The 144,179-nt window shown below is 33.3% G+C and overlaps 1 pseudogene; it reads left to right on the top strand.

Annotated features, from left to right (window-relative positions):
* Positions 1 to 141,758: 141,758 nt before the first annotated feature.
* The window catches only part of LOC145685544 (cuticle protein 19 pseudogene), a 12,136-nt pseudogene continuing 9,715 nt past the window's right edge, over positions 141,759 to 144,179 (top strand).

Raw genomic sequence — 144,179 nt, 5'->3', positions numbered from 1 at the left:
CGTTTGTAGAGCGCACAACTCTGGTGCTTGCACTCAGTATTTCTTTCAATATTTCTGTCAAGTTGGACTTGTGGTAGGGAAATAAAGTGCGTATGAATTTTGTGTTTTTTACACGTTCCGCCAACATTAATCTTTTACAAATATTGCTTTTTGGTTCGCTTTGTTGAAATGCGTGATCGTGATAAGTTGAACAAAAACGTGTAGTAATTTGTGTTGTTAAAGAATATAATTGGATTCTTAATCATATAGGGATATTAAAAAGGGATGAATTGTTGGAATTATTTATAGCTGTTGTTCTTTTCTACCATTCCCAGGTTGCTTTAACATTCGTCGTCCTTGTTGCTGCTTGGAGCGCCATTGGTATTACTGGTGGATACGGAGCTATTGGAGGCTACGGAAATTATGGTGCAATTGGAGCTTATGGAGGACTTGGAAGCGGTTTGAACTACTACGTAAGTAAAATTGAGTATCCAACCAAATTCCATAATGTATACGGTAAAACACACGACAAGATATTTTGTAATTGATTTTTTACATTCAACATCCCTAGCTTAAAATTAAGTATGAAAATATTGATGGCACAATCATCAGGAACGCTTTTGAATTAATCGTGAGTAACACTAAATATAGTATGAGTATTTTTCCTCACGTATATGTGCAGTATAGTAAAATTAATGTTTTGGAATATTTCGAGAGCAAAGATTAAATTATTTGCTTCGCGAAACATTCTGTCAAAAATAATGTGTGAATAATAGCGTAAATTGAATTTAAACAATTTTCATACGAATAACCTTTTACTGCCTAGAATGTGTGGAAGAATTTCGATTTTCCTAATATAGTTCGTTCGTAAATAAAATAAACTTTATAGAAAGAGGTTTCTAAAGTGTATCATAAAATAATAAAAATGAAATCGTTTCAGTCATACCCAAGATATAGGTTTGGATACGCCGTATCCGATGCATTGACTGGAGACCAGAAGCAGCAAGCGGAAGTACGTGATGGAGACTTAGTCCGAGGACATTACAGTTTAGTTGAGAATGATGGCAGTCTAAGACGAGTCAACTATCAAGCCGATGGAATCAATGGTTTCAATGCTATTGTCCGAAGAGTAGGACCCAACGTTCATGTATACAGCCAGCTTGGTGGTTTAGGTACTTATGGCGGATATGCAGGGTATGGTGGTTACCTTGGTTGAATATGGTTACTTTGTTGTACAATCATAAAGATATGAGAAATAAAATTATACTGACTGAAATTATGACAAAATCTTTAATTAATCATATGATTGCTTGAATATGAAACCCACTCGACTTAAAGAAAGAGAATTCTTTTTCCTACTTAAAGATAGTAATTAAAATTCCAAATATATATCTATGTGCAACACATATAAACAAAAGTTCCTACAACAGAAGGATTTGTTTACGCTATGTAAATTACCAGTTAATGCTTGACAATATAAACATGAAACTGGGAAACAATTCTGCTATATTTCTGATAACGTCCATTGAGATTATCATTCTAAGCACAGTAAGATGTGATGGGTATGAAAGGCGACGTACTGACAAAAGAAAGCTTGAAGTTAATATGGTGGTTGTATTAAATAGTTTTGGATGGTTCATTTTCCAATTATTCTATTTTAGTTAAATTTAGCAATTTTTATTGCATTATTTCTTATCTTTTAAGAAAGTCGGTGCTTGATACAGAACATGAATTCGAGATAAAAATAAGTAAACTTAAGTTACTGAAGTTGCAATTACTGCAATTTCGGATTACAATATGAGATTACCCTGTTCACACATTGTTGTCCAACTATCGTTATACATCTATAATGAATAACTTGAAGATTTTTGAAATTCAAATTTATACGAGAAAACAAAGTGGCACAAGATGTTGTCACATTGAAAACAATTTTGGTTGTTTGACAATTAACAAACAATTTTAATAAAATTAATTAGAAAAAGAAACAATTTTTAAATTTTTTTTGCTTATTTTGTATTCGATATCTTAAAAAATGAATTACAATTCTAGTCAATACTAGTAGTAAAAAGAAACTCCAGAACAGTTTACATTTAACAAATATATTAATTCATTATGTTTAACACTAATGCAGGTTCAATCACATTTATCCAATGTAACGTATTTGGTAAACTTAAAGCAGTAGGAAGGCTAGGGACTTTCTGCAAATATGAAATCAGAAAAGAGAGAAGATAACTTTTTTTAAGGTGAATTGATGAACTATTTCATAGAAAAATATGATTGTAATACCTATGAATAATTCTCATACCGATCATGTAGTTTACTAATCAACTATTTGTCCTCTCGAAAGGCGTTACACAAATATCCTGTTTGGCAAATATCTATAAGAAAAGTAACAATATAATTTATTGTGCAAATACAGAATCACTTCACCATTACACAGACAGGAACATAACACCGTACCGAAACCTGTTATTTCTAACCAGAAGAACAAATAGAAGTAACCTACGATAATCAAATTTGCTTCTAATGTTTGGATTGACTATGTTGATATATTCAAATAAGGATGAGTAAATATTGAAAAACAATGCTTTCAAAATCCAGAGCACGGAATCGCGCATCCTAAATTACGTACTATCAATCATCTACTACGCGAAAATCTTATCTCACTTGATAATATTTCGAGATTACTTATTTATCCATATTTCTGGGCATTACTGCAAACTACTGACTTGAACAGGCGACGTATTAAAGACTATAGTCAACGCGAGCACATTATTGGCGGAAGCTGAAAAAATAAAGGAATGGGGAAGGAAACATTTATCTGTAACCTGTGTGTGATTTTCCATCTCCCATTTGTCTGGTGTAAATGAAAACATTCTAGGAAAATCCTCATTCACTATGGTTGGACTGGAAAAATTGTGGAGCAGGTGTTCTCAACAAGAATCGATCCCAGTATAGCTAGAACGAAAGGCGAGAGCAGTAGTCACTACCCTTCTCAGCGTGAACGTAATATATTTTTAAATCCTGCCTAAATTTTACTTTGTATAATTCTACAATTCCGATTAAAATTTATCATTGCTTAAGAAACTGTAATTTTACCTAATTTAAAGATATAGATAACGTAAGAACTTTTCGATTGTATTGATTCCAAATTAACTTTCTGTGGTAAAATAATGACCGTAAAATAAGATGATATGATTATACTAAGAATATAATAGAGGAATAGGCTTGATATTTTCATCTGTTAGCCACGTCATCCATCTCTATTGAATAAGGGATTGACATAGTTTATTGGCTGTTCGAGATTAGTACCTTCTTTATTTGGATCAATGTTACATGCAAAGCTCAATCTGATGAAGAAACAAGTATTGTCTTAACATTAACACCAAAAAGTAAGGAAACTGTTTAACTCTAGTGACATTCTAAGACATTTGTTATATATGTGTAAGATGTTTGTCCATCTTACAGATAATACAATCAGGACCAACTGCTCGTTTATGTTATCTATCTGGTGCAGCGGAACGTTTCATCGCACATTACCTTATTTTCATTTTCAGATCTTGGACAATTGTATAAAATAAAACGGCTGCTCTAAGACTCTCAGCAGCCTAGTTAAATGATCAAATACACTACGTTTCAGTTGGTGTAAAGACCCAAAGAGAAAAATCAGGTCATTCGAAAGAACTGGTATTACTTTATTATCATCAGCATTTTCTCATGAAGCAGGTTTTAAAATTTAGATATTATGTTATCAATTTCCATGAAACTGGTAAAACATTTCACGTGAAATTTATATGATGAGTGTATTGTAATAGTTGTCCAGAATCTAGATAAATTGAAGGTATGCCAGTCACTAAATCATGAAACATTATGGACATTAAAATTTAGAACAGATCTGGAACTGCATTCGTAGTTATCCCAATGATGACAGGATACGATTATGCTACTTCATAAATTGTTCAGTGTCATTTCGTATATAAATAAAGGTTGTATATTCTCAATACATAGATGCTTATCCAGATTAATTTCAAAATACTAATATTTTGCCATCAATAAAGGTAATATTAACATCGACAGACTAACACAAAGAGGGATAATCCTATTTGTCAATTTCCATTCAAAATGACATTGAAGTTAATAATTACTGTCAATAAATTTTACCAATAATATAATTTTACTTTTGAACTGTTCCGTTGGTAGGCGGTTAGTTACTACCTCTGGTGCGGAAGATCCGGGTTTGATTTCCGCGGGACCCCATTTGGTTTACATTCCACGTAAATCAGTAGGTCCATGTCTCATATAGCCTAGGTGTTGAAATGAATGGTAAACTTACAATCAAATCAACTCATAATTTTACTTTGAAGAAGGATTATTTCCTTTCATATAATACCACGTTTGAAAAGCAGAAGGGAAACTTTTAATTGTCAAGAATACAGGTTAGACTATTTTGATTGTAAAACCTCTATAAACTACAGATATATTGTACTGCACTTCGAATGTCTAACGAAATTTAAATTTATTCAGTTATTCACGTAATGATAGTTTTACAACTCTTCTAGAAGCAGTAGTCTCTTAATTCGTCATCGTGTATATTTATTTTGTTAAGGAACTCAAAAATTTAATAAACTGAAATAACTTCTATTTTTAAAACTTTTGAAAACAAAGTGATTTCTATTTTTTATAGCGTTAGCTTCATTTATTGTATCCTACGAAGCCAATTAAATCTTCAGGATATTATAATTTAAAATTCTCAATTGATTACATAATGACCAGCAGAAAATAGAAACTACATATTTGTCTCAAGCTTTCCTTGGACTTCCTCTCTTACGTGTATAGATCCACCTATATATATATAGGGACGTGGTGTTGATATTCATCACATTTGGATTGTTAATCAGAAACAAATCATCATGAAGACATTTGGAGTAAGTTGATTTTGATATTTAGAAAAAAGAGTGCAATAATTATAAACAATAATGTTTAGTTTTTAAATTAAACTCTTCGTGTTAATTGAATAATAGTATTCGAATGACGATAAGTAGCCATATCATTGATTCGTACTGGTTTTCTTTGTGTCCACTTCGAAGACGAAACTACAATAAATAATGTTCCACATAAGCAGCAGAATGTTACGGAAGAAATTGACATGTGTATTGATTCTGCAAGAAGTCGCTATGAAGTGTAGCATTTTATTTAAGATTCAATTTCTAGCGAGTAAATAAATTGACAAATGGAAGAACCGATTCTGCGAATTGAGTAATCTGAAAAAAACCTGTAATCTTCGGAATAGGTTTTGCTCGTTTGTAGAGAGCACAACTCTGGTGCTTGCAGTCAGTATTTCTTTCAATATTTCTGTCAAGTTGGACTTGTGGTAGGGAAATATAGTGCGTATGAATTTTGTGCTTCTTACACGTTCCGCCAACATTAATCTTTTACAAATATTGCTTTTTGGTTCGCTTTGTTGAAATGCGTGATCGTGATAAGTTGAACAAAAACATGTAGTAATTTGTGTTGTTAAAGAATATAATTGGATTCTTAATCATATAGGGATATTAAAAAGGGATGAATTGTTGGAATTATTTATAGCTGTTGTTCTTTTCTACCATTCCCAGGTTGCTTTAACATTCGTCGTCCTTGTTGCTGCTTGCAGCGCCATTGGTATTACTGGTGGATACGGAGCTATTGGAGGCTACGGAAATTATGGTGCAATTGGAGCTTATGGAGGACTTGGAAGCGGTTTGAACTACTACGTAAGTAAAATTGAGTATCCAACCAAATTCCATAATGTATACGGTAAAACACACGACAAGATATTTTGTAATTGATTTTCTACATTCAACATCCCTAGCTTAAAATTAAGTATGAAAATATTGATGGCACAATCATCAGCAACGCTTTTGAATTAATCGTGAGTAACACTAAATATAGTATGAGTATTTTTCCTCACGTATATGTGCAGTATAGTAAAATTAATGTTTTGGAATATTTCGAGAGCAAAGATTAAATTATTTGCTTCGCGAAACATTCTGTCAAAAATAATGTGTGAATAATAGCGTAAATTGAATTTAAACAATTTTCATACGAATAACCTTTTACTGCCTAGAATGTGTGGAAGAATTTCGATTTTCCTAATATAGTTCGTTCGTAAATAAAATAAACTTTAAAGAAAGAAGTTTCTAAAGTGTATCATAAAATAATAAAAATGAAATCGTTTCAGTCATACCCAAGATATAGTTTTGGATACGCCGTGTCCGATGCATTGACTGGAGACCAGAAGCAGCAAGCGGAAGTACGTGATGGAGACTTAGTCCGAGGACATTACAGTTTAGTTGAGAATGATGGCAGTCTAAGACGAGTCAACTATCAAGCCGATGGAATCAATGGTTTCAATGCTATTGTCCGAAGAGTAGGACCCAACGTTCATGTATACAGCCAGCTTGGTGGTTTAGGTACTTATGGCGGATATGCAGGGTATGGTGGTTACCTTGATTGAATATGTTGTACAATCATAAAGATATGAGAAATAAAATTATACAGCTTGAAATTATGACAAAATCTTTAATTAATCTTATGTTCGCTTGAATACGAAACCCACTTGACTTAAAGAAAGAGAATTCTTTTTCCTACTTAAAGATAGTAATTAAAATTCCATATATATATTATATCTAAGTGCAACACATATAATCAAAAGTTCCTACAAATAAGGGCTTGTTTACGCTATGTAAATTACCAGTTAATGCTTGACAATATAAACATGAAACTGGGAAACAATTCTGCTATATTTCTGATAACGTCCATTGAGATTATCATTCTAAGCACAGTAAGATGTGATGGGTATGAAAGGCGACGTACTGACAAAAGAAAGCTTGAAGTTAATATGGTGGTTGTATTAAATAGTTTTGGATGGTTCATTTTCCAATTATTCTATTTTAGTTAAATTTAGCAATTTTTATTGCATTATTTCTTATCTTTTAAGAAAGTCGGTGCTTGATACAGAACATGAATTCGAGATAAAAATAAGTAAACTTAAGTTACTGAAGTTGCAATTACTGCAATTTCGGATTACAATATGAGATTACCCTGTTCACACATTGTTGTCCAACTATCGTTATACATCTATAATGAATAACTTGAAGATTTTTGAAATTCAAATTTATACGAGAAAACAAAGTGGCACAAGATGTTGTCACATTGAAAACAATTTTGGTTGTTTGACAATTAACAAACAATTTTAATAAAATTAATTAGAAAAAGAAACAATTTTTAAATTTTTTTTTGCTTATTTTGTATTCGATATCTTAAAAAATGAATTACAATTCTAGTCAATACTAGTAGTAAAAAGAAACTCCAGAACAGTTTACATTTAACAAATATATTAATTCATTATGTTTAACACTAATGCAGGTTCAATCACATTTATCCAATGTAACGTATTTGGTAAACTTAAAGCAGTAGGAAGGCTAGGGACTTTCTGCAAATATGAAATCAGAAAAGAGAGAAGATAACTTTTTTTTAAGGTGAATTGATGAACTATTTCATAGAAAAATATGATTGTAATACCTATGAATAATTCTCATACCGATCATGTAGTTTACTAATCAACTATTTGTCCTCTCGAAAGGCGTTACACAAATATCCTGTTTGGCAAATATCTATAAGAAAAGTAACAATATAATTTATTGTGCAAATACAGAATCACTTCACCATTACACAGACAGGAACATAACACCGTACCGAAACCTGTTATTTCTAACCAGAAGAACAAATAGAAGTAACCTACGATAATCAAATTTGCTTCTAATGTTTGGATTGACTATGTTGATATATTCAAATAAGGATGAGTAAATATTGAAAAACAATGCTTTCAAAATCCAGAGCACGGAATCGCGCATCCTAAATTACGTACTATCAATCATCTACTACGCGAAAATCTTATCTCACTTGATAATATTTCGAGATTACTTATTTATCCATATTTCTGGGCATTACTGCAAACTACTGACTTGAACAGGCGACGTATTAAAGACTATAGTCAACGCGAGCACATTATTGGCGGAAGCTGAAAAAATAAAGGAATGGGGTAGGAAACATTTATCTGTAACCTGTGTGTGATTTTCCATCTCCCATTTGTCTGGTGTAAATGAAAACATTCTAGGAAAATCCTCATTCACTATGGTTGGACTGGAAAAATTGTGGAGCAGGTGTTCTCAACAAGAATCGATCCCAGTATAGCTAGAACGAAAGGCGAGAGCAGTAGTCACTACCCTTCTCAGCGTGAACGTAATATATTTTTAAATCCTGCCTAAATTTTACTTTGTATAATTCTACAATTCCGATTAAAATTTATCATTGCTTAAGAAACTGTAATTTTACCTAATTTAAAGATATAGATAACGTAAGAACTTTTCGATTGTATTGATTCCAAATTAACTTTCTGTGGTAAAATAATGACCGTAAAATAAGATGATATGATTATACTAAGAATATAATAGAGGAATAGGCTTGATATTTTCATCTGTTAGCCACGTCATCCATCTCTATTGAATAAGGGATTGACATAGTTTATTGGCTGTTCGAGATTAGTACCTTCTTTATTTGGATCAATGTTACATGCAAAGCTCAATCTGATGAAGAAACAAGTATTGTCTTAACATTAACACCAAAAAGTAAGGAAACTGTTTAACTCTAGTGACATTCTAAGACATTTGTTATATATGTGTAAGATGTTTGTCCATCTTACAGATAATACAATCAGGACCAACTGCTCGTTTATGTTATCTATCTGGTGCAGCGGAACGTTTCATCGCACATTACCTTATTTTCATTTTCAGATCTTGGACAATTGTATAAAATAAAACGGCTGCTCTAAGACTCTCAGCAGCCTAGTTAAATGATCAAATACACTACGTTTCAGTTGGTGTAAAGACCCAAAGAGAAAAATCAGGTCATTCGAAAGAACTGGTATTACTTTATTATCATCAGCATTTTCTCATGAAGCAGGTTTTAAAATTTAGATATTATGTTATCAATTTCCATGAAACTGGTAAAACATTTCACGTGAAATTTATATGATGAGTGTATTGTAATAGTTGTCCAGAATCTAGATAAATTGAAGGTATGCCAGTCACTAAATCATGAAACATTATGGACATTAAAATTTAGAACAGATCTGGAACTGCATTCGTAGTTATCCCAATGATGACAGGATACGATTATGCTACTTCATAAATTGTTCAGTGTCATTTCGTATATAAATAAAGGTTGTATATTCTCAATACATAGATGCTTATCCAGATTAATTTCAAAATACTAATATTTTGCCATCAATAAAGGTAATATTAACATCGACAGACTAACACAAAGAGGGATAATCCTATTTGTCAATTTCCATTCAAAATGACATTGAAGTTAATAATTACTGTCAATAAATTTTACCAATAATATAATTTTACTTTTGAACTGTTCCGTTGGTAGGCGGTTAGTTACTACCTCTGGTGCGGAAGATCCGGGTTTGATTTCCGCGGGACCCCATTTGGTTTACATTCCACGTAAATCAGTAGGTCCATGTCTCATATAGCCTAGGTGTTGAAATGAATGGTAAACTTACAATCAAATCAACTCATAATTTTACTTTGAAGAAGGATTATTTCCTTTCATATAATACCACGTTTGAAAAGCAGAAGGGAAACTTTTAATTGTCAAGAATACAGGTTAGACTATTTTGATTGTAAAACCTCTATAAACTACAGATATATTGTACTGCACTTCGAATGTCTAACGAAATTTAAATTTATTCAGTTATTCACGTAATGATAGTTTTACAACTCTTCTAGAAGCAGTAGTCTCTTAATTCGTCATCGTGTATATTTATTTTGTTAAGGAACTCAAAAATTTAATAAACTGAAATAACTTCTATTTTTAAAACTTTTGAAAACAAAGTGATTTCTATTTTTTATAGCGTTAGCTTCATTTATTGTATCCTACGAAGCCAATTAAATCTTCAGGATATTATAATTTAAAATTCTCAATTGATTACATAATGACCAGCAGAAAATAGAAACTACATATTTGTCTCAAGCTTTCCTTGGACTTCCTCTCTTACGTGTATAGATCCACCTATATATATATAGGGACGTGGTGTTGATATTCATCACATTTGGATTGTTAATCAGAAACAAATCATCATGAAGACATTTGGAGTAAGTTGATTTTGATATTTAGAAAAAAGAGTGCAATAATTATAAACAATAATGTTTAGTTTTTAAATTAAACTCTTCGTGTTAATTGAATAATAGTATTCGAATGACGATAAGTAGCCATATCATTGATTCGTACTGGTTTTCTTTGTGTCCACTTCGAAGACGAAACTACAATAAATAATGTTCCACATAAGCAGCAGAATGTTACGGAAGAAATTGACATGTGTATTGATTCTGCAAGAAGTCGCTATGAAGTGTAGCATTTTATTTAAGATTCAATTTCTAGCGAGTAAATAAATTGACAAATGGAAGAACCGATTCTGCGAATTGAGTAATCTGAAAAAAATCTGTAATCTTCGGAATAGGTTTTGCTCGTTTGTAGAGAGCACAACTCTGGTGCTTGCAGTCAGTATTTCTTTCAATATTTCTGTCAAGTTGGACTTGTGGTAGGGAAATATAGTGCGTATGAATTTTGTGCTTCTTACACGTTCCGCCAACATTAATCTTTTACAAATATTGCTTTTTGGTTCGCTTTGTTGAAATGCGTGATCGTGATAAGTTGAACAAAAACATGTAGTAATTTGTGTTGTTAAAGAATATAATTGGATTCTTAATCATATAGGGATATTAAAAAGGGATGAATTGTTGGAATTATTTATAGCTGTTGTTCTTTTCTACCATTCCCAGGTTGCTTTAACATTCGTCGTCCTTGTTGCTGCTTGCAGCGCCATTGGTATTACTGGTGGATACGGAGCTATTGGAGGCTACGGAAATTATGGTGCAATTGGAGCTTATGGAGGACTTGGAAGCGGTTTGAACTACTACGTAAGTAAAATTGAGTATCCAACCAAATTCCATAATGTATACGGTAAAACACACGACAAGATATTTTGTAATTGATTTTCTACATTCAACATCCCTAGCTTAAAATTAAGTATGAAAATATTGATGGCACAATCATCAGCAACGCTTTTGAATTAATCGTGAGTAACACTAAATATAGTATGAGTATTTTTCCTCACGTATATGTGCAGTATAGTAAAATTAATGTTTTGGAATATTTCGAGAGCAAAGATTAAATTATTTGCTTCGCGAAACATTCTGTCAAAAATAATGTGTGAATAATAGCGTAAATTGAATTTAAACAATTTTCATACGAATAACCTTTTACTGCCTAGAATGTGTGGAAGAATTTCGATTTTCCTAATATAGTTCGTTCGTAAATAAAATAAACTTTAAAGAAAGAAGTTTCTAAAGTGTATCATAAAATAATAAAAATGAAATCGTTTCAGTCATACCCAAGATATAGTTTTGGATACGCCGTGTCCGATGCATTGACTGGAGACCAGAAGCAGCAAGCGGAAGTACGTGATGGAGACTTAGTCCGAGGACATTACAGTTTAGTTGAGAATGATGGCAGTCTAAGACGAGTCAACTATCAAGCCGATGGAATCAATGGTTTCAATGCTATTGTCCGAAGAGTAGGACCCAACGTTCATGTATACAGCCAGCTTGGTGGTTTAGGTACTTATGGCGGATATGCAGGGTATGGTGGTTACCTTGATTGAATATGTTGTACAATCATAAAGATATGAGAAATAAAATTATACAGCTTGAAATTATGACAAAATCTTTAATTAATCTTATGTTCGCTTGAATACGAAACCCACTTGACTTAAAGAAAGAGAATTCTTTTTCCTACTTAAAGATAGTAATTAAAATTCCATATATATATTATATCTAAGTGCAACACATATAATCAAAAGTTCCTACAAATAAGGGCTTGTTTACGCTATGTAAATTACCAGTTAATGCTTGACAATATAAACATGAAACTGGGAAACAATTCTGCTATATTTCTGATAACGTCCATTGAGATTATCATTCTAAGCACAGTAAGATGTGATGGGTATGAAAGGCGACGTACTGACAAAAGAAAGCTTGAAGTTAATATGGTGGTTGTATTAAATAGTTTTGGATGGTTCATTTTCCAATTATTCTATTTTAGTTAAATTTAGCAATTTTTATTGCATTATTTCTTATCTTTTAAGAAAGTCGGTGCTTGATACAGAACATGAATTCGAGATAAAAATAAGTAAACTTAAGTTACTGAAATTGCAATTACTGCAATTTCGGATTACAATATGAGATTACCCTGTTCACACATTGTTGTCCAACTATCGTTATACATCTATAATGAATAACTTGAAGATTTTTGAAATTCAAATTTATACGAGAAAACAAAGTGGCACAAGATGTTGTCACATTGAAAACAATTTTGGTTTATTGACAATTAACAAACAATTTTAATAAAATTAATAAGAAAAAGAAACATTTTTTAAATTTTATTTTGCTTACTTTGTATTCGATATCTTAAAAAATGAATTACAATTCTAGTCAATACTAGTAGTAAAAAGAAACTCCAGAACAGTTTACATTTAACAAATATATTAATTCATTATGTTTAACACTAATGCAGGTTCAATCACATTTATCCAATGTAACGTATTTGGTAAACTTAAAGCAGTAGGAAGCCTAGGGACTTTGTGCAAATATAAAATCAGAAAAGAGAGCAGATAACTTTTTTTAAGGTGAATTGATGAACTATTTCATAGAAAAATATGATTGTAATACCTATGAATAATTCTCATACCGATCATGTAGTTTACTAATCAACTATTTGTCCTCTCGAAAGGCGTTACACAAATATCCTGTTTGGCAAATATCTATAAGAAAAGTAACAATATAATTTATTGTGCAAATACAGAATCACTTCACCATTACACAGACAGGAATATAACACCGTACCGAAACCTGTTATTTCTAACCAGAAGAACAAAAAGAAGTAACCTACGATAATCAAATTTGCTTCTAATGTTTGGATTGACTATGTTGATATATTCAAATAAGGATGAGTAAATATTGAAAAACAATGCTTTCAAAATCCAGAGCACGGAATCGCGCATCCTAAATTACGTACTATCAATCATCTACTACGCGAAAATCTTATCTCACTTGATAATATTTCGAGAATACTTATTTATCCATATTTCTGGGCATTACTGCAAACTACTGACTTGAACAGGCGACGTAATAAAGACTATAGTCAACGCGAGCACATTATTGGCGGAAGCGGAAAAAATAAAGGAATGGGGTAGGAAACATTTATCTGTAACCTGTGTGTGATTTTCCATCTCCCATTTGTCTGGTGTAAATGAAAACATTCTAGGAAAATCCTCATTCACTATGGTTGGACTGGAAAAATTGTGGAGCAGGTGTTCTCAACAAGAATCGATCCCAGTATAGCTAGAACGAAAGGCGAGAGCAGTAGTCACTACCCTTCTCAGCGTGAACGTAATATATTTTTAAATCCTGCCTAAAGTTTACTTTGTATAATTCTACAATTCCGATTAAAATTTATCATTGCTTAAGAAACTGTAATTTTACCTAATTTAAAGATATAGATAACGTAAGAACTTTTCGATTGTATTGATTCCAAATTAACTTTCTGTGGTAAAATAATGACCGTAAAGTAAGATGATATGATTATACTAAGAATATAATAGAGGAATAGGCTTGATATTTTCATCTGTTAGCCACGTCATCCATCTCTATTGAATAAGGGATTGACATAGTTTATTGGCTGTTCGTGATTAGTACCTTCTTTATTTGGATCAATGTTACATGCAAAGCTCAATCTGATGAAGAAACTAGTATTGTCTTAACATTAACACCAAAAAGTAAGGAAACTGTTTAACTCTAGTGACATTCTAAGACATTTGTTATATATGTGTAAGATGTTTGTCCATCTTACAGATAATACAATCAGGACCAACTGCTCGTTTATGTTATCTATCTGGTGCAGCGGAACGTTTCATCGCACATTACCTTATTTTCATTTTCAGATCTTGGACAATTGTATAAAATAAAACGGCTGCTCTAAGCCTCTCAGCTGCCTAGTTAAATGATCAATTACACTACGTTTCAGTTGGTGTAAAGACCCAAAGAGAAAAATCAGGTCATTCGAAAGAACTGGTATTACTTTATTATCATCAGCATTTTCTCATGAAGCAGGTTTTAAAATTTAGATATTATGTTATCAATTTCCATGAAACTGGTAAAGCATTTCACGTGAAATTTATATGATGTGTGTATTGTAATAGTTCTCCAGAATCTAGATAAATTGAAGGTATGCCAGTTACTAAATCATGAAACATTATGGACATTAAAATTTAGAACAGAACTGGAACTGCATTCGTAGTTATCCCAATGATGACAGGATACGATTATGCTACTTCATAAATTGTTCAGTGTCATTTCGTATATAAATAAAGGTTGTATATTCTCAATACATAGATGCTTATTAAGATTAATTTCAAAATACTAATATTTTGCCATCAATAAAGGTAATATTAACATCGACAGACTAACACAATGAGAGATAATGTTATTTGTCAATTTCCTTTCAAAATGACATTGATGTTAATAATTACTGTCAATAAATTTTACCAATAATATAATTTTACTTTTGAACTGTTCCGTGGGTAGGCGGTTAGTTACTACCTCTGGTGCGGAAGATCCGGGTTTGATTTCCGCGGGACCCCATGTGGTTTACATTCCACGTAAATCAGTAGGTCCATGTCTCATATAGCCTAGGTGTTGAAATGAATGGTAAACTTACAATCAAATCAACTCATAATTTTACTTTGAAGAAGGATTATTTCCTTTCATATAATACGACGTTTGAAAAGCAGAAGGGAAACTTTTAATTGTCAAGAATACAGGTTAGACTATTTTGATTGTAAAACCTCTATAAACTACAGATATATTGTACTGCACTTCGAATGTCTAACGAAATTTAAATTTATTCAGTTATTCACGTAATGATAGTTTTACAACTCTTCTAGAAGCAGTAGCCTCTTAATTCGTCATCGTGTATATTTATTTTGTTAAGGAACTCAAAAATTTAATCAACTGAAATAACTTCTATTTTTAAAACTTTTGAAAACAAAGTGATTTCTATTTTTTATAGCGTTAGCTTCATTTATTGTATCCTACGAAGCCAATTAAATCTTCAGGATATTATAATTTAAAATTCTCAATTGATTACATAATGACCAGCAGAAAATAGAAACTACATATTTGTCTCAAGCTTTCCTTGGACTTCCTCTCTTACGTGTATAGATCCACCTATATATATAGGGACGTGGTGTTGATATTCATCATATTTGGATTGTTAATCAGAAACAAATCATCATGAAGACATTTGGAGTAAGTTGATTTTGATATTTAGAAAAAAGAGTGCAATAATTATAAACAATAATGTTTAGTTTTTAAATTAAACTCTTCGTGTTAATTGAATAATAGTATTCGAATGACGATAAGTAGCCATATCATTGATTCGTACTGGTTTTCTTTGTGTCCACGTCGAAGACGAAACTACAATAAATAATGCTCCACATAAGCAGCAGAATGTTACGGAAGAAATTGACATGTGTATTGATTCTGCAAGAAGTCGCTATGAAGTGTAGCATTTTATTTAAGATTCAATTTCTAGCGAGTAAATAAATTGACAAATGGAAGAACCGATTCTGCGAATTGAGTAATCTGAAAAAAATCTGTAATCTTCGGAAGAGATTTTGCTCGTTTGTAGAGCGCACAACTCTGGTGCTTGCACTCAGTATTTCTTTCAATTTTTCTGTCAAGTTGGACTTGTGGTAGGGAAATAAAGTGCGTATGAATTTTGTGTTTTTTACACGTTCCGCCAACATTAATCTTTTACAAATATTGCTTTTTGTTTCGCTTTGTTGAAATGCGTGATCGTGATAAGTTGAACAAAAACGTGTAGTAATTTGTGTGGTTAAAGAATATAATTGGATTCTTAATCATATAGGGATATTAAAAAGGGATGAATTGTTGGAATTATTTATAGCTGTTGTTCTTTTCTACCATTCCCAGGTTGCTTTAACATTCGTCGTCCTTGTTGCTGCTTGCAGCGCCATTGGTATTACTGGTGGATACGGAGCTATTGGAGGCTACGGAAATTATGGTGCAATTGGAGCTTATGGAGGACTTGGAAGCAGTTTGAACTACTACGTAAGTAAAATTGAGTATCCAACCAAATTCCATAATGTATACGGTAAAACACACGACAAGATATTTTGTAATTGATTTTTTACATTCAACATCCCTAGCTTAAAATTAAGTATGAAAATATTGATGGCACAATCATCAGGAACGCTTTTGAATTAATCGTGAGTAACACTAAATATAGTATGAGTATTTTTCCTCACGTATATGTGCAGTATAGTAAAATTAATGTTTTGGAATATTTCGAGAGCAAAGATTAAATTATTTGCTTCGCGAAACATTCTGTCAAAAATAATGTGTGAATAATAGCGTAAATTGAATTTAAACAATTTTCATACGAATAACCTTTTACTGCCTAGAATGTGTGGAAGAATTTCGATTTTCCTAATATAGTTCATTCGTAAATAAAATAAACTTTATAGAAAGAAGTTTCTAAAGTGTATCATAAAATAATAAAAATTAAATCGTTTCAGTCATACCCAAGATATAGGTTTGGATACGCCGTGTCCGATGCATTGACTGGAGACCAGAAGCAGCAAGCGGAAGTACGTGATGGAGACTTAGTCCGAGGACATTACAGTTTAGTTGAGAATGATGGCAGTCTAAGACGAGTCAACTATCAAGCCGATGGAATCAATGGTTTCAATGCTATTGTCCGAAGAGTAGGACCCAACGTTCATGTATACAGCCAGCTTGGTGGTTTAGGTACTTATGGCGGATATGCAGGGTATGGTGGTTACCTTGGTTGAATATGTTGTACAATCATAAAGATATGAGAAATAAAATTATACAGCTTGAAATTATGACAAAATCGTTAATTAATCATATGTTCGCTTGAATACGAAACCCACTTGACTTAAAGAAAGAGAATTCTTTTTCCTACTTAAAGATAGTAATTAAAATTCCAAATATATAATATATCTAAGTGCAAAACATATAATCAAAAGTTCCTACAAATAAGGGCTTGTTTACGCTATGTAAATTACCAGTTAATGCTTGACAATATAAACATGAAACTGGGAAACAATTCTGCTATATTTCTGATAACGTCCATTGAGATTATCATTCTAAGCACAGTAAGATGTGATGGGTATGAAAGGCGACGTACTGACAAAAGAAAGCTTGAAGTTAATATGGTGGTTGTATTAAATAGTTTTGGATGGTTCATTTTCCAATTATTCTATTTTAGTTAAATTTAGCAATTTTTATTGCATTATTTCTTATCTTTTAAGAAAGTCGGTGCTTGATACAGAACATGAATTCGAGATAAAAATAAGTAAACTTAAGTTACTGAAATTGCAATTACTGCAATTTCGGATTACAATATGAGATTACCCTGTTCACACATTGTTGTCCAACTATCGTTATACATCTATAATGAATAACTTGAAGATTTTTGAAATTCAAATTTATACGAGAAAACAAAGTGGCACAAGATGTTGTCACATTGAAAACAATTTTGGTTTATTGACAATTAACAAACAATTTTAATAAAATTAATTAGAAAAAGAAACATTTTTTAAATTTTATTTTGCTTACTTTGTATTCGATATCTTAAAAAATGAATTACAATTCTAGTCAATACTAGCAGTAGAAAGAAACTCCAGAACAGTTTACATTTAACAAATATATTAATTCATTATGTTTAACACTAATGCAGGTTCAATCACATTTATCCAATGTAACGTATTTGGTAAACATAAAGCAGTAGGAAGGCTAGGGACTTTCTGCAAATATAAAATCAGAAAAGAGAGCAGATAACTTTTTTTTAGATGAATTGATGAACTATTTCATAGAAAAATATGATTGTAATACCTATGAATAATTCTCATACCGATCATGTAGTTTACTAATCAACTATTTGTCCTCTCGAAAGGCGTTACACAAATATCCTGTTTGGCAAATATCTATAAGTAAGTAACAATATAATTTATTGTGCAAATACAGAATCACTTCACCATTACAGACAGGAACATAACACCGTACCGAAACCTGTTATTTCTAACCAGAAGAACAAATAGAAGTAACCTACGATAATCAAATTTGCTTCTAGTGTTTGAATTGACTATGTTGATATATTCAAATAAGGATGAGTAAATATTGAAAAACAATGCTTTCAAAATCCAGAGCACGGAATCGCGCATCCTAAATTACGTACTATCAATCATCTACTACGCAAAAATCTTATCTCACTTGATAATATTTCGAGATTACTTATTTATCCATATTTCTGGGCATTACTGCAAACTACTGACTTGAACAGGCGACGTATTAAAGACTATAGTCAACGCGAGCACATTATTGGCGGAAGCGGAAAAAATAAAGGAATGGGGTAGGAAATATGTATCTGTAACCTGTGTGTGATTTTCCATCTCCCATTTGTCTGGTGTAAATGAAAACATTCTAGGAAAATCCTCATTCACTATGGTTGGACTGGAAAAATTGTGGAGCAGGTGTTCTCAACAAGAATCGATCCCAGTATAGCTAGAACGAAAGGCGAGAGCAGTAGTCACTACCCTTCTCAGCGTGAACGTAATATATTTTTAAATCCTGCCTAAATTTTACTTTGTATAATTCTACAATTCCGTTTAAAATTTATCATTGCTTAAGAAACTGTAATTTTACCTAATTTAAAGATATGTGGTAAAATAATGACCGTAAAATAAGATGATATGATTATACTAAGAATATAATAGAGGAATAGGCTTGATATTTTCATCTGTTAGCCACGTCATCCATCTCTATTGAATAAGGGATTGACATAGTTTATTGGCTGTTCGTGATTAGTACCTTCTTTATTTGGATCAATGTTACATGCAAAGCTCAATCTGATGAAGAAACTAGTATTGTCTTAACATTAACACCAAAAATAAGGAAACTGTTTAACTCTAGTGACATTCTAAGACATTTGTTATATATGTGTAAGATGTTTGTCCATCTTACAGATAATACAATCAGGACCAACTGCTCGTTTATGTTATCTATCTGGTGCACCGGAACGTTTCATCGCACATTACCTTATTTTCATTTTCAGATCTTGGACAATTGTATAAAATAAAACGGCTGCTCTAAGCCTCTCAGCAGCAGCCTAGTTAAATGATCAATTACACTACGTTTCAGTTGGTGTAAAGACCCAAAGAGAAAAATCAGGTCATTCGAAAGAACTGGTATTACTTTATTATCATCAGCATTTTCTCATGAAGCAGGTTTTAAAATTTAGATATTATGTTATCAATTTCCATGAAACTGGTAAAGCATTTCACGTGAAATTTATATGATGAGTGTATTGTAATAGTTGTCCAGAATCTAGATAAATTGAAGGTATGCCAGTTACTAAATCATGAAACATTATGGACATTAAAATTTAGAACAGAACTGGAACTGCATTCGTAATTATCCCAATGATGACAGGATACGATTATGCTACTTCATGAATTGTTCAGTGTCATTTCGTATATAAATAAAGGTTGTATATTCTCAATACATAGATGCTTATCCAGATTAATTTCAAAATACTAATATTTTGCCATCAATAAAGGTAATATTAACATCGACAGACTAACACAAAGAGAGATAATCTTATTTGTCAATTTCCATTCAAAATGACATTGATGTTAATAATTACTGTCAATAAATTTTACCAATAATATAATTTTACTTTTGAACTGTTCCGTGGGTAGGCGGTTAGTTACTACCTCTGGTGCGGAAGATCCGGGTTTGATTTCCGCGGGACCCCATGTGGTTTACATTCCACGTAAATCAGTAGGTCCATGTCTCATATAGCCTAGGTGTTGAAATGAATGGTAAACTTACAATCAAATCAACTCATAATTTTACTTTGAAGAAGGATTATTTCCTTTCATATAATACCACGTTTGAAAAGCAGAAGGGAAACTTTTAACTGTCAAGAATACAGGTTAGACTATTTTGATTGTAAAACCTCTATAAACTACAGATATATTGTACTGCACTTCGAATGTCTAACGAAATTTAAATTTATTCAGTTATTCACGTAATGATAGTTTTACAACTCTTCTAGAAGCAGTAGCCTCTTAATTCGTCATCGTGTATATTTATTTTGTTAAGGAACTCAAAAATTTAATCAACTGAAATAACTTCTATTTTTAAAACTTTTGAAAACAAAGTGATTTCTATTTTTTATAGGGTTAGCTTCATTTATTGTATCCTACGAAGCCAATTAAATCTTCAGGATATTATAATTTAAAATTCTCAATTGATTACATAATGACCAGCAGAAAATAGAAACTACATATTTGTCTCAAGCTTTCCTTGGACTTCCTCTCTTACGTGTATAGATCCACCTATATATATAGGGACGTGGTGTTGATATTCATCATATTTGGATTGTTAATCAGAAACAAATCATCATGAAGACATTTGGAGTAAGTTGATTTTGATATTTAGAAAAAAGAGTGCAATAATTATAAACAATAATGTTTAGTTTTTAAATTAAACTCTTCGTGTTAATTGAATAATAGTATTCGAATGACGATAAGTAGCCATATCATTGATTCGTACTGGTTTTCTTTGTGTCCACTTCGAAGACGAAACTACAATAAATAATGCTCCACATAAGCAGCAGAATGTTACGGAAGAAATTGACATGTGTATTGATTCTGCAAGAAGTCGCTATGAAGTGTAGCATTTTGTTTAAGATTCAATTTCTAGCGAGTAAATAAATTGACAAATGGAAGAACCGATTCTGCGAATTGAGTAATCTGAAAAAAATCTGTAATCTTCGGAATAGGTTTTGCTCGTTTGTAGAGAGCACAACTCTGGTGCTTGCAGTCAGTATTTCTTTCAATATTTCTGTCAAGTTGGACTTGTGGTAGGGAAATATAGTGCGTATGAATTTTGTGTTTTTTACACGTTCCGCCAACATTAATCTTTTACAAATATTGCTTTTTGGTTCGCTTTGTTGAAATGCGTGATCGTGATAAGTTGAACAAAAACATGTAGTAATTTGTGTTGTTAAAGAATATAATTGGATTCTTAATCATATAGGGATATTAAAATGGGATGAATTGTTGGAATTATTTATAGCTGTTGTTCTTTTCTACCATTCCCAGGTTGCTTTAACATTCGTCGTCCTTGTTGCTGCTTGCAGCGCCATTGGCATTACTGGTGGATACGGAGCTATTGGAGGCTACGGAAATTATGGTGCAATTGGAGCTTATGGAGGACTTGGAAGCGGTTTGAACTACTACGTAAGTAAAATTGAGTATCCAACCAAATTCCATAATGTATACGGTAAAACACACGACAAGATATTTTGTAATTGATTTTTTACATTCAACATCCCTAGCTTAAAATTAAGTATGAAAATATTGATGGCACAATCATCAGCAACGCTTTTGAATTAATCGTGAGTAACACTAAATATAGTATGAGTATTTTTCCTCACGTATATGTGCAGTATAGTAAAATTAATGTTTTGGAATATTTCGAGAGCAAAGATTAAATTATTTGCTTCGCGAAACATTCTGTCAAAAATAATGTGTGAATAATAGCGTAAATTGAATTTAAACAATTTTCATACGAATAACCTTTTACTGCCTAGAATGTGTGGAAGAATTTCGATTTTCCTAATATAGTTCGTTCGTAAATAAAATAAACTTTATAGAAAGAAGTTTCTAAAGTGTATCATAAAATAATAAAAATGAAATCGTTTCAGTCATACCCAAGATATAGGTTTGGATACGCCGTGTCCGATGCATTGACTGGAGACCAGAAGCAGCAAGCGGAAGTACGTGATGGAGACTTAGTCCGAGGACATTACAGTTTAGTTGAGAATGATGGCAGTCTAAGACGAGTCAACTATCAAGCCGATGGAATCAATGGTTTCAATGCTATTGTCCGAAGAGTAGGACCCAACGGTCATGTATACAGCCAGCTTGGTGGTTTAGGTACTTATGGCGGATATGCAGGGTATGGTGGTTACCTTGATTGAATATGTTGTACAATCATAAAGATATGAGAAATAAAATTATACAGCTTGAAATTATGACAAAATCTTTAATTAATCATATGTTCGCTTGAATACGAAACCCACTTGACTTAAAGAAAGAGAATTCTTTTTCCTACTTAAAGATAGTAATTAAAATTCCATATATATAATATATCTAAGTACAACACATATAATCAAAAGTTCCTACAAATAAGGGCTTGTTTACGCTATGTAAATTACCAGTTAATGCTTGACAATATAAACATGAAACTGGGAAACAATTCTGCTATATTTCTGATAACGTCCATTGAGATTATCATTCTAAGCACAGTAAGATGTGATGGGTATGAAAGGCGACGTACTGACAAAAGCAAGCTTGAAGTTAATATGGTGGTTGTATTAAATAGTTTCGGATGGTTCATTTTCCAATTATTCTATTTTAGTTAAATTTAGCAATTTTTATTGCATTATTTCTTATCTTTTAAGAAAGTCGGTGCTTGATACAGAACATGAATTCGAGATAAAAATAAGTAAACTTAAGTTACTGAAATTGCAATTACTGCAATTTCGGATTACAATATGAGATTACCCTGTTCACACATTGTTGTCCAACTATCGTTATACATCTATAATGAATAACTTGAAAGATTTTGAAATTCAAATTTATACGAGAAAACAAAGTGGCACAAGATGTTGTCACATTGAAAACAATTTTGGTTGTTTGACAATTAACAAACAATTTTAATAAAATTAATTAGAAAAAGAAAAATTTTTTAAATTTTATTTTGCTTACTTTGTATTCGATATCTTAAAAAATGAATTACAATTCTAGTCAATACTAGCAGTAAAAAGAAACTCCAGAACAGTTTACATTTAACAAATATATTAATTCATTATGTTTAACACTAATGCAGGTTCAATCACATTTATCCAATGTAACGTATTTGGTAAACTTAAAGCAGTAGGAAGCCTAGGGACTTTGTGCAAATATAAAATCAGAAAAGAGAGCAGATAACTTTTTTTTAAGGTGAATTGATGAACTATTTCATAGAAAAATATGATTGTAATACCTATGAATAATTCTCATACCGATCATGTAGTTTACTAATCAACTATTTGTCCTCTCGAAAGGCGTTACACAAATATCCTGTTTGGCAAATATCTATAAGAAAAGTAACAATATAATTTATTGTGCAAATACAGAATCACTTCACCATTACACAGACAGGAATATAACACCGTACCGAAACCTATTATTTCTAACCAGAAGAACAAATAGAAGTAACCTACGATAATCAAATTTGCTTCTAATGTTTGGATTGACTATGTTGATATATTCAAATAAGGATGAGTAAATATTGAAAAACAATGCTTTCAAAATCCAGAGCACGGAATCGCGCATCCTAAATTACGTACTATCAATCATCTACTACGCGAAAATCTTATCTCACTTGATAATATTTCGAGAATACTTATTTATCCATATTTCTGGGCATTACTGCAAACTACTGACTTGAACAGGCGATGTAATAAAGACTATAGTCAACGCGAGCACATTATTGGCGAAGCGGAAAAAATAAAGGAATGGGGTAGGAAATATGTATCTGTAACCTGTGTGTGATTTTCCATCTCCCATTTGTCTGGTGTAAATGAAAACATTCTAGGAAAATCCTCATTCACTATGGTTGGACTGGAAAAATTGTGGAGCAGGTGTTCTCAACAAGAATCGATCCCAGTATAGCTAGAACGAAAGGCGAGAGCAGTAGTCACTACCCTTCTCAGCGTGAACGTAATATATTTTTAAATCCTGCCTAAATTTTACTTTGTATAATTCTACAATTATGTTTGAAATTTATCATTGCTTAAGAAACTGTAATTTTACCTAATTTAAAGATATAGATAACGTAAGAACTTTTCGATTGTATTGATGCCAAATTTTTACCACTTTCTGTGGTAAAATAATGACCGTAAAATAAGATGATATGATTATACTAAGAATATAATAGAGGAATAGGCTTGATATTTTCATCTGTTAGCCACGTCATCCATCTCTATTGAATAAGGGATTGACATAGTTTATTGGCTGTTCGTGATTAGTACCTTCTTTATTTGGATCAATGTTACATGCAAAGCTCAATCTGATGAAGAAACTAGTATTGTCTTAACATTAACACCAAAAAGTAAGGAAACTGTTTAACTCTAGTGACATTCTAAGACATTTGTTATATATGTGTAAGATGTTTGTCCATCTTACAGATAATACAATCAGGACCAACTGCTCGTTTATGTTATCTATCTGGTGCACCGGAACGTTTCATCGCACATTACCTTATTTTCATTTTCAGATCTTGGACAATTGTATAAAATAAAACGGCTGCTCTAAGCCTCTCAGCTGCCTAGTTAAATGATCAATTACACTACGTTTCAGTTGCTGTAAAGACCCAAAGAGAAAAATCAGGTCATTCGAAAGAACTGGTATTACTTTATTATCATCAGCATTTTCTCATGAAGCAGGTTTTAAAATTTAGATATTATGTTATCAATTTCCATGAAACTGGTAAAGCATTTCACGTGAAATTTATATGATGAGTGTATTGTAATAGTTGTCCAGAATCTAGATAAATTGAAGGTATGCCAGTTACTAAATCATGAAACATTATGGACATTAAAATTTAGAACAGAACTGGAACTGCATTCGTAATTATCCCAATGATGACAGGATACGATTATGCTACTTCATGAATTGTTCAGTGTCATTTCGTATATAAATAAAGGTTGTATATTCTCAATACATAGATGCTTATCCAGATTAATTTCAAAATACTAATATTTTGCCATCAATAAAGGTAATATTAACATCGACAGACTAACACAAAGAGAGATAATCTTATTTGTCAATTTCCATTCAAAATGACATTGATGTTAATAATTACTGTCAATAAATTTTACCAATAATATAATTTTACTTTTGAACTGTTCCGTGGGTAGGCGGTTAGTTACTACCTCTGGTGCGGAAGATCCGGGTTTGATTTCCGCGGGACCCCATGTGGTTTACATTCCACGTAAATCAGTAGGTCCATGTCTCATATAGCCTAGGTGTTGAAATGAATGGTAAACTTACAATCAAATCAACTCATAATTTTACTTTGAAGAAGGATTATTTCCTTTCATATAATACCACGTTTGAAAAGCAGAAGGGAAACTTTTAACTGTCAAGAATACAGGTTAGACTATTTTGATTGTAAAACCTCTATAAACTACAGATATATTGTACTGCACTTCGAATGTCTAACGAAATTTAAATTTATTCAGTTATTCACGTAATGATAGTTTTACAACTCTTCTAGAAGCAGTAGCCTCTTAATTCGTCATCGTGTATATTTATTTTGTTAAGGAACTCAAAAATTTAATCAACTGAAATAACTTCTATTTTTAAAACTTTTGAAAACAAAGTGATTTCTATTTTTTATAGGGTTAGCTTCATTTATTGTATCCTACGAAGCCAATTAAATCTTCAGGATATTATAATTTAAAATTCTCAATTGATTACATAATGACCAGCAGAAAATAGAAACTACATATTTGTCTCAAGCTTTCCTTGGACTTCCTCTCTTACGTGTATAGATCCATCTATATATATAGGGACGTGGTGTTGATATTCATCATATTTGGATTGTTAATCAGAAACAAATCATCATGAAGACATTTGGAGTAAGTTGATTTTGATATTTAGAAAAAAGAGTGCAATAATTATAAACAATAATGTTTAGTTTTTAAATTAAACTCTTCGTGTTAATTGAATAATAGTATTCGAATGACGATAAGTAGCCATATCATTGATTCGTACTGGTTTTCTTTGTGTCCACTTCGAAGACGAAACTACAATAAATAATGCTCCACATAAGCAGCAGAATGTTACGGAAGAAATTGACATGTGTATTGATTCTGCAAGAAGTCGCTATGAAGTGTAGCATTTTGTTTAAGATTCAATTTCTAGCGAGTAAATAAATTGACAAATGGAAGAACCGATTCTGCGAATTGAGTAATCTGAAAAAAATCTGTAATCTTCGGAATAGGTTTTGCTCGTTTGTAGAGAGCACAACTCTGGTGCTTGCAGTCAGTATTTCTTTCAATATTTCTGTCAAGTTGGACTTGTGGTAGGGAAATATAGTGCGTATGAATTTTGTGTTTTTTACACGTTCCACCAACATTAATCTTTTACAAATATTGCTTTTTGGTTCGCTTTGTTGAAATGCGTGATCGTGATAAGTTGAACAAAAACATGTAGTAATTTGTGTTGTTAAAGAATATAATTGGATTCTTAATCATATAGGGATATTAAAATGGGATGAATTGTTGGAATTATTTATAGCTGTTGTTCTTTTCTACCATTCCCAGGTTGCTTTAACATTCGTCGTTCTTGTTGCTGCTTGCAGCGCCATTGGTATTACTGGTGGATACGGAGCTATTGGAGGCTACGGAAATTATGGTGCAATTGGAGCTTATGGAGGACTTGGAAGCGGTTTGAACTACTACGTAAGTAAAATTGAGTATCCAACCAAATTCCATAATGTATACGGTAAAACACACGACAAGATATTTTGTAATTGATTTTTTACATTCAACATCCCTAGCTTAAAATTAAGTATGAAAATATTGATGGCACAATCATCAGCAACGCTTTTGAATTAATCGTGAGTAACACTAAATATAGTATGAGTATTTTTCCTCACGTATATGTGCAGTATAGTAAAATTAATGTTTTGGAATATTTCGAGAGCAAAGATTAAATTATTTGCTTCGCGAAACATTCTGTCAAAAATAATGTGTGAATAATAGCGTAAATTGAATTTAAACAATTTTCATACGAATAACCTTTTACTGCCTAGAATGTGTGGAAGAATTTCGATTTTCCTAATATAGTTCGTTCGTAAATAAAATAAACTTTATAGAAAGAAGTTTCTAAAGTGTATCATAAAATAATAAAAATGAAATCGTTTCAGTCATACCCAAGATATAGGTTTGGATACGCCGTGTCCGATGCATTGACTGGAGACCAGAAGCAGCAAGCGGAAGTACGTGATGGAGACTTAGTCCGAGGACATTACAGTTTAGTTGAGAATGATGGCAGTCTAAGACGAGTCAACTATCAAGCCGATGGAATCAATGGTTTCAATGCTATTGTCCGAAGAGTAGGACCCAACGTTCATGTATACAGCCAGCTTGGTGGTTTAGGTACTTATGGCGGATATGCAGGGTATGGTGGTTACCTTGGTTGAATATGTTGTACAATCATAAAGATATGAGAAATAAAATTATACAGCTTGAAATTATGACAAAATCTTTAATTAATCATATGTTCGCTTGAATACGAAACCCACTTGACTTAAAGAAAGAGAATTCTTTTTCCTACTTAAAGATAGTAATTAAAATTCCATATATATAATATATCTAAGTACAACACATATAATCAAAAGTTCCTACAAATAAGGGCTTGTTTACGCTATGTAAATTACCAGTTAATGCTTGACAATATAAACATGAAACTGGGAAACAATTCTGCTATATTTCTGATAACGTCCATTGAGATTATCATTCTAAGCACAGTAAGATGTGATGGGTATGAAAGGCGACGTACTGACAAAAGCAAGCTTGAAGTTAATATGGTGGTTGTATTAAATAGTTTCGGATGGTTCATTTTCCAATTATTCTATTTTAGTTAAATTTAGCAATTTTTATTGCATTATTTCTTATCTTTTAAGAAAGTCGGTGCTTGATACAGAACATGAATTCGAGATAAAAATAAGTAAACTTAAGTTACTGAAATTGCAATTACTGCAATTTCGGATTACAATATGAGATTACCCTGTTCACACATTGTTGTCCAACTATCGTTATACATCTATAATGAATAACTTGAAGATTTTTGAAATTCAAATTTATACGAGAAAACAAAGTGGCACAAGATGTTGTAACATTGAAAACAATTTTGGTTGTTTGACAATTAACAAACAATTTTAATAAAATTAATTAGAAAAAGAAAAATTTTTTAAATTTTATTTTGCTTACTTTGTATTCGATATCTTAAAAAATGAATTACAATTCTAGTCAATACTAGCAGTAAAAAGAAACTCCAGAACAGTTTACATTTAACAAATATATTAATTCATTATGTTTAACACTAATGCAGGTTCAATCACATTTATCCAATGTAACGTATTTGGTAAACTTAAAGCAGTAGGAAGCCTAGGGACTTTGTGCAAATATAAAATCAGAAAAGAGAGCAGATAACTTTTTTTTAAGGTGAATTGATGAACTATTTCATAGAAAAATATGATTGTAATACCTATGAATAATTCTCATACCGATCATGTAGTTTACTAATCAACTATTTGTCCTCTCGAAAGGCGTTACACAAATATCCTGTTTGGCAAATATCTATAAGAAAAGTAACAATATAATTTATTGTGCAAATACAGAATCACTTCACCATTACACAGACAGGAATATAACACCGTACCGAAACCTATTATTTCTAACCAGAAGAACAAATAGAAGTAACCTACGATAATCAAATTTGCTTCTAATGTTTGGATTGACTATGTTGATATATTCAAATAAGGATGAGTAAATATTGAAAAACAATGCTTTCAAAATCCAGAGCACGGAATCGCGCATCCTAAATTACGTACTATCAATCATCTACTACGCGAAAATCTTATCTCACTTGATAATATTTCGAGAATACTTATTTATCCATATTTCTGGGCATTACTGCAAACTACTGACTTGAACAGGCGATGTAATAAAGACTATAGTCAACGCGAGCACATTATTGGCGGAAGCGGAAAAAATAAAGGAATGGGGTAGGAAATATGTATCTGTAACCTGTGTGTGATTTTCCATCTCCCATTTGTCTGGTGTAAATGAAAACATTCTAGGAAAATCCTCATTCACTATGGTTGGACTGGAAAAATTGTGGAGCAGGTGTTCTCAACAAGAATCGATCCCAGTATAGCTAGAACGAAAGGCGAGAGCAGTAGTCACTACCCTTCTCAGCGTGAACGTAATATATTTTTAAATCCTGCCTAAATTTTACTTTGTATAATTCTACAATTATGTTTGAAATTTATCATTGCTTAAGAAACTGTAATTTTACCTAATTTAAAGATATAGATAACGTAAGAACTTTTCGATTGTATTGATTCCAAATTTTTACCACTTTCTGTGGTAAAATAATGACCGTAAAATAAGATGATATGATTATACTAAGAATATAATAGAGGAATAGGCTTGATATTTTCATCTGTTAGCCACGTCATCCATCTCTATTGAATAAGGGATTGACATAGTTTATTGGCTGTTCGTGATTAGTACCTTCTTTATTTGGATCAATGTTACATGCAAAGCTCAATCTGATGAAGAAACTAGTATTGTCTTAACATTAACACCAAAAAGTAAGGAAACTGTTTAACTCTAGTGACATTCTAAGACATTTGTTATATATGTGTAAGATGTTTGTCCATCTTACAGATAATACAATCAGGACCAACTGCTCGTTTATGTTATCTATCTGGTGCACCGGAACGTTTCATCGCACATTACCTTATTTTCATTTTCAGATCTTGGACAATTGTATAAAATAAAACGGCTGCTCTAAGCCTCTCAGCTGCCTAGTTAAATGATCAATTACACTACGTTTCAGTTGGTGTAAAGACCCAAAGAGAAAAATCAGGTCATTCGAAAGAACTGGTATTACTTTATTATCATCAGCATTTTCTCATGAAGCAGGTTTTAAAATTTAGATATTATGTTATCAATTTCCATGAAACTGGTAAAGCATTTCACGTGAAATTTATATGATGAGTGTATTGTAATAGTTGTCCAGAATCTAGATAAATTGAAGGTATGCCAGTTACTAAATCATGAAACATTATGGACATTAAAATTTAGAACAGAACTGGAACTGCATTCGTAATTATCCCAATGATGACAGGATACGATTATGCTACTTCATGAATTGTTCAGTGTCATTTCGTATATAAATAAAGGTTGTATATTCTCAATACATAGATGCTTATCCAGATTAATTTCAAAATACTAATATTTTGCCATCAATAAAGGTAATATTAACATCGACAGACTAACACAAAGAGAGATAATCTTATTTGTCAATTTCCATTCAAAATGACATTGATGTTAATAATTACTGTCAATAAATTTTACCAATAATATAATTTTACTTTTGAACTGTTCCGTGGGTAGGCGGTTAGTTACTACCTCTGGTGCGGAAGATCCGGGTTTGATTTCCGCGGGACCCCATGTGGTTTACATTCCACGTAAATCAGTAGGTCCATGTCTCATATAGCCTAGGTGTTGAAATGAATGGTAAACTTACAATCAAATCAACTCATAATTTTACTTTGAAGAAGGATTATTTCCTTTCATATAATACCACGTTTGAAAAGCAGAAGGGAAACTTTTAACTGTCAAGAATACAGGTTAGACTATTTTGATTGTAAAACCTCTATAAACTACAGATATATTGTACTGCACTTCGAATGTCTAACGAAATTTAAATTTATTCAGTTATTCACGTAATGATAGTTTTACAACTCTTCTAGAAGCAGTAGCCTCTTAATTCGTCATCGTGTATATTTATTTTGTTAAGGAACTCAAAAATTTAATCAACTGAAATAACTTCTATTTTTAAAACTTTTGAAAACAAAGTGATTTCTATTTTTTATAGCGTTAGCTTCATTTATTGTATCCTACGAAGCCAATTAAATCTTCAGGATATTATAATTTAAAATTCTCAATTGATTACATAATGACCAGCAGAAAATAGAAACTACATATTTGTCTCAAGCTTTCCTTGGACTTCCTCTCTTACGTGTATAGATCCACCTATATATATAGGGACGTGGTGTTGATATTCATCATATTTGGATTGTTAATCAGAAACAAATCATCATGAAGACATTTGGAGTAAGTTGATTTTGATATTTAGAAAAAAGAGTGCAATAATTATAAACAATAATGTTTAGTTTTTAAATTAAACTCTTCGTGTTAATTGAATAATAGTATTCGAATGACGATAAGTAGCCATATCATTGATTCGTACTGGTTTTCTTTGTGTCCACGTCGAAGACGAAACTACAATAAATAATGCTCCACATAAGCAGCAGAATGTTACGGAAGAAATTGACATGTGTATTGATTCTGCAAGAAGTCGCTATGAAGTGTAGCATTTTATTTAAGATTCAATTTCTAGCGAGTAAATAAATTGACAAATGGAAGAACCGATTCTGCGAATTGAGTAATCTGAAAAAAAATCTGTAATCTTCGGAAGAGATTTTGCTCGTTTGTAGAGCGCACAACTCTGGTGCTTGCACTCAGTATTTCTTTCAATTTTTCTGTGAAGTTGGACTTGTGGTAGGGAAATAAAGTGCGTATGAATTTTGTGTTTTTTACACGTTCCGCCAACATTAATCTTTTACAAATATTGCTTTTTGGTTCGCTTTGTTGAAATGCGTGATCGTGATAAGTTGAACAAAAACGTGTAGTAATTTGTGTGGTTAAAGAATATAATTGGATTCTTAATCATATAGGGATATTAAAAAGGGATGAATTGTTGGAATTATTTATAGCTGTTGTTCTTTTCTATCATTCCCAGGTTGCTTTAACATTCGTCGTCCTTGTTGCTGCTTGCAGCGCCATTGGTATTACTGGTGGATACGGAGCTATTGGAGGCTACGGAAATTATGGTGCAATTGGAGCTTATGGAGGACTAGGAAGCGGTTTGAACTACTACGTAAGTAAAATTGAGTATCCAACCAAATTCCATAATGTATACGGTAAAACACACGACAAGATATTTTGTAATTGATTTTTTACATTCAACATCCCTAGCTTAAAATTAAGTATGAAAATATTGATGGCACAATCATCAGGAACGCTTTTGAATTAATCGTGAGTAACACTAAATATAGTATGAGTATTTTTCCTCACGTATATGTGCAGTATAGTAAAATTAATGTTTTGGAATATTTCGAGAGCAAAGATTAAATTATTTGCTTCGCGAAACATTCTGTCAAAAATAATGTGTGAATAATAGCGTAAATTGAATTTAAACAATTTTCATACGAATAACCTTTTACTGCCTAGAATGTGTGGAAGAATTTCGATTTTCCTAATATAGTTCATTCGTAAATAAAATAAACTTTATAGAAAGAAGTTTCTAAAGTGTATCATAAAATAATAAAAATTAAATCGTTTCAGTCATACCCAAGATATAGGTTTGGATACGCCGTGTCCGATGCATTGACTGGAGACCAGAAGCAGCAAGCGGAAGTACGTGATGGAGACTTAGTCCGAGGACATTACAGTTTAGTTGAGAATGATGGCAGTCTAAGACGAGTCAACTATCAAGCCGATGGAATCAATGGTTTCAATGCTATTGTCCGAAGAGTAGGACCCAACGTTCATGTATACAGCCAGCTTGGTGGTTTAGGTACTTATGGCGGATATGCAGGGTATGGTGGTTACCTTGGTTGAATATGTTGTACAATCATAAAGATATGAGAAATAAAATTATACAGCTTGAAATTATGACAAAATCTTTAATTAATCATATGTTCGCTTGAATACGAAACCCACTTGACTTAAAGAAAGAGAATTCTTTTTCCTACTTAAAGATAGTAATTAAAATTCCATATATATAATATATCTAAGTGCAACACATATAATCAAAAGTTCCTACAAATAAGGGCTTGTTTACGCTATGTAAATTACCAGTTAATGCTTGACAATATAAACATGAAACTGGGAAACAATTCTGCTATATTTCTGATAACGTCCATTGAGATTATCATTCTAAGCACAGTAAGATGTGATGGGTATGAAAGGCTACGTACTGACAAAAGAAAGCTTGAAGTTAATATGGTGGTTGTATTAAATAGTTTTGGATGGTTCATTTTCCAATTATTCTATTTTAGTTAAATTTAGCAATTTTTATTGCATTATTTCTTATCTTTTAAGAAAGTCGGTGCTTGATACAGAACATGAATTCGAGATAAAAATAAGTAAACTTAAGTTACTGAAATTGCAATTACTGCAATTTCGGATTACAATATGAGATTACCCTGTTCACACATTGTTGTCCAACTATCGTTATACATCTATAATGAATAACTTGAAGATTTTTGAAATTCAAATTTATACGAGAAAACAAAGTGGCACAAGATGTTGTCACATTGAAAACAATTTTGGTTTATTGACAATTAACAAACAATTTTAATAAAATTAATTAGAAAAAGAAACATTTTTTAAATTTTATTTTGCTTACTTTGTATTCGATATCTTAAAAAATGAATTACAATTCTAGTCAATGCTAGCAGTAAAAAGAAACTCCAGAACAGTTTACATTTAACAAATATATTAATTCATTATGTTTAACACTAATGCAGGTTCAATCACATTTATCCAATGTAACGTATTTGGTAAACATAAAGCAGTAGGAAGGCTAGGGACTTTCTGCAAATATAAAATCAGAAAAGAGAGCAGATAACTTTTTTTTAGATGAATTGATGAACTATTTCATAGAAAAATATGATTGTAATACCTATGAATAATTCTCATACCGATCATGTAGTTTACTAATCAACTATTTGTCCTCTCGAAAGGCGTTACACAAATATCCTGTTTGGCAAATATCTATAAGTAAGTAACAATATAATTTATTGTGCAAATACAGAATCACTTCACCATTACAGACAGGAACATAACACCGTACCGAAACCTGTTATTTCTAACCAGAAGAACAAATAGAAGTAACCTACGATAATCAAATTTGCTTCTAGTGTTTGAATTGACTATGTTGATATATTCAAATAAGGATGAGTAAATATTGAAAAACAATGCTTTCAAAATCCAGAGCACGGAATCGCGCATCCTAAATTACGTACTATCAATCATCTACTACGCAAAAATCTTATCTCACTTGATAATATTTCGAGATTACTTATTTATCCATATTTCTGGGCATTACTGCAAACTACTGACTTGAACAGGCGACGTATTAAAGACTATAGTCAACGCGAGCACATTATTGGCGGAAGCGGAAAAAATAAAGGAATGGGGTAGGAAATATGTATCTGTAACCTGTGTGTGATTTTCCATCTCCCATTTGTCTGGTGTAAATGAAAACATTCTAGGAAAATCCTCATTCACTATGGTTGGACTGGAAAAATTGTGGAGCAGGTGTTCTCAACAAGAATCGATCCCAGTATAGCTAGAACGAAAGGCGAGAGCAGTAGTCACTACCCTTCTCAGCGAGAACGTAATATATTTTTAAATCCTGACTAAATTTTACTTTGTATAATTCTACAATTCCGTTTAAAATTTATCATTGCTTAAGAAACTGTAATTTTACCTAATTTAAAGATATAGATAACGTAAGAACTTTTCGATTGTATTGATTCCAAATTTTTACCACTTTCTGTGGTAAAATAATGACCGTAAAATAAGATGATATGATTATACTAAGAATATAATAGAGGAATAGGCTTGATATTTTCATCTGTTAGCCACGTCATCCATCTCTATTGAATAAGGGATTGACATAGTTTATTGGCTGTTCGTGATTAGTACCTTCTTTATTTGGATCAATGTTACATGCAAAGCTCAATCTGATGAAGAAACTAGTATTGTCTTAACATTAACACCAAAAAGTAAGGAAACTGTTTAACTCTAGTGACATTCTAAGACATTTGTTATATATGTGTAAGATGTTTGTCCATCTTACAGATAATACAATCAGGACCAACTGCTCGTTTATGTTATCTATCTGGTGCAGCGGAACGTTTCATCGCACATTACCTTATTTTCATTTTCAGATCTTGGACAATTGTATAAAATAAAACGGCTGCTCTAAGCCTCTCAGCTGCCTAGTTAAATGATCAATTACACTACGTTTCAGTTGGTGTAAAGACCCAAAGAGAAAAATCAGGTCATTCGAAAGAACTGGTATTACTTTATTATCATCAGCATTTTCTCATGAAGCAGGTTTTAAAATTTAGATATTATGTTATCAATTTCCATGAAACTGGTAAAGCATTTCACGTGAAATTTATATGATGAGTGTATTGTAATAGTTGTCCAGAATCTAGATAAATTGAAGGTATGCCAGTTACTAAATCATGAAACATTATGGACATTAAAATTTAGAACAGAACTGGAACTGCATTCGTAGTTATCCCAATGATGACAGGATACGATTATGCTACTTCATAAATTGTTCAGTGTCATTTCGTATATAAATAAAGGTTGTATATTCTCAATACATAGATGCTTATTAAGATTAATTTCAAAATACTAATATTTTGCCATCAATAAAGGTAATATTAACATCGACAGCCTAACACAAAGAGAGATAATCTTATTTGTCAATTTCCATTCAAAATGACATTGAAGTTAATAATTACTGTCAATAAATTTTACCAATAATATAATTTTACTTTTGAACTGTTCCGTGGGTAGGCGGTTAGTTACTACCTCTGGTGCGGAAGATCCGGGTTTGATTTCCGCGGGACCCCATGTGGTTTACATTCCACGTAAATCAGTAGGTCCATGTCTCATATAGCCTAGGTGTTGAAATGAATGGTAAACTTAAAATCAAATCAACTCATAATTTTACTTTGAAGAAGGATTATTTCCTTTCATATAATACCACGTTTGAAAAGCAGAAGGGAAACTTTTAACTGTCAAGAATACAGGTTAGACTATTTTGATTGTAAAACCTCTATAAACTACAGATATATTGTACTGCACTTCGAATGTCTAACGAAATTTAAATTTATTCAGTTATTCACGTAATGATAGTTTTACAACTCTTCTAGAAGCAGTAGCCTCTTAAGTCGTCATCGTGTATATTTATTTTGTTAAGGAACTCAAAAATTTAATCAACTGAAATAACTTCTATTTTTAAAACTTTTGAAAACAAAGTGATTTCTATTTTTTATAGCGTTAGCTTCATTTATTGTATCCTACGAAGCCAATTAAATCTTCAGGATATTATAATTTAAAATTCTCAATTGATTACATAATGACCAGCAGAAAATAGAAACTACATATTTGTCTCAAGCTTTCCTTGGACTTCCTCTCTTACGTGTATAGATCCACCTATATATATAGGGACGTGGTGTTGATATTCATCATATTTGGATTGTTAATCAGAAACAAATCATCATGAAGACATTTGGAGTAAGTTGATTTTGATATTTAGAAAAAAGAGTGCAATAATTATAAACAATAATGTTTAGTTTTTAAATTAAACTCTTCGTGTTAATTGAATAATAGTATTCGAATGACGATAAGTAGCCATATCATTGATTCGTACTGGTTTTCTTTGTGTCCACGTCGAAGACGAAACTACAATAAATAATGCTCCACATAAGCAGCAGAATGTTACGGAAGAAATTGACATGTGCATTGATTCTGCAAGAAGTCGCTATGAAGTGTAGCATTTTATTTAAGATTCAATTTCTAGCGAGTAAATAAATTGACAAATGGAAGAACCGATTCTGCGAATTGAGTAATCTGAAAAAAATCTGTAATCTTCGGAAGAGATTTTGCTCGTTTGTAGAGCGCACAACTCTGGTGCTTGCACTCAGTATTTCTTTCAATTTTTCTGTCAAGTTGGACTTGTGGTAGGGAAATAAAGTGCGTATGAATTTTGTGTTTTTTACACGTTCCGCCAACATTAATCTTTTACAAATATTGCTTTTTGGTTCGCTTTGTTGAAATGCGTGATCGTGATAAGTTGAACAAAAACGTGTAGTAATTTGTGTTGTTAAAGAATATAATTGGATTCTTAATCATATAGGGATATTAAAAAGGGATGAATTGTTGGAATTATTTATAGCTGTTGTTCTTTTCTACCATTCCCAGGTTGCTTTAACATTCGTCGTCCTTGTTGCTGCTTGCAGCGCCATTGGTATTACTGGTGGATACGGAGCTATTGGAGGCTACGGAAATTATGGTGCAATTGGAGCTTATGGAGGACTTGGAAGCGGTTTGAACTACTACGTAATTAAAATTGAGTATCCAACCAAATTCCATAATGTATACGGTAAAACACACGACAAGATATTTTGTAATTGATTTTTTACATTCAACATCCCTAGCTTAAAATTAAGTATGAAAATATTGATGACACAATCATCAGGAACGCTTTTGAATTAATTGTGAGTAACACTAAATATAGTATGAGTATTTTTCCTCACGTATATATGCAGTATAGTAAAATTAATGTTTTGGAATATTTCGGGAGCAAAGATTAAATTATTTGCTTCGCGAAACATTCTGTCAAAAATAATGTGTGAATAATAGCGTAAATTGAATTTAAACAATTTTCATACGAATAACCTTTTACTGCCTAGAATGTGTGGAAGAATTTCGATTTTCCTAATATAGTTCATTCGTAAATAAAATAAACTTTATAGAAAGAAGTTTCTAAAGTGTATCATAAAATAATAAAAATTAAGTCGTTTCAGTCATACCCAAGATATAGGTTTGGATACGCCGTGTCCGATGCATTGACTGGAGACCAGAAGCAGCAAGCGGAAGTACGTGATGGAGACTTAGTCCGAGGACATTACAGTTTAGTTGAGAATGATGGCAGTCTAAGACGAGTCAACTATCAAGCCGATGGAATCAATGGTTTCAATGCTATTGTCCGAAGAGTAGGACCCAACGTTCATGTATACAGCCAGCTTGGTGGTTTAGGTACTTATGGCGGATATGCAGGGTATGGTGGTTACCTTGGTTGAATATGTTGTACAATCATAAAGATATGAGAAATAAAATTATACAGCTTGAAATTATGACAAAATCTCTAATTAATCATATGTTCGCTTGAATACGAAACCCACTTGACTTAAAGAAAGAGAATTCTTTTTCCTACTTAAAGATAGTAATTAAAATTCCAAATATATAATATATCTAAGTGCAACACATATAATCAAAAGTTCCTACAAATAAGGGCTTGTTTACGCTATGTAAATTACCAGTTAATGCTTGACAATATAAACATGAAACTGGGAAACAATTCTGCTATATTTCTGATAACGTCCATTGAGATTATCATTCTAAGCACAGTAAGATGTGATGGGTATGAAAGGCTACGTACTGACAAAAGAAAGCTTGAAGTTAATATGGTGGTTGTATTAAATAGTTTTGGATGGTTCATTTTCCAATTATTCTATTTTAGTTAAATTTAGCAATTTTTATTGCATTATTTCTTATCTTTTAAGAAAGTCGGTGCTTGATACAGAACATGAATTCGAGATAAAAATAAGTAAACTTAAGCAATTACTGCAATTTCGGATTACAATATGAGATTACCCTGTTCACACATTGTTGTCCAACTATCGTTATACATCTATAATGAATAACTTGAAGATTTTTGAAATTCAAATTTATACGAGAAAACAAAGTGGCACAAGATGTTGTCACATTGAAAACAATTTTGGTTTATTGACAATTAACAAACAATTTTAATAAAATTAATTAGAAAAAGAAACATTTTTTAAATTTTATTTTGCTTACTTTGTATTCGATATCTTAAAAAATGAATTACAATTCTAGTCAATACTAGCAGTAAAAAGAAACTCCAGAACAGTTTACATTTAACAAATATATTAATTCATTATGTTTAACACTAATGCAGGTTCAATCACATTTATCCAATGTAACGTATTTGGTAAACATAAAGCAGTAGGAAGGCTAGGGACTTTCTGCAAATATAAAATCAGAAAAGAGAGCAGATAACTTTTTTTAAGGTGAATTGATGAACTATTTCATAGAAAAATATGATTGTAATACCTATGAATAATTCTCATACCGATCATGTAGTTTACTAATCAACTATTTGTCCTCTCGAAAGGCGTTACACAAATATCCTGTTTGGCAAATATCTATAAGAAAAGTAACAATATAATTTATTGTGCAAATACAGAATCACTTCACCATTACACAGACAGGAACATAACACCGTACCGAAACCTGTTATTTCTAACCAGAAGAACAAATAGAAGTAACCTACGATAATCAAATTTGCTTCTAATGTTTGGATTGACTATGTTGATATATTCAAATAAGGATGAGTAAATATTGAAAAACAATGCTTTCAAAATCCAGAGCACGGAATCGCTCATCCTAAATTACGTACTATCAATCATCTACTACGCGAAAATCTTATCTCACTTGATAATATTTCGAGATTACTTATTTATCCATATTTCTGGGCATTACTGCAAACTACTGACTTGAACAGGCGACGTATTAAAGACTATAGTCAACGCGAGCACATTATCGGCGGAAGCGGAAAAAATAAAGGAATGGGGTAGGAAATATGTATCTGTAACCTGTGTGTGATTTTCCATCTCCCATTTGTCTGGTGTAAATGAAAACATTCTAGGAAAATCCTCATTCACTATGGTTGGACTGGAAAAATTGTGGAGCAGGTGTTCTCAACAAGAATCGATCCCAGTATAGCTAGAACGAAAGGCGAGAGCAGTAGTCACTACCCTTCTCAGCGTGAACGTAATATATTTTTAAATCCTGCCTAAATTTTACTTTGTATAATTCTACAATTCCGTTTAAAATTTAGCATTGCTTAATAAGGGACCAAATTATTATTTTTTGGATTTCTTTCACTTTAAGAATTCAATTTAGTTTATTACTGCCTAAGTATCACGAAAATATAACATTTTGATTTTTCCTGTGCACCGGATGTGACTTACGCCCTGTCCTATAAATAGGACGCTGGTCCTTTCTGATATACTAGAAAGGCAATATTCCTAACTAATTGCATTGTATTGCTTGAGTAAAGCAATTCAAATTTTTACCGCTAAGTGCCTCATGGCATTGAGTGATCACGGCTGGTCTATCGAAGCACGAAGTCTTCCTGATATATATATATATATATATGCGTGTGTGTTTTGTATTGATGTTTATTTACCAAAATTATACAAAATAAGATATATATGACACATAACTAAACATAAGGTACAAATACCAGTATTTAGAATACTAAACAATTACGTTTGAAGTTCAGATAATTGCTATTTTGTAATTTCGATCTACCTGTGCTAGTTTGTTTCACGTGTTTGTCTTTGATTCAAAGTTTATTTTTCTTTGCCTTCTTGGTATTTCACGAAACGCTTTGAAACACAATGTGACATTACACTTTTCAAAGTATGATAATGATATTCAAGTGCATCTATTGGCATCTTTACGTCTTCCTTTCATTTCCATAATGAATTAACCACTTCCAGCGAGGCTTACATCATTGAATACATTTGAAAATGTGACCGCCAAGTTTGATATATATGATAGATATACAGATATGTTGCGTGTAAATGTCAGAAGATCCATATTGAACTGAGTTGGTTTCGTAAACATGATTATGAGTTTACGATCATCATGTTAATAATTCGTGAAAATATCATCCAATACCACTTCTTGCATCTTATATCAATTCTAAGTTTTTGAAACAGTCGACACCTCCCATATGGTTATTGTAGGATAACATGAGGCTGCTCAATTCTAATATGTTCATCGTGTAGTCGGCTCCACCTCATCGTTCACGGATTTGTAATCGGCTCCGGATGTATGTTGTCAGAATTTGTGCCAATTACAACACGTCAATTGTCATTCCATTTGGCAATGAGAACTTACCATCCCAGTCGAATCTATATTCATATGAACTCCCTGCATATGTATTTACTCAACTCTTGAATCAGTCAATGGATACTAAGACACACCATTGCTTTGCAGAGTACCGGTTGCTCTGAATCCCAATTCACGAAGATGTATTAGCAGATCTCTACTTGCGAAAAAAATTCCAAAATATAGCAGATGACTATTCAGACCATTTACAATATCTAGCATATTGAAAACCACTCTGGAATCTTAAGAAAAATCGTCTTCTCTATCATGATATATATTGTCGCTAGCACTCTCCTTTATTTTCATATCCTTTCCATAGCAGAGATCAAATTTTTATAACAAGTTTTATAATCGTACAACAGAAAATGATGATTATTCTTTATATGTACATCATAACGAACTGTTTCCTTCACTATAGCTATATTGCACTGAGTCACTGTTGAAAATACAAAAGAATATCTCTGCAGGTGATTTGTTTACAACATTTCTCTTTCAGTTCGCTGAAGTTTCTGTCAGTTTGTACACCAACTAGGGCAAGCTTTGTGTATGATGCGTTTTTTTTTCTTTCTTTCAAATTTGAACATTATTATTCAGCACTTTTCTTTTTCTACCACTTACTTCTCTACTGTAGTTACAGTAAAGCTTAGATGCAAATTGCATTCAATTGAGAAAAGTAAAAAAAAAAAAAATGTAGTATTTAAGTATTGAATAATGAATGATAAGCGTAAGAACGAGAAAAATCAAGGACGTCAGTCTATCTATACATTCGCTTTTATTACTTAGTAGTATATTGCTTTGGACCAGCGTCCTATTTATATGACACTAATGTTTCAACATCTATAGCACCGAAAGTAATAACAAAACTAAAATAACTTTTTTATAGTCTGATTGCCACGTACCTATTGCTGCCTAATACATATAAATTGAATGCATTGTTTGTATTAAAAACAAAAAATAACGTTGCCCGAAACATACCCAAATAAAGTAACTTACACGGATAAATTTAAGCGTCCGTCTTTTACAGAGGAAAAGGAAAAAAAATGTATCAAAAAATTACAGTGCATTATGACAGGTCTCCAATTGCTCCCTGTAATTAGCAGAACACAAAAACCTTATTCGTCTTTGTTATAAAAAATAAAATATCAAGTGTCCTAAAAATAGGACACTGGTCCCAAATGGGTTAAGAAACTGTAATTTTACCTAATTTAAAGATATAGATAACGTAAGAACTTTTCGATTGTATTGATTCCAAATTAACTTTCTGTGGCAAAATAATGACCGTAAAATAAGATGATATGATTATACTAAGAATATAATAGAGGAATAGGCTTGATATTTTGATCTGCTAGCCACGTCATGCATCTCTATTGAATAAGGGATTGACATAGTTTATTGGCTGTTCGTGATTAGTACCTTCTTTATTTGGATCAATGTTACATGCAAAGCTCAATCTGATGAAGAAACTAGTATTGTCTTAACATTAACACCAAAAAGTAAGGAAACTGTTTAACTCTAGTGACATTCTAAGACATTTGTTATATATGTGTAAGATGTTTGTCCATCTTACAGATAATACAATCAGGACCAACTGCTCGTTTATGTTATCTATCTGGTGCACCGGAACGTTTCATCACACATTACCTTATTTTCATTTTCAGATCTTGGACAATTGTATAAAATAAAACGGCTGCTCTAAGCCTCTCAGCAGCCTAGTTAAATGATCAATTACACTACGTTTCAGTTGGTGTAAAGACCCAAAGAGAAAAATCAGGTCATTCGAAAGAACTGGTATTACTTTATTATCATCACCATTTTCTCATGAAGCAGGTTTTAAAATTTAGACATTATGTTATCAATTTCCACGAAACTGGTAAACCATTTCACGTGAAATTTATATGATGAGTGTATTGTAATAGTTGTCCAGAATCTAGATAAATTGAAGGTATGCCAGTTACTAAATCATGAAACATTATGGACATTAAAATCTAGAACAAAACTGGAACTGCATTCGTAGTTATCCCAATGATGACAGGATACGATTATGCTACTTCATAAATTGTTCAGTGTCATTTCGTATATAAATAAAGGTTGTATATTCTCAATACATAGATGCTTATCCAGATTAATTTCAAAATACTAATATTTTGCCATCAATAAAGGTAATATTAACATCGACAGACTAACACAAAGAGAGATAATCTTATTTGTCAATTTCCATTCAAAATGACTTTGAAGTTAATAATTACTGTCAATAAATTTTACCAATAATATAATTTTACTTTTGAACTGTTCCGTGGGTAGGCGGTTAGTTACTACCTCTGGTGCGGAAGATCCGGGTTTGATTTCCGCGGGACCCCATGTGGTTTACATTCCACGTAAATCAGTAGGTCCATGTCTCATATAGCCTAGGTGTTGAAATGAATGGTAAACTTAAAATCAAATCAACTCATAATTTTACTTTGAAGTAGGATTATTTCCTTTCATATACTACCACGTTTGAAAAGCAGAAGGGAAACTTTTAACTGTCAAGAATACAGGTAAGACTATTTTGATTGTAAAACCTCTATAAACTACAGATATATTGTACTGCACTTCGAATGTCTAACGAAATTTAAATTTATTCAGTTATTCACGTAATGATAGTTTTACAACTCTTCTAGAAGGTGTAGCCTCTTAATTCGTCATCGTGTATATTTATTTTGTTAAGGAACTCAAAAATTTAATCAACTGAAATAACTTCTATTTTTAATACTTTTGAAAACAAAGTGATTTCTATTTTTTATAGCGTTAGCTTCATTTATTGTATCCTACGAAGCCAATTAGATCTTCAGGATATTATAATTTAAAATTCTCAATTGATTACATAATGACCAGCAGAAAATAGAAACTACATATTTGTCTCAAGCTTTCCTTGGACTTCCTCTCTTACGTGTATAGATCCACCTATATATATAGGGACGTGGTGTTGATATTCATCATATTTGGATTGTTAATCAGAAACAAATCATCATGAAGACATTTGGAGTAAGTTGATTTTGATATTTAGAAAAAAGAGTGCAATAATTATAAACAATAATGTTTAGTTTTTAAATTAAACTCTTCGTGTTAATTGAATAATAGTATTTGAATGACGATAAGTAGCCATATCATTGATTCGTACTGGTTTTCTTTGTGTCCACGTCGAAGACGAAACTACAATAAATAATGCTCCACATAAGCAGCAGAATGTTACGGAAGAAATTGACATGTGTATTGATTCTGCAAGAAGTCGCTATGAAGTGTAGCATTTTATTTAAGATTCAATTTCTAGCGAGTAAATAAATTGACAAATGGAAGAACCGATTCTGCGAATTGAGTAATCTGAAAAAAATCTGTAATCTTCGGAAGAGATTTTGCTCGTTTGTAGAGCGCACAACTCTGGTGCTTGCACTCAGTATTTCTTTCAATATTTCTGTCAAGTTGGACTTGTGGTAGGGAAATAAAGTGCGTATGAATTTTGTGTTTTTTACACGTTCCGCCAACATTAATCTTTTACAAATATTGCTTTTTGGTTCGCTTTGTTGAAATGCGTGATCGTGATAAGTTGAACAAAAACGTGTAGTAATTTGTGTTGTTAAAGAATATAATTGGATTCTTAATCATATAGGGATATTAAAAAGGGATGAATTGTTGGAATTATATATAGCTGTTGTTCTTTTCTACCATTCCCAGGTTGCTTTAACATTCGTCGTCCTTGTTGCTGCTTGCAGCGCCATTGGTATTACTGGTGGATACGGAGCTATTGGAGGCTACGGAAATTATGGTGCAATTGGAGCTTATGGAGGACTTGGAAGCGGTTTGAACTACTACGTAAGTAAAATTGAGTATCCAACCAAATTCCATAATGTATACGGTAAAACACACGACAAGATATTTTGTAATTGATTTTTTACATTCAACATCCCTAGCTTAAAATTAAGTATGAAAATATTGATGACACAATCATCAGGAACGCTTTTGAATTAATCGTGAGTAACACTAAATATAGTATGAGTATTTTTCCTCACGTATATGTGCAGTATAGTAAAATTAATGTTTTGGAATATTTCGAGAGCAAAGATTAAATTATTTGCTTCGCGAAACATTCTGTCAAAAATAATGTGTGAATAATAGCGTAAATTGAATTTAAACAATTTTCATACGAATAACCTTTTACTGCCTAGAATGTGTGGAAGAATTTCGATTTTCCTAATATAGTTCATTCGTAAATAAAATAAACTTTATAGAAAGAAGTTTCTAAAGTGTATCATAAAATAATAAAAATTAAATCGTTTCAGTCATACCCAAGATATAGGTTTGGATACGCCGTGTCCGATGCATTGACTGGAGACCAGAAGCAGCAAGCGGAAGTACGTGATGGAGACTTAGTCCGAGGACATTACAGTTTAGTTGAGAATGATGGCAGTCTAAGACGAGTCAACTATCAAGCCGATGGAATCAATGGTTTCAATGCTATTGTCCGAAGAGTAGGACCCAACGTTCATGTATACAGCCAGCTTGGTGGTTTAGGTACTTATGGCGGATATGCAGGGTATGGTGGTTACCTTGGTTGAATATGTTGTACAATCATAAAGATATGAGAAATAAAATTATACAGCTTGAAATTATGACAAAATCTTTAATTAATCATATGTTCGCTTGAATACGAAACCCACTTGACTTAAAGAAAGAGAATTCTATTTCCTACTTAAAGATAGTAATTAAAATTCCAAAAATACATCTAAGTGCAACACATATAAACAAAAGTTCCTACAAATAAGGGCTTCTTTACGCTATGTAAATTACCAGTTAATGCTTGACAATATAAACATGAAACTGGGAAACAATTCTGCTATATTTCTGATAACGTCCATTGAGATTATCATTCTAAGCACAGTAAGATGTGATGGGTATGAAAGGCTACGTACTGACAAAAGAAAGCTTGAAGTTAATATGGTGGTTGTATTAAATAGTTTTGGATGGTTCATTTTCCAATTATTCTATTTTAGTTAAATTTAGCAATTTTTATTGCATTATTTCTTATCTTTTAAGAAAGTCGGTGCTTGATACAGAACATGAATTCGAGATAAAAATAAGTAAACTTAAGCAATTACTGCAATTTCGGATTACAATATGAGATTACCCTGTTCACACATTGTTGTCCAACTATCGTTATACATCTATAATGAATAACTTGAAGATTTTTGAAATTCAAATTTATACGAGAAAACAAAGTGGCACAAGATGTTGTCACATTGAAAACAATTTTGGTTTATTGACAATTAACAAACAATTTTAATAAAATTAATTAGAAAAAGAAACATTTTTTAAATTTTATTTTGCTTACTTTGTATTCGATATCTTAAAAAATGAATTACAATTCTAGCCAATACTAGCAGTAAAAAGAAACTCCAAAACAGTTTACATTTAACAAATATATTAATTCATTATGTTTAACACTAATGCAGGTTCAATCACATTTATCCAATGTAACGTATTTGGTAAACTTAAAGCAGTAGTAAGGCTAGGGACTTTCTGCAAATATAAAATCAGAAAACAGAGCAGATAACTTTTTTTTAAGGTGAAATGATGAACTATTTCATAGAAAAATATGATTGTAATACCTATGAATAATTCTCATACCGATCATGTAGTTTACTAATCAACTATTTGTCCTCTCGAAAGGCGTTACACAAATATCCTGTTTGGCAAATATCTATAAGAAAAGTAACAATATAATTTATTGTGCAAATACAGAATCACTTCACCATTACACAGACAGGAACATAACACCGTACCGAAACCTGTTATTTCTAACCAGAAGAACAAATAGAAGTAACCTACGATAATCAAATTTGCTTCTAATGTTTGGATTGACTATGTTGATATATTCAAATAAGGATGAGTAAATATTGAAAAACAATGCTTTCAAAATCCAGAGCACGGAATCGCTCATCCTAAATTACGTACTATCAATCATCTACTACGCGAAAATCTTATCTCACTTGATAATATTTCGAGATTACTTATTTATCCATATTTCTGGGCATTACTGCAAACTACTGACTTGAACAGGCGACGTATTAAAGACTATAGTCAACGCGAGCACATTGTTGGCGGAAGCTGAAAAAATAAAGGAATGGGGTAGGAAACATTTATCTGTAACCTGTGTGTGATTTTCCATCTCCCATTTGTCTGGTGTAAATGAAAACATTCTAGGAAAATCCTCATTCACTATGGTTGGACTGGAAAAATTGTGGAGCAGGTGTTCTCAACAAGAATCGATCCCAGTATAGCTAGAACGAAAGGCGAGAGCAGTAGTCACTACCCTTCTCAGCGTGAACGTAATATATTTTTAAATCCTGCCTAAATTTTACTTTGTATAATTCTACAATTCCGTTTAAAATTTATCATTGCTTAAGAAACTGTAATTTTACCTAATTTAAAGATATAGATAACGTAAGAACTTTTCGATTGTATTGATTCCAAATTAACTTTCTGTGGCAAAATAATGACCGTAAAATAAGATGATATGATTATACTAAGAATATAATAGAGGAATAGGCTTGATATTTTGATCTGCTAGCCACGTCATGCATCTCTATTGAATAAGGGATTGACATAGTTTATTGGCTGTTCGTGATTAGTACCTTCTTTATTTGGATCAATGTTACATGCAAAGCTCAATCTGATGAAGAAACTAGTATTGTCTTAACATTAACACCAAAAAGTAAGGAAACTGTTTAACTCTAGTGACATTCTAAGACATTTGTTATATATGTGTAAGATGTTTGTCCATCTTACAGATAATACAATCAGGACCAACTGCTCGTTTATGTTATCTATCTGGTGCACCGGAACGTTTCATCGCACATTACCTTATTTTCATTTTCAGATCTTGGACAATTGTATAAAATAAAACGGCTGCTCTAAGCCTCTCAGCAGCCTAGTTAAATGATCAATTACACTACGTTTCAGTTGCTGTAAAGACCCAAAGAGAAAAATCAGGTCATTCGAAAGAACTGGTATTACTTTATTATCATCAGCATTTTCTCATGAAGCAGGTTTTAAAATTTAGACATTATGTTATCAATTTCCATGAAACTGGTAAACCATTTCACGTGAAATTTATATGATGAGTGTATTGTAATAGTTGTGCAGAATCTAGATAAATTGAAGGTATGCCAGTTACTAAATCATGAAACATTATGGACATTAAAATCTAGAACAAAACTGGAACTGCATTCGTAGTTATCCCAATGATGACAGGATACGATTATGCTACTTCATAAATTGTTCAGTGTCATTTCGTATATAAATAAAGGTTGTATATTCTCAATACATAGATGCTTATCCAGATTATTTTCAAAATACTAATATTTTGCCATCAATAAAGGTAATATTAACATCGACAGACTAACACAAAGAGAGATAATCTTATTTGTCAATTTCCATTCAAAATGACTTTGAAGTTAATAATTACTGTCAATAAATTTTACCAATAATATAATTTTACTTTTGAACTGTTCCGTGGGTAGGCGGTTAGTTACTACCTCTGGTGCGGAAGATCCGGGTTTGATTTCCGCGGGACCCCATGTGGTTTACATTCCACGTAAATCAGTAGGTCCATGTCTCATATAGCCTAGGTGTTGAAATGAATGGTAAACTTAAAATCAAATCAACTCATAATTTTACTTTGAAGTAGGATTATTTCCTTTCATATACTACCACGTTTGAAAAGCAGAAGGGAAACTTTTAACTGTCAAGAATACAGGTTAGACTATTTTGATTGTAAAACCTCTATAAACTACAGATATATTGTACTGCACTTCGAATGTCTAACGAAATTTAAATTTATTCAGTTATTCACGTAATGATAGTTTTACAACTCTTCTAGAAGCAGTAGCCTCTTAATTCGTCATCGTGTATATTTATTTTGTTAAGGAACTCAAAAATTTAATCAACTGAAATAACTTCTATTTTTAATACTTTTGAAAACAAAGTGATTTCTATTTTTTATAGCGTTAGCTTCATTTATTGTATCCTACGAAGCCAATTAGATCTTCAGGATATTATAATTTAAAATTCTCAATTGATTACATAATGACCAGCAGAAAATAGAAACTACATATTTGTCTCAAGCTTTCCTTGGACTTCCTCTCTTACGTGTATAGATCCACCTATATATATAGGGACGTGGTGTTGATATTCATCATATTTGGATTGTTAATCAGAAACAAATCATCATGAAGACATTTGGAGTAAGTTGATTTTGATATTTAGAAAAAAGAGTGCAATAATTATAAACAATAATGTTTAGTTTTTAAATTAAACTCTTCGTGTTAATTGAATAATAGTATTTGAATGACGATAAGTAGCCATATCATTGATTCGTACTGGTTTTCTTTGTGTCCACGTCGAAGACGAAACTACAATAAATAATGCTCCACATAAGCAGCAGAATGTTACGGAAGAAATTGACATGTGTATTGATTCTGCAAGAAGTCGCTATGAAGTGTAGCATTTTATTTAAGATTCAATTTGTAGCGAGTAAATAAATTGACAAATGGAAGAACCGATTCTGCGAATTGAGTAATCTGAAAAAAATCTGTAATCTTCGGAAGAGATTTTGCTCGTTTGTAGAGCGCACAACTCTGGTGCTTGCACTCAGTATTTCTTTCAATTTTTCTGTCAAGTTGGACTTGTGGTAGGGAAATAAAGTGCGTATGAATTTTGTGTTTTTTACACGTTCCGCCAACATTAATCTTTTACAAATATTGCTTTTTGGTTCGCTTTGTTGAAATGCGTGATCGTGATAAGTTGAACAAAAACGTGTAGTAATTTGTGTTGTTAAAGAATATAATTGGATTCTTAATCATATAGGGATATTAAAAAGGGATGAATTGTTGGAATTATTTATAGCTGTTGTTCTTTTCTACCATTCCCAGGTTGCTTTAACATTCGTCGTCCTTGTTGCTGCTTGCAGCGCCATTGGTATTACTGGTGGATACGGAGCTATTGGAGGCTACGGAAATTATGGTGCAATTGGAGCTTATGGAGGACTTGGAAGCGGTTTGAACTACTACGTAAGTAAAATTGAGTATCCAACCAAATTCCATAATGTATACGGTAAAACACACGACAAGATATTTTGTAATTGATTTTTTACATTCAACATCCCTAGCTTAAAATTAAGTATGAAAATATTGATGACACAATCATCAGGAACGCTTTTGAATTAATCGTGAGTAACACTAAATATAGTATGAGTATTTTTCCTCACGTATATGTGCAGTATAGTAAAATTAATGTTTTGGAATATTTCGAGAGCAAAGATTAAATTATTTGCTTCGCGAAACATTCTGTCAAAAATAATGTGTGAATAATAGCGTAAATTGAATTTAAACAATTTTCATACGAATAACCTTTTACTGCCTAGAATGTGTGGAAGAATTTCGATTTTCCTAATATAGTTCATTCGTAAATAAAATAAACTTTATAGAAAGAAGTTTCTAAAGTGTATCATAAAATAATAAAAATGAAATCGTTTCAGTCATACCCAAGATATAGGTTTGGATACGCCGTGTCCGATGCATTGACTGGAGACCAGAAGCAGCAAGCGGAAGTACGTGATGGAGACTTAGTCCGAGGACATTACAGTTTAGTTGAGAATGATGGCAGTCTAAGACGAGTCAACTATCAAGCCGATGGAATCAATGGTTTCAATGCTATTGTCCGAAGAGTAGGACCCAACGTTCATGTATACAGCCAGCTTGGTGGTTTAGGTAATAATGGCGGATATGCAGGGTATGGTGGTTACCTTGGTTGAATATGTTGTACAATCATAAAGATATGAGAAATAAAATTATACAGCTTGAAATTATGACAAAATCTTTAATTAATCATATGTTCGCTTGAATACGAAACCCACTTGACTTAAAGAAAGAGAATTCTATTTCCTACTTAAAGATAGTAATTAAAATTCCAAAAATACATCTAAGTGCAACACATATAAACAAAAGTTCCTACAAATAAGGGCTTCTTTACGCTATGTAAATTACCAGTTAATGCTTGACAATATAAACATGAAACTGGGAAACAATTCTGCTATATTTCTGATAACGTCCATTGAGATTATCATTCTAAGCACAGTAAGATGTGATGGGTATGAAAGGCTACGTACTGACAAAAGAAAGCTTGAAGTTAATATGGTGGTTGTATTAAATAGTTTTGGATGGTTCATTTTCCAATTATTCTATTTTAGTTAAATTTAGCAATTTTTATTGCATTATTTCTTATCTTTTAAGAAAGTCGGTGCTTGATACAGAACATGAATTCGAGATAAAAATAAGTAAACTTAAGCAATTACTGCAATTTCGGATTACAATATGAGATTACCCTGTTCACACATTGTTGTCCAACTATCGTTATACATCTATAATGAATAACTTGAAGATTTTTGAAATTCAAATTTATACGAGAAAACAAAGTGGCACAAGATGTTGTCACATTGAAAACAATTTTGGTTTATTGACAAATAACAAACAATTTTAATAAAATTAATTAGAAAAAGAAACATTTTTTAAATTTTATTTTGCTTACTTTGTATTCGATATCTTAAAAAATGAATTACAATTCTAGTCAATACTAGCAGTAAAAAGAAACTCCAAAACAGTTTACATTTAACAAATATATTAATTCATTATGTTTAACACTAATGCAGGTTCAATCACATTTATCCAATGTAACGTATTTGGTAAACTTAAAGCAGTAGTAAGGCTAGGGACTTTCTGCAAATATAAAATCAGAAAACAGAGCAGATAACTTTTTTTTAAAGGTGAATTGATGAACTATTTCATAGAAAAATATGATTGTAATACCTATGAATAATTCTCATACCGATCATGTAGTTTACTAATCAACTATTTGTCCTCTCGAAAGGCGTTACACAAATATCCTGTTTGGCAAATATCTATAAGAAAAGTAACAATATAATTTATTGTGCAAATACAGAATCACTTCACCATTACACAGACAGGAACATAACACCGTACCGAAACCTGTTATTTCTAACCAGAAGAACAAATAGAAGTAACCTACGATAATCAAATTTGCTTCTAATGTTTGGATTGACTATGTTGATATATTCAAATAAGGATGAGTAAATATTGAAAAACAATGCTTTCAAAATCCAGAGCACGGAATCGCTCATCCTAAATTACGTACTATCAATCATCTACTACGCAAAAATCTTATCTCACTTGATAATATTTCGAGATTACTTATTTATCCATATTTCTGGGCATTACTGCAAACTACTGACTTGAACAGGCGACGTATTAAAGACTATAGTCAACGCGAGCACATTATCGGCGGAAGCGGAAAAAATAAAGGAATGGGGTAGGAAATATGTATCTGTAACCTGTGTGTGATTTTCCATCTCCCATTTGTCTGGTGTAAATGAAAACATTCTAGGAAAATCCTCATTCACTATGGTTGGACTGGAAAAATTGTGGAGCAGGTGTTCTCAACAAGAATCGATCCCAGTATAGCTAGAACGAAAGGCGAGAGCAGTAGTCACTACCCTTCTCAGCGTGAACGTAATATATTTTTAAATCCTGCCTAAATTTTACTTTGTATAATTCTACAATTCCGTTTAAAATTTATCATTGCTTAAGAAACTGTAATTTTACCTAATTTAAAGATATAGATAACTTAAGAACTTTTTGATTGTATTGATTCCAAATTAACTTTCTGTGGCAAAATAATGACCGTAAAATAAGATGATATGATTATACTAAGAATATAATAGAGGAATAGGCTTGATATTTTGATCTGCTAGCCACGTCATGCATCTCTATTGAATAAGGGATTGACATAGTTTATTGGCTGTTCGTGATTAGTACCTTCTTTATTTGGATCAATGTTACATGCAAAGCTCAATCTGATGAAGAAACTAGTATTGTCTTAACATTAACACCAAAAAGTAAGGAAACTGTTTAACTCTAGTGACATTCTAAGACATTTGTTATATATGTGTAAGATGTTTGTCCATCTTACAGATAATACAATCAGGACCAACTGCTCGTTTATGTTATCTATCTGGTGCACCGGAACGTTTCATCACACATTACCTTATTTTCATTTTCAGATCTTGGACAATTGTATAAAATAAAACGGCTGCTCTAAGCCTCTCAGCAGCCTAGTTAAATGATCAATTACACTACGTTTCAGTTGCTGTAAAGACCCAAAGAGAAAAATCAGGTCATTCGAAAGAACTGGTATTACTTTATTATCATCAGCATTTTCTCATGAAGCAGGTTTTAAAATTTAGACATTATGTTATCAATTTCCATGAAACTGGTAAAGCATTTCACGTGAAATTTATATGATGAGTGTATTGTAATAGTTGTCCAGAATCTAGATAAATTGAAGGTATGCCAGTTACTAAATCATGAAACATTATGGACATTAAAATCTAGAACAAAACTGGAACTGCATTCGTAGTTATCCCAATGATGACAGGATACGATTATGCTACTTCATAAATTGTTCAGTGTCATTTCGTATATAAATAAAGGTTGTATATTCTCAATACATAGATGCTTATCCAGATTAATTTCAAAATACTAATATTTTGCCATCAATAAAGGTAATATTAACATCGACAGACTAACACAAAGAGAGATAATCTTATTTGTCAATTTCCATTCAAAATGACTTTGAAGTTAATAATTACTGTCAATAAATTTTACCAATAATATAATTTTACTTTTGAACTGTTCCGTGGGTAGGCGGTTAGTTACTACCTCTGGTGCGGAAGATCCGGGTTTGATTTCCGCGGGACCCCATGTGGTTTACATTCCACGTAAATCAGTAGGTCCATGTCTCATATAGCCTAGGTGTTGAAATGAATGGTAAACTTAAAATCAAATCAACTCATAATTTTACTTTGAAGTAGGATTATTTCCTTTCATATACTACCACGTTTGAAAAGGAGAAGGGAAACTTTTAACTGTCAAGAATACAGGTTAGACTATTTTGATTGTAAAACCTCTATAAACTACAGATATATTGTACTGCACTTCGAATGTCTAACGAAATTTAAATTTATTCAGTTATTCACGTAATGATAGTTTTACAACTCTTCTAGAAGCAGTAGCCTCTTAATTCGTCATCGTGTATATTTATTTTGTTAAGGAACTCAAAAATTTAATCAACTGAAATAACTTCTATTTTTAATACTTTTGAAAACAAAGTGGTTTCTATTTTTTATAGCTTTAGCTTCATTTATTGTATCCTACGAAGCCAATTAAATCTTCAGGATATTATAATTTAAAATTCTCAATTGATTACATAATGACCAGCAGAAAATAGAAACTACATATTTGTCTCAAGCTTTCCTTGGACTTCCTCTCTTACGTGTATAGATCCACCTATATATATAGGGACGTGGTGTTGATATTCATCATATTTGGATTGTTAATCAGAAACAAATCATCATGAAGACATTTGGAGTAAGTTGATTTTGATATTTAGAAAAAAGAGTGCAATAATTATAAACAATAATGTTTAGTTTTTAAATTAAACTCTTCGTGTCAATTGAATAATAGTATTCGAATGACGATAAGTAGCCATATCATTGATTCGTACTGGTTTTCTTTGTGTCCACTTCGAAGGCGAAACTACAATAAATAATGCTCCACATAAGCAGCAGAATGTTACGGAAGAAATTGACATGTGTATTGAATCTGCAAGAAGTCGCTATGAAGTGTAGCATTTTATTTAAGATTCAATTTGTAGCGAGTAAATAAATTGACAAGTGGAAGAACCGATTCTGCGAATTGAGTAATCTGAAAAAAATCTGTAATCTTCGGAAGAGGTTTTGCTCGTTTGTAGAGAGCACAACTCTGGTGCTTGCACTCAGTATTTCTTTCAATATTTCTGTCAAGTTGGACTTGTGGTAGGGAAATAAAGTGCGTATGAATTTTGTGTTTTTTACACGTTCCGCCAACATTAATCTTTTACAAATATTGCTTTTTGGTTCGCTTTGTTGAAATGCGTGATCGTGATAAGTTGAACAAAAACGTGTAGTAATTTGTGTTGTTAAAGAATATAATTGGATTCTTAATCATATAGGGATATTAAAAAGGGATGAATTGTTGGAATTATTTATAGCTGTTGTTCTTTTCTACCATTCCCAGGTTGCTTTAACATTCGTCGTCCTTGTTGCTGCTTGCAGCGCCATTGGTATTACTGGTGGATACGGAGCTATTGGAGGCTACGGAAATTATGGTGCAATTGGAGCTTATGGAGGACTTGGAAGCGGTTTGAACTACTACGTAAGTAAAATTGAGTATCCAACCAAATTCCATAATGTATACGGTAAAACACACGACAAGATATTTTGTAATTGATTTTTTACATTCAACATCCCTAGCTTAAAATTAAGTATGAAAATATTGATGGCACAATCATCAGGAACGCTTTTGAATTAATCGTGAGTAACACTAAATATAGTATGAGTATTTTTCCTCACGTATATGTGCAGTATAGTAAAATTAATGTTTTGGAATATTTCGAGAGCAAAGATTAAATTATTTGCTTCGCGAAACATTCTGTCAAAAATAATGTGTGAATAATAGCGTAAATTGAATTTAAACAATTTTCATACGAATAACCTTTTACTGCCTAGAATGTGTGGAAGAATTTCGATTTTCCTAATATAGTTCGTTCGTAAATAAAATAAACTTTATAGAAAGAAGTTTCTAAAGTGTATCATAAAATAATAAAAATTAAATCGTTTCAGTCATACCCAAGATATAGGTTTGGATACGCCGTGTCCGATGCATTGACTGGAGACCAGAAGCAGCAAGCGGAAGTACGTGATGGAGACTTAGTCCGAGGACATTACAGTTTAGTTGAGAATGATGGCAGTCTAAGACGAGTCAACTATCAAGCCGATGGAATCAATGGTTTCAATGCTATTGTCCGAAGAGTAGGACCCAACGTTCATGTATACAGCCAGCTTGGTGGTTTAGGTACTTATGGCGGATATGCAGGGTATGGTGGTTACCTTGGTTGAATATGTTGTACAATCATAAAGATATGAGAAAAAAAATTATACAGCTTGAAATTATGACAAAATCTTTAATTAATCATATGTTCGCTTGAATACGAAACCCACTTGACTTAAAGAAAGAGAATTCTTTTTCCTACTTAAAGATAGTAATTAAAATTCCAAATATATATCTAAGTGCAACACATATAATCAAAAGTTCCTACAAATAAGGGCTTGTTTACGCTATGTAAATTACTAGTTAATGCTTAACAATATAAACATGAAACTGGGAAACAATTCTGCTATATTTCTGATAACGTCCATTGAGATTATTATTCTAAGCACAGTAAGATGTGATGGGTATGAAAGGCGACGTACTGACAAAAGAAAGCTTGAAGTTAATATGGTGGTTGTATTAAATAGTTTTGGATGGTTCATTTTCCAATTATTCTATTTTAGTTAAATTTAGCAATTTTTATTGCATTATTTCTTATCTTTTAAGAAAGTCGGTGCTTGATACAGAACATGAATTCGAGATAAAAATAAGTAAACTTAAGTTACTGAAATTGCAATTACTGCAATTTCGGATTACAATATGAGATTACCCTGTTCACACATTGTTGTCCAACTATCGTTATACATCTATAATGAATAACTTGAAGATTTTTGAAATTCAAATTTATACGAGAAAACAAAGTGGCAAAAGATGTTGTCACATTGAAAACAATTTTGGTTTATTGACAATTAACAAACAATTTTAATAAAATTAATTAGAAAAAGAAACATTTTTTAAATTTTATTTTGCTTACTTTGTATTCGATATCTTAAAAAATGAATTACAATTCTAGTCAATACTAGCAGTAAAAAGAAACTCCAAAACAGTTTACATTTAACAAATATATTAATTCATTATGTTTAACACTAATGCAGGTTCAATCACATTTATCCAATGTAACGTATTTGGTAAACTTAAAGCAGTAGGAAGGCTAGGGACTTTCTGCAAATATAAAATCAGAAAAGAGAGCAGATAACTTTTTTTTAAGGTGAATTGATGAACTATTTCATAGAAAAATATATTGTAATACCTATGAATAATTCTCATACCGATCATGTAGTTTACTAATCAACTATTTGTCCTCTCGAAAGGCGTTACACAAATATCCTGTTTGGCAAATATCTATAAGAAAAGTAACAATATAATTTATTGTGCAAATACAGAATCACTTTACCATTACACAGACAGGAACATAACACCGTACCGAAACCTGTTATTTCTAACCAGAAGAACAAATAGAAGTAACCTACGATAATCAAATTTGCTTCTAATGTTTGGATTGACTATGTTGATATATTCAAATAAGGATGAGTAAATATTGAAAAACAATGCTTTCAAAATCCAGAGCATGGAATCGCTCATCCTAAATTACGTACTATCAATCATCTACTACGCGAAAATCTTATCTCACTTGATAATATTTCGAGATTACTTATTTATCCATATTTCTGGGCATTACTGCAAACTACTGACTTGAACAGGCGACGTATTAAAGACTATAGTCAACGCGAGCACATTATCGGCGGAAGCGGAAAAAATAAAGGAATGGGGTAGGAAATATGTATCTGTAACCTGTGTGTGATTTTCCATCTCCCATTTGTCTGGTGTAAATGAAAACATTCTAGGAAAATCCTCATTCACTATGGTTGGACTGGAAAAATTGTGGAGCAGGTGTTCTCAACAAGAATCGATCCCAGTATAGCTAGAACGAAAGGCGAGAGCAGTAGTCACTACCCTTCTCAGCGTGAACGTAATATATTTTTAAATCCTGACTAAATTTTACTTTGTATAATTCTACAATTCCGTTTAAAATTTATCATTGCTTAAGAAACTGTAATTTTACCTAATTTAAAGATATAGATAACGTAAGAACTTTTCGATTGTATTGATTCCAAATTAACTTTCTGTGGCAAAATAATGACCGTAAAATAAGATGATATGATTATACTAAGAATATAATAGAGGAATAGGCTTGATATTTTGATCTGCTAGCCACGTCATCCATCTCTATTGAATAAGGGATTGACATAGTTTATTGGCTGTTCGTGATTAGTACCTTCTTTATTTGGATCAATGTTACATGCAAAGCTCAATCTGATGAAGAAACTAGTATTGTCTTAACATTAACACCAAAAAGTAAGGAAACTGTTTAACTCTAGTGACATTCTAAGACATTTGTTATATATGTGTAAGATGTTTGTCCATCTTACAGATAATACAATCAGGACCAACTGCTCGTTTATGTTATCTATCTGGTGCACCGGAACGTTTCATCACACATTACCTTATTTTCATTTTCAGATCTTGGACAATTGTATAAAATAAAACGGCTGCTCTAAGCCTCTCAGCAGCCTAGTTAAATGATCAATTACACTACGTTTCAGTTGGTGTAAAGACCCAAAGAGAAAAATCAGGTCATTACAAAGAACTGGTATTACTTTATTATCATCAGCATTTTCTCATGAAGCAGGTTTTAAAATTTAGACATTATTTTATCAATTTCCATGAAACTGGTAAAGCATTTCACGTGAAATTTATATGATGAGTGTATTGTAATAGTTGTCCAGAATCTAGATAAATTGAAGGTATGCCAGTTACTAAATCATGAAACATTATGGACATTAAAATTTAGAACAGAACTGGAACTGCATTCGTAGTTATCCCAATGATGACAGGATACGATTATGCTACTTCATAAATTGTTCAGTGTCATTTCGTATATAAATAAAGGTTGTATTTTCTCAATACATAGATGCTTATCCAGATTAATTTCAAAATACTAATATTTTGCCATCAATAAAGGTAATATTAACATCGACAGACTAACATAAAGAGAGATAATCTTATTTGTCAATTTCCATTCAAAATGACATTGAAGTTAATAATTACTGTCAATAAATTTTACCAATAATATAATTTTACTTTTGAACTGTTCCGTGGGTAGGCGGTTAGTTACTACCTCTGGTGCGGAAGATCCGGGTTTGATTTCCGCGGGACCCCATGTGGTTTACATTCCACGTAAATCAGTAGGTCCATGTCTCATATAGCCTAGGTATTGAAATGAATGGTAAACTTAAAATCAAATCAACTCATAATTTTACTTTGAAGAAGGATTATTTCCTTTCATACAATACCACGTTTGAAAAGGAGAAGGGAAACTTTTAACTGTCAAGAATACAGGTTAGACTATTTTGATTGTAAAACCTCTATAAACTACAGATATATTGTACTGCACTTCGAATGTCTAACGAAATTTAAATTTATTCAGTTATTCACGTAATGATAGTTTTACAACTCTTCTAGAAGCAGTAGCCTCTTAATTCGTCATCGTGTATATTTATTTTGTTAAGGAACTCAAAAATTTAATCAACTGAAATAACTTCTATTTTTAAAACTTTTGAAAACAAAGTGATTTCTATTTTTTATAGCGTTAGCTTCATTTATTGTATCCTACGAAGCCAATTAAATCTTCAGGATATTATAATTTAAAATTCTCAATTGATTACATAATGACCAGCAGAAAATAGAAACTACATATTTGTCTCAAGCTTTCCTTGGACTTCCTCTCTTACGTGTATAGATCCACCTATATATATAGGGACGTGGTGTTGATATTCATCATATTTGGATTGTTAATCAGAAACAAATCATCATGAAGACATTTGGAGTAAGTTGATTTTGATATTTAGAAAAAAGAGTGCAATAATTATAAACAATAATGTTTAGTTTTTAAATTAAACTCTTCGTGTTAATTGAATAATAGTATTCGAATGACGATAAGTAGCCATATCATTGATTCGTACTGGTTTTCTTTGTGTCCACTTCGAAGACGAAACTACAATAAATAATGCTCCACATAAGCAGCAGAATGTTACGGAAGAAATTGACATGTGTATTGATTCTGCAAGAATTCGCTATGAAGTGTAGCATTTTATTTAAGATTCAATTTGTAGCGAGTAAATAAATTGACAAGTGGAAGAACCGATTCTGCGAATTGAGTAATCTGAAAAAAAATCTGTAATCTTCGGAATAGATTTTGCTCGTTTGTAGAGCGCACAACTCTGGTGCTTGCACTCAGTATTTCTTTCAATATTTCTGTCAAGTTGGACTTGTGGTAGGGAAATAAAGTGCGTATGAATTTTGTGTTTTTTACACGTTCCGCCAACATTAATCTTTTACAAATATTGCTTTTTGGTTCGCTTTGTTGAAATGCGTGATCGTGATAAGTTGAACAAAAACGTGTAGTAATTTGTGTTGTTAAAGAATATAATTGGATTCTTAATCATATAGGGATATTAAAAAGGGATGAATTGTTGGAATTATTTATAGCTGTTGTTCTTTTCTACCATTCCCAGGTTGCTTTAACATTCGTCGTCCTTGTTGCTGCTTGCAGCGCCATTGGTATTACTGGTGGATACGGAGCTATTGGAGGCTACGGAAATTATGGTGCAATTGGAGCTTATGGAGGACTTGGAAGCGGTTTGAACTACTACGTAAGTAAAATTGAGTATCCAACCAAATTCCATAATGTATACGGTAAAACACACGACAAGATATTTTGTAATTGATTTTTTACATTCAACATCCCTAGCTTAAAATTAAGTATGAAAATATTGATGGCACAATCATCAGCAACGCTTTTGAATTAATCGTGAGTAACACTAAATATAGTATGAGTATTTTTCCTCACGTATATGTGCAGTATAGTAAAATTAATGTTTTGGAATATTTCGAGAGCAAAGATTAAATTATTTGCTTCGCGAAACATTCTGTCAAAAATAATGTGTGAATAATAGCGTAAATTGAATTTAAACAATTTTCATACGAATAACCTTTTACTGCCTAGAATGTGTGGAAGAATTTCGATTTTCCTAATATAGTTCGTTCGTAAATAAAATAAACTTTATAGAAAGAAGTTTCTAAAGTGTATCATAAAATAATAAAAATTAAATCGTTTCAGTCATACCCAAGATATAGGTTTGGATACGCCGTGTCCGATGCATTGACTGGAGACCAGAAGCAGCAAGCGGAAGTACGTGATGGAGACTTAGTCCGAGGACATTACAGTTTAGTTGAGAATGATGGCAGTCTAAGACGAGTCAACTATCAAGCCGATGGAATCAATGGTTTCAATGCTATTGTCCGAAGAGTAGGACCCAACGTTCATGTATACAGCCAGCTTGGTGGTTTAGGTACTTATGGCGGATATGCAGGGTATGGTGGTTACCTTCGTTGAATATGTTGTACAATCATAAAGATATGAGAAATAAAATTATACAGCTTGAAATTATGACAAAATCTTTAATTAATCATATGTTCGCTTGAATACGAAACCCACTTGACTTAAAGAAAGAGAATTCTTTTTCCTACTTAAAGATAGTAATTAAAATTCCAAATATATAATATATCTAAGTGCAAAACATATAATCAAAAGTTCCTACAAATGAGGGCTTGTTTACGCTATGTAAATTACCAGTTAATGCTTGACAATATAAACATGAAACTGGGAAACAATTCTGCTATATTTCTGATAACGTCCATTGAGATTATCATTCTAAGCACAGTAAGATGTGATGGGTATGAAAGGCGACGTACTGACAAAAGAAAGCTTGAAGTTAATATGGTGGTTGTATTAAATAGTTTTGGATGGTTCATTTTCCAATTATTCTATTTTAGTTAAATTTAGCAATTTTTATTGCATTATTTCTTATCTTTTAAGAAAGTCGGTGCTTGATACAGAACATGAATTCGAGATAAAAATAAGTAAATTTAGGTTACTGAAATTGCAATTACTGCAATTTCGGATTACAATATGAGATTACCCTGTTCACACATTGTTGTCCAACTATCGTTATACATCTATAATGAATAACTTGAAGATTTTTGAAATTCAAATTTATACGAGAAAACGAAGTGGCACAAGATGTTGTCACATTGAAAACAATTTTGGTTTATTGACAATTAACAAACAATTTTAATAAAATTAATTAGAAAAAGAAACATTTTTTAAATTTTATTTTGCTTACTTTGTATTCGATATCTTAAAAAATGAATTACAATTCTAGTCAATACTAGCAGTAAAAAGAAACTCCAGAACAGTTTACATTTAACAAATATATTAATTCATTATGTTTAACACTAATGCAGGTTCAATCACATTTATCCAATGTAACGTATTTGCTAAACTTAAAGCAGTAGGAAGGCTAGGGACTTTCTGCAAATATAAAATCAGAAAAAAGAGCAGATAACTTTTTTAAAGGTGAATTGATGAACTATTTCATAGAAAAATATGAATGTAATACCTATGAATAATTCTCATACCGATCATGTAGTTTACTAATTGACTATTTGTCCCCTCGAAAGGCGTTACACAAATAATCTCTTTGGCAAATATCTATAAGAAAAGTAACAATATAATTTATTGTGCAAATACAGAATCACTTCACCATTACACAGACAGGAACATAACACCGTACCGAAACCTGTTATTTCTAACCAGAAGAACAAATAGAAGTAACCTACGATAATCAAATTTGCTTCTAATATTTGGATTGACTATGTTGATATATTCAAATAAGGATGAGTAAATATTGAAAAACAATGCTTTCAAAATCCAGAGCACGGAATTGCGCATCCTAAATTACGTACTATCAATCATCTACTACGCGAAAATCTTATCTCACTTGATAATATTTCGAGATTACTTATTTATCCATATTTCTGGGCATTACTGCAAACTACTGACTTGAACAGGCGACGTATTAAAGACTATAGTCAACGCGAGCACATTATTGGCGGAAGCGGAAAAAATAAAGGAATGGGGTAGGAAATATGTATCTGTAACCTGTGTGTGATTTTCCATCTTTCATTTGTCTGGTGTAAATGAAAACATTCTAGGAAAATCCTCATTCACTATGGTTGGACTGGAAAAATTGTGGAGCAGGTGTTCTCAACAAGAATCGATCCCAGTATAGCTAGAACGAAAGGCGAGAGCAGTAGTCACTACCCTTCTCAGCGTGAACGTAATATATTTTTAAATCCTGCCTAAATTTTACTTTGTATAATTCTACAATTCCGTTTAAAATTTATCATTGCTTAAGAAACTGTAATTTTACCTAATTTAAAGATATAGATAACGTAAGAACTTTTCGATTGTATTGATTCCAAATTAACTTTCTGTGGTAAAATAATGACCGTAAAATAAGATGATATGATTATACTAAGAATATAATAGAGGAATAGGCTTGATATTTTCATCTGTTAGCCACGTCATCCATCTCTATTGAATAAGGGATTGACATAGTTTATTGGCTGCTCGTGATTAGTACCTTCTTTATTTGGATCAATGTTACATGCAAAGCTCAATCTGATGAAGAAACTAGTATTGTCTTAACATTAACACCAAAAAGTAAGGAAAATGTTTAACTCTAGTGACATTCTAAGACATTTGTTATATATGTGTAAGATGTTTGTCCATCTTACAGATAATACAATCAGGACCAACTGCTCGTTTATGTTATCTATCTGGTGCACCGGAACGTTTCATCGCACATTACCTTATTTTCATTTTGAGATCTTGGACAATTGTATAAAATAAAACGGCTGCTTTAAGCCTCTCAGCAGCCTAGTTAAATGATCAATTACACTACGTTTCAGTTGGTGTAAAGACCCAAAGAGAAAAATCAGGTCATTCGAAAGAACTGGTATTACTTTATTATCATCAGCATTTTCTCATGAAGCAGGTTTTAAAATTTAGATATTATGTTATCAATTTCCATGAAACTGGTAAAGCATTTTACGTGAAATTTATATGATGAGTGTATTGTAATAGTTGTCCAGAATCTAGATAAATTGAAGGTATGCCAGTTACTAAATCATGAAACATTATGGACATTAAAGTTTAGAACAAAACTGGAACTGCATTCGTAGTTATCCCAATGATGACAGGATACGATTATGCTACTTCATAAATTGTTCAGTGTCATTTCGTATATAAATAAAGGTTGTATATTCTCAATACATAGATGCTTATCCAGATTAATTTCAAAATACTAATATTTTGCCATCAATAAAGGTAATATTAACATCGACAGACTAACACAAAGAGAGATAATCTTATTTGTCAATTTCCATTCAAAATGACATTGAAGTTAATAATTACTGTCAATAAATTTTACCAATAATATAATTTTACTTTTGAACTGTTCCGTGGGTAGGCGGTTAGTTACTACCTCTGGTGCGGAAGATCCGGGTTTGATTTCCGCGGGACCCCATGTGGTTTACATTCCACGTAAATCAGTAGGTCCATGTCTCATATAGCCTAGGTGTTGAAATGAATGGTAAACTTAAAATCAAATCAACTCATAATTTTACTTTGAAGAAGGATTATTTCCTTTCATATAATACGACGTTTGAAAAGCAGAAGGGAAACTTTTAACTGTCAAGAATACAGGTTAGACTATTTTGATTGTAAAACCTCTATAAACTACAGATATATTGTACTGCACTTCGAATGTCTAACGAAATTTAAATTTATTCAGTTATTCACGTAATGATAGTTTTACAACTCTTCTAGAAGCAGTAGCCTCTTAATTCGTCATCGTGTATATTTATTTTGTTAAGGAACTCAAAAATTTAATCAACTGAAATAACTTCTATTTTTAAAACTTTTGAAAACAAAGTGATTTCTATTTTTTATAGCGTTAGCTTCATTTATTGTATCCTACGAAGCCAATTAAATCTTCAGGATATTATAATTTAAAATTCTCAATTGATTACATAATGACCAGCAGAAAATAGAAACTACATATTTGTCTCAAGCTTTCCTTGGACTTCCTCTCTTACGTGTATAGATCCACCTATATATATAGGGACGTGGTGTTGATATTCATCATATTTGGATTGTTAATCAGAAACAAATCATCATGAAGACATTTGGAGTAAGTTGATTTTGATATTTAGAAAAAAGAGTGCAATAATTATAAACAATAATGTTTAGTTTTTAAATTAAACTCTTCGTGTTAATTGAATAATAGTATTCGAATGACGATAAGTAGCCATATCATTGATTCGTACTGGTTTTCTTTGTGTCCACTTCGAAGACGAAACTACAATAAATAATGCTCCACATAAGCAGCAGAATGTTACGGAAGAAATTGACATGTGTTGATTCTGCAAGAATTCGCTATGAAGTGTAGCATTTTATTTAAGATTCAATTTCTAGCGAGTAAATAAATTGACAAATGGAAGAACCGATTCTGCGAATTGAGTAATCTGAAAAAAATCTGTAATCTTCGGAAGAGATTTTGCTCGTTTGTAGAGAGCACATCTCCGGTGCTTGCACTCAGTATTTCTTTCAATATTTCTGTCAAGTTGGACTTGTGGTAGGGAAATAAAGTGCGTATGAATTGTGTGTTTTTTACACATTCCGCCAACATTAATCTTATACAAATATTGCTTTTTGGTTCGCTTTGTTGAAATGCGTGATCGTGATAAGTTGAACAAAAACGTGTAGTAATTTGTGTTGTTAAAGAATATAATTGGATTCTTAATCATATAGGGATATTAAAAAGGGATGAATTGTTGGAATTATTTATAGCTGTTGTTCTTTTCTACCATTCCCAGGTTGCTTTAACATTCGTCGTCCTTGTTGCTGCTTGCAGCGCCATTGGTATTACTGGTGGATACGGAGCTATTGGAGGCTACGGAAATTATGGTGCAATTGGAGCTTATGGAGGACTTGGAAGCGGTTTGAACTACTACGTAAGTAAAATTGAGTATCCAACCAAATTCCATAATGTATACGGTAAAACACACGACAAGATATTTTGTAATTGATTTTTTACATTCAACATCCCTAGCTTAAAATTAAGTATGAAAATATTGATGGCACAATCATCAGGAACGCTTTTGAATTAATCGTGAGTAACACTAAATATAGTATGAGTATTTTTCCTCACGTATATGTGCAGTATAGTAAAATTAATGTTTTGGAATATTTCGAGAGCAAAGATTAAATTATTTGCTTCGCGAAACATTCTGTCAAAAATAATGTGTGAATAATAGCGTAAATTGAATTTAAACAATTTTCATACGAATAACCTTTTACTGCCTAGAATGTGTGGAAGAATTTCGATTTTCCTAATATAGTTCGTTCGTAAATAAAATAAACTTTATAGAAAGAAGTTTCTAAAGTGTATCATAAAATAATAAAAATTAAATCGTTTCAGTCATACCCAAGATATAGGTTTGGATACGCCGTGTCCGATGCATTGACTGGAGACCAGAAGCAGCAAGCGGAAGTACGTGATGGAGACTTAGTCCGAGGACATTACAGTTTAGTTGAGAATGATGGCAGTCTAAGACGAGTCAACTATCAAGCCGATGGAATCAATGGTTTCAATGCTATTGTCCGAAGAGTAGGACCCAACGTTCATGTATACAGCCAGCTTGGTGGTTTAGGTACTTATGGCGGATATGCAGGGTATGGTGGTTACCTTGGTTGAATATGTTGTACAATCATAAAGATATGAGAAATAAAATTATACAGCTTGAAATTATGACAAAATCTTTAATTAATCATATGTTCGCTTGAATACGAAACCCACTTGACTTAAAGAAAGAGAATTCTTTTTCCTACTTAAAGATAGTAATTAAAATTCCAAATATATAATATATCTAAGTGCAACACATATAATCAAAAGTTCCTACAAATAAGGGCTTGTTTACGCTATGTAAATTACCAGTTAATGCTTGACAATATAAACATGAAACTGGGAAACAATTCTGCTATATTTCTGATAACGTCCATTGAGATTATCATTCTAAGCACAGTAAGATGTGATGGGTATGAAAGGCGACGTACTGACAAAAGAAAGCTTGAAGTTAATATGGTGGTTGTATTAAATAGTTTTGGATGGTTCATTTTCCAATTATTTTATTTTAGTTAAATTTAGCAATTTTTATTGCATTATTTCTTATCTTTTAAGAAAGTCGGTGCTTGATACAGAACATGAATTCGAGATAAAAATAAGTAAACTTAAGTTACTGAAATTGCAATTACTGCAATTTCGGATTACAATATGAGATTACCCTGTTCACACATTGTTGTCCAACTATCGTTATACATCTATAATGAATAACTTGAAGATTTTTGAAATTCAAATTTATACGAGAAAACAAAGTGGCACAAAATGTTGTCACATTGAAAACAATTTTGGTTTATTGACAATTAACAAACAATTTTAATAAAATTAATTAGAAAAAGAAACATTTTTTAAATTTTATTTTGCTTACTTTGTATTCGATATCTTAAAAAATGAATTACAATTCTAGTCAATACTAGCAGTAAAAAGAAACTCCAGAACAGTTTACATTTAACAAATATATTAATTCATTATGTTTAACACTAATGCAGGTTCAATCACATTTATCCAATGTAACGTATTTGGTAAACTTAAAGCAGTAGGAAGGCTAGAGACTTTCTGCAAATATAAAATCAGAAAAGAGAGCAGATAACTTTTTTTAAGGTGAATTGATGAACTATTTCATAAAAAATAAGATTGTAATACCTATGAATAATTCTCATACCGATCATGTAGTTTACTAATCAACTATTTGTCCCCTCGAAAGGCGTTACACAAATAATCTGTTTGGCAAATATCTATAAGAAAAGTAACAATATAATTTATTGTGCAAATACAGAATCACTTCACCATTACACAGACAGGAACATAACACCGTACCGAAACCTGTTATTTCTAACCAGAAGAACAAATAGAAGTAACCTACGATAATCAAATTTGCTTCTAATATTTGGATTGACTATGTTGATATATTCAAATAAGGATGAGTAAATATTGAAAAACAATGCTTTCAAAATCCAGAGCAGGGAATTGCGCATCCTAAATTATGTACTATCAATCATCTACTACGCGAAAATCTTATCTCACTTGATAATATTTCGAGATTACTTATTTATCCATATTTCTGGGCATTACTGCAAACTACTGACTTGAACAGGGGACGTATTAAAGACTATAGTCAACGCGAGCACATTATCGGCGGAAGCGGAAAAAATAAAGGAATGGGGTAGGAAATATGTATCTGAAACCTGTGTGTGATTTTCAATCTCCCATTTGTCTGGTGTAAATGAAAACATTGTAGGAAAATCCTCATTCACTATGGTTGGACTGGAAAAATTGTGGAGCAGGTGTTCTCAACAAGAATCGATCCCAGTATAGCTAGAACGAAAGGCGAGAGCAGTAGTCACTACCCTTCTCAGCGTGAACGTAATATATTTTTAAATCCTGCCTAAATTTTACTTTGTATAATTCTACAATTCCGTTTAAAATTTATCATTGCTTAAGAAACTGTAATTGTGGGCCTTGCCGGACAAAGGGAACATAGGTCTATGTGCCCTTTTTCCGGCAATCGTTTTAAACGATCCGCCATGTTGTTGTGATTGTGCCCAGAAAGTTTCAAACAAAAATCTCTATTCGTTAGTCTGTGGCAAAACTTTTTTTGAATCTGTGCAGCTGGAAAGAACAAAGAAATAGTCGGCAGCAGACAACAGTGGTGTTTACGTATTTTGCCTGTTGTTTTGAGGTTACATTTATAAAGGAAGTTTATTATTAAATAACAGATATTTAAAGCAATGGAGCAGTCAAAAGCTAAACGTAAACGTAAATCATACAGTAACAATATAAATCTTAAACGTGAAAATGCTAAAGTGAATCGACTTAAAGGTGAAATGTATGTAAACAGATGTGGGAAGACTGTAAGTGGGAAACAGTTTGGTTATGTTCCTGATTGTTGTAGTGAGAAGTGTTGTATTCGTTTTACTAAAGAACATCAGGAAGAATTATTTTCGTTCTTTTATAATCAAGGTAAAGAGCTCCAAGACTCATTTATTTCTAATTGTATAACAAAAACAGAACTTAAAACTCACGCCATTCATCCCAAAAAGGCCCGAATCAATACATGGACCTATAGCCTAAACGTTGGTGGTTTGAATGTATCAGTTTGTCAGGGTTTCTTAAGGAAACTACTACAAGTTAGTCCTAAAAGAATAAGGGTAATCCAACAAAAAATGTTGAATTCACAAGACTTTACAGAACGGAGAGGTCATCACACCAACCGGCCCCACAAATTGAAACCGAACGTTTTGCATTTGATGAAGACGCACCTTGAATCAATTCCACACAGCCTAAGCCATTATAGTGGTAATAAAACCTCTCTCAAATACTTTGACAACCCAGAGCTCAACATTAAAACGTTGTACACTATGTTTCAAGAGTTTTATAGGGCTGAAACTAATGAAAACTTGAAAATGGGCTACCCCCACTATTTTAAGTGTTTTAAGTCTAAGTTTAGTAATGAATTTGGTATAAGAGCACCTAAAAGTGATGTATGTGATTATTGCACAGAGTGCAAAGAAAAACTGGCAAGAAATCCTAATGACCCAATCAAAGTACCGTATCAGGTTCATCAGAGGAAGTATAAGAGAAGACAAGCTTTAAGAAATGAGTACATTGAAAAAGCAAAAAATGATCCATCTTTTTTGGTATGTGAATTTGATTATGCACAAAACTACGCGGTGCCAAGGCTGAATGTTAACAGCCAATTCTATAAAAGGCTTTTATGGCTATATGCATTCAATGTACATGTTTTTAATGATGACGAGTCTTACTTTTACTGTTTCATGGAATCACAAGCATGTAAGAACTCGAACAGTGTGGCTTCATTTTTGTATGATTGCCTTAAAAAATATGTAGAAACATCACAAGTAAAAACTATTGTTTTGTTATCAGACTCTGCGGGAGGACAGAACCGCAATGCTACAATGATTAAGTTTTGCTCTTGGTTCAGCAAAGTGTTTAATGTTGAACTAATTCAGTTGTTTCCAGTTAGGGGACATTCTTTCACACAGTGTGATCGGAACTTTGGGCTCGTTCGGTCTCATATAAAAAAGAAAGAGGTCATTGGAACTGCAAAACCATGGCTTCAAGCTATGGTTCAAGCTCGGCAGAAACCCAGCCCCTTTACTGTAATAATGGATCGAAATCTGATCAAAAGTTGGGACGAGAGCCTTGAACCTTTTTTTTTAAACATTCAAAAGACTTCAAAACATCTGAAGTTCACTATCATGAAATATGTAATGATCAAATACAAATGTGATGGAACTGTACTGTGTTCTCCCAATTTCATCCCTACCTACTCGCCTTTCAAGTTCATGAAAAATGTTAATAAAGCAACATTAGCACAAGTTCAACCAACAACAGTGCTATTTCCTCAAGTGTCACAAGCTAAAATGGTTGATGTTAGAAGTCTGATGAAGTACTTGACCGCTGAGGACCAAAACTGGCTGGAAAGTTTGCTTGAAGAGAACGCTGAGGCCTAACTAGACCTAACAAAACATCCTTTCTATGATTTAGGTATGTAATTTTGTAATAAAGTTTGTTCTTTTAAAACTTGTGTTTTGTTTCCAAACATGATAACTGGTTGCTGGAAAAAGGGCACATAACATGTCTTACAACTTTTATTTTTTACTAAAAGTACTTTTCAGTAATCACCATAGTAATATCACTAACATATAAAGAATGAAATGTCCCACCAAAAAATATTCATCACAGGTGTTTCTTTAATTATAACTAAATATAAATTACAACTCTTAACTTTGAGAGCTCATTCCCGAAAGTACACTTTTACTCTATGTGCCCTTTGTCCGGCAAGGTCCTCAATTTTACCTAATTTAAAGATATAGATAACATAAGAACTTTTCGATTGTATTTATTCCAAATTAACTTTCTGTGGTAAAATAATGACCGTAAAATAAGATGATATGATTATACTAAGAATATAATAGAGGAATAGGCTTGATATTTTCATCTGTTAGCCACGTCATCCATCTCTATTGAATAAGGGATTGACATAGTTTATTGGCTGTTCGTGATTAGTACCTTCTTTATTTGGATCAATGTTACATGCAAAGCTCAATCTGATGAAGAAACTAGTATTGTCTTAACATTAACACCAAAAAGTAAGGAAACTGTTTAACTCTAGTGTCATTCTAAGACATTTGTTATATATGTGTAAGATATTTGTCCATATTACAGATAATACAATCAGGACCAACTGCTCGTTTATGTTATCTATCTGGTGCACCGGAACGTTTCATCGCACATTACCTTATTTTCATTTTCAGATCTTGGACAATTGTATAAAATAAAACGGCTGCTCTAAGCCTCTCAGCAGCCTAGTTAAATGATCAATTACACTACGTTTCAGTTGGTGTAAAGACCCAAAGAGAAAAATCAGGTCATTCGAAAGAACTGGTATTACTTTATTATCATCAGCATTTTCTCATGAAGCAGGTTTTAAAATTTAGATATTATGTTATCAATTTCCATGAAACTGGTAAAGCATTTTACGTGAAATTTATATGATGAGTGTATTGTAATAGTTGTCCAGAATCTAGATAAATTGAAGGTATGCCAGTTACTAAATCATGAAACATTATGGACATTAAAATTTAGAACAAAACTGGAACTGCATTCGTAGTTATCCCAATGATGACAGGATACGATTATGCTACTTCATAAATTGTTCAGTGTCATTTCGTATATAAATAAAGGTTGTACATTCTCAATACATAGATGCTTATCCAGATTAATTTCAAAATACTAATATTTTGCCATCAATAAAGGTAATATTAACATCGACAGACTAACACAAAGAGAGATAATCTTATTTGTCAATTTCCATTCAAAATGACATTGAAGTTAATAATTACTGTCAATAAATTTTACCAATAATATAATTTTACTTTTGAACTGTTCCGTGGGTAGGCGGTTAGTTACTACCTCTGGTGCGGAAGATCCGGGTTTGATTTCCGCGGGACCCCATGTGGTTTACATTCCACGTAAATCAGTAGGTCCATGTCTCATATAGCCTAGGTGTTGAAATGAATGGTAAACTTAAAATCAAATCAACTCATAATTTTACTTTGAAGAAGGATTATTTCCTTTCATATAATACGACGTTTGAAAAGCAGAAGGGAAACTTTTAACTGTCAAGAATACAGGTTAGACTATTTTGATTGTAAAACCTCTATAAACTACAGATATATTGTACTGCACTTCGAATGTCTAACGAAATTTAAATTTATTCAGTTATTCACGTAATGATAGTTTTACAACTCTTCTAGAAGCAGTAGCCTCTTAATTCGTCATCGTGTATATTTATTTTGTTAAGGAACTCAAAAATTTAATCAACTGAAATAACTTCTATTTTTAAAACTTTTGAAAACAAAGTGATTTCTATTTTTTATAGCGTTAGCTTCATTTATTGTATCCTACGAAGCCAATTAAACCTTCAGGATATTATAATTTAAAATTCTCAATTGATTACATAATAACCAGCAGAAAATAGAAACTACATATTTGTCTCAAGCTTTCCTTGGACTTCCTCTCTTACGTGTATAGATCCACCTATATATATATATAGGAACGTGGTGTTGATATTCATCATATTTGGATTGTTAATCAGAAACAAATCATCATGAAGACATTTGGAGTAAGTTGATTTTGATATTTAGAAAAAAGAGTGCAATAATTATAAACAATAATGTTTAGTTTTTAAATTAAACTCTTCGTGTTAATTGAATAATAGTATTCGAATGACGATAAGTAGCCATATCATTGATTCGTACTGGTTTTCTTTGTGTCCACTTCGAAGACGAAACTACAATAAATAATGCTCCACATAAGCAGCAGAATGTTACGGAAGAAATTGACATGTGTTGATTCTGCAAGAATTCGCTATGAAGTGTAGCATTTTATTTAAGATTCAATTTCTAGCGAGTAAATAAATTGAAAAATGGAAGAACCGACTCTGCGAATTGAGTAATCTGAAAAAAATCTGTAATCTTCGGAAGAGGTTTTGCTCGTTTGTAGAGAGCACAACTCTAGTGCTTGCACTCAGTATTTCTTTCAATATTTCTGTCAAGTTGGACTTGTGGTAGGGAAATAAAGTGCGTATGAATTTTGTGTTTTTTACACGTTCCGCCAACATTAATCTTTTACAAATATTGCTTTTTGGTTCGCTTTGTTGAAATGCGTGATCGTGATAAGTTGAACAAAAACGTGTAGTAATTTGTGTTGTTAAAGAATATAATTGGATTCTTAATCATATAGGGATATTAAAAAGGGATGAATTGTTGGAATTATTTATAGCTGTTGTTCTTTTCTATCATTCCCAGGTTGCTTTAACATTCGTCGTCCTTGTTGCTGCTTGCAGCGCCATTGGTATTACTGGTGGATACGGAGCTATTGGAGGCTACGGAAATTATGGTGCAATTGGAGCTTATGGAGGACTTGGAAGCGGTTTGAACTACTACGTAAGTAAAATTGAGTATCCAACCAAATTCCATAATGTATACGGTAAAACACACGACAAGATATTTTGTAATTGATTTTTTACATTCAACATCCCTAGCTTAAAATTAAGTATGAAAATATTGATGGCACAATCATCAGGAACGCTTTTGAATTAATCGTGAGTAACACTAAATATAGTATGAGTATTTTTCCTCACGTATATGTGCAGTATAGTAAAATTAATGTTTTGGAATATTTCGAGAGCAAAGATTAAATTATTTGCTTCGCGAAACATTCTGTCAAAAATAATGTGTGAATAATAGCGTAAATTGAATTTAAACAATTTTCATACGAATAACCTTTTACTGCCTAGAATGTGTGGAAGAATTTCGATTTTCCTAATATAGTTCGTTCGTAAATAAAATAAACTTTATAGAAAGAAGTTTCTAAAGTGTATCATAAAATAATAAAAATGAAATCGTTTCAGTCATACCCAAGATATAGGTTTGGATACGCCGTGTCCGATGCATTGACTGGAGACCAGAAGCAGCAAGCGGAAGTACGTGATGGAGACTTAGTCCGAGGACATTACAGTTTAGTTGAGAATGATGGCAGTCTAAGACGAGTCAACTATCAAGCCGATGGAATCAATGGTTTCAATGCTATTGTCCGAAGAGTAGGACCCAACGTTCATGTATACAGCCAGCTTGGTGGTTTAGGTACTTATGGCGGATATGCAGGGTATGGTGGTTACCTTGGTTGAATATGTTGTACAATCATAAAGATATGAGAAATAAAATTATACAGCTTGAAATTATGACAAAATCTTTAATTAATCATATGTTCGCTTGAATACGAAACCCACTTGACTTAAAGAAAGAGAATTCTTTTTCCTACTTAAAGATAGTAATTAAAATTCCAAATATATAATATATCTAAGTGCAACACATATAATCAAAAGTTCCTACAAATAAGGGCTTGTTTAAGCTATGTAAATTACCAGTTAATGCTTGACAATATAAACATGAAACTGGGAAACAATTCTGCTATATTTCTGATAACGTCCATTGAGATTATCATTCTAAGCACAGTAAGATGTGATGGGTATGAAAGGCGACGTACTGACAAAAGAAAGCTTGAAGTTAATATGGTGGTTGTATTAAATAGTTTTGGATGGTTCATTTTCCAATTATTTTATTTTAGTTAAATTTAGCAATTTTTATTGCATTATTTCTTATCTTTTAAGAAAGTCGGTGCTTGATACAGAACATGAATTCGAGATAAAAATAAGTAAACTTAAGTTACTGAAATTGCAATTACTGCAATTTCGGATTACAATATGAGATTACCCTGTTCACACATTGTTGTCCAACTATCGTTATACATCTATAATGAATAACTTGAAGATTTTTGAAATTAAAATATATACGAGAAAACAAAGTGGCACAAAATGTTGTCACATTGAAAACAATTTTGGTTTATTGACAATTAACAAACAATTTTAATAAAATTAATTAGAAAAAGAAACATTTTTTAAATTTTATTTTGCTTACTTTGTATTCGATATCTTAAAAAATGAATTACAATTCTAGTCAATACTAGCAGTAAAAAGAAACTCCAGAACAGTTTACATTTAACAAATATATTAATTCATTATGTTTAACACTAATGCAGGTTCAATCACATTTATCCAATGTAACGTATTTGGTAAACTTAAAGCAGTAGGAAGGCTAGGGACTTTCTGCAAATATAAAATCAGAAGAGAGAGCAGATAACTTTTTTAAAAGGTGAATTGATGAACTATTTCATAGAAAAATATGATTGTAATACCTATGAATAATTCTCATACCGATCATGTAGTTTACTAATCAACTATTTGTCCCCTCGAAAGGCGTTACACAAATAATCTGTTTGGCAAATATCTATAAGAAAAGTAACAATATAATTTATTGTGCAAATACAGAATCACTTCACCATTACACAGACAGGAACATAACACCGTACCGAAACCTGTTATTTCTAACCAGAAGAACAAATAGAAGTAACCTACGATAATCAAATTTGCTTCTAATGTTTGGATTGACTATGTTGATATATTCAAATAAGGATGAGTAAATATTGAAAAACAATGCTTTCAAAATCCAGAGCACGGAATTGCGCATCCTAAATTATGTACTATCAATCATCTACTACGCGAAATCTTATCTCACTTGATAATATTTCGAGATTACTTATTTATCCATATTTCTGGGCATTACTGCAAACTACTGACTTGAACAGGCGACGTATTAAAGACTATAGTCAACGCGAGCACATTATTGGCGGAAGCGGAAAAAATAAAGGAATGGGGTAGGAAATATGTATCTGTAACCTGTGTGTGATTTTCCATCTCCCATTTGTCTGGTGTAAATGAAAACATTCTAGGAAAATCCTCATTCACTATGGTTGGACTGGAAAAATTGTGGAGCAGGTGTTCTCAACAAGAATCGATCCCAGTATAGCTAGAACGAAAGGCGAGAGCAGTAGTCACTACCCTTCTCAGCGTGAACGTAATATATTTTTAAATCCTGCCTAAATTTTACTTTGTATAATTCTACAATTCCGTTTAAAATTTATCATTGCTTAAGAAACTGTAATTTTACCTAATTTAAAGATATAGATAACGTAAGAACTTTTCGATTGTATTGATTCCAAATTAACTTTCTGTGGTAAAATAATGACCGTAAAATAAGATGATATGATTATACTAAGAATATAATAGAGGAATAGGCTTGATATTTTCATCTGTTAGCCACGTCATCCATCTCTATTGAATAAGGGATTGACATAGTTTATTGGCTGTTCGTGATTAGTACCTTCTTTATTTGGATCAATGTTACATGCAAAGCTCAATCTGATGAAGAAACTAGTATTGTCTTAACATTAACACCAAAAAGTAAGGAAACTGTTTAACTCTAGTGTCATTCTAAGACATTTGTTATATATGTGTAAGATATTTGTCCATATTACAGATAATACAATCAGGACCAACTGCTCGTTAATGTTATCTATCTGGTGCACCGGAACGTTTCATCGCACATTACCTTATTTTCATTTTCAGATCTTGGACAATTGTATAAAATAAAACGGCTGCTCTAAGACTCTCAGCAGCCTAGTTAAATGATCAATTACACTACGTTTCAGTTGGTGTAAAGACCCAAAGAGAAAAATCAGGTCATTCGAAAGAACTGGTATTACTTTATTATCATCAGCATTTTCTCATGAAGCAGGTTTTAAAATTTAGACATTATGTTATCAATTTCCATGAAACTGGTAAACCATTTCACGTGAAATTTATATGATGAGTGTATTGTAATAGTTGTCCAGAATCTAGATAAATTGAAGGTATGCCAGTTACTAAATCATGAAACATTATGGACATTAAAATCTAGAACAAAACTGGAACTGCATTCGTAGTTATCCCAATGATGACAGGATACGATTATGCTACTTCATAAATTGTTCAGTGTCATTTCGTATATAAATAAAGGTTGTATATTCTCAATACATAGATGCTTATCCAGATTATTTTCAAAATACTAATATTTTGCCATCAATAAAGGTAATATTAACATCGACAGACTAACACAAAGAGAGATAATCTTATTTGTCAATTTCCATTCAAAATGACATTGAAGTTAATAATTACTGTCAATAAATTTTACCAATAATATAATTTTACTTTTGAACTGTTCCGTGGGTAGGCGGTTAGTTACTACCTCTGGTGCGGAAGATCCGGGTTTGATTTCCGCGGGACCCCATGTGGTTTACATTCCACGTAAATCAGTAGGTCCATGTCTCATATAGCCTAGGTGTTGAAATGAATGGTAAACTTAAAATCAAATCAACTCATAATTTTACTTTGAAGAAGGATTATTTCCTTTCATATAATACCACGTTTGAAAAGCAGAAGGGAAACTTTTAACTGTCAAGAATACAGGTTAGACTATTTTGATTGTAAAACCTCTATAAACTACAGATATATTGTACTGCACTTCGAATGTCTAACGAAATTTAAATTTATTCAGTTATTCACGTAATGATAGTTTTACAACTCTTCTAGAAGCAGTAGCCTCTTAATTCGTCATCGTGTATATTTATTTTGTTAAGGAACTCAAAAATTTAATCAACTGAAATAACTTCTATTTTTAAAACTTTTGAAAACAAAGTGATTTCTATTTTTTATAGCGTTAGCTTCATTTATTGTATCCTACGAAGCCAATTAAACCTTCAGGATATTATAATTTAAAATTCTCAATTGATTACATAATAACCAGCAGAAAATAGAAACTACATATTTGTCTCAAGCTTTCCTTGGACTTCCTCTCTTACGTGTATAGATCCACCTATATATATATAGGAACGTGGTGTTGATATTCATCATATTTGGATTGTTAATCAGAAACAAATCATCATGAAGACATTTGGAGTAAGTTGATTTTGATATTTAGAAAAAAGAGTGCAATAATTATAAACAATAATGTTTAGTTTTTAAATTAAACTCTTCGTGTTAATTGAATAATAGTATTCGAATGACGATAAGTAGCCATATCATTGATTCGTACTGGTTTTCTTTGTGTCCACTTCGAAGACGAAACTACAATAAATAATGCTCCACATAAGCAGCAGAATGTTACGGAAGAAATTGACATGTATTGATTCTGCAAGAATTCGCTATGAAGTGTAGCATTTTATTTAAGATTCAATTTCTAGCGAGTAAATAAATTGACAAATGGAAGAACCGATTCTGCGAATTGAGTAATCTGAAAATAATCTGTAATCTTCGGAAGAGGTTTTGCTCGTTTGTAGAGAGCACAACTCTGGTGCTTGCACTCAGTATTTCTTTCAATATTTCTGTCAAGTTGGACTTGTGGTAGGGAAATAAAGTGCGTATGAATTTTGTGTTTTTTACACGTTCCGCCAACATTAATCTTTTACAAATATTGCTTTTTGGTTCGCTTTGTTGAAATGCGTGATCGTGATAAGTTGAACAAAAACGTGTAGTAATTTGTGTTGTTAAAGAATATAATTGGATTCTTAATCATATAGGGATATTAAAAAGGGATGAATTGTTGGAATTATTTATAGCTGTTGTTCTTTTCTACCATTCCCAGGTTGCTTTAACATTCGTCGTCCTTGTTGCTGCTTGCAGCGCCATTGGTATTACTGGTGGATACGGAGCTATTGGAGGCTACGGAAATTATGGTGCAATTGGAGCTTATGGAGGACTTGGAAGCGGTTTGAACTACTACGTAAGTAAAATTGAGTATCCAACCAAATTCCATAATGTATACGGTAAAACACACGACAAGATATTTTGTAATTGATTTTTTACACTCAACATCCCTAGCTTAAAATTAAGTATGAAAATATTGATGGCACAATCATCAGGAACGCTTTTGAATTAATCGTGAGTAACACTAAATATAGTATGAGTATTTTTCCTCACGTATATGTGCAGTATAGTAAAATTAATGTTTTGGAATATTTCGAGAGCAAAGATTAAATTATTTGCTTCGCGAAACATTCTGTCAAAAATAATGTGTGAATAATAGCGTAAATTGAATTTAAACAATTTTCATACGAATAACCTTTTACTGCCTAGAATGTGTGGAAGAATTTCGATTTTCCTAATATAGTTCGTTCGTAAATAAAATAAACTTTATAAAAAGAAGTTTCTAAAGTGTATCATAAAATAATAAAAATTAAATCGTTTCAGTCATACCCAAGATATAGGTTTGGATACGCCGTGTCCGATGCATTGACTGGAGACCAGAAGCAGCAAGCGGAAGTACGTGATGGAGACTTAGTCCGAGGACATTACAGTTTAGTTGAGAATGATGGCAGTCTAAGACGAGTCAACTATCAAGCCGATGGAATCAATGGTTTCAATGCTATTGTCCGAAGAGTAGGACCCAACGTTCATGTATACAGCCAGCTTGGTGGTTTAGGTACTTATGGCGGATATGCAGGGTATGGTGGTTACCTTGGTTGAATATGTTGTACAATCATAAAGATATGAGAAATAAAATTATACAGCTTGAAATTATGACAAAATCTTTAATTAATCATATGTTCGCTTGAATACGAAACCCACTTGACTTAAAGAAAGAGAATTCTTTTTCCTACTTAAAGATAGTAATTAAAATTCCAAATATATAATATATCTAAGTGCAACACATATAATCAAAAGTTCCTACAAATAAGGGATTGTTTACGCTATGTAAATTACCAGTTAATGCTTGACAATATAAACATGAAACTGGGAAACAATTCTGCTATATTTCTGATAACGTCCATTGAGATTATCATTCTAAGCACAGTAAGATGTGATGGGTATGAAAGGTGACGTACTGACAAAAGAAAGCTTGAAGTTAATATGGTGGTTGTATTAAATAGTTTTGGATGGTTCATTTTCCAATTATTCTATTTTAGTTAAATTTAGCAACTTTATTGCATTATTTCTTATCTTTTAAGAAAGTCGGTGCTTGATACAGAACATGAATTCGAGATAAAAATAAGTAAACTTAAGTTACTGAAATTGCAATTACTGCAATTTCGGATTACAATATGAGATTACCCTGTTCACACATTGTTGTCCAACTATCGTTATACATCTATAATGAATAACTTGAAGATTTTTGAAATTCAAATTTATACGAGAAAACAAAGTGGCACAAGATGTTGTCACATTGAAAACAATTTTGGTTTATTGACAATTAACAAACAATTTTAATAAAATTAATAAGAAAAAGAAACATTTTTTAAATTTTATTTTGCTTACTTTGTATTCGATATCTTAAAAAATGAATTACAATTCTAGTCAATACTAGCAGTAAAAAGAAACTCCAGAACAGTTTACAATTAGCAAGTATATTAATTCATTATGTTTAACACTAATGCAGGTTCAATCACATTTATCCAATGTAACGTATTTGGTAAACTTAAAGCAGTAGGAAGGCTAGGGAATTTCTGCAAATATGAAATCAGAAAAGAGAGCAGATAACTTTTTTAAAAGGTGAATTGATGAACTATTTCATAGAAAAATATGATTGTAATACCTATGAATAATTCTCATACCGATCATGTAGTTTACTAATCAACTATTTGTCCTCTCGAAAGGCGTTACACAAATAATCTGTTTGGCAAATATCTATAAGAAAAGTAACAATATAATTTATTGTGCAAATACAGAATCACTTCACCATTACACAGACAGGAACATAACACCGTACCGAAACCTGTTATTTCTAACCAGAAGAACAAATAGAAGTAACCTACGATAATCAAATTTGCTTCTAATGTTTGGATTGACTATGTTGATATATTCAAATAAGGATGAGTAAATATTGAAAAACAATGCTTTCAAAATCCAGAGCACGGAATCGCGCATCCTAAATTATGTACTATCAATCATCTACTACGCGAAAATCTTATCTCACTTGATAATATTTCGAGATTACTTATTTATCCATATTTCTGGGCATTACTGCAAACTACTGACTTGAACAGGCGATGTATTAAAGACTATAGTCAACGCGAGCACATTATTGGCGGAAGCGGAAAAAATAAAGGAATGGGGTAGGAAATATGAATCTGTAACCTGTGTGTGATTTTCCATCTCCCATTTGTCTGGTGTAAATGAAAACATTCTAGGAAAATCCTCATTCACTATGGTTGGACTGGAAAAATTGTGGAGCAGGTGTTCTCAACAAGAATCGATCCCAGTATAGCTAGAACGAAAGGCGAGGCACTAGTCACTACCCTTCTCAGCGTGAACGTAATATATTTTTAAATCCTGCCTAAATTTTACTTTGTATAATTCTACAATTCCGTTTAAAATTTATCATTGCTTAAGAAACTGTAATTTTACCTAATTTAAAGATATAGATAACGTAAGAACTTTTCGATTATATTGATTCCAAATTAACTTTCTGTGGTAAAATAATGACCGTAAAATAAGATGATATGATTATACTAAGAATATAATAGAGGAATAGGCTTGATATTTTCATCTGTTAGCCACGTCATCCATCTCTATTGAATAAGGGATTGACATAGTTTATTGGCTGTTCGTGATTAGTACCTTCTTTATTTGGATCAATGTTACATGCAAAGCTCAATCTGATGAAGAAACTAGTATTGTCTTAACATTAACACCAAAAAGTAAGGAAACTGTTTAACTCTAGTGTCATTCTAAGACATTTGTTATATATGTGTAAGATATTTGTCCATATTACAGATAATACAATCAGGACCAACTGCTCGTTTATGTTATCTATCTGGTGCACCGGAACGTTTCATCGCACATTACCTTATTTTCATTTTCAGATCTTGGACAATTGTATAAAATAAAACGGCTGCTCTAAGACTCTCAGCAGCCTAGTTAAATGATCAATTACACTACGTTTCAGTTGGTGTAAAGACCCAAAGAGAAAAATCAGGTCATTCGAAAGAACTGGTATTACTTTATTATCATCAGCATTTTCTCATGAAGCAGGTTTTAAAATTTAGATATTATGTTATCAATTTCCATGAAACTGGTAAAGCATTTTACGTGAAATTTATATGATGTGTGTATTGTAATAGTTGTCCAGAATCTAGATAAATTGAAGGTATGCCAGTTACTAAATCATGAAACATTATGGACATTAAAATTTAGAACAAAACTGGAACTGCATTCGTAGTTATCCCAATGATGACAGGATACGATTATGCTACTTCATAAATTGTTCAGTGTCATTTCGTATATAAATAAAGGTTGTATATTCTCAATACATAGATGCTTATCCAGATTAATTTCAAAATACTAATATTTTGCCATCAATAAGGATAATATTAACATCGACAGACTAACACAAAGAGAGATAATCTTATTTGTCAATTTCCATTCAAAATGACATTGAAGTTAATAATTACTGTCAATAAATTTTACCAATAATATAATTTTACTTTTGAACTGTTCCGTGGGTAGGCGGTTAGTTACTACCTCTGGTGCGGAAGATCCGGGTTTGATTTCCGCGGGACCCCATGTGGTTTACATTCCACGTAAATCAGTAGGTCCATGTCTCATATAGCCTAGGTGTTGAAATGAATGGTAAACTTAAAATCAAATCAACTCATAATTTTACTTTGAAGAAGGATTATTTCCTTTCATATAATACCACGTTTGAAAAGCAGAAGGGAAACTTTTAACTGTCAAGAATACAGGTTAGACTATTTTGATTGTAAAACCTCTATAAACTACAGATATATTGTACTGCACTTCGAATGTCTAACGAAATTTAAATTTATTCAGTTATTCACGTAATGATAGTTTTACAACTCTTCTAGAAGCAGTAGCCTCTTAATTCGTCATCGTGTATATTTATTTTGTTAAGGAACTCAAAAATTTAATCAACTGAAATAACTTCTATTTTTAAAACTTTTGAAAACAAAGTGATTTCTATTTTTTATAGCGTTAGCTTCATTTATTGTATCCTACGAAGCCAATTAAACCTTCAGGATATTATAATTTAAAATTCTCAATTGATTACATAATAACCAGCAGAAAATAGAAACTACATATTTGTCTCAAGCTTTCCTTGGACTTCCTCTCTTACGTGTATAGATCCACCTATATATATATAGGAACGTGGTGTTGATATTCATCATATTTGGATTGTTAATCAGAAACAAATCATCATGAAGACATTTGGAGTAAGTTGATTTTGATATTTAGAAAAAAGAGTGCAATAATTATAAACAATAATGTTTAGTTTTTAAATTAAACTCTTCGTGTTAATTGAATAATAGTATTCGAATGACGATAAGTAGCCATATCATTGATTCGTACTGGTTTTCTTTGTGTCCACTTCGAAGACGAAACTACAATAAATAATGCTCCACATAAGCAGCAGAATGTTACGGAAGAAATTGACATGTGTTGATTCTGCAAGAATTCGCTATGAAGTGTAGCATTTTATTTAAGATTCAATTTCTAGCGAGTAAATAAATTGACAAATGGAAGAACCGATTCTGCGAATTGAGTAATCTGAAAATAATCTGTAATCTTCGGAAGAGGATTTGCTCGTTTGTAGAGAGCACAACTCTGGTGCTTGCACTCAGTATTTCTTTCAATATTTCTGTCAAGTTGGACTTGTGGTAGGGAAATAAAGTGCGTATGAATTTTGTGTTTTTTACACGTTCCGCCAACATTAATCTTTTACAAATATTGCTTTTTGGTTCGCTTTGTTGAAATGCGTGATCGTGATAAGTTGAACAAAAACGTGTAGTAATTTGTGTTGTTAAAGAATATAATTGGATTCTTAATCATATAGGGATATTAAAAAGGGATGAATTGTTGGAATTATTTATAGCTGTTGTTCTTTTCTACCATTCCCAGGTTGCTTTAACATTCGTCGTCCTTGTTGCTGCTTGCAGCGCCATTGGTATTACTGGTGGATACGGAGCTATTGGAGGCTACGGAAATTATGGTGCAATTGGAGCTTATGGAGGACTTGGAAGCGGTTTGAACTACTACGTAAGTAAAATTGAGTATCCAACCAAATTCCATAATGTATACGGTAAAACACACGACAAGATATTTTGTAATTGATTTTTTACACTCAACATCCCTAGCTTAAAATTAAGTATGAAAATATTGATGGCACAATCATCAGGAACGCTTTTGAATTAATCGTGAGTAACACTAAATATAGTATGAGTATTTTTCCTCACGTATATGTGCAGTATAGTAAAATAATTGTTTTGGAATATTTCGAGAGCAAAGATTAAATTATTTGCTTCGCGAAACATTCTGTCAAAAATAATGTGTGAATAATAGCGTAAATTGAATTTAAACAATTTTCATACGAATAACCTTTTACTGCCTAGAATGTGTGGAAGAATTTCGATTTTCCTAATATAGTTCGTTCGTAAATAAAATAAACTTTATAGAAAGAAGTTTCTAAAGTGTATCATAAAATAATAAAAATGAAATCGTTTCAGTCATACCCAAGATATAGGTTTGGATACGCCGTGTCCGATGCATTGACTGGAGACCAGAAGCAGCAAGCGGAAGTACGTGATGGAGACTTAGTCCGAGGACATTACAGTTTAGTTGAGAATGATGGCAGTCTAAGACGAGTCAACTATCAAGCCGATGGAATCAATGGTTTCAATGCTATTGTCCGAAGAGTAGGACCCAACGTTCATGTATACAGCCAGCTTGGTGGTTTAGGTACTTATGGCGGATATGCAGGGTATGGTGGTTACCTTGGTTGAATATGTTGTACAATCATAAAGATATGAGAAATAAAATTATACAGCTTGAAATTATGACAAAATCTTTAATTAATCATATGTTCGCTTGAATACGAAACCCACTTGACTTAAAGAAAGAGAATTCTTTTTCCTACTTAAAGATAGTAATTAAAATTCCAAATATATAATATATCTAAGTGCAACACATATAATCAAAAGTTCCTACAAATAAGGGCTTGTTTACGCTATGTAAATTACCAGTTAATGCTTGACAATATAAACATGAAACTGGGAAACAATTCTGCTATATTTCTGATAACGTCCATTGAGATTATCATTCTAAGCACAGTAAGATGTGATGGGTATGAAAGGTGACGTACTGACAAAAGAAAGCTTGAAGTTAATATGGTGGTTGTATTAAATAGTTTTGGATGGTTCATTTTCCAATTATTCTATTTTAGTTAAATTTAGCAACTTTATTGCATTATTTCTTATCTTTTAAGAAAGTCGGTGCTTGATACAGAACATGAATTCGAGATAAAAATAAGTAAACTTAAGTTACTGAAATTGCAATTACTGCAATTTCGGATTACAATATGAGATTACCCTGTTCACACATTGTTGTCCAACTATCGTTATACATCTATAATGAATAACTTGAAGATTTTTGAAATTCAAATTTATACGAGAAAACAAAGTGGCACAAGATGTTGTCACATTGAAAACAATTTTGGTTTATTGACAATTAACAAACAATTTTAATAAAGTTAATAAGAAAAAGAAACATTTTTTAAATTTTATTTTGCTTACTTTGTATTCGATATCTTAAAAAATGAATTACAATTCTAGTCAATACTAGCAGTAAAAAGAAACTCCAGAACAGTTTACAATTAGCAAGTATATTAATTCATTATGTTTAACACTAATGCAGGTTCAATCACATTTATCCAATGTAACGTATTTGGTAAACTTAAAGCAGTAGGAAGGCTAGGGACTTTCTGCAAATATGAAATCAGAAAAGAGAGCAGATAACTTTTTTAAAAGGTGAATTGATGAACTATTTCATAGAAAAATATTATTGTAATACCTATGAATAATTCTCATACCGATCATGTAGTTTACTAATCAACTATTTGTCCTCTCGAAAGGCGTTACACAAATAATCTGTATGGCAAATATCTATAAGAAAAGTAACAATATAATTTATTGTGCAAATACAGAATCACTTCACCATTACACAGACAGGAACATAACACCGTACCGAAACCTGTTATTTCTAACCAGAAGAACAAATAGAAGTAACCTACGATAATCAAATTTGCTTCTAATGTTTGGATTGACTATGTTGATATATTCAAATAAGGATGAGTAAATATTGAAAAACAATGCTTTCAAAATCCAGAGCACGGAATCGCGCATCCTAAATTATGTACTATCAATCATCTACTACGCGAAAATCTTATCTCACTTGATAATATTTCGAGATTACTTATTTATCCATATTTCTGGGCATTACTGCAAACTACTGACTTGAACAGGCGATGTATTAAAGACTATAGTCAACGCGAGCACATTATTGGCGGAAGCGGAAAAAATAAAGGAATGGGGTAGGAAATATGTATCTGTAACCTGTGTGTGATTTTCCATCTCCCATTTGTCTGGTGTAAATGAAAACATTCTAGGAAAATCCTCATTCACTATGGTTGGACTGGAAAAATTGTGGAGCAGGTGTTCTCAACAAGAATCGATCCCAGTATAGCTAGAACGAAAGGGGAGAGCACTAGTCACTACCCCTCTCAGCGTGAACGTAATATATTTTTAAATCCTGCCTAAATTTTACTTTCTATAATTCTACAATTCCGTTTAAAATTTTTCATTGCTTAAGAAGCTGTAATTTTACCTAATTTAAAGATATAGATAACGTAAGAACTTTTCGATTATATTGATTCCAAATTAACTTTCTGTGGTAAAATAATGACCGTAAAATAAGATGATATGATTATACTAAGAATATAATAGAGGAATAGGCTTAATATTTTCATCTGTTAGCCACGTCATCCATCTCTATTGAATAAGGGATTGACATAGTTTATTGGCTGTTCGTGATTAGTACCTTCTTTATTTGGATCAATGTTACATGCAAAGCTCAATCTGATGAAGAAACTAGTATTGTCTTAACATTAACACCAAAAAGTAAGGAAACTGTTTATCTCTAGTGACGTTCTAAGACATTTGTTATAAAATAAAACACAGTTCTGACCAGAGCAGAATGAAATATATTAAAAACTATACTTACAATGTACAGTTTCAAGGACCTAACGTCCTCTTCATCAGACACAAACACTGAGACTGGTCAGAACTGCTCTGGTCAGAACTGTGTTTTATTTGTTACTCTACTTATCCAGAGCCATGGAGTTTGTACATTTGTTATATATGTGTAAGATGTTTGTCCATCTTACAGATAATACAATCAGGATCAACTGCTCGTTTATGTTATCTATCTGGTGCACCGGAACTTTTCATCGCACATTACCTTATTCTCATTTTCAGATCTTGGACAATTGTATAAAATAAAACGGCTGCTCTAAGACTTTCAGCAGCCTAGTTAAATGATCAATTACACTACGTATCAGTTGGTGTAAAGACCCAAAGAGAAAAATTAGGTCATTCGAAAGAACTGGTATAACTTTATTATCATCAGCATTTTCTCATGAAGCAGGTTTTAAAATTTAGATATTGTGTTATCAATTTCCATGAAACTGGTAAAGCATTTCAATTGAAATTTATATGATGAGTGTATTGTAATAGTTGTCCAAAATCTAGATAAATTGAAGGTATGCCAGTTACTAAATCATGAAATATTATGGACATTAAAATTTAGAACAGAACTGGAACTGCATTCGTAGTTATCCCAATGATGACAGGATACGATTATGCTACTTCATAAATTGTTCAGTGTCATTTCGTATATAAATAAAGGTGGTATATTCTCAATACATAGATACTTATCCAGATTAATTTCAAAATACTAATATTTTGCCATCAATGAAGGTAATATTAAAATCGAGAGACTAGCACAAAGAGAGATAATCTTATTTGTCAATTTCCATTCAAAATGACATTGAAGTTAATAATTACTGTCAATAAATTATACCAATAATATAATTTTACTTTTGAAGTGTTCCGTGGGTAGGCGGTTAGTTACTACCTCTGGTGCGGAAGATCCGGGTTTGATTTTCGCGGGACCCCATGTGGTTTACATTCCACGTAAATCAGTAGGTCCATGTCTCATATAGCCTAAGTGTTGAAATAAATGGTAAACTTAAAATCAAATCAACTCATAATTTTACTTTGAAGAAGGATTATTTCCTTTCATATACTACCACGTTTGAAAAGCAGAAGGGAAACTTTTAAATGTCAAGAATACAGGCTAGACTATTTTGATTGTAAAACCTCTATAATCTACAGATATATTGTACTGCACTTCGAATGTCTGACGAAATTTAAATTTATTCAGTTATTCACGTAATGATAGTTTTACAACTCTTCTAGAAGCAGTAGCCTCTTAATTCGTCATCGTGTATATTTATTTTGTTAAGGAACTCAAAAATTTAATCAACTGAAATAACTTCTATTTTTAAAACTTTTGAAAACAAAGTGATTTCTATTTTTTATAGCGTTAGCTTCATTTTTTGTATCCTAGGAAGCCAATTAAATCTTCAGGATATTATAATTTAAAATTCTCAATTGATTACATAATGACCAGCAGAAAATAGAAACAACATATTTGTCTCAAGCTTTCCTTGGACTTCCTCTCTTACATGTATATATCCACCTATATATATAGGGACGTGTTATTGATATTCATCATATCTGGATTCTTAATCAGAAACAAATCATCATGAAGACATTTGGAGTAAGTTGATTTTGATATTTAGAAAAAAGAGTGCAATAAATATAAATAATAATGTTCAGTTTTTAAATTAAACTCTACGTGTTAATCGAGTAACACTATTCGAATGAGGATAAGTAGCCATATCATTGATTCGTACTGGTTTTCTTTGTGTCCACTTCGAAGACGAAACTACGCTAAATAATGCTCCACATAAGCAGCAGAAAGTAACGGAAGAAATTGACATGTGTATTGAATTTGCAAGAAGTCGCTATGAAGTGTAGCATTTTATTTAAGATTCATTTTCTAGCGAGTAAATAAATTGAGAAGTGGAAGAACCGATTCTGCGAATTGAGTAATCTGAAAAAAATCTGTAATCTTCGGAAGAGATTTTGCTCGTTTGTAGAGCGAACAACTCTGGTGCTTGCACTCAGTATTTCTTTCAATATTTCTGTCAAGTTACTTGTTGTAGGGAAATAAAGTGCGTATGAATTTTGTGTTTTTTTACACGTTCTGCCAACATTAATCTTTTACAAATATTGCTTTTTGGTTCGCTTTGTTGAAATGCGTGATCGTGATAAGTTGAACAAAAACGTGTAGTAATTTGTGTTGTTAAAGAATATAATTGGATTCTTAATTATATAGGGATATTAAAAAGGGATGAATTGTTGGAATTATTTATAGCTGTTGTTCTTTTCTACCATTCCCAGGTTGCTTTAACATTCGTCGTCCTTGTTGCTGCTTGCAGCGCCATTGGTATTACTGGTGGATACGGAGCTATTGGAGGCTACGGAAATTATGGTGCAATTGGAGCTTATGGAGGACTTGGAAGCGGTTTGAACTACTACGTAAGTAAAATTGAGTATCCAACCAAATTCCATAATGTATACGGTAAAACACACGACAAGATATTTTGTAATTGATTTTTTACATTCAACATCCCTAGCTTAAAATTAAGTATGAAAATATTGATGGCACAATCATCAGGAACGCTTTTGAATTAATCGTGAGTAACACTAAATATAGTATGAGTATTTTTCCTCACGTATATGTGCAATATAGTAGAATTAATGATTTAGATTATTTCGAGAACAAAGATTTAATTATATGCTTCGCGAAACATTCTTTAAAAATAATGTGTGAATAATAGCGTAAATTGAATTTAAACAATTTTCATACGAATAACCTTTTACTGCCTAGAATGTGTGGAAGAATTTCGATTTTCCTAATATAGTTCGTTCGTAAATAAAATAAACTTTATAGAAAGAAGTTTCTAAAGTGTATCATAAAATAATAAAAATTAAATCGTTTCAGTCATACCCAAGATATAGGTTTGGATACGCCGTGTCCGATGCATTGACTGGAGACCAGAAGCAGCAAGCGGAAGTACGTGATGGAGACTTAGTCCGAGGACATTACAGTTTAGTTGAGAATGATGGCAGTCTAAGACGAGTCAACTATCAAGCCGATGGAATCAATGGTTTCAATGCTATTGTCCGAAGAGTAGGACCCAACGTTCATGTATACAGCCAGCTTGGTGGTTTAGGTACTTATGGCGGATATGCAGGGTATGGTGGTTACCTTGGTTGAATATGTTGTACAATCATAAAGATATGAGAAATAAAATTATACAGCTTGAAATTATGACAAAATCTTTAATTAATCATATGTTCGCTTGAATACGAAACCCACTTGACTTAAAGAAAGAGAATTCTTTTTCCTACTTAAAGATAGTAATTAAAATTCCAAATATATAATATATCTAAGTGCAACACATATAATCAAAAGTTCCTACAAATAAGGGCTTGTTTAAGCTTCTAAATTACCAGTTAATGCTTGACAATATAAACATAAAACTGGGAAACAATTCTGCTATATTTCTGATAACGTCCATTGAGATTATCATTCTAAGCACAGTAAGATGTGATGGGTATGAAAGGCGACGTACTGACAAAAGAAAGCTTGAAGTTAATATGGTGGTTGTATTAAATAGTTTTGGATGGTTCGTTTTCCAATTATTCTATTTTCGTTAAATTTAGCAATTTTTATTGCATTATTTCTTATCTTTTAAGAAGGTCGGTGCTTGATACAGAACATGAATTCGAGATAAAAATAAGTAAACTTAAGTTACTGAAATTGCAATTACTGCAATTTCGGATTACAATATGAGATTACCCTGTTCACACATTGTTGTCCAACTATCATTATACATCTATAATGAATAACTTGAAGATTTTTGAAATTCAAATTTATACGAGAAAACAAAGTGGCACAAGATGTCACATTGAAAACAATTTTGGTTTATTGACAATTAACAACAAATTTTAATAAAATTAATTAGAAAAAGAAAAATTTTTTAAATTTTATTTTGCTTACTTTGTATTTGATAACTTAAAAAATGAATTACAATTCTAGTCAATACTAGCAGTAAAAAGAAACTCCAGAACAGTTTACATTTAACAATTATATTAATTCATTATGTTTAACACTAATGCAGGTTCAATCACATTTATCCAATGTAACGTATTTGGTAAATTTAAAGCAGTAGGAAGGCTAGGGACTTTCTGCAAATATGAAATCAGAAAAGGGAGCAGATATTTTTTTGAGCTGAATTGATTGACAATTTCATAGAAAAATATGATCGCAATACCTGTGAAAAATTCTCATTCTGATCATGTAGTTTACTATCCAACTATTTGTTCTCCCGAAAGAAGTTATATAAATAAAAGTAACAATATAATTTATTGTGCAATTACAGAATCACTTACCATTATACAGCCAGGAACATTACAACGTATCGAAACCTTTTATCTCTAACCAGAAGATCAAATAGAAGTATCCTACGATAATCAAATTTGCTTCTAATGTTTTGATTAACTATATTGATAAATTCAAATAAGGATGAATAAATATTGACAAACAATGCTTTCAAAATCCAGAGCACGGAATCGCGCATTCTCAATTACGTACTGTCAATCATCTACTACGCAGAAATATTGTCTCACCTGATAATATTTCGAAATTACTCATCTATCCATTTTTCTGGGCATTACTGCCAAATATTGACTTGAACAGGCAACGTATTATAGACTATGGTCCACGCGAGCACATTATTGGTGGAAGCGGGAAAAATAAAGGAATTGGGTAGAAAATATGTATCAGTTACCTGTGTGTAATTTTCCATCCCCCAATTTGTCTGGTGTAAATGAAAACATTCTAGGAAAATCCTCATTCACTATGGTTGGACAGAAAAAAATTATTACTATATTTTGAGCAGGTGTTCTCAGCAAGAATCGAACCCAGTATCGCTAGAACGAAAGCAGTAGTCACTACCCTACTCAGCCTGAACGTAACATATTTATAAATCCCGCCTACATTCTACTTTGTATAACTCTACAATTCCGTTTATAATTTATCATTGTTTAAGAAACTATAATTTTACCTAATTTAAAGAGGTAGATACCGTAGGAACTATTCTTTTGTATTTTAAAGATACAGATAATTAAGAATTTTTCGATTGTGATGATTCCAACTTAACTTTCTGTGGTAAAATAATGACCCTAAAATAAGAAAATATGATTATACTAAGAATATAATAGGGAATAGGCTTGATATTTTCATCTGTTAGCCATGCCGTCCAAGTGTATTAAATAAGAGATTGACAAACTTTATTTGCTTTTCGTGACTTCTGACTTCTTTATGTGGATCACTGTTACATGAAAATCTAAATCTACTGAAGAAAGTAGTATTGTCTTAACATTAGTACCAAAAAGTATGGGAACTGTTTAACTCTCATTACGTTCTAAGACATTTGTTATATAATGTTTAAGATGTTTGTCATTCTTACAGATAGTACAATCAGGACCAACTCCTCGTTTATGTTATCTATCTCGCGCACAGGAGCGTTTCATTGCACATTACCTTATTTTTAATTTTTTGATCTTGGACAGGTACATAAAGCAAAACAAGCTGCTCTATGCCTCGCAGCAGCCTAGTTAAATGATCAATTACACTATGTTTCAGTTGGTGTAATAACTCAAAGAGAAAAATTAGCTCATTTGATGGAACTGGTATCATCTTATTGTCATCTGCATTTTCTCACGAAGCAGATTTTAAAATTTAGGTATTTTGCTTCCAGTTTCCATGAAACTGGTAAAGTATTTCACATGAAATTTACATCATGAGTGTTTTGTAATATTTATCCAGAATCTAAAAAAAGTGAAGACATGCCAGTTATTAAAACTTGAACCATTACGGTTATTAAAATTTCGAACAAAACTGGAACTGCATTCGTCGTTATCCTAATGATGACAGGATACGATAATGCTACTTCATAAATTGTTCAGTGTCATTTCGTATATAATAAACCTAGTATATTGTCACTACATAGATACTTATTCAGATTAATTTCATAATACTAATATTTTGCCATCAGTAAAGGAAATATTAACATCGACAGACTAATACAGAGAGAGATTATCTTATTTGTCAATATCCATTCAAAATGACTGTGAAGTTAATAATTAATGTGAATATATTTTCCCAATAATATAATTTTACTTTTGAACTGTTTTGTGGGTAGGCGGTTAGCTTACTGCCTCTGGTGTGGGAGATCCGGGTTCGATTCCCGCAGGACCTCATGTGGTTTACATTCCACGTAAATCAGTAGGTCCATGTCTCATATAGCCTAGGTGTTGAAATGAATGGTAAACTTAAAATCAAATCAACTCATAATTTAACTTTGAAGAAGGAGTATTTCCTTCGCGTAATACTACGTTTGAAAAGTAGAACCGAAACCTTTAACTGTCAAGAGTACAGGCTGGAGGTCGCTATGGAGTGTAGCATTTTTGTTTAAGATTTAATTTCTAACGAGTAAAATAAATTGGTAAATGGAATCGGCGAAGTGAGAATAATTCTACGAATTGATTAATCTGAAAAATTCTGTTATTTTTGGGAGAGGTTTTACCCCTGCCCCCTCTCTGTACAAACGATTTCAGAATACCAATAAAAAGTACTTAGTTTGTACGAGTTTGCACCGCAAATATTTTTGTTTCTAGTGTACTGCAGTATGAGAAATTAAGAAGACAAATTGGGTTCCAGGATCACGCAGTCTCCCCCCCACAATGTCCTAGGATAGATTTAGTTGGCTCGTTTGCAGGATTTTTGTTTGTAGCGGATTGCACCGTAGTTTGTTTCGTTTGTACCATCTTGGATTATGAAAAATTAACGAAACAAAATGGAGGCCAAATCAAGCAGGCCCTCAAATCATGAATTAATTCACCGGGTACACATGTACTATCACGTTGTACAACGACTTAGTTGGCTCATTTGAAATATTTTACTTTGTACTGAATTGTATCGTAGTTTGTTTCGTTTGTACCCTTCTGGATTATGAAAAATTAACGAGACAAAATGCCGGCCCAGACCAAGGAGCTCTCAAATCACAACTTAATGCACCGTGTACACATGACTTTTGTATGTCATATAAAAGTACTTGGTTAGTGCCGGATAGTACCACAATGTGTTTTAGTTTAACCATACTTGATTATGAAAAATTAAGAAAACGAAATTGAAGAACTGTGTGAACATGCCGCCCCCCCCCCCCGCAACCACATTGCACAAACGATTTAGTTGGCACATTTGAAAGATTTTCTTTTTTACCGGATTGTGCCGTATTTTTTTTCGTTTGTACCGTCTTGGATTATGAAAAATAGAGGAAGCGAAATGGGAGCCCAGGTCAAGCAGGCCCTCAAATCACGACTTAATAAACTGGGTACACTTGCCTTTTGTATGTCATATGAAAATACTTGGTTAGTACTGGATTGTATTACAATGAGATTTAGTTTAACCATAATAGATTATGATAAATTAAGAAAACCAAATTGGGGTGGTGTGAACCTGCCCCCCACGTTGTACAAATGATTTAGTTGGCCCGTTTGAAAGATTTTCGTTTGTACCGGATTGTAGCGTAGTTTGTTTCGTTTGTACCGTCCTGGATTATGAAAAATTAACGAAACGAAATGGAAGTCCAGATCAAGCAGGCCCTCAAATCATGACTTAATACACCGGATACACATGACTTTTGTATGTCATATAAAAGTACTTGGATAGTACCGAATTGTACCAATGAGTTTTAGTTTAATCATAATAGATTATGGAAAATTAAGAAAATAAAATTAAAGGTACTGTGTGAACCTGGCCCCCTACCACATTGAACAAACTTTTTATTTGGCTCATTTGAAAGATTTTTATTTGTACGGGATTGTACCGTAGTTTGTTTCGTTTGTACCTGGTTGAAGACAAGCTCTCCCGGACAACACAATTTCTTAACAATTCGAATGAAAATGGGACCAAAAATTTGTACCGATTATGTACTAATTTGTCCCACCAAACTCGAACCCCTACCGATACTTACAAATTTGAATTCTTGATTGCGGTTCAAGGTGTCACGCATAATTTACTTTTCGTTCGAATAGTAATCAAACGGTATGAAAAATTTGTAGGCAATATTTACCAATTTGTTATATCAAAATTTGAATATGTACAACCAATTATGTGAAATTTGGATTTAGCTTTGCGGGTTAAACTATCCCGTACAATATATTTTTCATTAAAATTCAAATCAGAACGGTATGAATCAGTTTTACCCTATGTTTACAAATTAGTACCGCCAAAATTAAAATTTGTACCCTCATCAATTTCGAAAAGATTTGGTTTTTGATAACCGGTGGAGCAGAGTCGCAAGACTGTTTTTTTCCTATTTGAATCAAAATGACACCATAAATTGCTACCCCATACTTACCAATTTGTACAACCAAATTAGAATTTGTATTTCCACCAATTTCGAGAAATTTGAGTTTTCGATGGCGGGTCAAACTGGATTGCACAACTTATTTTTCTTTGAAATTGAAATCACAACAGTACCAAAAAATTGTATCCAGTATGCGCCAACTTGTACCACCAAAATTAGAATTTGTACACACAACTTATTTCGACAAAATTTGTGTTTAATGGAGGACCAGTATGACGCCACCATGGCATACTCAACACATATTATTTTTCAATTCGAATAAAAACGGCCCTAAAACTTTGTAAACAATATGTACCAATTTGTACCACCAAAACTATGATTTGCACCCTCACCAATTTCGCGAGAATTGAATTTTTAATGGCGAGTCTAGTAGGCTTGCATAACACTTTCTCTTTCCAATTCAAATCAAAACGGTACCAGAATTTTGTACCCAATGTGTACCAATTTGTAACACGAAAATTACAATTTGTATCCCAAGCTATTTCGTGAAGCGTGGCAGATCATGTCAGACAGAATTTTGATGGCAGGTCAAACTTGCCTACACAACTTATTTTTCTTTCCAATTTGAATCAAAATTGTTCAAAAATTTGTACCCGATATGTACAACTTTTGCCACAAAAATCAGAATTTCTAGCCTCACCAATTTCGAGGAACTTGAATTTTTGATGGCGGGTTAAATTGATCCACAAACACTTTCTTTCCAATTTGAATCAAAAACCTTACAAAAATTTGTACCCATTATGTACCAATTTAAACTACCAAAATAAGAATTTGTACCTCACGAATTTCGAGAAATTTGAATTTTTGTTAGGAGGTCAATTTGGCGAGCACAAAACATTTTCCTTCCCAATTCGAATCAAAACTGTTAATGGCAGGTCATACTGGCCGGCCAACTTATTTTTGTTTGAAATTCGAACCATAACCCTACCAATATGTTCCAATTTGTAATCCCACTAATTTCGAGAAATTATAATTTTTGGTGGCGAATGAAACTGTCCCGCATAACTTATTTTTCTTTGCAATTCGAATGAAAAAGGGACCAATAATGTGCACTCAATATGTATCAATTTCTACCACCAAAATTAGAATTTGTACCCCCACCGTTTTGGAGAAATTTGAATTTTCAATGTTTGAGCCAACTTAACTTCGAAACTTGACTCGCGCAACACATTTGGTTTACGAATTCAGATTAAAATTTTACCAAAAATTTGTGCTAAGTAAGTACCAGTTTGTAGTCTGAAAATTAGAATTTCCATCCCTACCAGTTTCTAGAAATTTAATTTTTCATTGTAATCTTCCTGGGCACGGCAATCCCTTTTTTGTATTCAATCAAAATAGTATTCGATTCGAACGAGAATGTGCAACCAAATTTCCCCACAATTCATAAAAACGGAATCATGTACGAATAAAGATTAGAAATTGTTATTCAACGAACGGCCAATTTATCACCAAAGCAACTCTTCCAGGCCAAAGGCTTATTCAGAATTCATATGAAAATTGTCCAAAATTTTTAAGACAATTTGTAACAAAAAACAATATGTACCTGCACCAATTCAATAAATCTGAAATGCTTACTACAATATGTGGATCTATTTGATCTCAAGGTAAACAAGAGAAACGTATCTATTTTTTAAATTCGACATCACTACTTCGCAAACGAATTTTTGACTATTTCCATTAAACATTTTAACTCTGGATTGTATTACTGATGGTAACTGAATTTGTAAAAATTTGTATAAGCAAAATTAGAACTCACACTCTCTTATCGAAACGGAGATATGAGTGGGTGGAGACGACTTCACAGAACTGATCGTCTATATGAGTTCTGTAATAAAAATTAATATTGTAAATGATCACAAATGGTTGGAGAAAAAAATCACCACTCATAAATATTTTGGAGTTCTTAACATATGTAGATGTTTGACTCTCTCTCCCCCAACGAAGTTGTCAAATGCCAATGTTATCCACTTAATCTGCCGCCAACTAGGTGTTTTGTGATAATGCTTTCCTTTGTTTTTCTAACATTTGGTACACCGTAGAAAAATATTAAAATAATTTTGTCTTCGGGGTTTAAAGCTGGCACAAACTGATATCTGCACAAAAATTTTAGTAACATATTGATTCGGATCGATAAAAGAAATGGGTTGCGCGGGCCAATTATCGCCGTCAAGTTGGCTTAAGCATTGAGAATTCAAGTTTCTCAAAATTGATAGTTGCACAAATTATAATTTTTGTGGTACGAATTGGTAAATATTAGGTACATATTTTCGATACCATTTGATTCGAACTGAAAAAAAATGTTGTGAGAGCCAGCTTGACGTCGCCACCAAAAATTCAAAATTTCTCGAAATAAGTGGGGCTACAAATTGGTATATATTGAGTACAAATTTTTGATACTGTACTGATTCGAATTAGAAAGAAAAACAAGTTGTGCAGGCCAGCTTGAACCGCCAACAAAAATTCAAATTTCTCGATATTGGTGGAGGTACAAATTCTAATTTTGGTGGTAAAAGTTGGTGCATACTGGGTACAAATATTTGGTGCCGTTTAGAATCTAATTGGAAAGAAAATGTGTTGTCCGGGCCAGCTTGTCGTCAACCTGGTCCGCCATCAAAAATTCTAATTTCTCGAAATTAGTGGGGGTAGAAATTCTAATTTTGTTGATACAAATTGGTACATATAGGGTACAAATTTGTGGTACCGTCTCGATTCGAACTAGAATGAAAAAGCGAGTGTGGAAGAACTTTTTCCACCTCAAAAATTCAAATTTCTCGAAATAGGTTAGGGTATAACTTTAATTTTGGTCGTACAGATTGGTACATATTGGGTGCCAACATTTGGTGCCATTTTGATTTGAATTAGAAGGAAAAATTGTTGTTCAGCTCTGCTTCACCCGTTATATTAAAAATTTCATTTTTTAAAAAAAATGGTGAGGGTACAAATTTTAATTTTGGCGGTACAAAACGGTACATATAGGGTACAGGTGTTTGGTAAAATTTTGATTCGAATTTTAAAGAAAAATAAGTTGTGCGGATTAGTCTAATCTGCATATCTAAATTCGTATTTCTCGAAATTGGTGGGGATATATATTCTAATTTGGATACTACAAATTCGTAAATATTGGCAACAATTTTTTGATACCGTTTTGATTCGAATTCGAAAGAAATATAAGTTGTCCAAGCCAGCATGACTCTCAATCAAAAATTCAAACTTCTAGATAATGGTGCGGGTGTTAATTCTAATTTTAGTGGTACAAATTGGTACAGATCTCGTACAAATTTTTGGTTCCGTTTTGATTCGAATTGTAAAGAAAAATAAGTTATGAGGGTAACTTCTATCCGCCATCAAACATTCACAATTCTCGAAATTGGTTTGAGTAGAAATCTAAATTTTGTGGTACAAATTGCGTACATTTTTTTGTTCCGCTTTGATTTGAATTGGAAACAAAAACAAATTGTGCGGGTCAGCGTGACCCATAAAAAATTTAAATTTGTAGAAATTGGTGGGAGTAAAAATTCTTACAAATTATTGGTATTGTTCTCATTCAAATTGAATAGAAAAATTGTTGTGTGGGCCTGTTTGACTCGCCATCAAAAATTTAAATTTCTCGAAATTCATTAAACTAACTAACTAACTAACTCTATGGCCTATGGAACCCGGAGGTTCAATGACGGAGGGCATGATTATCGTTTTATATGTTTTAAGCTTCAAATTCCTCGACAGAATTCGCGACGACAAGAGTTTTTGAACCGAATAGTAACACGAATTTCCTGCTTTTAGTCAACATTTAATTTCTCCGTGAACATGATTTTCGTCTGTTAATATTGATCCCAGATATTTGAAACTATCTACTTCATCAAAAGCATTATTTAATATTTTAACGCATCCATAATTTGCTGTATTCCGGTCCCGACGCACTTCCATGTATTTAGTTTTCTCTGCATTTACTTCTAAATCCATGTCCCTGCAAGTGTTTAACAAGATCTCTGCATTTCTTTCTATTGTTCTCCTATCATCCCCTATTAAATTTACATCATCAGCATATGCCATAACCTGGTGAACACCGTTCAACTGTAGGCCCTGGTTGCTATCTTTGAATTTCCTTATAGCGTATTCCAAAATGAAGTTAAATAATAATGGCGACAACGCATCTCCTTGCTTCAGGCCATTTTCGACGTGAAAGCTCGTGGACAAACATTTTCCTATCCGGACTTTACTTTGGGATTCATTTAAACATATCTTAATTAATCTAATGAGCTTTCTCGGTTTTCCAAGTTCTGTAAGAACGTTGAATAATGTTTCTCTCCTAACCGAGTCGTACGACTTTCTAAAATCAATAAATAGTTGATGTACCGGGGTATTGTATTCCCACTTTTTTTCGAGTATTTGGCGAATGGTAAATATTTGGTCGATAGTTGATCGATTTCGTCTGAATCCGCACTGGTAATCTCCAATAATTTCATCTGCGTATGGGGTCAGTCTTGCTAATAAAATATTTGAAAGGATTTTATAGGATGTTGACAGAAGAGAAATGCCTCGATAATTATTACAATCAGTTTTGTCGTCTTTCTTGTGAATTGGAACAATGATTGATTCTTTCCACTCTTGTGGCAATTCTTCCTTGTTCCAGTTAAGGAGAATGAATTTGTATATCTTGTTCTACAATTTTTCGCCTCCCGCTAAAATTAACTCAGCCGGAATTTCATCTACACCCGGAGATTTGTGTCTCTTTAATTTCTTTATAGCGGTTTCTACTTCGATTCGGTTGGGATCTGGAATATACGGTTCTGCGGTGTGTATCTCTTTTTCTTCACGAACACTAGTTTTTGGTTGCGTGTTAAGCAAATCGTCAAAGAAATATTTCCATGTATTTAAGATGCTATCCGTGTCAGTGAGAACTGTACCGTCAGATTTCTTTAATATATAAGCACGAGGTTGATAGGCTTTCTTAAATTCGTTGATTCCCTTATACATGTCCCGGATGTTTTATTTTTAGTATTATTTTCAAGTTCCTTAATTTTAGTTTTCAGAAAATCGCGTTTCTTTGTTCTAAAAGTTTTGGAAGTTTCCCGCCTGATATCTGCAAAATTTTGTGTAGTTATTTCATTCGGAGTTTGTAGCCACCGTAATTTTGCCTGTTTTCTCTTCTCTGTTAGTTTAATGCATTCTTGGTCGAACCATGGTTTGTTCCTACGTATTTCCGCGTGTCCCAATTTTTCTATTGCTGAACTTTTAATGCTATCTCTAATTTCAATCCAAGTATCCTCAACACTAGTGCATTCCGAGTCTTCTAAAACCGAGAATGTATTCGAAACTTCAATCTGGTATTCCTTTCTTACATGGCTCTCTTCTAATTTCTTTAAATTAAATCTCTCCGTTTTCGGACATTGAATATTACCTTTATTGAACGATAATCTCTCCCGTATTATCGCTACTACCAGGTAGTGATCAGTGTCACAATCAGCCCCTCTAAACGACCGGACGTCAATTATGCTAGATTGCCTTCTTCTATCTACTAAAACGTGATCAATTTGATTATGTGTTTTTCCGTCTGGTGATGTCCAAGTGTATTTATGAACGTCGCGATGTGGGAATTTTGTACTCTTCACGATTAGGTTTTTGGATGTTGCAAAGTTCACGAGTCTAACACCGTTGTCATTACTTTTCTTATGCAGACTTTCGTTCCCTATAATCGGTTTGAAAATATCCTCTCGTCCTACCTTCGCATTGAAATCCCCTAATAGAATTTTCATATGGTATCGCGGGAGTTGGTCAAATATCCGTTCCACTTCTTCGTAAAAACTGTCTTTTATATCGTGATCCTTATCTTCAGTTGGGGCATGTACATTTAAAACAATAATATCACCCCACCGTCCCTTAAGAGTAATAAAAGAAAGTCTTTCAGTAACAAATTTAACCTGTTTAATTGCTGGTAATATACGTTTATGAACGAAAAACCTTGTTCCTAACTGGTGATTTTTATTTCCTTCCCCGTAAAAGAACGTAAAATTTCAGGAATTCTCAGATCCATTTCCTTCCCACCTAACTTCCTGAACTCCTACTACGTCCATCCTGTATTTCTCTAACTCACTCGTTACGGATTTTAACGCGCCTGCCCTATAAAGACTCCTAATATTCCATGTTCCAAATCTCATGTCCATTTTCTTTTGCTGAGGTCGTGCCAAGTTATCAGTCCTTATCCCAGGCTTTTGTGAACATTTCTGAACAAGTGCTTTTTTTTTTTTTTTTTTTTTACTGGATGAGGTTGTTAGCCCTTCCCAAACTCTCAAGCTGGAGGACCACTACTAGTCGGCTGTCCGCGACTGCTTGTTCAGTATATTCGCAGCTAACCTCTATATCTTCTCCTCGATCCGCAACCTAAGGACGCGCCATGCCGTGGTGACAGGAACCCACGTTACACGGCAATCTCGAAACTAATGGGGGATCAAATTGTAGTTTTCGTAATACTAATTAGTACATATTGGGTACAGATTTTTGGTGCCGTTTCAATTGAAATTCGAAGAAAAAATAAGTTTTGCGGGCCAGTTTGATCCAACAAAATAATGCATGTTTGTCCAAATTGGTGGTAGTACAGATTGCTATATATTGGGTACAAATTCTTGGTTCGAATTAGAAAGAAAAGGAAGTGCGTTGCAGCTTTACCCGCCAACAAAACTTCAAACGTCTACAATCTGGTAATAGTATAAATTCTTATTTTGCTGGTACAAATTGGCATATATTGGGTATAAAATTTTGGTACCGTTTTCATAAGTATTCAAAAAAAAAAATATGTTTTGTGGATCAGTATGAACTGCCATCAAAAATTCAAATTTCTGGAAATTAATGGAGGTACAAATTCTAACTTTGATGCTATAAATTGATACGTATTGGGGAGAAATTTTTGCTGATGTTTTGATTCGAAATGTAAAGGAAAGTAAGATATGCGGGTCAGGTTGGCCTGCAATAACAAATTAAAATTTCTCTAAAGTCATATGTATCCTGTGTTTTAAAATTTGATTAGGATGTTTGCTTGAATTGGGCCCCCAGTTTGGTCCGTTAATTTTCATAATCCATAACGGTACAAACGAAACAAACTACGGTACAATCCGGTACAAACAAAACTCTTTGAAATGAGCCAACTAAATCATTTGTACAACGTGGTGGGGGAGCCAGGTTCACACAGCCCTCTAATTTTGTTTTCTTAATTTTTCATAATCTGTTATGGTTAAACAAAAACTCATTGTGGTACAGTCCAGTAGTAGCAAAGTACTTTCATATGACATACAAAAGTCATGTATATCTGGTGTATTAAGTCGTGATTTGAGAGCTCCTTGATCTGGGCCCCGATTTTGTTTCGTTAATTTTTCATAATTCAGGACGGCACAAACGAAACAAACTACGGTACAATCCGTTACAAACGAAAATCTTTCAAATTAGCCAACTAAATCGTTTGTCCAAGGGGGGGGGGGGGAGAGGCAGGTTCACACAGTCACCCAATTTTGTTTTCTTAATTTTTCATAATCTATTATGGTTAAACTAAAACTCATTGTAGTACAATCCGGTACTAGCCAAGTACTTTCATATGGCATACAAAAGTCATATGTACCTGGTGTATTAAGTCGTGATTTGAGGGCCTGCTTGATCTGGACCCCCATTTTGTTTCGTTAATTTTTCATAATCCAGGACGGTACAAACGAAAAAAACTACGGTACAATCCGGTACATACGAAAATCTTTCAAATGAGCCAATTAAATCGATCCTAGGACGTGGGGAGCTGCGTGAACTTGGCCCCCCACTTTGTTTTCTTAATTTCTCATACTGCAGTACAGTAGAAACAAAAATATTTGCGGTATAAACCCGTACAAACGAAGTACTTTTTATTGATATGTGGAAATCGTTTGTACAGAGAGGTGGGGGAAGGACAGATTCACAAGGGTAGAGATTTTGCTTATTTGTAGAGCCTATAGCTCCGGTGCTTGCACTCAATATTTCTTTCATTTTTTCTGTCAAGTTGGACTTGTGGTAGAGAAATACAGTGTGTATGTGTTTTGCGTTGTTTACATGTTCTGCCAACGATTTTAGATTTCTCTACGTTTATGTCTTTGTTTCCGTTTGAGCATCCTGGTGAGTAATTAGTAACCTTGCAGTTTTGATGAAGAGTAAACGGATTCGTTTCTTTTGCGAGCTCATGTGGTTTGGATTTTATGTTATGGTTTATTTCTTACGTAGTAATCATACTGATTATAGACCTCATAGAGTAGGAAATAAGGAAACAGGGAAAAAGTGATAAAACTCAATAAACAAATGTTACCTACAGTTGTACGATGACCATTTAGACAGTTTTGTAAATGTTTGAGACCTTGCTAAGCAATAGTGAGTGTTGGGTTTAATTAATACAGCTGCATTCAAAAACATCTATCACTTTCAGTGCAAGTGCTTCATTACACAGTGTAAGTGAAACAGATTTTGATGTCAGTTAGTTACAGAAGCTCTTGGTTAAAAATGAACTTATCGTATGTTTGATTTTATATTTACACATGTTAAAAGTTTTGTGAAAGAATTAAGAAAATTCACAAGAACTTGAAATCAGTTTGTGATTATTAAAATTTGAAACCATTATCAGATAGATTCGATGTTTTGAGCAGATGAGGGAGAGTTTGAGGGAGACAAAGTGGCTTTGCGGTATAGAATACCTCAAGTGTCAAGTGTTCTTTCTTCCATCTAAGAATATGTAAAATTTGAAATATCCTTCATTTACTCGTAGTCCAACTACTTTCATTCTATGAATCATCCTTCATCATCTTTCCTTTCGCTACGCTAAGGCTACAGAGCATAGCCGTGCAAAGTTAATGAAATATTTTATTCTACCTCATTTTATGAAATGTTAGGCACAGTTGAAGCAAGAAAGCATTACAGAATAATGTGTATTTCCAAACCACATAATCTTGTAAATAAGAACTCTCTTATTTGAAGCAATGTTTGTTGTGCGTTTGTTATTAATGTATTACCTGTAGAAGACTTTACTGTTTTTCAGTCCCTAAATCCATACAGATAGAGTCTAAAAGTGTGGTGTTATTATAAGTACTGTACTGTACCGTTACATGTACGTAATGTCCTATAATAATTACATACGTTTCCATGTCAATAGAACAATTTTCTGAAAGAACGCATTTTCTTCTAGAACGCTTCTGTTTCTTCTTATCAACTCATCTCTTCTTCCTATTTTTTATACCTCTAAATAAACTGAAAAAACTCTATTACTCAGAGAAATACTGTATTATTAAGATATAAATATTCATAGTAAAATGTAAGAGTATCGAAAGATATCGCACAATGAAACTTGAGATGGTTATGCAGTAGAAACATTTTAAAAGTATATGTGTTTACAATATCTCCACTTTCCTTGCTTTTCGAACTCAAGAGTGACAAACGGCTGTTACTTTCTTTACATTTTTAAAATCTAGCTAATCCTATTTACATTTGTTTACAATATTTACCTCCATTGTCTAATTACTAAGCAACCCTAATTTCATTATTATGTGGATACAATATCACTGCATTGAAGGAAAATAATCAAAATAAAAATTTGGATATGCAGCTAATGCTAACTAGTGAATTACAGCTCAATACATAGTTGAAACAATCACAAAGATATTTTGTGACCTGTGTGAGATATTAGCAATACACATAAATTCATAGACAAAGGAAATTGCAAATAAAAACACTTAAACCGTATTTATAGCCTGGATCGAAATCTTTAGTTTATTTATTTGGTTTCTCCCATGTTACAGTTAACTCAATTCCCGTATATCTATCTATCTATCTATCTATCTATCTATATATATATATACCTATATATACCTATATATATATACCTATATATATATATATACCTATATATATATATATATATATATATATATATATATATATATATATATATATATATATATATATATATATATATATGAAGACAATATGTTTCATTTATTTTGGTGACTCGAAAGAGGCATCAACAAGCTTTCGTCATTCTCTTTCCTATTATGTAGCCAACATTGTGGGTAATTAGGAATATTTTGCCGTCCAGAATGGAGATTTCTAAGAAAGTATAATTTGCAACAAATAAATAAATAAGTAAATACATAAGCTGTTCTCTTTTAATATAAAATGAAAACAGTTGAAATCACAATAGTGAAATGCTGAACTTTCCATAGCATAATAAAGAATTGCATGCAACCAAGTAGCTTAAAAACAACTTTGAGTTCTAACAAAAACTGCTAGTTCTTTAGTTTAAGATAAAATATAAACTATATCTTTATAATTGTATAACCATACTCATTTAAAATGGTCATAAGAAAGGAAAACCCTTTAGAGTAGTTTTTTGAGGTTTAAATAAAATTACAATTCTAAACTACTAATACTTAGATGCTTCTCTTCTCGAGTTATTTTCGACTGAAGTCAATAACTTACCGTTAGAAATACAGAAAACTTAAATAACTATATTTATTTCCAAGTTGATAGAAAACTAGCTGTGTTCGAAAAATGGTAACTACATGTGTGAGTTAAACAGCACCAAAAGCTTGCAAATGCTTTGTAGAAATGGCATAAAACCCAACGTACTAATATTGGGTTCATAAATTCGTTCATGTCGTTCATTTTATAGTAGGTTATACCAGACGTCAGTGATGATGGCAATGAAGTAGAATATTCCAAACTGTAGTTATGAGAAGTACTATTTGTAGTTTTGCTATGGATAATTAGTATTTCGTCGCTGCGCCTCGAAGAACCGTTATGTGACATTTTTGTCGAAAATGACTTATGTCGTGCAAATAAACCTGAAAGCTGTCAGGTAGCGTCCCTTATAATGTGATAAGTGAATATTCAATTGTTTCTCCACAATTATGAAAAAAGTAATAGATTTAAATTAAGGATTTAATTTTTCATCACGTACGTATTCATCCTCTATGTGCTTATAAAGGCGCAAAAGATAAACCGACATGTACTACGTAAACACTAAAATAGTAATATAAACTTGTTGAAGCAAGCTACAATAATGTCCACTGCATAATATACGCAGAACCAATTTTATAATATTTTTCAAATGATTCCTTGTATTTGGCCAAACTTTTAGAGTTTGGAATGAATTTGAGGTATGAGATGCAAAGTTGAAAAGAAAGGTCATGCTCTCCTGTAGTCCTACAATGGTTCTAGTGTCAGAGAGGCATCAGACAAATTTTTGCAGTGTGTGTAGACGATGCTGTTGCTGAGAGGACCACTCGAAAATGAGTTGACAGGTTTCAAAGTGGAATTTTTGATGTGAGAGATGCCCCACGGTTTCTTCGCCCATTCCACTTCGACGAGAACCAATTGAACTACTTGATTCACACTGGTCCACGTAAAAGAACTCAGGAATTGGCCATGGAGATAGGCGAAATTTCATGGATAACTTCTATGTATTCAAATTACCAACATTACTTTTTCATAAAGGTATAAAACAACTTCCTGAACGTTGGGAGCATATTGTATATAGTACGGGTTAATACATCAGTAATCCATTATCTGATTAGTTCAACCCTGAAACAAGAAATCTAGCTATTAGTTGAAAACACAACAAAATAATGAATCAATCCAATTGTAGTAACGACAATGAAACAGCTGATTGATTTATCCTTACACAAAACAGTTTCAGTAATATCACTCAAAACACTCTGTAAGATCCTTGAAATGAAAAGTAAAGTAGTAATTTTACTGTCAACAGAAATACGTATATTGTACATTATGTTAACAGTTACTCACAGAAATTTGACACTTAAAAACATCATTGCTTAAACAAGGTAACTACCATATTTGCACATCCCCCATAACCTTCTAAACCACCAAGGCAAATATACACCTTTGCATTGGGATCAATTCTGCTGACAATGCCGTTCTAACTATTGATTGCAGCAGCTCCAGCTGACTTATTTCAGAGTTTCTTCAGGCTCTACCAAGCTGTATTGGCCTCCAACCAAGTGACTATCACGTACTTTAGCTTAAGTTTTCTGTTCTCAAGTAAACGCATCGGAAACAGTGTAAGTTATATCTTGGATAAGACTAGAAAAGAAATTTCAACTTGTTAGGAAAAACAGAAATATTATTTAGGAAACAACACTTCAAACCTGCAGTTTTTATCTTTTAAAATACCTGACAACTTGTCCGAATCTGTATCATAAAAAAGTATTTGGAGAAAATATTTTTAAATAATTATTGCAATGAAACTTCACTTGTAAATAAGGAATTTCAAATCTTTATGTCTCTTTCAAACGTGATATTTGAATTTAAAATTTGTCTTAAATTCATCACTGTCTAGCTTGCTAGTATCAGGTTAACCAACGTGGTCAGCATATCCCTTCTTGCATGAAGAACAATGGCAGATACGTTTGACACTCCTCCGTTAATAATATAAGAAATACTACTAGCCCTTAACACTGATTGAATTCCTTCAATACGAGAATCTTCTGGCTATTGTTCAGATGGAAAGCGACCGGATGGCATTACATTTATTTCACGTGCGCTCATAAATACGCTCATTCAAGTATTCCTTAGTCTGTTATGAATGCTGCAGCTGTTGCTAACCGCAGAGAGGCCGAGGAACAAAGAAAATACAAAAATCGACTTGAACATTTTTTTACTCCAATTGCTATCAAGACTAGTAGTGCTTGAGGTTCAAGAAACCTTGAGTTTATTAAGGAAGAAGGAAGGCTCATTTTTTGAATTTCTGGCGAAGTTCGTTCTACATCTTTCCTAATAAAGAACACAGCTATTATCATTAAACGTGGCAACATGTCGTCAGTCCTTGGCACTTTACCACCAGGAAAGGAAATTGAAGAGCTGTTTCTTCTGTAAAAAGAGTATAAATTTAATTATACGAAAAAAGATTTGTTATTATCTACTTGTGTTAAGAGAGTTTTTTCTTAATTCGATACTTAAAAATATTTTTTAATATTTTAAAAATCTTATTATTAAAATAGCAATTACTATAAATAATAATAAATAAATATATTTGTTAAGCAATTCATAAACATTCTTTCTTGAAAAGTATGAATAGTAACAACTTAACTAATTATACACATTGTTTATAGTTTAAATTAAATGAAGTCAATTTTCATTATTTTATTGAAGATTTTTACATAAAAATGTTTGGAAAGTGCCGAAATTAATTTAGCAAAAAACATTATTCTTTTGTTGGTAGAACAAAGCTTTATATTATTGATAACTTGCATTTCTTCTTTCTTGTGGGACAATGCAAATATATAATTTATATCTCAAACTGGAGGGTAGAGTGCTCACATTTGGTGTAAGTAGTCTTTGCTTTGATGATAATCTCTTTAAGTTTGCATTAGGCAACATCGTCTCTGTGGATATTCTTGGGGTTGTCAGTTCCCTCTCAAATTCTCACTAAACCAATTCGGTCAAAAGAATTCACTTTCAATAATCTACTTTTCCTTCTGCCAAAAAGACACAGTGTTAGAAAGTTAAACTAATCATTATATTTTCTACTTTTATTTTATTTTCTGAACATGCGTGGCATAAACAGAAGAGTTACCTGAATAGATATATAATATTAGTTTTCTCAATGATTGCTTACGAAGCTGCAATGACTCAGTAACCACAGCAAGCTCCTATGCCAACTCAGCATTGCTAGCGGCGAACAAGGCAACAAAAGCAACGAGAATTTCGAATACAAAGAGAAAACATTTCCAAAACTTGCATAGTCACTTCTGATTAAAATGAAAAATGAAAGCAATTTCCAAAGCGTTTAACTTCAATTACTCACATATAATTATATAATTATAAACTCAGATTTTCAAATTAAAACAAGAATTGTAGGAAAACAAAAAAAATACATCTAAATATTGCGATCTTGGCCAATTATTAGTTTTTGGATGAGGGACAACAAAATTTTTGAACGGTCCCTAAATCGAGTTTTCATATTTTGTATACACGACTCCAAAAGTGCATTACCACCTGCTATTCTCCTTTTCCTGCAATAGCAGGCAACCCAAAAAGCTCGGCGGTTTGGTTGGTTGTGAATTCGAAAGGCGTTGGACCAAACCTCAATTTTGTAACAAATATATCAGTGTGGCAAACTGCAAATAAAAGAATAAAACAAATTGTTAAGAATGACAATTTTATTATCGTGACGAAATTAAATGACATCAAAAGTTACAAAATTATCTTACTTAAGCAGTTCAAACAAGATGAATCGCAAGAAAGAGATACCAGAGGAAAGCATTTCTCTACTCCCCCCAAACAAGAATCTCATAAAAAAGAAAAAGTTACATAATGTAAACGTTCAATACAAAAGCCCCACCCAAAATTTATAAGGTTGACACCCGAAAGGCAAGAACAACTGAACCGAAGTAAATGAAACTGCATAGATATTGCAGACGTAAAATGAGGAAATACGGTTTCGTATTTTCCTAAAAAAAAAAAAACGGTTCGAGGGGCACGGGCCCCTCCAAACATTTGATTACGAAATATCAAAATTGCTAGTAACAGTATGTCAGGTGTATATAAAGGACATGAAGAATTGCAACATAACTTTACGTATGGACAATACACAAAAAATAACAAATACGTTTTTTTTAAATTTTTCTGCGGAAAAACGGTTTTAGGGGGCAAAACCTCCCACCCAAAATTTTGAAACTTAACGCCCGAGAGACAAAAAGAAATAAACCGATGGGTATGAAATTTTGCACAGATACTTTAGACGTAAAATGAGGGATTACCTGTTTCGTAATTTCCTGGAAAAAACGGCTGGGTGAGGCACGGACCTCTCCAAACCTTTGATCACGAAATATCAAAAGTGCTAGTAAGAGTATGTCAGATGTGTCTAGAGGACATGAAAAATTGCAACGAAACTTTGTCTATAAATAATAGTATAAAAATAAACAAATACGTTTTTTAATTTTCGGGGAAAATGGTTTTTGTGGGCAAGAGCCCCCGTCCAAAATTTTGGAATTTGACCCAAAAGGCAAGAAGAAGTGGACCGAAGTGAATGAAATGTGCACAAATATTATAGAGGTAAGACGAGAGAATACGTGTTTCGTATTTTCTTGAAAGAATAAAAAACTGTTGAATGGACCATGGCGTTGAGTAGGGAGAGGAGTGGACCGAAGCGAACAAAATTGTATGTAGATATTGGATATGTAATATATGGCTTTCGTGTTTCACAAGTGTCTTGTCTCCATCCGATTTTTTCAATTTGGCAGATCGAGTACAAGCAAAAACACTATAGCGTATTTTATAGTATTTCAGGAAGCAGCTTTAACGCTTACAAAGTTTTTGCGCATAAACAAGAACACGCATTGATTTATGTTCAGTTTGCTGTTGATCAGCCAAATTTGAAGCAAAACGGATAGAGGCACTTGAGAAACACGAAATGCCCTATTTTACATAGGGACTATATAATATCTACACACAATTTCACTTGCTTCAGTCCACTCCTTGCTGCGCTATTACGGTAATATTTGCTTTTTTCGGAGGGGGAATAGGCCCCAACATTGTTTCTCCGCAAATATTAAAACACGTTTAACTTATTGGTTTGCAAATTGTCCCTATACGAAGCTTCGTTGCTATTCTCCATATTCTTTACGAACTTCTGACGTATGCTTATTTGCACTTTTGATATTTCGTAATCAACGGTTCAAAAGGTTCGTGACTCACTCAACGGTTTTTAATAGGAAAATACGAAACCTAATTGTCTCATTTTACGTCTACAATATCTGTGCTCAATTTCATTCACTTCTGTTCACTTCTTCTTGCCTTTTGGGCCCCAAATTTCAAAAATTTTTGGAGGGGGCTTTTGCCCCCTAAAACCGCTTTTCCGCACAAAATAAAAAACATATTCGTTTATTTTTTGCGTATTGTCCCTACAAAATATATCGCTCAAATTCTTCATGTCCTTCAAGTACTCTGACATACTGTTATTAGCACTTTTGATATTTCACGATCTAAGTTTTGGAGGGGTCTGGGTCCCACCTATGCGGTTTTTCTTCTTCAGGAAAATAAGAAACTCGTATTCCCTCATTTTATGTATACAATATCTGTGCATAATTTCATTCACTTCGGATTACTTCCTCTGGCCTTTCGGGCCTCAACTTCCAAAATTTTGGGTGGTTGTGTTTGCTCCCTAAAACCGTATTTCCGCAGAAATAAAAAAACTTGTTTCGCCATATTTGTAGGCTCACTTTGATCCACTTGCGGTGACGCACAAAAAGTGAGAATAGGCGTACAAAATGGCACAAAACTATGCAAAAAACCATCCCGAAATTCGTTGGTTGCGGAACAAGTTAATGACGCTGGTGCTCACGGCATTTGACGCTGTCTCGTTATAAAAATCTATAGTCGTTTCGCTATCGAGACGAGACGAGATGCACTAAAAGTATCCCTCGTGATGTACTAAAAGTACGAGACAAAATGCAACCCTGTCATGAGCACCACTAAAAGTATTCCACATTACTGTTTACATTTTTCATGGTTGCTCTTTCCAGTATAATCAGATCATGATTTCAAAACGAGTTAAAACGAGCTGAACGAGGAAGCTATTTGTCAAACTCGGCTCGACACGAAACTCGACATCAATTTATGGAGCTAAAAATAAACAGAACGTGTCCTTGCATTTTTTAAAACCTCTTTTATGGAAGGAAGGACTTTCTACATATGGAAAATTGGCAGTGGGTTGATTTGTAAAAAATAATCGAAAACGATCGATGTTGAGAAACAAATTGAGAAACAAAATACAGTGCTTCGCATTATATATCCACTGCTTTCTATTATAATAATTGCTGAAGCTTGTGTTTAGCGTTCAGAGCACAAGGAAATTAAATTGTGGGAAAAAGAGATATACAATTTGTACAGTAAGCTTAATTACATGGAAAATTTAAGTTTCTGTACCCTTAATTATATGAAAAATTTTATATATTTTTTTTATTTACGTTGGTCTCCTTTACCTTGATTTTGGATTTCAAATTTTAATCCTTTTTCCACTGAAAAGTATCTATAATTCAACAAGGTAATAATTATCAATGATAATTATAATAATTATCTATGTAATTGAATTCATTGTAATTTGGTCCATGAGAAACACTTTACCATTTCGTACTAGCTGTTATGGCCGTTCTTCGCACTGATCAGATAAAGTATCAATGTAAACAAACTGAACAACGGAAGAACAATTAAGAAACATTTTTAAATTGGATATATTTTGTGTGAATATGTACCCAACAACGTACATGTGTTTTCATTGGGAAGGCTGATGGGGCTGAATTTGAACGTAGACACTATCCGGGATGTCACTATACATCTGAGAAATCCCGATAAATATGGATTCGACACAAATATTGGTCATTTTCTACTACTTTTACATGTCCCGGTAAACGCCCCCTGAGACCCCCTTGGTTCCAATTGTGAAAAAATCCCCTCTGGTCTCTAGCCGATACCGCGAAAACTATGAATGTAACACTAACATCTGCCATTTTCTACTACTTTTACATATCCCGATAAAAGCCCCTATGATCCTCTGGTTCCCAATTTTGAAAAAACAACGCCTCTGGCCCGCAGCCGATGGCGGCTGTATTTGAAAGTCAACGCCTGTGGGAGTATGACCATTCATCTCAGCGACAGTGAAAACTATGGATTTGACACTAATATCGGTCATTTCCCATAATTTTGCATGTCTCGCAATTCACCCCCGGTGACTCCCGGCCCGCATACAATGGTGGCTGAATTAGAAAATAATCGCTAATGACAGTATCGCCATTTATCTCAGCGACCGCGAAACTATGCATGTGACACTAACATCTGCCATTTTCTACTACTTTTACATATTGCGGTAAAAGCCCCTATGATCATCTGGTTCCAATTTTGAAAAAACAACGCCTCTGGCCCGCAGCCGATAGCGGCTGTATTTGGAAGTCAACGCCTGTGGGAGTATCGCCATTTATCTCAGCGACCGCGAAAACTATGGATTTTACACTAATATCGGTCATTTTAGATTACTTTTACGTTTCGGTATCCCTTCAGCTCAGTTGACCCCCGGCCCGCAGCCGAATAGGGTGAATTTGGAAGTTAATGCGATCGGAGTTTCACCATTGATCTCAGCGAACGCGAAAACTATCAAATCGACACTCATTTCGGTCATTTTCTACTACTTTTACTTGTCCTGGTAAACGCCCCCTGAGACCCCCTGCTTCGAATTTAGTCAAAAACGCTTCGCTTTGGTCTGGGTCCTGAACCAAGGTATTCGTGGCCAAAATTTGGTTACTCTCGGCCAACTTGTCTGGTCCCCAGGCCGGTTCCAGTTGAAAAAAAAACACTCTTCGTCTTGATCTGGGGCCTAGACCAAGCTACCCGTGACCAAATTTATAAAACTTTCGTCCACTCGTCTGGTTCACAGGCCGCACATAGATAGACAGACAGACACTCAAACAATCTCTATTTTATTTACATTAGAAAGGTCAGATCCACCGTTATTGTAATAGAGCGGTGCTTGAGTGATTGATCGTAGAAATTCAAACTCCAATGAGTGATAATTTCATAGCGTTGTTTTATTACAAGTTTAAACTCTTTAGTCAGTAGAGAAGAGGGCATGAATTATGGGTCAGAGTTGATGATAATGGGTTTCTACGGGTCTGTGGGTCACAGTTAGTGAGAGTGGTTCATGGTGGGTGGTGGGTCAGAGTGGGTCACGGTGGGTCGTGGGTCACGATGGGTGGTAGGTCAACTGGTCGTGGCTAAAGTTTTCATTGCCTCACACCCTCTCTGAAGTACAGTGTTGAAAATTAATCAGTGAAAATCAATTGCAATTGATCAATCAATTGAAAGTAATTGCTGTGGAAATCAATTGCAATTGAATTAATTGCCAATTAATTTCAATTGCAATTGAATGACTGAATTCAATTGCAATTACTTTCCACTGCAATTACTTTCAATAGATTGTTTAATTGCAATTGATTCTCCTTTATTAATGGAAAACTGCAATTAACAATTAACCATTATTTACTTCAGTTGTTAATTGCAATTAACAATTAAATTTACAGATTAATTGTTAATTGTTAATTCAACTGAAATTTGCCTAACACTGTGAATCTTCCCTTCCCTACCCCGATCCGGCCCTTCAAACACTTTTTTTTCCCTTCTATCGAAGCCACTACTGCCTATTTGGGAAAAGTTTCATTGTAGAGGATTGCTAGTGGTAAAAGCGATGCATCCGCCGTTTTGTTGGAAAGGGGGGAGGGGCTGGTGGAAAGTGCCGTAAAATTTTACCTTGCCTCCATAGGAAAATATTTAGATTCGACACTACTAATATATATATATTTCAGCGACCGCGAAAACTATGGATTTTACACTAATATCGAAAACTATAGATTTTACACTAATTTCAATATATATAAAATTGAAAATCACTATGTTTTTGACTCTAAATCTCCCGAACCACATAACAGATCTTGATCAAATTTGTAACATGGAGAAGTTTCACAGCTGGGCTGGTTAGGCTATTCACTTTGATGGTAGAACTGAGAGGGAGGAATGTAAAAATAAATAAAACTTAGTAACTCCTGAACCACTCGACCGATCTTGATCAAATTTTCCGCATAGATGAGCCTCAGACCTGGGATTGTTTTTGTAATTTAAGTTTGACGGAGCAACGTGGGGGCGGAGAAGGAGGGGAGATATATAAATACCAATTTATATAAGACTGAAAGTGACTATTTTTGTAACTTAATAACTATTGAACTATCTGACCGATCGCAATCAAATTTTCAAGATATATGAGGATCGAATCTGGAAACGTTTTCCTAATTTCACTTTAACGGTACATACTAGGAGGAGGGGAGGGGGACGTATAAATGAAAACTAGTAAAACCTAATAACTCTTGAACCACTCAACCAATCTCGATCTAATTTTTATATACATGAAGGTCGGGCCTTGAGTGTTTTTTTTTACCGTTTCACTTTGACGAGCCAACGTAGGGGAGGGGAAGGGGGAAATATATGTAAAAAAAATATAAATGACTGCCTTTGTGACTTCAATCTTGAACCACCTGACCGATCTAAATCAAATTTTCAGCATACATGAGTTTAGGCGCAGGGATTGCTTTAGGTTATTCACTTTGACGAAGCAACGTACGGGAGGAGGACGGAGAGACATTTAAAAATGATCAAAAATGACCGATATTATTGTTGAATCTTCATAGTTTTCGGGGTCAATGAGACAAACAGTGACACTTCTGATGCTGTTTCAATCTACGTTCAGCCCTAATAATTGAGGAGGGGGAGGGTGCAATGAAGGTGAGAGGATAAACATTTAAACATGAACGAAAATGACTAATATTAGTATCGAATCAATAGTTTTAGGAGTAGCAGAGATTAACAGTGAATATTCTGATGCCGTGTGCCGCAGCACGGGGGTAGGGGAGCTATGTATAATAATAATAATCGAAAATGACCAATATTAGTGTCTAATTCATAGTTTTTGGGATCATTCTGATGAACTGTGACATTTTCGATCCGGTTTAAATGCAAGATCAGCTCCGCCACTTGCGGGAAGGCGAGAAAGTGATATATATAAAATGATCGATAATGGTTGCTATCAGTGTCGAATTTATAGTTTTCTGGGTCGCTTAGATGAACAGTGGTACTTTCTATCTCGTTTAAATTCAAATTCAACCCCACAATTTGGGGGAGAGGGAGAAAAAGATATTTAAAAATGATCGAAAATGACCAATATTAGTGCTGAATCCACATTTGTGGGGGGTCGCTGAGATAAACAGTGACACTTTCGATGCCAGGGCCCGCAACATGGGGGAGGAGGAAATATACATATAAATGACCGAAAATGACCATTATTGGTGTCGAATCCATGATTTTTGGGGTCGCCGAGATGATCAATGATCTTTCCGATGCTGTTTAAATCGATGCCATTAAAAACGAAAACAGCATATTTCACGGGTACTAAACACATGAAATACGGAGTTGTGCATTTAAAGTTTCATTTCAACTCAGCAAAGCGGGTAATATATGCTAGTAATATTAATAAAGCTCAGGCACTGTCCTTTCTCTATTTCAAAACCAGCTACAAATCTCTTTCCTAGAATATCTATTACTGGAACTATCGTTATATTTTTGTCTTTCGTCCTTATACAACACCAACGTTATAAAGGAAGGTCTTTTTGATGTGGGTTCGCAGCTTGAATCTGATCGACCATTCCCAACCATACTATCTCGCCTCCAGAAAAACTGGATTACAGGGCAGAGTCTAAAGCAAGAAATGTATATCTCTTTTGCTAAAAAAAAAAAACTTTAGATCGCATACTAGTCACAGCACATGTTTAGAGGTTTTTCAAGGAATCTGTATGAGACGAGACCTGCAAATGACACAGGACTGAAAGTTGAGCTTACACCAGAAGTCGAATCTGGTATCATTCTAAGACAAAAAAATCCTAATGGCTGACTACTTTAATGCTCGTATTTCAATCTCATGTAAAAATTTAGGGTGAGGCCGGGCCCCTAAACTTCCCGTGGATTCGGGCCTGTGTGACCCCCCACCCTCGAACACAATTTTCTGGAAGAAAGCCTCTATTCTTCCTTTTGTCTGTCTAGTTTACTGAAAACATGAGAAGCAAACTAGGTCACAGAGCATAGAGTTGGAAATGATTGACATGTTGCATTGCAGACATATTTCGTACCATTGATGATTTTGGGAGGTTTTCCAGGGACAAAATTCCCCTCGAAGTTATATCTCCTATGGTGCTAAATATGCGTTGAGTTGATTTTATCGTCTCTTTCAGCAGCGAGGCTATATGAGACGGGACCTACTGATTAATCGTGAGCTCTCGGCGGGTATCGAACCCGGGTCTCTCACGTCAAAGGCGCGTACGCTAACCACTTAGACACGAAGAAGCTCGGTGTTCATATTAGTAAAGAAGAAAGCACATTATAGGACTTTCAGTGCAGATAACTAAATACGACGGCTATTAAATGAATATTTTTCATCTTGAATATATTGTGATAATGGTCAATCTTATTCGATAATGTCATTCGCTCTTTAAAAAATAGCATTCTCTTTTCTGTACCTTACTACAGTATACAAGTTAAATTTCACACAGTGTGCAAAAGAGGGGAAGTGATTACAACGTATGATGGACTTCGCTTCCTATCCGATGAACAAAATCGTTCTTGTAAAATTCAGCGTTGCAAAGAACCTGTGTGATTGACTGATAGCTACACATAATTGCCCTCAGGGAAAAAAGCAAGCTGCTCGGACTCGTGGCTTCTGTGTCTTGTAACACTGTGTTTAAAAAAAGCAGACAGAAGGTCAGTTGTTGAAACAACTGATAAGGCTTTTTTTCTTTTATACAAATCATATTTGTTGTTTGAAGCCTCTTTATTCCTTATAAAAGCAATATAACCAGATTCACGAAAACCCACAGAAATTGTAAAGAAATTAAAAAAAATACCTTTATAATTCAGATCCTTTATTATTATTATTATTATTATTATTATTATTATTATTATTATTATTATTATTATTATTATTATTATTATGAATATTTTTCGTTAGTCCTCACAGCAATTAATACTTAGCAGCAGGGGTAAAAGTGCGTGGGAACGCGGGGGACCCCATCCTCACCTCCAAAAAACTGTCTATGGCGTCCCCTCAGTTCCTAAGCAATTACAATGGGCAAAGATAAGCATGAGAGACATCGTGACTCATGCCGCTACCTACCGTCCCCCTACCTTTTCAGATGATTCCATCCCATCTAGCCTAATCCCATTTCGCCTAACGATTTATCAGCCACTTACATCTCCAAGATAAGAATGCCCACCATTTTCGGATCTCACGTTAATCCGTAGCTCCATATCTCATGTAATTTTGCTACCGAAGGGATGCTAAACTGAAATCCGATCCAATAATAAAGAGAGATAATAGATGGAAGCTAATTTTTGGGAAATAATTCGTGAAAGAAGAATGTAGGAGAAAATAGGATAATCCCGAGAAATCTCACGGGTACAATAGTATCCAGTACAAACTTTTATAGTCTGGAATCGAACGAGGTCCATCCCGCACCAGAAGTAAGCGCTCTATCACTAAGTCACCCTGCCCCTACTTTGGAGGAAACAGTATGATTCTGACAGATGTATCGATATAATAAATATTGCGTATGGTAAACCAACCTACAAGAAGTACAAACGATCAGAATGTGGGATTCGTGGAGTTTCCTTCGTGCGAAAATGGTAAGCACGTTTTTCTGTCAGTTATTCTTAACTGGATGCCCGCGTCTCTTAGGGATTGGGGAGGACAGGGTGAGTCAGTGGTAAAGAGCTTGTCTCTGCTACGTGGGGCCTGTGGTTCGATCCTAAGCCAAGAAACTTTGTGGTGGACACCATCGCATCGTGTGTCGGTTTTCTCGGGATACTCCAATTTCCTTCCACATTCTCATTCCATCATATCTTCCATCAACATTTACTTGCCTTAATGATTGTCTCCCTTAGTCTAAAGAGCATAATCGTGTTGGTTAAAATGAAATACTTCATTTCATTTTACAGGGGTTGCTTACAGTTTATCAGTGGGTTACCGTTAAGATACTAATATTTGAAAGAAAGAAGGAGTCTATGAGGCTCATAATTATCGAAAGGCTGATAACTACAATTGTACGTTGATTGTAAGAAATGCTAAAGGTACGAACTAAATTTGATTTGTGAGTCTTTTAGCGTTATTAGTCGTATTATGGACAAGAAATAATTCACATATCTACAAACCAAGAAAACTAACAGTGAAATTTGATATTCGACAGTGAAATATAATAATATACAACTTGGATATCAAATATAGAGGTTTGAACATGTTCAACTTACATATGTTTTCGTGATAGTCCAAACTTTCAACGTACGAGTATCAGTCTCGTAAATTTTCGTAAATAACTATGAAGATTATCCCAAATCTAACAAATTAGTACAGATAACGATAAATAAAGTTCATAATTGACTTTTGAGAACATGCTGGCCCTAACTGATATATCACATCACTACTTTTCCATTTCCAAAATTATCACAGATTTCAAAATGGTGGATTTCAAGGTGCAGCCAGAAGTTCGTGATTTACTCTGCCCATTGTAGATCACATTTTGTCAATATGTGAAACTACCACCGTTTGCATTGTCTATCTTTCACTATTTTCACGATTCAACAGTTTATTTGATGTATTTCAATAACATAGCATAGCCCTTCTCCCTTCAATTTTGACCCCCTCCGTTTCTTATGACGTTTAGCCCTTATAACTTTGCATATTTACATATTTCCACATCCTCTATCAGTCACACTACGTCTCATTCCGCAACTCGATTCATCCATTTGGACCCTTTACTTGTCACACAATTTCTTCTTGGTGGAGAAACAGGGAAAATAATTCTACAATGACTGACAAGTAACACTTCCCCAGTGTAACACTCCGAATTTGATAAAATTTGGTAGGTAGATACTACACATAAAATAAACGTATACCGGTACGTGTATTTTTATTTTCTCGGTGAAAGCTGTTTCAGGGGTCAAAAACCCACACCCAAAATTTTGAAAGTTGACGCCCGAAAGGCAAAAACAAGTGGACCGAAGTGAACGAAATTGTGCACAGATATTGTAGACATGAAATGAGGGAATACGGGTTTCGTATTTTACTGGAGAAAACGGTTAGGTGGGGCACGGACCCCTCCAAATCTTTGATCACGAAATATCAAAAGTGCTAATAACAGTATGCCAGAAGTCCTAAAGAACATGAAGAATTGCGACGAAATTTTGCGTAGTGGTTATATAAAAAAATACGTTTTATTTTCTGCAAAAAACGGTAAAGAGGCAAAGGCCCCCACCGAAAATTTTGAAAATTGACGCCCAAAAGGCAAAAACAAGTGGACCGTAGTGAATGAAATTGTGCACAAATATTGTAGAGGTAAGATGGAGGAATACGTGTTTCGTAATTTCCTTAAAAGAAAAAAAAACTTTAGCGTGGATCGAGGCGTCTGGTGGCGGAAGGAGTGGACAGAAGCGATGAAATTTTGTGTAGATATTGGATATGTAAAATAAGACCTTTCGTGTTTCACAAGTGTATCCATCTGGTTTTTCAAATTTGGAAGATCAACAGTGAGCTCAAACAGTATATATATTATTTTATAGTATTTCAGGAGGCACCTTTAACATTTCAATGTTTTCGTGATCAAATGTTTGGAGGGGTTCGTGCCCCACCTAACCGTCTTTTCCAGGTAAATACGAAACCCGTATACCAATATTTTATGTCTACAATATCTGTGCAAAATTCCATTCACTTCGGTTCGCTTCTTCTTATCTTTCGGGCGTCAACTTTCAAAAGTTTGGGGTGGGTTCTTTTGCCCCCTAAAACCATTTTCGATGCCGGATGGCGGGATGGATCCCAGACTATAAAAGTTTGTAGTGGATACCATCGTACCCGTGAGATTTCTCGGAATTATCCTGTTTTCTCCTACATTCTCCTTTCACGAATTATTTCCCAAATAAATAGCTTCCATCTATTATCTCTCTCTATTATTGGATCGGATTTCAGTTTAACATCCCTTCGGTTGCAAAATTACATGAGACATGGAGCTACGGATTAACGTGAGATCCGAACTGCTTGTGCTCCCGCTGATAATTGGAGCCGGGTCTCCTATGCGAAAGTCGCACACGCTACCCCATAGCCATGCGTGATCTCTCCTTAGCCTAGAAGGCATAACATGTAAACTTTATGGACTTCAAATAACTTCAGTTCTTTCTCGATAGTCAATTCTATACTGAGACAAAGTAGATCAATCAAATATGTGCATCTTCCCTTTTTATAATTTTAACGATGTTCTTGTAACTTCGACCGTGTTCTAAGATTCCTGTTATTTGAAATATCGTATTTAATTGTAGTTAACTTGCCTCAGTCAACATTTCATAAAATATCCCAATAATTCTTCAATTTCTTTGGGGTGATCTTTGTGCTGCCCCTGTACCATATCGAGTTGTGCGTTAATGGAAGCTATGGCTAAAAATAATACACATTTCCTTTACCCCGACTTCGATCCGACATTCTGTTCTCGAGTTACATCTTGGGCATTTTCCCAACAGGTTTTTGGCTGGTTATAGCGCCAAAAGGAAGTATTTGTGCACCCAGGTTGTTATCTTGGTATCAGGAATCAGCTCCCGAAGGTTCTCGGTGTTGCTTTGAAACACCCTGTATAATTCTATCCTGTTTCTGATTAGCTCCTGTTTGCCAATCAATTTCCAGTATTCCCAAAACAAATCAAAAGTGAACTAAATTAACTAAATCGCCTTCCCCTATGCTTTCTTCTTGTATAGTAATTATTATATATATTTATATTGTAGTTTACAGAGATTGCCAATATTGATTGAAATATCTGATTATAATGCTAGTAGAGGAATTACCTCTTTAGTACAGAAATTTCCTCCTTGCATCCTACCGCGATATTAGGCGAAATGGAATTAGGCAAGATGGGAATTCCCATTTCGCCTAAAATGGTGGACATTCTTCTCTTTTAGATATAAGTGGCTGATAAATCGTTAGACGAGGTGGGATTAGGCGAGATGGGATGGAATCATCTGGACGGTAGGTAGTGGCATGACGTCACGCCGTCCCCCATGCCTATGTTTGCCCATTGTAATTGCTTAGGAACTCGGGGGACGCCGTACACATTTTTTGGAGGTGGGGGGCCGGGTTCCCCCGCGTTCCCACGCACTTTTACCCCTGCTGCTAAATATTAATTGCTGTGAGGACTAGCGAAAAATATTATGCGGTAATAATAATAATAATAATAATAATAATAATAATAATAGTAATAATAATAATAATAATAACAATAATAATAATAACAATGATAACAAAGGACCTGAATGATAAATATATTTTCATGATAAATATAAATCTGGATATGTTGTTTTTTATAAGGAATAAAGAGGCTTCAAACAACAAATTGGGAAATATAATTTTGTATAACAGAAAACTAGCCTTATCAGTTGTTTTATCTTGTGTCTGTGTCTGTTTTTTAAACACAATGTTACAAGGCACAAAACAACGCCTGAGGGCAGGTTGCTTTTAGCCTGAGGCAGCTTCTGTACTCAAATTAAGACTTTCGTTCTGTCAGTTTATGTGTAGCTATCAGTCAACCACACAGGTTCTTTCCAACGCTGAATTTTACAAGAAAGGTTTTGTTCATCGGTTTACAAGAATGGTTTACAAGAAGGTCCATCGTACATTGTAATCACTTCCCCTCTTTTGCACACTGTCTGAAATTTAACTTGTATACTGTAGTGAGTTACAGAAAAGAGAATGCTATTTTTTTTTTAAATGACATTATCAAATAAGATTGAAAATTATCACAATATATTCAAGATGAAAAATATTCATTTAACAGCCGTTGTATTTGGTTATCTGCACTGAAAGTCCTATAATGTGCTTTCTTCTTTACTAATATGAGCACCGAGCTTCTTCGTGTCTAAGTGGTTAGCGTACGCGCCTTTGACGTGAGAGACCCGGGTTCGATTCCCGCCGAGAGCTCATGTGGTTCGGATTTCACGATTAATCAGTAGGTCCCGTCTCATATAGCCTCGCTGCTGAAAGGGACGATAAAATCAGCTCAACGCAACTCAACGATAAAATCATAGGAGATATAACTCCGAGGGGAATTTTGTCCCTGGAAAACCTCCCAAAATCATCAATGGTACGAAATATGTCTGCAATGTAACATGTCAATCATTTCCAACTCTATGCTCTGTGACCTAGTTTGCTTTTCATGTTTTCAGTAAACTAGACAGACAAAAGGAAGAATAGAGGCTTTCTTCCAGAAAATTGTGTTCGAGGGTGGGGGGTCACACAGGCCCGAATCCACGGGGAGTCTAGGGGGCCGGGCTCACCCTAAATTTTTACATGAGATTGAAATATGAGCATTGAAGTAGTCAGCCATTAGGATCTTTTTTGTCTTAGAATGATACCAGATTCGACTTCTGGTGTAAGCTCAACTTTCAGTCCTGGGGCCGCGGTGGCTCAGTGGTAGAGCGTTCACCTCTGGTGCTAGGGGTCTCGGGTTCAAACCCTGCTCCCGCCAAGTGAATTTGTGGTGGACAAACATCGTGTGCGTGGGTTTTCTCGGGGTTCTCCCGTTTCCTCCCACTTTCTTCATTCCACCATTTCATTCATTACTCATTATCACCGTCTCCTTTAGTTTAACCGATATAACCGTGGGACGTAAAACTCAAAATTTCATATTTTTTTCAACTTTCAGTCCTGTGTCATTTGCAGGTCTCGTCTCATACAGATTCCTTGAAAAACCTCTAAACATGTGCTGTGACTAGTATGCGATCTAAAGTTTTTTTTTTTTTTTTTTTTTTAGCAAAAGAGATATACATTTCTTGCTTTAGACTCTGCCCTGTAATCCAGTTTTCTGGAGGCGAGATAGTATGTTTGGGAACGGTCGATCAGATTTAAGCTGCGAACCCACATCAAAAAGACCTTCCTTTATAACGTTGGTGTTGAATAAGGACGAAAAACAAAAATATAACGATAGTTCCAGTAATAGATATTCTAGGAAAGAGATTTGTAGCTGGTTTTGAAATAGAGAAAGGACAGTGCCTGAGCTTTATTAATATTACTAGCATATATTACCCGCTTTGCTGAGTTGAAATGAAACTTTAAATGCACAACTCCGTATTTCATGTGTTTAGTACCCGTGAAATATGCTGTTTTCGTTTTTAATGGCATCGATTTAAACAGCATCGGAAAGATCATTGATCATTTCGGCGACCCCAAAAATCATGGATTCGACACCAATAATGGTCATTTTCGGTCATTTATATGTATATTTCCTCCTCCCCCATGTTGCGGGCCATGGCATCAAAAGTGACACTGTTCATCTCAGCGACCTCCAAAAATGTGGATTCAGCACTAATATTGGTCATTTACGATCATTTTTCAATATCTCTTTCTCCACCTCCCCCAAGTTGTGTGATTGAATTTGAAATTGAACGGGATCGAAAGTACCACTGTTCATCTAAGCGACCCAGAAAACTATAAATTCGACACTGATAATGGCCATTATCGACCATTTAATATATCTCTTTCTCCTCTTCCCGCAAGTGGCGGAGCTGATCTTGCATTTAAACCGGATCGAAAATGTCACAGTTCATCAGAATGATCCCGAAAATTGTGGATTAGACACTAATATTGGTCATTTTCGATTATTATTATTATTATTATTATATATAGCTCCCCTACCCCTCCTCCGTGCTGCGGCACACGGCATCAGAATTGTCACTGTTAATCTCTGCTACTCTTAAAACTATTGATTCCATACTAATATTAGTCATTTTCGATCATTTTTAAATGTTTATCCTCTCTCCTCCATTGCACCCTCCCCCTCCCCCTCCCCAACTATTAGAGCTGAACTTGGATTGAAACAACAGCAGAAGTGTCACTGTTTCTCTCATCAACCCCGAAAACTATGGATTCAACTCTAATATCGGTCATGTTTAATCATTTTCAGGTTTTTCTTCCCCTCCCTCTCCCTACTTTGCATCGTCAAAGTGAATAACCTAAAGCAATCCCTGTCCCTAAACTCATGTATGTTGGAAATTTGATTGAGATCGGTCACGTGGTTCAAGAGTGATGAAGTCACAAAGGTAGTCATTTTTATTTTTATTTTTTACATATATTTTTCCCTCCACCTCTCCTACGTTGGCTCGTCAAAATGAAACGATAAAAACACCCAAGGCCCGACCCTCATATATGTTGAAAATTTGATCGAGATTGATTGAATGGTTCAAAAATATTAGGTTTTATTAGTTTTTACTTATTCGTCCCCCTGCCCCTCCCCTAGGATGTACCGTTAAAGTGAAATTAGAAAAATGTTTCCAGATCCAAACCTCATATATCTTGAAAATTTGATTGAGATCGGTCAGATTGTTCAATAGGTATTAAGTTACAAAATAGTCGCTTTGAGTCTTATATAAATTGATTTTTATATGTCTCCCACTCCTTCTCCTCCCTCACGGTGCTGCGTCAAATTTAAATCATAAAAGTGATCCCAGGCTTGAACCTCATCTATGTTTAAAATTTGATCGAGATCGGTCGAGTGGTTCAGGAGTTATTAAGTTTTATTTATTTTTTACACCCCCTTCTCCTCCCCTCAGTTTTACCGTCAAAGTGAATAGCCTAAAAGCAGCCCAGCCTTGAAGCTAATCCATGTTAAGGATTTGATCGATATCGGTAGCTACACAACACGACTAGTCGACGTGACGGCCACCATGGCCTCGCATCATGTAGTCCATTTTTTTTTAAATTTTCAATGGAGACCTGCCTACGTATTTTGAATTGCAGAGGAAGGTACGTTGTATGCATTAACATTATAAATATATGAGCATACTGGTATTGAAATTTGAAAGACGTTTAGGCCAAATTTAATTCAATAGGTGATTATATTTCCTTTGTAGGAGCTTTTACTTTTTACTTTTGCAGCTTGTCGTCCCCTAAATTGCCGCTCGGAGCGTTTGTCCCTTTTCCCCAGATCTGGCACTAATTATTGGAGATGACTGTGATCTGCAGAGGTCATGGCTTAGTTATAAACAATAATATAGTAAGAAACTAAAACGTAAATATAGTGAGAATAATAACAACTCGCTGATTGTGCGAGCTGTTTTTCTCTTTTTTTTTCCTCAGCTGATCTAATAGTGACTGTGCCGCACTCAGAACACGTACAGGAGAATTGACAACACCACACGCGAGCCCGCCTGAAACAAATTCGAGCTGAAATTTCTGAATGATTCTTCCAACCTACATTCAAGGTTTCTTTATAATGTCAAAAATTATATTGTATATTTTATGTTGAACTTCGCTTACAAAAGTTTGTTCTTCTCTCCAAGGTTTTAAGTTCAATCCCCTTCTTTCTCTTCGTTGATAAAACCTAATGACCTTTTTACTTATTCGTGGCATGATTTTTTTCCACACAAGTATTAAACTTTGAATTTAGCGCTTGAGAGTAGCAGAAACATACGAGCTTGATATTCCTCCGCGAGACAAATATCCACTCATCACTGAGTTCTGTTGCTTGCCACTAGATGGCAATATAAGATGCAGTTACGTAAAAGGAGCAATTAATGATTTGAATCAATACAATCATAACCTTGAAATTCAGACTCGTTTCGGCTCAAAAATTGGAATAGTTTCCCGTATGAATCAATGGGGATCATTTTAAAAATTCCGGCGGTATTCAGTCCTCTTAAATGGAAATTGTCGCCGATCAATAGAAAGTTAATATGGGAGAACTATGAAATAAAACAAACAGACACGCGTCATTTTGTAATAAAATTACATGGCGAGTGCATTTTATCTGATTCAAAGCTGTTATCGTCGAATATACACAATTAAAGGTGCCCTAATTGGCCAAATTAAAAAAAACCTCAGCAAATTATCCCTCTACAGGCGAATTTTTTCGTCCCCACAGGTGGGAATACGGGTTTCTTATTATCCTTAAAAAAAACGTTTAGGTGGGACCAAGACCGCTCCAAAACTATGATCGTGAAATATCAAAAGTGCTAATAATAGTATGCCAGAAGTGCTTGAAGGACATGAAGAATTGAAATGACACATTGTGTAGGGACAATACGCAAAAAATAAACAAAATACGTTTTTTTATTTTCTGTGGAGAAACGGTTTTAGGGGGCAAAATACCCATCCAAAATTTTGAAATTTGAGATCCAAAATGCAAGAAGGAATGCACCGAATTGAATGATATTGTGGGCAGAGAGTGTAGACATAAAATGAGATAATTCGGTTTCGTATTTTCCTGAAAGAAAAAAGGTTGAGTGAGGAACGGACCTTGTAACCCGTTCATTACGAAATTTCGAAAGTGCAAATAAGCATACGTCAGAACCTCGTAAAGACTGGAAAATTGCAACGAAACTTCGTATACGGACAATTTGCAAAACAATAATTGAAACGTGTTTTAATATTTGACGAAGAACAGTGCTTTGGCCTAGGCCCCTCCGACAAAAAAGTAAATATTACCGTAATAGCACAGGAAGGAGTGGACTGAAGCAAATGAAATTGTGTGTAGATATTATATAGACCCAATGTAAAATAAGGCCTTTCTCAAGTATCCCAATTCGTTTTGCTTTAAATTTGGCAGATCAACAGCTAACTGGAAATAAATTGACACGTTTTTTTATGCGCAAAACATTGTAAGGGTTAAACATTCCTCCTGAAATACTATAAAATACGTTATACTGTTTGTGCTTGCAGTTGATATGCCAAATTTGAAAAAATCGGATGAATACACGACACTTGTAAACACGAAAGGCCTTATTTTACATATCCAATATCTATATACAATTTCATTCGCTTCAGTTCACTCCTCCCAAAACTCAACAAATCGTTCCACTCAACAGTTTTTTTTTTCTTTCAGAAAAATACGAAACACATATTCCCTCATCTTACCTCTACAATATTTGTGCACATTTCATTCACTTCGGTTTACTTGCCTTTTTGGGTCAAATTCCAAAACGTTTAACGGGGGCTCTTGCCCCCAAAAACCCGTTTTCCCCTCGAAAATAAAAAAAACGTATTCGTTTATTTTTTTGCCTATTGTTCATACACAAAGTTGCGTTGCAATTCTTCATCTCTTTTACACACATCTGACATACTGTTACTGGCACTTTTGATATTTCGTGATCAAAGGTTTGGAGGGGTGCGTGCCCCACCTAACCGTCTTTTTCCAAGCAAATATGAAACCCTATTCCCTCATTTTGTGTCTACAATGTCTGCACAAAATTTCATTCATTTTGGTTCACTTCTTACCTTTCGGGCGTCAACTTTCAAAATTTTGGGGTCTATTTTTTGCCTCTGAAATCCATTTTCCGCAGAAAATAAAACAAACCTTATTCCTTTATTTTTTCGTATTGTCCATACACAAAGTTTCTTTGCAATTCTTCATGTCTTACACACTTCTGAAATACTGTTATTACCACTTTTGATATTTCGTGATCAAATGTTCGGAGGGTCGGTGCCCCACCTAACCCTTTTTTCAAGGAAAATACGAAACCTGTATTCCCTCATTTTATGTCTACAATGTCTGCCTACAATTTCATTCACTTCGGCTCACTTCCTTATGCCTTTCGATCGTCAACTTTCAAAATTTAGGTGGGGGCTTTTGCCCCCTAAAACCGTTTCTTCGCAGAAAATGAAAAACATTATTCGTTTATTTTTTGCGTATTGTCCATACACAAGGCTTAGTTTCAATTCTTCATATCCTTTATACACATCTTTTGATATTCCGTGATCAAAGATTCGTAGGTGTCCGTTCCACATTCAACCATTTTTTCCATGAAAATATGATATCCGTATTCCCTTATTTCATGTGTACAATATATGTGCACAATTTCATTCACTTCGGTACAGCTATTTTGATTTTCGTGCGTCAATATCAGAAATTTTGGATGGGGGCTTTTGCCTCCGAAAACCGTTTTTCCGCAGAAAATAAAAAACCGTATTTGTTTATTTTTTGCGTATTGCCCATGCACAAAGTTTCGTTCCAATTCTTCCTGTCCTTTAAGCACATCTGACATACTGTCACTGGCAGTTTTGATATTCCGTGATCAAAGGTTTGGAGGGGTCCGTGCTCCACCTAACCGTCTTTTCCAGACAATACGATACCTATATACCCTCATATTATGTTTACAATATCTGTGCCAAATTTTATTCATTTCGGTTCACTTCTTCTTGCCTTTCGGGCCTCAAATTTCAAAACTTTCGGTGGGGGCTTTTGCCCCTTTAAACTGTTTTCCGCAGAAAATAAATAAAACGCATACCTTCCTTTTTTGCACATTGTCCATGCGCATAGTTTCATTGCAATTCATCATGTCCATTACACACATCTGACATACTGTTACTAGCACTTTTGATATTTCGTGATCTAAGGTTTGGAGGGTACCCTGCCCCACCCAACCCCATTTAAAGGAAAATACGAAACCCGTATTCTCTAATTTTATGTCTACACTATCTGCGTACAATTTTATTCACTTCGGCTCACTTCTTTTTGCCTTTCGGGCCTCAAATTTCAAAACTTTAGGTGGGGCTTTTGCCCCCTTAAACCGTTTTTAAGCAGAAATAAATAAAAAGGATACCTTCATTTTTTGCACATTGTCCATGCGCATAGTTTCATTGCAATTCGTCATGTCCTTTGCACACATCTGAGATACTGTTACTAGCACTTTTGATATTTCGTGATCTAAGGTTTGGAGGGGTCCGTGCCCGACTTAACCGTCTTTTGCAGGAAAATACGAAACCCGTAGTCCCTCATTTTGTGACTACAATACCTGTACAAACTTTCATTCACTTTGGTTCACTTCTTCTTATTTTTCGGGCGTCAAATTTTGAAATTCTGGAGCGCATTCTTTTGCCCCTGAAACCCATTTTCCGCAGAATAGAAAACAAACCGTATTCCTTTTTTCTGCGCTATTATCCATACACAAAGTTTCCTTGCAATCCTTCGTGTCCTTTACACACATTTGAAATAGTGTTACAAGCACTTTTGATATTTCGTGATTAAAGGTTTGGAGGGGTCGATGCCCCACCCAACCGTTTTATCCAGAAAAATACGGAACCCGTATCCTTATTTTGCGTCTGCAATATCTGTGAACAATTTCATTCACTTTGGTTCACTTCTTTTTGCCTATCGGGCTTCAACTTTAAAACTTTAGGTGGGGCTTTTGCCCCGTAAAACCGTTTTCTCCTGAAAAATGAAAATGCCCGTATTGGTTTATTTTTGCGTGTTGCCCACACGTAAAGTTTCGTTGCAATTCTTCCTGTCCTTTACACACATCTGACGTACTGTTACTAGCACTATTGATATTTCGTGATCAAGTGTTTGGAGGGGTCCGTGCCCCTCCAACCGTTTTTTTTTAAGAAAATACGAAACCCGTGTTCCTCATTTTATGTTTTAAATATCTGTGCACAATTTTATTCACTGCGGTTCAGTTGTTCTTGCCTTTTGGGTGTCAACTTTTTAAATTTTTGTGTGGGTTTTATATTAAAACTTTACATTATGTAACTTTTTCGTTTTTATGAGATTATTTTTTGGGGGAAAAAGAACTTTCCTCTGGTATCTGTTTGTTGTCATTCATTTTGTTTGAACTGCTTAAGTAAGATCATTTTGTAACTTTTGATGTCATCCAACTCCGTCACGATAATAAAATTGTCATTCTTAACAATTTGTTTTATTCTCTTAATTGGAGTTTGTCACACTAATATATTTATTACAAAATTCAGGTTTGGTCCAACGCCTTTCGAATTCGCAACCAACCTGACCGCCGAGCTTTCTGGGTTGCCTGCTATTGCAGGAAAAGGAGGAGAGCAAGTGGTAATGCACTTTTGGAGTCGTGTATACAAAATAAGGACTTCATACTGAGCTAACTGATAGTTTGGGTTTCGTTACGCAATTTGTAGTTCTCCAGATATAAGGCCTACAAGAAAAATTTTGATTGGATCTTTATAATTAAAGAAAAAGTCTTTCAATCTCAAAACACTATCTCAATTTTCTGTTTTTGATCTCCAATATACTCCTAAAAATTACACTGAAAATCTGAGATACTGAAAGTCATACATCTTGCTATATGTTTTTAGAGTATTTCCTAAACTGAGAAATATGATTTTTATTCTGATATATTTGTCAATTTGTGTGCTCTGTAGTTCGAACTCACTCTCTGTTGGAAAGTATAACTACATGTAAAGTGTCTTTTGTTGCGATATAAACATTATCAATTTGTTAAAGTGTCCAATTATAACTCCTAGAAACTATTGTAAAGCATAAATGCATGATAGTTGTACAAACGTTAGTGTCTTCTCGATTTATATATGACAAGAAGCTTGGAAAATTCTCCGCTTATTTGTTTATTTAGAGTAAATGCCTGAACATTTACTAAACATAACTTGGTGTTTCCCAGTAATAATGAAATCACGTTATACAGAAGGTCGATCCGCGTATGTGTGTCCAATTTTACACCCGTACCCCTGACCACAGAAGCGACCGAACCAAGTGGTTAAACGCGTGTGCTATACCTGGAGGTTCATTCTATCGTCTGCCAAGCAAAACTATGTATCGTGTGCATCGTGGCTCCAAAGGTGAACCGTTTTTAGAAGGGCTACGTAATTGGACTTTTCCACGCCAAATATTCGGTTTCTAAAATTCAAAAGCAGTGCAAAGAAAATGGTTGTGCATTGGGTTCGACGACTATCAAGAACACAATCAAGCAGTATAAAAAAGAAGACATACCAGGTAAGCATTCACCCACTAATGGGTCGGGGAAGCGAGCGTGTACCACAGTGACTCCACAAGTAGCTCAGAAGTTGCGGCGAGTGGCCTTACAAGAAAATCCCCCTCCGCAACGTGTGATGGCAGCCCTCCACATACCACAGTAAACTGTTAACCGCGCCCTGAATGGGAAATTAAACCTCCGGAGGGTCTTTAAAAGTCATGGAAATTACCTAAGTGTGGCCCATCGCCGTGAGAGAAAGACCAACAGGAGGCGTCCCTATGAACGCCATCTATCTGGGGAAAAGAAGAAGTTTGTGGCTAAAATAGATGAAGCATGGGTGTATCTATCAGATTGTGGCAAAATTCGCTCGATAACTTACACTTCGCGAGATGCAAAAAGCCGTCCTGCGTTCATCCGTCATTGCAAAACAACTTTCTCGAAAGGACTTATGGTTGTCCCCGGTTACTCTTATCAGGGCAAGTTAACAATTCGTCAGGTCACTAAAAACTGTAAAATCAACTCTGCATTCTTTCAGCAACATATACTGACCCGAATTTATACAGAAGATCTGCCTCGTTTGTATGGGCATGCCATAAAGCAAGTGTCTGTGCATATGGATAAGGCCTCCTCACATACATCTCGTTCTACCCAAAACTTTCTGAAACAGATGGAGACAGACACCGGTATTCGTTTTATTCCATTTCATGGTATACCAGTGAAATCACCAGATGCTAGTCCCATGGATTTCTGCGGGTTTGGTCTACTGAAAAGGACACTTTCTTCTCGTCGTGTCACTACTCTGGGGGGCCTGTGGAAAGCCTGCCGGGAGGAATGGGAGAAGATTCCACTTCCTGTACTTCGTCGTAGTCTTCTACAGTGGAAGTTACGGTGCAGGGCTATTGCCAGAACACATGGCCATCACATTGAGGCCAACCGATGGTGGTCCCATGGATTTTCTTAAGGTTACTGCTATTTCAAAATTGGACACATATACGCGGATCAACCTTCTGTAATACCATAATATGTTCGTAAAACATTTTTTCAGCTCTTGAGTATTTCACATTATGCTTTTAAAATATATTACTGTTGAGTGTGATTATTATTTCACCGGGCTATATTAGGGATTGTGGGTTTGGTACACGTTTCTCGGATACGATCTCAAGTGGAAAAGTATTGAACATATTACATTGGTTTGGTTTCCACTTTAAACTGGGGGTCTACATCAGATCTAGTCCTTGATGCTGAAAAGAAGCGGTAAAGAAGTAATGTAAAATTTCTAAAAGAAAAATCGTGATACTCAGCAAATCAAGCTGATATTTAGATACACATGTTTAATGTTCTACTACTTTGGACTTGGTGTGTGTCATGTAAAATGAAATATGATCTATTCTGGAATTTTAATTATTTTTGACAATATCTTGTCATCCTATCTCAAAATTTCCTTCAATTCCTATTCACCTCTACCTGTTGCTTAAATGTACTATATATATATATATATATATATATATATATATATATATATATATATATATATATATATATATATATATAATGTCTTTTAGATCTCATGTCGATTATCACACTACTGGACTTAAGCTGTTTTATACATCAACATTATTTTGCAACATAATATTATATTTTAAAATCCATGGGACCACCCATAATTACTTGTGCTTCTTTGAAATGTAAAAAAATGCATTCTGTAGGAAGTTCATAATTTTAGAGGTCAATAGCTGCTTATAAGTGAAACATATCAAATTACTTTTATTGTACATGGATACACTTGGTAATATTGTAAAGCAGACTTTGGTATCTGTTGTCTGCTATTTTCGTTGATAATAACAATTACTCTGATAATTATTTTGTTTACTCATCAATTTGTTCAGGTATGTAATTTGAACGCGAAGATGTCCATGAAGTGTGTAAAGCATTTTTCTTGTTTCAAAATATTCATGCAGCGTAAATGAAAACAAAATGTAGAGGGGATAAGTGGATTGGAACCCTTTAGATTTCATAAGAGATAATATTTATATTTAATTTTTAAACATTTTATCCAACTGACTAAGAATTCTTTAAAATACTGGTTTGTAGTTTATAAGTTGTGAGAATTATTAGACCAAAATTAGTAGTTCAGGTCTTTCATGAAAGTCGATTTATCGAAGAAAGTATAAAGGATCCTTTTTTTTACCTTTGCACGTAACGGCATTTATGTGTCTGTTATCTAGGTAGAATATAACTTTCACATACTTATCTGATTTTAATTCATTAAGTGGTATGAATTGAGTTTAGCTCAAGATAATTTTAATTCTTGTGCATTGTGAACCAAATTATTAACAAGTATCTTTACTTCGAGAGCCATGATACACACTGGATACCCACACTAGTTTCCATGCTGTAACATTTATGTAATCTGATGGATGGTGAACTGGGTAAAATCTTACAGTTTGATAAGTCATTGACATGCAGTATAATAATAAGAAATTACGATTTGTACCATCGAAGTATAAAGATCGGTTTGTTCTCGAAGTTCTTAATTTATGGTCGTAATAAAACACCGTGGCCTCGTAAAACGTTTTTAAAGTAGGGTTAGTTTTGCAAAATCTAATTGAAGCACGATGGTTCCTAATTTTGCGCATATTCAGTGTATGCCAGCATCGTTTGAGTATAAATAGATACCATGTGGGATAGTGTCGGCAGCATCTGAGTTTTATGATATGTCATGGAAGAGTTCAAGAAAATTGATTGGGCAGCCGCTTGTGAAGAAGACCTGCTATTCAATTTCTGACGGAGAAATGTGACCCTGAGAGAAATGAATGGCTAAATCTGTGAGGGATATGATCCGAACGTCATGAGTGATAACAAAATTCGTCAGTGTGTAAGGATCCTGATGAAACACAATGAGGCTAGTCCTTTGTAATCACCAATTAAGATACTCCAATGTTATGAGGTATAGATGAAGATCAGAGAAAATAGAGGATGAATTCCACGCTACCAGACTGTTTCCACCAGCTCCATATTCTAAGCTCGCTATTTCGGGAGAATTTTCTTGCCGGGAGGAAAATATTTATGAGATGCGTCTGCAAAAAGTTGTTTCACGATACGACAAATGTTTTATCATTAACGGAAATTATGTTAAAAGTTGCTGAAGGTATGTAGAATATCTTAAAAGTGATATACTTGAAAAAAATAGTAGCATATTTTCGTCATAAAACTGACCTTACTTGAAAAAAAAAACATACCTCGTAAATTTCTTTTTCTAGTGTGACAGTCGGTATGCTAAAGAAAAACATAACATGTCCTTATTTCAATCATGGAATACAAGTCTATTGTTTGTGGTGAAATCTATCGTGAGTAGAAGGATGTAAAGTCCATCTCATATTCCGCGGTTGGCTATATACATAATATGGCAACAAAAACCTTTCCAGTAATTTACCAATACTTTGTTTAAAAATATATTCGAATTTGGTCACGTATTTAGCGTTATTTTCTTTGGAACGAATTGTCGTGCTACATAGATTGTTTTATGAAGTGACCTGACATTCCTTATCACGACCACTATTTAATTTACACTTATAGATCAAACTGATAGACTTAGAAACATTATCAAAATTTAATTTCGGTAGTTTGCTGAAGATTTGTTGGTTTAACAGTTTTTCACGAATACAGTAAACAAAATAAGAACGACCATACACAGGGTGGACCCAATGTCGCTTCTCCCAATAAAATAGCTATGCGACTTGACAATCTTTATTGTATATTCTAATAATGTTCGAACTGTCTCCCACTATATTCAATATAAAAGGTGCCTCTCTCAAGCACTGATTTGCAAATATCATAACAGAATCGAGGATTCTCGATTGATTGTTCCATTAGCAGTTTCAAGTGATCCAATCCTATGGTTGCCCGGAAAATACCTCGCATTTGATAATACTTAAATTAGAGAAGTCGCATGCTGTGAAATCACATGAACGAGATGAGCCATCTGTCGTACAACGATGACCAATCCATTTAGTTGAAATGTTGATTTAAGAAATCCCTCACAACAACACCACAGTTAAACGGTGCTCCATCATATTGCCGCGTGAACTGAATTTTTTCATAGCGACGGTTATTTTTGAAGTTTCGGAATGACAACGTCCTGCAACAGCTGAAAGTACGATTCACTGGTAAAAGTTCGTTCGGGCATCACCACTCGAAACACTGCCCCAAAAAGTGACACCATCAGAGATGTTTAACTCTTCTGTCACAATTTGGTATGGATTGATATCACTAAAATAAATTCAAAAATTATGTCTGCTTACATGAAACTTTATCTTGAATAAGGTCTTATCTGTGTAGAAAATTCGTTTCCTGATGAGTCTGTTATTTTCGTTCGGAACGCGGAACTATTCATAAGAACTAAATATCGGGTCTGGATTACGTTCGTGCAACAAGTTTGGAAGCTTTGGCGGGCAAGGTTTCATCTTCAAATGCTTTAATATGTTCTTCAAAGTGGTACGTGTAATTCCCATTTAAACTTCTAATAGACTTCTTCGAGCCAGACGAACAACTCTGAGCAACAAGTTCATTGTTTCCTGCATTTCGTACACTTCGTGGTCGTCCGCTAGATTATGCACAAAACTTGTAGACTCGAATCGTTGAATTAGATTTCTCATGACTTGCTGTGATTAATGTTCTGTACTTGGAAATCCCGTGCAGTCTGTTGTCATTATATTGGTACTTTTGTTGAGTTGTCACCAAGTTTGTAGCACGAAAACACATTATTCCCTTAGTAATTTGCGATTCATCTTAATACCTACACTAGTCAGGCCAACTCCACTGAGTAATCAAATTTTCAAGACACGTACGGAAACAGTAACAAGTTTCAGCCAGACTAAGAGACATAGTGCCAGTTCTAGTACAAAACCTGTTCCTCGGTAATTTCTTTTCTTTCCTTAGCAGATTTAGGGGAAAGCGACTTCGTGTCCACCCTATATTTCAAATTCTTCACAAATCTTAGAAGGACATCCTCTGTAATAATAAAGAAAGTTTTTTTAACTCTTGAGACTACTCGTGCATGCGCAAATAAGACATATACAACTCACATTCCCTATTTAGAAAATTTCTTTTATGATTTTTATAATGATGAAAGTTAAGAGTAGACTCAATACTTGTGAATTACTGTCTGGTACTTCAGAGTAAATATTACAAGAACTGTATAAATTACCTAAAATGACCATGGTAACTCAGGAAAAGCATTATTTTAATGATACTATTTTGAATTACTACTAGATGCACTTGTGAACTTGAGAGGTTCTGAGAAATCATTTGATCTCAAACAACGATGGAGTAAAAGAATTGTAAATTGATTCTTTAGTGTTTTACCTATTTATTGCATTTCATGAAACATTTAGAAAATGTTATTTGTCGATATAACTTGGCACAACAGTATAAACCCTATATCAGTAAATTTATTTTTTAGTTGTAAATTCTCGAGAAGCAAAGAATTATTTACTGCATCAAAATAAATTTTATTGGCTTAATACACAGGTATAATAATGAGGATAAAGATGTTCAACCAAGATAACCACCATATCTTGCATGTTTGCCATAGCCTCCTAGTCCACCAAGACGGCTGTATACATGGACGTTGGGTCCAATTCTCCTGACAATAGCGTTGAAACCATTATTTCCATCAGCTCCATAACTGACTTGTCTTAGACTGAGATCAGATTCAACCAAACTGTACTGGCCTCTGAGCAAGATTCCATCACTTACTTCAGCTTGGTTCTTCTGGTCTCCAGTCAGAGCATCGGAAACAGTGTAGCCAAAATTGCATCGTGGGTAAGACTGGAAGATAAAATTAAACCATGTTGTTTTAGCTGAATTTATTACACCATAAAAGAGTTTTCAATTTTGTACTCATGAAACGTTGAAGTGAATGGTATTTAAATAGTTATAATTTATGGTTATTTATATTATAAAATTGAAAGTGACTATGTTTGTGACTCTTAATCTCTTGAACTGAACAACTGATCTGGATCAAATTTTCAACGTAGATGCGGTTCTGACCTGGGAGTGCTTTTAGCCATTTATTTTGACGGTACAATTTAGGGGAGGAGGAGGACGGGACATAGAAAAAATAAATAAACCTTAATAACTCTTGAACCACCCAACTGATCTTGAACAAATTTTCAATATAGATGAGGTTCAGGACTAGCATTACGTTTGTAATTTCACTTTGGCGGAGCAACGTAGGGGAGGGGGTGGAGGGGGAGATATAGAAAAATCTATAAATATAAAAATAAAAGTGACTATGTTCGTGAATTAATAACTTTTGAACCACCAGGTCGATCTCAATCAAATTTTCAACATATATGAAGTTCAAACCTGAGAAGTTCTTTTTACATTTCATTTTGACAGTAGATCTTAGGGCTTGGGGAGGGGAGGAGAGGAAATACATGAAAATTAGTAAAACTTAGTAACACTTAATAAAATTTAATAACGGCTGAATTTGGATTTAAATGCATGAGAAGTGTCACTGATCATCTCAGTGATCCCCCAAAAACAATCGATTGGACATTATTATCGCTCATTTTCGATCACACACACACACACACACACACACACACACACATATATATATATATATATATATATATATATATATATATCCAATATTCTCCAGATTGTGGGGTACTAGTGTGCACTCCTAGTACTCCCTGGTTCTATCGTAGGTTATCATACCTGTAATTTGTGATATTAGTGACTCTAGGCATGTCGTAATGTACAGTTTGCAACTCTGCAGCGTTGCTGTGTTATAGGTCCGAACGTGAAGTAAGGTGTAGTGGTCTAAAATACGTTACTGCACTTCACAAAGCAGCTTGGTAACATCGCAGAAGTACTAGCTCTATTTATACCATGAAATGAATTGCATTGTACACTTTGTAAACTCTTGAAGCTGTTGTAACAATTACAGAACATTGACGCGCTCTTATGAGCCAGAACAAGAGCGCCAATCCAGAACATAAGCTCCATCCATCATCTCCCCGACCCAAGAATCTGCGTTAGGAACCGGAGGATATGAAGGTAATGCTAATAGTGGCATACTTTGACGTGGTGTAATATTACGGTATGCAATTCGTCCGAACTATACCGTAAATTCAGCGTACTACCGTAGGTTTCTGGAACATCTTCGTCCTGCACTGTGCTAGAAACGACCCAACTTCATAACGAATTAGCCCATTATTTTGCGTGACAAAGCGCGTTGTCGTAACGCACTTGCTGTGAGGAACGTTTTAGCACGATGGGGTGAGAGGTTCTAGAGCACCCATCATATTCATCGGACATGAGTCAATGTGACTTTCATCTCTTTCGTAAGTTGAAAGAATCACTGAATTCGTGAAAACTGTTTGGGAAACTAACACGTAACTTGTAATCTCGTCAAAAGCCAACTGTAACTATTTTTTTTATTTCGTTGCATAAGAATTTGAATATTACATGTAAGTGCAATATTATATTTTGAATAAGTTTTAATTCATAAGGAAAAGCATTATTTTCCTAGAAAAAAGAAACTCCAAAGGTAAGTGCAATTATAAAAAAAAACCCTCAAATGTAAATGTAACCCAGTGAATATATATATATATATATATATATATATATATATATATATATATATATTGTAACATTTCTGACCTCTAAATTTCAATATTATTTCAGTATTATGTGTCTTAGTATTCTTAACTTCATAAAAATATTTTATTTAACTTAAACAAAGAGAAAAAATACTAAATGTATGTGCATTTAATTGATTTTCCAGTTGACAAAAAATAAAATGCTAACTTTTTAATATTTAATTGTTACTCTCTTGAAAAGCTCTAGGTTATTGGCTAGAAAAAAAGCCAAAAAATCACCATGGGTCCATTGGACCCGCTTGGTACTTTAAGGTACAAGAGTTTTCCTATAGTTCCAGGGTTAGTTAATAAACGTTGTACAAAATATACCTGGTGACAATATGGGGAGTAGATATAGAATTTGGCTCAGCTATTGTTGCGATTCAGTTTCCTTTTTTCCTTTATATCTTTGCTGATAAACACATTTTCATTCCTTTCCAATTAGACTATATCTCCAACCAAAAGTTCAATTTATTGTATACGACTAAACTAGGTACTATTTAGAAAATATTAGTTGTTTAATCATAATCTACTCTGTTCCCTCTATCTATATTCACGAAATAACCATCATCCTTCGTACTAAAGAAGAAACCAGTATACTACGAGTTTTTGCTTATTGTTAGGCTTACAACAAATCAAGTTAGATTTTCAAGTATGTGCAAGAAGCAGCGAACTTGAAAATTAGTGAAATTAGTTTCTATTCAGCCCAATAAATAGAATTATGCTCTGTTTATAAATTCAAAGTTATGAATATTTTATGTTCATAGTTTGATCCTTACACAAAAGTGCAAACATATTCAACCAAGGTATCCGCCATGTCCTGCATATCCGCCGTAAGCTCCCAAGCCACCAAGCTCACTGTATACATGAACATTTGGTCCGACTCTTCTCACGATAGCGTTGAAACCATTAATTCCATCAGCTTGATAGTTGACTCGTCTCAGACTGCCATCATTCTCAACCAAGCTGTAATGCCTTCGAACTAAGTCTCCATCACGTACTTCCGTTTGTTGTTTCTGGTCTCCTGTTAAGGCATCAGACACGGAATATCCAAACCTGTATCTTGGGTATGACTGTAAAATTCATAAGAAAGTTCATTTACTTCATTACATATTTTTTAAAAATATTCAATATGTTTCCTTCAATTATAGGAATATATTTAGGTAACGGCAGTTATTTAAGATTTTACCCTAGTAAAGGAGTAAATATACATGCATATCATTGTATCTTTGAGTCATAATCGTGGGACGTAAAACTCAAAGAATTTATTTCATTTTTTTCGTTTTGCCATAAAAAAATCATTATTACTAAGTAACTACATCATCATTGTTATTCGAAAAGTTCAGTAGAACTAGTTAGTACAGAATCAAAAATATTCTTAATCATGAATGCTATTCATGCCTGTTCGTAGTGTTATTCGGAGTCATCTTTAATTGATTTTGAATGATATGCATGATGTCCTACTTTTCGGTTTCTTACATATGTTAGGAATAAAGTTTACAGTAATTTTTTGTGAAAAATGTGCAACACAGAAAATTAAAAATGTAAGTGTATATTTAGTTTTACTTACGTAATAGTTCAAACCTCCTCCCAGACCTCCGTAAGCTCCAATCGCACCATAATTTCCGTAGTCTCCAATTGCATCATAACCTCCAGTGAAGCCAATAGCGCCGGAAGCAGCAAACAGGGCAATGAATGTTAAAGTAATCTGAAAACACAAACAATATGGTTCATCAGTACTGAGAATGTTCATTGTCTTATCAATATCAACATATTAGAAGTCACTTACTTCTATCCTTAACATGAGCAACTGAATCAAGTAAATGCTAGTTACTACATTTTTTATTCAAATATATTGCATATTAATCAATTCGCTTTAAAATTTATTTTGGTCATTATACTTAAACTTTCAAACAGTCATGCAAAAACTTCACAGTGACTCTAAGCATGTCCAGTAATTAATTGAAATAAGCGGAATAGAAGTACTGTAAATTGTTTCAAGACAATTTTTTATTTCTAAACAACGAGAAATCACATTTATTCTACATTATTGACATCATGGTCAGTAGGAGAGATGTCACGATATACTATTTTCTATCATTGGAAATATTATTATGATATCATTTCAGTAAAGCAAAATGATTTTCAATTCATAAGGATACTTTTCCACTCCTAACATTGTAATTATCAAACTTAACTTACTGTAAATGCCTGCATGATGATGTGATCCCAACAATCACTTCAGATATCTTCACTATTAAACTAGTGCTCATATTTATATGTATTCACAAAATGTTTCGGGAAGGAAGCCAAAGGGTAACTTCGATACAAATATGCAACTCTTACTTTGTTCTTAATTATGCATCTAATTAGCAATTATTAAGACTAATATCCTGTACTATTAATTATAACTTTGTAAGAAGTTTCCGCAATCACATGTGAGAAGGCCATTGTCAGAAGTTGATAGATCACTACTCGGAGACAATATTTAAAATATGTGTTATATCATTTCCAGAAAAGCCAAGATTTCAGTAACTTACTTCGTGACAAACATAACCAACAAGGTCTTAAGAGAGAATGAGATGGAGAATGTATGGTATACAAGAATAGAGATTGCTACTTTCATAAGGCGATCGCTAAACTTTGATTTTAGCGATCCAGTGAAATAAATTAGGAGCCAATGAAATCAATTATCGATAGATTAATAAACATGATCCCTAACAAAAATAGGCCTGAAGAAGAAAAAAACTATTGCGTGTCGCCTTTTATTAAAATAATTGAGATGAATTTTAACCTTTCACTTTTAGTCCCACGAATATGCTTTTGTACAATAGACAAGACGATGATGACGTTCAAATAAGTTGAACGAAAAGACTTCGCCCAGTATTTCTTATAATGTTAGTAGGTATACAATCGGCAAAGACATGTATGTGAGAAATTCCACGTCGAAAGAACAGTAAATAAGAACGATAAAACGAAAATAAAACTTCCTTATTCATTTAGCAACATTTTACTTTACTTATTCTAATTTTGTTATTTATAATTATTTTCCTATGAAATTTACCACAAATATACATTTCCAGATTATACGCATGGTATCAGTATTAAAAGTACCCTGCAAATTCATTATTAAATTATATTGTTACGGGAAAACAATTATATATATGCGACAACAATTTTGGACATGAGTGTACATAATATACAAGGGTATCATATATGTGTAAATTTGTTAATAAAGTCATAAAATTATTTCTTGTTTCACGTATTTAAGTAACGATATCTTTATGAACGATACAGATAACTAATTAGATCATTACTGCTGAAACCAAAGTAATCAATTAGTACACATTATATGCAATATTTATCTAGCCTAACTTAACAGACCCTAATGTACACATTTTCTCGCTTTCCGATATTAAAAATTAATTATTTTCCAAAAATCTAACAATGTATTCAAATTGTAGAGTACTGTGTTATATATCTTTCTCAAATCTACTCGATTATTTGTCCCTTTGGGCACAAGAGATTTTCTCAAGAAGTAGAAATGACTACCATGACAATAATATGAAGAATTTACTGTAATTTCAATGTAAAATGCCATATGATATCTTCATAACTATATATACTATTTAAGGTTAATTAGGAATATATATATATATATATATATATATATATATATATATATATATATATATGATGAAAGGCAATATCACCAGTGAAAGTGGGGTATTAGGTGGAATACAGTGGTAGTAGGGGTAAATCTATGGCTAATCGAGTCAGCAACGTTATCTTGTCAGTTTCGTTCCACTAAAATGTAGATCTTACTAAACAATGAAATTTAAACAATAGCAACGACAACATTTTAAACTTTGTATTTTAATTTTCCAAAAAAAAAAAAAAAAAGCAAAAACAATTTGCTTTGATTCTTGAAATGCATTTATTTTCTATTTTTTTTTCCAAAGAAACATTTTGTTAATCTCTTAACCAAGATAACCAATTCCACGGAGACCTTGTGCACCATATCCCCAGGCTCCATATCTACCACGTCCGAAGTCCGTTTCCACGAAGAGCATATCCGGCAGCAAGACGATAACTGCCAAGACCGTATCCGGCACCAAGTCCATAGTCACCATAAGCACCGGTTACGAGGATTGCGGCGAGGGAGAGCCGGCTGTTATTTTGGCGGCTTACACCACTACTGTAGAGGACAGCTGAACAGAGTTTTAGAAAATGAAAGTTGTATCAATAAATTATGTAATATATAAACTAATGCAAATTCTAAAGTTAAAAGTTTTTGTTAAGTTAATGAAGTTTATTTATAAATTTCTTAATCGTAATCCTCTCAATAATTTGAAAGTGTAAAACGTTTGCCAATTATTTTCAGACTTGTTATTTGTAAATTAGCTCTCAAAAATCACAAGTAGATGATAAACGTATTCTTAACAAATAATTATAAACATTTAGTCGAAGTTTGGCTATGATGTGTTAATTTATTTCTAATTTGGTTTTGGACACATTCATATAAGTTCCATGATAACATCATGTGATAAATTTGTATTTTTATTTTGTATTTTTCTTTTAGTCAAAATTTTCCTTAAAACTCTATCTCTTTGAAAGTGTCACGAAGTATGTTGTCTTTATTCACCAATGAGTTTATGCGGCGACCTCATAGTAAGAATGTACCGCAAACATAAACCAACGATGAAATCATAA

This window comes from Thermobia domestica, chromosome 5 (assembly GCF_964235325.1).
Source record: "Thermobia domestica chromosome 5, izTheDome1.hap1.1, whole genome shotgun sequence".
NCBI lineage: Eukaryota > Metazoa > Arthropoda > Insecta > Zygentoma > Lepismatidae > Thermobia > Thermobia domestica.
This window is presented reverse-complemented; position numbering and strand designations above follow the sequence as displayed.